Below are 144,179 nucleotides of genomic sequence, written 5' to 3'. Positions count from 1 at the left end.
TGTTCTGCTGCTATCCAGGATTTTCAGAGCCTTTGAGGGCTTCATAATAACTTGTTTTGATTTATAAACATGGATTTGCTTCTGATGGGAAGGAACATCTTATACATATTATCACTGCTATTTTCTTTCAAAATCAGATTCATTTATTGAATGAATATTAGAGGGATGCTTTAACGATTATTTTTAATCAGTGTTAGTCTGAATTTCAGGGAGCTAGTGAATGTTTACAATAAGCTTTACTTATGCCATAGTTGTTGTATAGAATGCTCTACCAATAGATTCCAGAAAATATGACAGTTTTCATACATTGTGCTAAACTGCAAATTGATTTGGATTTAATACAAATGTGAACTCAGCTTATATACTTTATTTAACAAGCAATCATTAAATCAAAATATAGGTTATTGTGTATTAACCCAGTCAGCATCTGGAATTTGCTTGTGAGAATCTGCTTCAGATTGACTGACTTTTTTGGCAGTTGTGGGCTTGCTGCCCATTACTTGATAAGTACAAGGGCGTTGTCTAGTAGATTATTTGACTGACTTGAACTGGAGATAACCCCTTGTGGTGTTCTGATGTTCTGCCTTTGGAATTTGTTTTTTAATCCGTGTTTCCTGGGAACTGATCTGCTCCATTGAATTATCTGTTGATTTCATTGGTTTCCTGATTGCCTGCCTTAATTCCAATTAAAGACAAGACACAAAAAAATCAACAACAGAACAGGCCTATAGTATACTCAGCAACTGAAGCCACAAGTAACAAAAAACAATACTCAGCAACAAGTAACAAAAAACAACAGGACAATAATGCTGACATGAGAGGTATACAGCCATGTTATCTTCTTTGTGTCCATATTTACATCAACAGTACAACACAATTTCAGCCACAAGATTAGAGATGCCTTCATCTACTGGTCCTCTATTTAATATTTGCCATCATCTGCCAGTGATTTCTGTATGGATTTATCTAAGAATAAAAAGGCCAAATTTTGCTTCCCAAAATTAATGTACCTATATTTTATACAATGACGTAAAACAAGCACAAAGTAATATCATAGCATTCCAACCTTCCAACCAACCAACCAACTGTATAGCTCAAAATAGTCATTTTGGGAAAAAAAACATATTTTAACAGCACAATCCAGCAAGCCTGGATAGCTCAACAGACTAAGCACTGTAATTTAACACCAGCTGTCTGCAATTAAAGTAAGATCGAATCTCGCCAGGCTCAAGGTTGATTCAGCCTTCCATCTTTTCTAAGGTAGGTAAATTGAGGACCCAGTTTGCGGGGGCAATAAGCTGACTTCGTATAAAAATATACAAAAGTATGAAGGCTATTGCTTAATGCACTGTAAGCTACCCTGAGTCTCCAGAGAAGGGCGGCATATAAATCAAATTAAAAAAAAAAAAGGCATTGCCAATTCTCAAAAGGTATTAAATTAGACTATCTCAAAAGCTCTCAACAACCATGCTTTAATAAACAAGGTACTTGTAACCTATATCTGCATAATCAAATTATCTTTTTCTACATTATCTCAATTTAGATCCTACACCATTTAGTCACTCTATGCCTCTGATGAAGTGAGCTGTAGCACGAGAAAGCTTACTTCTTTTAAACTTTTAAAATTCCTTTGAATAAAATATGTTAAAGTATGAAAAGGTGCTTTCTAAGATGACCAGAACCCTTTTGGCCATCTTGTAAAACTGAGAACAGGCTATTTTGCAGAAGATATCCCAGGTGCAGAAGTGTCAAAGGAGGGAGTTATGCCTGCAAGATATTCTGTGGACATAAGAACTGCTATTTATTTATTTGTGTTGTTGGAAGTGGAAGCATGGCTATATACCCCATGCTGCAGGGATAAGTCACACTGAAGAAAACTATTAACACATTAAGTCATTTCTCATTTACTTAAACAAATAGAATAAAAATAGAATGGTCTTATTGTGGCCTAATTGGAGTTCAAACATCTGTAGCTCTATCTGCTATGATCAAGAACCCAGCAACCTAATCCCTTTGCTAACTCTTTATGCATGTTAATAATAGAATCTCTCTCAGAAATATTGAAAACTTGTATGATATGATGAGGGATTTCATAATTCTCAAAATATCAGTCAGGCACAAATAACCAGGAAAGAGAAGTTGAGGTCAAGCACTAAGAGTTTATTCTTGCCACCATACAGAAGAATCTGAGCAACTAATGGTCCAAGTTAAATTGGTGCTAGATAAGGGTCAACAGAATTTATGGGCAGCTGGACTTGGTCTCTTGTGGCTGTGCAATGATTTCAAACTGATGATGCATTTAACCCTGCCCTCCAGCTCAACCTGCTCATCTAAAATACCACAGACTGTCTCCTAACTGGTACATATAGTCCAGATGGCCTACCTGACCTTCCAGAACACATTATTTACATAGGCTGTGGCTTGACACCCATAAAAGGTCTGCTATTGGTGATTGGCCTTTCCAATACTAGTAAATTTGTATGCAATATTTGAAAAAAGAGAAAAATGTGTCTTTTTCTGATACCACCAGTACTTTCTTTTGATTATTCTCTATTAACTATTACTGTATTTATCTCTTTTTATTGCCACTATGGAATGGGCTAATAGTTTCAATAACTTCTTTTAGTAAATACCAGTATATCTACTTGCTTCTTGATTATCAGTTTAATGATTCAGTACCCTGGTATCTCAATTAATAAATAATTTGAGTTTTGTTAGCTGGGTTAACACATTGCACTAAGCCAAAATGTGGCTTTTAATTTTGGATTAGCACAGCACAATAAGGGAATCAATCAATCAATCAATCCATGGGGAACTACCCAAGCCATGGATCTACAGTCCAGCAGCAAATGAAATTTATATTGATAAGAGACAAGTTATGGGGAAAAAAACAGACTGTAAAATTGGCTCTTTAAGCATCAAAATAAAAAGGAATAAAAGTAGCTTTGCCTCAAGATTCCAGTGAATGAATGAATGAATGAATGAATGAAAGAAATTATATTCATTTGACTTTTACCTGGTCTTTTTCAGGGGGTGGTTCTACTTACCTTTACTACCGGTTCGCAACAGGAGCGCGTGCTTTTGTGCGTCTGCACATGCACAGAAACTTCTGTGCAAGCGCAGATCACCCATGATGACGTCATGGCGGGTGGGCAGAGCCTCCTGCCGGTTTTACTACCGGTTCTATAGAACCGGGGTCAATCCACCACTGGTCTTTTTGCTATGGTAAGTCAATTTTCAAGATTGTTAAAAAAATTCTTCCTCCTAGTCCTACAAATTCTAGTTTGGTTGATAGGATCAAATGATATGAATTTCTATGAAATAAAAAGTCACATAGATACCTGAATTTTGTGATAATTGTATATCAATTAGATGGGGTATAATCCCTTTGTACATACGAATAAAGCATTGGAGAAAGATTTTATTAGATATGTACCTCAAGAATGTGAGAATTATTGCCTTGGACAACCTATTCCTGTCTTAGTCTGTACTATAGTGATATAGTCATAAAATACAACTAAAAAAAGCCAAATCTCCATTGAGAAAGTTTGGGGAGAGACTAATAGAAACAAAATAAATTCATTTATCTAAGTTTACCAATACCTATACTTATTATTAGTGAGTCTTGAATAAGTGGTTGCCATCCAGGAAGAGTTTTATACAGAGATTAGATATTAGAAATTTTAACTTCACCCACTTAAGAAGATATACTGAAATCAGGTACTTATGGCTCAGTGTTAAAGACACTGCTTGTCAGCTGGAAGCTTGCGCTTAGCGAACCAGTTGTTAAACCGTATCATCCCACTCCTGGTTGGACACCTTTATCTTTATACTGATATCAGTCAGTAAGAATATTTTAGATAAAAGTGTATGCCTATGAAAAGATGCAATTGCTATTATTAGGAAAGATTATTAATATTTATTTATTTATTTATTTATTCATTCATTCATTCATTCATTCATTCATTCATTCATTCATTCATTTATTTATTAAATTTCTATACCGCCCTACTCACCTCAGGGCGGTGAACAGCCAAGATAAAATACAGATAATATAAACATTAAAGTCCATTAAAATTATTAAATATTTTGGCTGAAAACAAATTTAAAACACCCAATTTATAAAACAAATTAAACAATTTAAAAATTTAAAAGGGAGAGTTAGGCCAGGCCAGCCTGCTGAAATAAAAATGTTTTGAGAGCACGATGAAACGTGCGCAGATCCGGGATCCTCCGTATCTCCGGGGGGAGCTCTTTCCAGATGGTAGGTGCCCCCACAGAGGTGGCTCTCCCCCGGGGCTGCCAGTCGACACTGTTTGGCTGACGGCACCCAGAGAAGCCCCTCTCTATGGAAGCATACTGGTTGCTGAGAAGCTATTGGTAGCAGAAGGTGGTCTCGTAAATACCCCGGTCCTTTGCCATGGAACACTCTAAAGGTGGTAACCAAAACCTTGAAGTGCACCCGGAAGACCACCGGGAGCCAGTGCAGCTCGCGCAGGAGGGGGTTCACATGGGAGCACCACGCCGCTCCCATAACCACCCGCGCAACCGCATTCTGGACCAGCTGGAGCCTCCGGATGCTCCTCAAGGGGAGCCCCATGTAGAGAGCATTGCAGTAGTCCAGGCGGGAAGTAACGAGAACATGAGTGACTGTATTTAACAAGTCCCGATCCAAAAAGGGACGCAACTGACGAATCAGGCGAACCTGATAAAAAGTCCCCCTGGCCACAGCCGTCAAGTGCTCTTCCAAAGACAGCCAGAGGTCCAGGAGGACACCCAAGTTGCGAGCCCTCTCCGTGGGGGCCAATGACTCGCCCCCAATAGTCAGTAATGGCACCAACTGACTATATCGGGATGTCGGAAACCACAGCCACTCGGTCTTGGATGGGTTGAGCCTGAGTCTGTTTCTCCCCATCCAGATCCACACAGCCTCCAGGCACCGGGACATCACTTCAAGGGCATCATTGGGGTGGTCCGGGGTGGAGATGTACAGCTGAGTGTTGTCAGCATACTGATGGTACTTCACCCCGAAACCACGGATGATCTCACCCAGCGGCTTCACATAAATGTTGAACAGAAGGGGCGAGAGGACCTACCCTTGTGGCATCCCACATACAAGGGGCCTCGGGGTCGACCTCTGCCCCCCTGTCAACACAGACTGCGACTGGTCAGAGAGAAAGGAGGAGAACCACTGTAGGAAGGTGCCCGCCACCCCTAACTCCTCTAGCGGATGCAGCATGAATACCATGATCGCTGAGAGGTCTAATAGGACTAGGACAGAGGAACAACCCTTGTCCCGAGCCCTCCAGAGATCATCAACCAACGCGACCAATGCCGTTTCCGTGCTGTACCCAGGCCTGAAGCCTGACTGGAACGGATCCAGATATGATGATTCACCCAGGTACTGAGGGAGCTGTCGCACTACCACACTCTCAACAACCTTCGCAACGAAGCGAAGGTTGGAGACTGGACTGTAATTTGCCAACACTGCCGGGTCCAGGGAAGGCTTCTTGAGGAGAGGCCTCACCACTGCCTCTTTCAAGGTGGCGGGGAAGACACCCTCACTCAGAGAAGCATTTATAATCCCCTGGAGCCAGCCTCATGTAACCTCCCGAGAGGCCAGCACCAGCCAGGAGGGACACGGGTCCAGTAAACATGTGGCTGTGCTCAGTCTGCCCAGTATCCTGTCCACGTCTTCAGGCATCACAGAATCAAACTCTTCCCAGATAATACTCACAAGACCTGCCTCTTTTTTCCTCCCTGAATCTACCCAGTCAGAGTCCAGGTGTTCCCGAATCTGAGCGATTTTGTCATACAGATACTGTACAAAATCCTTGGCTCTACCCTCCAAGGGGTCCTCCCGCGCTTCCTGGTGGAGCAGGGAGCGGGTCACCCTAAACAGGGCGGCCGGGCGATTATCTGATGACGCAATAAGAGCGGTGAAATAGTTATACTTCGCCGCTTTTATCACCACCAGGTAGGTCTTAATATGAGACCTTACCAGTGTTCGGTCAGATTCAGAATGGCTGGCCCTCCAACCGCTCTCCAGGTGTCTTTTCCGGCACTTCATCTCCCTCAGCTCCTTGGTGAACCAAGGAGCCAGACGAGATCAGCGCCGGGTCAGAGGCCGCAAAGGCACGACCCGATCCAAAGCTCCAGTGGCTGCCCTATCCCAGGCGGCCACCAGGTCCTCAGTCGAGCCATGTGCCAGAGCCTCAGGAAATGGCCCAAGCTCTGTCTGGAACCTATCTGGATCCATCAGGTGCCTGGGGCGGAACCATCTCAACGGTTCCGCCTCCTTGCGGCGGGGTGCAGCAGTTCGAAGGTCAAAGCGAAGGAGGGAGTGATCCGACCATGACAACAGCTCAATCACTATATCCCCTATCTCAAGATCACTCAGCCACTGACCAGAGACAAAAACCAGGTCCAGCGTGTTTCCCCCTGTGTGAGTAGGGCTATGAACTAACTGGGTCAGGTCCATGGCCGTCATGGAAGCTATGAACTCCCGGGCCACTTCAGACGCCTCACCGGCGGATGGCAGGTTAAAATCCCCCATGACCATAAGCCTAGGGGTGTCAACCACCACCGCGGCTATAACGTTGAGCAGCTCGGGCAGGGCTGCCGCTACGTGGCAGGGAGCCAGGTACGTAACCAGCATGCCCATCTGGACCCCATGACCCCACTTCACAAGGAGGGACTCACATCCAGCCATCTGAGGAACAGTGGCCTCCTTCGGTCTCAGACCTTCTCTAATGACAACCGCCACCCCCCCCTCCCCTCCCCTGTGCCCTCGGCTGATGAAATGCACGAAAACCGGGTGGGTTTTAATATATATTAATGCATATGATTATATAATATATTATAGAATATTACTGAATTTTAAAGTATTTTAGAATTAGAAGTGCAAAGAGGCAGAAGAAGACATTGTAGAAGTCATATATAGTATTTCCAGTTAGTTATGTGATGGAACAGATTTCTATGGTGTTATTTGATATTTCCGAATTATACTTTAAAAGATAAATCCCTGTAATAAAAATGTTGTATTTGAAATAAATCTATTGCTTTCCTTTCTTCAGTTCCTCCTCTGATCTTACTGCATGGAAAATGTCCCTGTTGCAATTTCCTGTTGCAATTTTCACTAATATGGAATTCTAAAGCCATATTGCTTATTTTTCCAGGTTTTTTAGTATGTCAATCTAGCCAAATCAAAATATAATTAATTATAATCAAATATATAAAATTGTACTTCTTTAAAAAAAGAAATAAAGTTCAGGCTAGAATAGTCCACATAATGAGTAAAACATATATGCTATTATATAATGTAATTTATCCGTACATGAGCGATATTAAACTTCTCCAATCAAATTGTAGTATTTGAGACAAGAAATGATAGAGTCTTTACGTATTCCAAGGAATTATAGGGAAGAAATAGCATGTTTCGATTAATAAGTTTGACCGTATTACTTTCTTCAGTGCAATGAACATATTGAAAGGCTCAGAGGACAACCAAATACTGAATACTGCAAAAGGAAGAACTAATAGAAATTGTGATGGGGAATAAATTAATGTATTTCGTTCTTGGTTCATGGCTACTTAACTGGATGTAACTATAATCATATACTTTGACTACAACATAACACTGTGTTTCATACCTCATTTATTTCTGTGTAATTAAAAATATATGCTTCTACCATTTATTTTTCTTATTTACCAAGTTCACATACACAAAGCATGTGTAGTGTAACTGATTAAGCTCCTAAATGTATAACCAGGATAACCAATCCACTCACACAAAGGATTCAGTTACTTTACTAAATCTATCCTACAGGATTTTTGTGGCCCTAGCCACTGGAAAAGCTTCCTCTCTACCCAATGGCAATTTTTCCTATTTACTATATAAAACAAGTTTGGGAACCATGCAGGATTGCTTTAGCATATAACAAAAACATTCTGGATTTTGTTTCTGCCAAATGATGGCTGAAAAGAAGTCTGAAAAGACTCCTGGGATATGCAATGTTTGTCCTAGGGACAAAGCAGTATATATTGTGCCTTTTTTCAATTTCTGACTTCTAGTAATTGCTGCATTTTTTAGCATGGTTAAGAACATTTTTGAGCAGATGAGATCATTATCTGCCAAAAAAAGGCTCATGTATTGACACTGTCAGCTAATTCTTTTAGGGTTTTATTTGAGCACAGAATTATTGCTAAGTAAGCTATCTGATTATAACATAGGCCCTCTGATAAATATGGCATCCCCATTTACAACACATACAATTGACAAGTTTCTTCATTTTTCTTTTTTTAGGGAGTGGGTATTCCCATGGATACGGGAAAGCTGCTGTTAGTTTATATAGCACTGGTCTATAAGAACCAATGAGGTGATTCAAAATATCTTGATTAGTCTCTGGTGTCGACTCGGTCGTATTCCAGGATTCTTTTAAATGGCATATTTTTATCGATCATCCATATGCTAATGATAGCGTAGGATGCATGAGATTACACTTTCTTTTAAATTTATTTAATGATGACACAATGTAAAATTATCCTCTAGTTCTGTTAGTGCAATGTTGGTGAGTAACCATGGATTTTTCAGGAGGTAGCACATATTTTATGCATTTTCTGGCCCAAATTATCAAATTCATTAAAAAAGTAATGGTTTATAAAAACAGGTTATAAATACATTAAAATGTGCATTAGTCTAATGGCATGATCCAAATTGTAACACAGGCAATGGTTATTAGGAATTAGATCACAATATTGGCACACTGAGATTTGTTTTATGGGTTCTGTTGAGTGGCATAAGTGTGTCTGATTGATTTAATAGTGGAAATAATGATTAGGAAAAGACAGAGATCCTGTCTTTACAGTAGTGGCCAAAATTGTGGAAACCTTTTGGGAAAATTCAGTTATTGTCATGTATTGAAGCTGAGAGGAGGAGATATAATTTTATGGTACTACTCCAAAAAAAACCAGTGGTGTTATTAGCCATCAAACCTAACAAATACACTTTTCTCAAAAGGTTTCCACAATTTTGGTCACTACAGGTGATCCTCTACTTGCAACAATTTGTTTAGTGATTGTTCAAAATTATAGCAATGAAAAAAGTGACTTATTATTTTTCACATAACCACTGTAGCATCCCCACGGTCACATTATCAAAATTCAGACCCTTGGCACCTGGCCTGGATTTTATGATGGTGGGCAGTGTCCCGTGGTCATGTGACTGCCTTTTGTGACCTTCTGACAAGCAAAGTCAACGGGGAAGCCGGATTCACTTAACAACAGTGTTACTAACAACTATAGCGATTCCCTTAATAACTGTGGCAAGAAAGGTTGTAAAAGGTTGTCAGGTTCGCCTGATACGCCAGTTGCGCCCCTTTCTGGACCGGGACTCCCTACGCACGGTCACTCAAGCACTCGTCACTTCTCGTCTGGACTATTGTAACGCTCTCTACATGGGGCTCCCCTTGGGGTGCACCCGGAGGCTCCAACTGGTGCAGAATGCGGCTGCGCGGGGGATTATGGGAGCGACGGGGCGCTCCCATGTGACTCCTCTCCTGCGCGAGCTGCATTGGCTTCCGGTGGACTTCCGGGTGCGCTTCAAGGTGTTGGTGATCACCTTTAAAGCGCTCCATGGCTTAGGGCCAGGGTACTTACGGGACCGCCTTCTGCCACCAATAGCCTCCCACCGGCCGGTTCGCTCCCACAGAGAGGGCCTCCTCAGGGTGCCGTCGGCCAGACAATGCCGGCTGACGACCCCCAGGAGGAGAGCCTTCTCTGTGGTGGCACCTACCCTATGGAACAATCTACCCCCAGAGATACGAGTGATCTCCGACCTCCGGATTTTTCGTCGGGCCCTAAAAACTTATTTTTTTCAGCTAGCCGGTCTGTCCTGATTTTAGGGTTAGTTTTAAAATTTTAATATTTATTTTAATTGACAAGTTTTAAATTATGGGCCAAATTTATAAATTATTTTAACTTTATTTTAACTGTGATGTTTGTATAGATGTTTTTTATCTGGCTGTTCACCGCCCTGAGTCCGAAAGGAGAAGGGCGGTATAGAAATTCGAATAAATGAAATGAAATGAAAATGGGCAAAATTCACTTAACAACTGTCCTGCTTAGCAACAGAAATTTTGGGCTTAATTGTGGTCATAAATCGAAGACTATCTGCACTGCCTCCTAAGGGCAAGAATAGCAATATGATGGTCCCCTAACATTTTCCATTCTGAAGAGTGGTAAATGGTGTATATGGGTTGTGAAGGAACCTGAGAAACAAATTAACAGGAGCCTTGACACATTCGAGGCAGACAACACTATTAAAGCTTAAAAATAACTTATGTGAGAGGAATCATTTCACCTCTTCACTGTCAGCATCCTTCCACTAAACTCGGCCAATATTTACATTTCTATTTTATAATGGATCGAATTGCCTACCCACCTTTATAGTTTTAAAATGTTCAAGTTGTCTCTGTTGCAATATTTTCAGGATCAGACTCAATAAAGATAATAGAAGTTATAGGTTTAAATATAATTCTCTTTAATCATAATAGGCATTCTATATTCGCTGAATATTCAAGATAGAAGCAAGGAAAATGGGGAGGATGGCTCCTTTTATATACAAGGGGCGGAGCCAGGAATGGGAGTGGTAAAATATGAATACATTAAAGCTCAAGTAATAAGTTAACCCCTGATGTTCCATATATACATTATTTACACATTAGAGAATAAGGCATTTACATCTGACAAATCCCCCTCTAAATGCCGGTTCGTTATACAACACCAGTTACATTCAGATTCAGGACAATATAATACATATAATTTAGAAGTTAAATATTTGTGTTGTTTAGAAGGTAAGGGTTTTGTTAATATGTCAGCTAATTGTTCAGAAGTATCACAATGTATTGCTTTGATGAATCCGTCTTGAGATAGTTGTCTCACGTGCTTAAATTTTATATCAATATGCCTGGACCTTTGTCCAATTGCATCGGATCTAGAAATTTCAATGGCCGCTTTATTATCTTCATGCATAATAAATGGTAAAGTAGGTTTCTTCCAAACATCTGTGATCAAATCATTGAACCATACAAGGTTATTTGCAGCTTTAGACAAGCAAACATATTCTGCTTCTGTGGTAGAGGTGGCTACCAGTTCTTGTTTACCAGTATACCAGTAAACTGGACAATCGTTCAATAGAAAAACATAACCAGAGGTACTCTTTCTGCATGATGTATCACCAGCCCAATCTGCATCAGCATAACAAGTAATTTTTGGTTCTTTGTCATTATTGGGTTCCAATATTAAACAAAAATCTAATGTACTTTTCAGATATCTTAAAATTCTTTTGACAGCTTCCCAATGATACAAGGTTGGTTTGCTAACATATCTTGACAATAAATTGAGAGGTAATGCAATATCTGGCCTAGTCCAATTAGATATATAAAGGAGTGAACCTATAACTGATCTGTAAAATGTGTTGTCTTTAAACTCAGGGGAAGATTCATCATTGTTTCTAAGAAAATCAGTTTGCATAGGTGTGTCACATGTTTTGGCATTATTTAAGTTACATTTGTTTAGGAGTTCAATGATTTTATCTTTTTGAGTAAGTTTGAATCCCCTTTTTGTTTTGTTAATTTGTACACCAAGGTATTTATTCACTCTACCTAGTGATTTCAATGAGAAGTGTTCGTTTAACTTATTTACAAAGATTTCCCTGCTCTCTTTATGCTTTCCAATATATAAAATATCATCCACATAAATTAATACAAATTCAATATGATCATTACTCTTTTTTACAAAGAAACAGTTATCAGCAGTGGTGGCGTTGAAATCCATGGTCTTTAGTACTTTTACCAAACAATCGTACCATCTTTTGCCAGATTGCTTCAATCCGTACAGACTCTTATTTAGTAACCAAATTTCGTTCTTATTAGTGTATTGACTGTGTGGTGCTCTTACATATATTTCCTTATCTAATTTTGCATGTAAGTATGCAGTCTGTATGTCATATTGAAACACGTCTAGATTGAGTGCAGATGCTACTACAAGAGCTGTTTTGACACTCTCTGTTCTCACTGTGGGTGAATATGTGTCAGTATAGTCTTCTGGATATTTTTGTGCATAACCTTGTGCAACTAGTCTGGCCTTGTATAAGGTATTACCTCCTTCTAAATTCTTAATTTTATAAATCCACCTGGTACCTATAATTGTTTTATCCTTAGGTGCGATCGCAGGTGTGAATACATTTAATCCTTGTAAACTTTTCATTTCTTTTTCCATAGCTAGTTCCCATTTTTCTCTTTCTTCACGGGGAAGTTTCAATACTTCCTCATATGTATTAGGTGTTATTTGTTCTCCATCCATATGCATAATATAATCTTTGTATTTATTTGGTATTTGGTTTCTATTATTTCTAATATTTCTTTCAGGTTTGCTATGGTTGTCATGCAAATATCTGGCTTCCTTTTTTGTTAATGTGTCTGTCTTTATTTTATGCTGACTATTTGTCCAAGTTTTGGTTTTGTTCTTACTTTTGTTAATATTTTGATTTTCTGTTGTTCCTTCCTCGCAAGATATATTATCTTTGCTTTTATTAGGAAAAATTTCATTAAGGTGCAACTTAGACCAATTGGCCTGCTCATGAAACACAGCTGTTCTGGATACTATAAATTTGTTATTATTATCGATGAATCTGTACCCTTTGGTTCCAGTTTCGTATCCCATGAATCTTAATCTCCTGGATACGTTTTCTCCCTTTCTCCTCAATTGTTTAGGTATGTGCACGTCTGCAGTAACTCCAAATATGTGCATGTGTGCTAATTTAGGTTTTCTATTGTACATCACCTCATATGGTGTCTTATTCACAATACTGGACCATGTTCTATTTTGAGTGTAATTTGAATAATGTAAGGCTTCTGACCAAAATTGTTTGCCTAAACCAGCATCCTCTAATGTGCATCTAATCATGGTTTGTAGTGTGGAGTTCTTTCTCTCTGCAATCCCATTTTGAAAGGCAGAAAATGGATTGGACGTGAAATGTAGCATCCCTCTATCCTTTAACCATTGGGAGAATTCTTTAGACATGAATTCACATCCCCTATCTGTCATAATTTGTTTTATTCTGATATTATGTTGTGTTTCTATGCGTTTGTAGAATTCCTTAAATTTCTGAAAGGTTTCATCCTTGTGCTTTAATGTGTAAACAAAACCATAGCGACTGTAATCATCCACTATTGTTAGGAAGTAACGTTTTCTATAGGTAATTGATGGAGTTAATGGACCAACTAAGTCCATATGTACCAAATCAAAAATATTGTTAGTTGATCTGTTAGATTTTTTTGGTCTAGGACTGGTTTTTAGTTTGGTGGATTTACATACTGAGCATTCTAAATAATTTTCACAATTTTTTATTTTTACACCTTCTGCGTGTTCAGTCATTTTTTGTACTACAGGAAAGCTAGCATGTCCTAACTTCCTATGTAAGATATGAGCACACTCATCATGAATTGGTTTACCTATTTTTGGTTTCTTCTCATTGTGTGTATTTTTGTTATCATGAGTTAATTTACATTCATCATTGTCACTGTTACTGACATTTTCATCATCTGCTTCAATACAATCTTCCATATTTGAATCAATGTTATGTAACCATCTTTCTTTGGTTATCAGATAGGGTAGACCCCCTTTTATCATCACAGTGCCTACATTTGTTTTGTTCTTTTCTATAGTTGCTTTCCCCTTTGAGAAAACTATATTGATGTCAGATTCTCTGCTTAGTTTTATAGCACTTAGTATGTTGTGAGGTATTTCTGGGATTAATAATACCCCCTCTATTTTCCCTAAACCAGGCAAGGTCACATTTCCTCTGCCTAATACTTGAACCTTTTCTTGATTAGCTACCTTTATCACAAACTTATCTTCTGTAAATGAAGATAATATACTTTTGTTATTAGTGGTGTGATTTGTTGCACCAGAATCAATAAGCCAATTATTGTTCTCATCTTGTTGTGTTTTGGTGCTGTCTTGTTTATTTAGCCCATTTAGTGACCCAGATTTTCTCTCTTTTGAATTTTCTCTACCCCCTCTACTTTCTCTGTAGTTTGGTGGACTTCTATATTTGTGTCTATCTGTGGAAGATTGTCTGTAATTGTATTTGCTCCTATATTCTGGCCTATGTCTCTCCCTTGGGACTTTGGGACAGTCTCTTCTACTGTGTTCCCTGGATCCACAATTGTGGCATCTAAAGGCTTCATTATATTTATCTTGAAAGACTACTTTCCTAAAAGATTTGTGTTCTGTTTGGTTACTGGAACGATTTTTTCTTGAATTGTCTTCTGCTATCAATTTGTTAGATAGATTTTCTATTGATAAATATCCCAAATTAATGGTATCTAAGTGTGACATAAAGCTATCCCATGATGGATCAAGTGAATTGATAATAACACTTTTCATAGTTTGATCTGAAATCACTTCCCCCCTCAATTGCAGCTCAGCTCTTATTTTGTTTAGATTTATCAAATGTTCACTTATAGAAACCCCTGGTTTCACTCTAGAAGAAAAGAAATCCTTAGACATTCTTGTGGTTGTGGCTACGCTATCGCTGTGAAATAGATTAAACATGCATTGAATTATTTCTGATACAGTTAGGTTTGGTTTGATGCTATGATACATTGCAGGAGACACGCTAGAAATTATTATGAAAAATGCTCTATGATGTAAACTGTCTATTTTTAAAGTCCAAGGTCTTCTTGGAGGACTAGTTATAAAGAATAGTAAATTTTCTTTCATAAAAATAACCTGAAGCTGTTGGTACCACTCTTGTAAATTAATGCCATCAACTCTAAGTTTTGGGAAGTCACTGGGTAAGTTCCCCACATTATTTTGTCCATTACTTACAACCTGAGGCAGTCCGTGGTCTCTCAAGTGCAGGAAATTACAGAACGGCATTGGGATGCTTGTAACGAGTCTGCGCGGTTCTCTGGCCAGTTCAAGTCTTTCGGGGCCGTCTACGTAGTTTTGCACATGCGCGTTGCTCATTTCTTCTTTGGCGCCGTTGTGGAAGGTTCTCTCCATTTCAGCTCTCTCGATCCGCTCCTCTTCAGATGAGTCGGTCTCTGGCTCGGTTTTTGGGGCTTTGGTGATGGCGGCGGTTCTTCTCTTTCTCTTGTGTGTGCTGGCACTCGATTCTGTCTGCGGTGTAGGACGGAATCGGCATGGCTCTCTGGGCTCGGGTGTCGTCGTTTTCGAAGTCAGGATGGGAGCGTGCAGGTCTTGAGTTGTCGGTTTGATTGCTTGCTTCTTCGTTGATGTCTTAGAAATTTTCAATCTTGGCCCAAAAGCAGCAAAAAGTGTTTTCATTGCTGACTCTACTTGAGACTTTGTTAAATCGTCTTCACTTTCTGATTTTGGTTCATCTGAAGAGTTTGAGACTTCTTTTTCACTTTCTTCGTCTGATAGCGTTTTTCGCGCCAGAAATTTTGAACTGAGCGTTTTGATTGGCTCTGCTTCACTCCCTTTTGAAGTTCGTTGAAACCAAGATGGCTGCCGTTCAAAATTTCGCGCGGGGTCACATCTTTTCTTTTTTACAACTATTTTCTCAGTAGTCATTTCACTCACAGTTTTTTGATCTTTGGGTTTTTCTTTAATGATGTTTTTCTCTCTCGCTGCTCCGCTGTTCCTCAGCATCTCCTGGAGGTCCGCGATGAGGCTTTCATCATTCTTTTGGCTTTTTAGTATTTTTAATATTTCTGACCTGAGTTCGTTATTTTCTATCTCGATTTCTTCCTGGTCGTTATTTTCACTCATCAGTTCTTCTTCTTCAGTGGTGTATTCTTCGGATTCTCTCGAAATCGCATTAGTGGATTCGTTGATCATCTCTTGATCAGTTTCTATTTCTTTGCTGTAGGCCCTGGTGTTGGGCCTATCTTTCTTGGACATTTTTAATTACTTATTGAGTCAATTAACCATCCTCTGCTACCAGCTTGTTGCAATATTTTCAGGATCAGACTCAATAAAGATAATAGAAGTTATAGGTTTAAATATAATTCTCTTTAATCATAATAGGCATTCTATATTCGCTGAATATTCAAGATAGAAGCAAGGAAAATGGGGAGGATGGCTCCTTTTATATACAAGGGGCGGAGCCAGGAATGGGAGTGGTAAAATATGAATACATTAAAGCTCAAGTAATAAGTTAACCCCTGATGTTCCATATATACATTATTTACACATTAGAGAATAAGGCATTTACATCTGACAGTCTCCTTACTCCCCTTTAACTCAGTGGAACTTAATTTCTGAACATGTTCATGTCACTTTTAATTCAGAAACGTAGGTCCCAGATACCTTTCAACATACTACAATCCACTACTATATCTTATTCCAATTTTACACTGAATCAATCTTGAAAGTAACGCAGGGACAGGATTTAGACCGCCGATTATTGTTACGAAAGCTGGAATTATAGGATGCCGTTTAAAAATACTCTGCCTGCCTAACAATTCCAGGGATGAAAGGACGCAGCATCTCTCGATACGCCGCGACAAGCGGGCGATAGGAAGGCAGCAAAGAGAAACCACGAAGGGATGAGAATACCGATCACCAGCGCACATGCTCAGAAAGGACCCGATCGCCCCATTGAGGGCGGGCGGACGGAATCCTCTTCCGCTGGGTGTGACTACCTAATAGGCTTCTGACTGAGTTGTGCCGATTCCGCGGCTGCTCTGGTGAGTTGGGAACTGGCTCTTCACCGACCAAGGTAGAGAAGGGGATCCAAGGCGGCGTCGGGCCTTCAGCGGGGCCTGGCAGCCATGTCGCTATTGTCTCTGCTAATTCCTGCCCTTTGGGTCTATTTTATCGGCTTCCGCGTAGTCCTGGAGCAGCTGTTTCGACGCCTCTGTCTGCGCTCCGTTTCCAAAGCAGGTTAGTAGATTGCACGCGGAGCTGGGGCGAGCGCTAATGATTCTTCTCAACGCCGTTGCTTTGCTTATCTGCATGAGTTGGGCTTTTATTGGGTGAAGAAAACTGCAGGGACGAGGATTCATAAACAAGAAACGGCAGTTGAAGCTTCCCATTTCTTAGTTTCTGTGCTGGAAGAGTTGGGAGAAAGGCACGCACGTAAAGATTGTTTAAAGTTACTCTCATCAGGATAAATCCTAGCAAAGTAGAAAATGCAAATATTGTAATATAAGAGATTTAAGTCGGAAGGTAACTTCCTTGCTAGTGCAGATAGGGTTGAACCCGTGGTTTCATTTTGATAGCAATATTTTGCAGTAAAACAATATTTACATTTTGTACTAAAACTTTGCAAGTAAAACGCCACTTATAATAGTCTAAATAAGGCGCACCTAAACTGCTCTTGATCTGTACAAGTGCAATTAATTGATGTAATTGTCTTTGTTTAGACCTACAGTATTCTATGGTTGAGATACCCATCCACAATATAGTTTAAGCTGGTTTACTTGTGAATACACCTGATCACCTTCTACTGAATGATCAAGCTTCTGTTGCTTCTAGATTGTCATAATCTATTCGGTGTAAGCTTTTTTTCTTTAACTTCTTTTGGACTCTAGAGTTTCAGGATCTTTAAAAAATCTGTAGGTAAATGATTCGTATCTTCCTTGCTTAGGGAAAGCATATACTGGACACACAGATAAGCCAGACTTTATCACAATTATGTTATGTGAATAGACACTACACTAGATCTAGACTGAATTTTTAGATTTCATTTAAATTAATATGTAGAGTCCAGAATCCACCTAGTTAGGTTGAGTGAAATGTGCTGATTTTGGTGTAGTATATCACTAATGGTCTAGGCCATGGGTGTCAAACTTGATTGTGATACGTCACATGACATCGTGATGTTTTTTGCCTTTGTGGAGCCAGGGTGGGTGTGGCTTATGCGGGCCACCACTTTTGACACCCCTGGACTCTAGGGCATACCTGGATATTATTTCACTTTCATTAAAAAGTATTTTGGTGATATATTTATGTTGCATTTAATCTAAATATGTAATGTCTAAAATTTTAATTTCAACATATAACTTAGAAATCTTTATAAGATCTATCCTTATTTTATCTTGAATGCATAATTATCCTAGTATATAGATAAGATAAACTGAGAACAAATTTTGATACGGTTGTTTTGTAATCCCTGGGACTATGGTATATGAAATTATTGAATGCTGTGATTTGTCTCTTCACTGGATTTGAAAACTAAAAGCAAAACATTGCATCTACTCAGGCTACAGAATTTGTTGAAGGCAAACACATTATGTGATTATACTGGCTTAATTACCCTTTACCAGGAAAATTTAAAAACCATTACTTCTCTGTCCTTTTCCATTTTTCAAAGTTGGGCACTAAGATGGGCAACATTATTCCTCTTGATTCCAAATTGTTGACAACAGTAAAAGATTTACTAAGAAAGGACCAGAACTTTTACAGTTGAGAAAAAAAACAATAGTAACACCTCTTTGTCTCCGAGGGGAAGAAGGAGGAAATCCCCTGATGTGGAAAACAGCAAATAAAATTGCCCCTTTTCAGTAGTTCTACCCACATTGTCTTACTCTCTCTTATTGCTTGGTAATAATAATTTCATCTAATCGGATCAAATGCTAATGTTCGGTTTTCACCCTTCTTCCTGAAGATGCAGTATTATTTCTGAAACTTCATAGATGAAAGGCTATAATTTGATAGAATTAAAATTATAAATATAAGTTTCAACTTATTTGTTCCCCACCTTACTCTAAATTCTGCCTTCAAATTTCAAATTTTGCCAGGTATTTTATTGTTTCATTTGTCTTACTTTTAGGACTCTGTTCCAAGAGAAAACACTACTAGGTATTCTGAATTACAGAACATATAACTATTTTGCAACATCCCATTATTTGTTCTGCTTAAAAGTTATGAGAAAATATAATATCACTCTATTACATTTAGGAAATGGCTCTTGCATTTATGAAAATGCTTAGCTTTGAACTTTGAAAATAAGTTGATTTCAAGACTTTGGTTTTATTAGGGAAAATGAGGTATTTTTAACCTAATTTAAAAGGAAGAAAGAATGTGCATTGAACTTTCATTTTCTTATTGAAAGAAGACAAGGATAGTCCTTATTAACCAGTAGGGAACTTGTTGTGGTTGTAGGGCACAAAGGATCTAATGGAGATCCTTTGTGTCCTTAATGTCATATGCTTTCCAATATCCATTTATTAAGAGTAGCATCTTGTACTCATTTATTATTACTCTAATATTACCTGTCAGGTAAATTTTGTCAACCAAAATGCTACTGACAGCTATTGTTTGGAAATGCTATATTAGTTCCATTTATCAAGTAGTTTATGAAGTGCCAGCTGTGATGCTGGTTATAAACTTCTAAAAAAGCAAACTAAAACATCTGTTTTCCTCTTTTGATTCATATATCAGGGCAGAGTAATTACAAGTGCCCGGGGGAATGTTGATAATAGTAATGGCCTCATTATTAGCTGTAAATGTGTCATTTATGAGAAGTCTTTAAAGATACCTTGACAGTGAGAGTGAATCTCTTGAGCTAGAAAAACTAAGTAGTACAGTTTTTTCTGTCTCTTGAGTTATATTTTGGGACAATGGTAAATGAGTGATAAAATAACATGCATACTTAAGAAATATGGGTATTTGTGCAAAATGATTTGCCATATTTAGTAACAAAGATTGAGTACAAACAATTTTTGCACGTATGCATATTTACATGTATACATATTTATTGCTTATACTTTTCTTTGTATACAACAATAACTCTTTAAATTCTATAAACCATTTGATTTTAACTGTATAGCAGTAGCACTTAGATTTATGTACCGCTTCATAGTGATTTACAGTCCTCTATAAGCGGTTTACAGAGTCAGCATGTTGCTCCCAACAATCTGGGTCCTCATTTTACCAACCTCGGAAGGATGGAAGGCTTAGTCAACCTTGAGTGGTTTAGAATCAAACTCCTGAGTGAGCAGTGAGTTAGCCTGCAGTACTGCATTCTAACTACTGTGCCACCTTTGTCTTTTTGTGGTGTATGCTTCTGTATGTTATTTATTGATAGAGATATAAACTTTTATGGAAAATGCACAGTTTCTAGTTATGTAAATGATAATGAGCTACCCAAAACTAACTGGGGAATGAGATCACCACATACACACTAAGCACTTTGCATTATAGGTAGTCCTTGACTTACAACAGTTGATTTCGTGACCATTAAAAGTTAAAAAAGCACTGAAAAAAGTGACATGACCATTTTTCACACTTATGACTGTTGCAGCATTCCCATGGTCACATGATTTACATTCAGATGCTTGACAACTGGTTCATGTTCATGACAATTGCATTGTCCCGGAGTTATGTGATCATCTTTCATGACCTTCTGATAAGCAAAGTCAATGGGGAAGCCATATTCAATGAACAACTGTTCATTTAACAAATGTGGCAAGAAAAGTCATAAACTGGGGGGAAACTCATTTAACAAATTTCTCACTTAGCAACATAAATTCTGGGTTCGATTGTGGTTGTAAATTGAGGGCTACCTGTGTACAATTTATTTCAGATGAATTTATTACAATTTAAAATAAAGGCTAAACATGACTTAGTAATTTCTTGGGATATGCCTTGCAATTCTCATGAAAATAATAAAAGTGGTTTCTAATTATCATCCTCAACTTGTTTTTCAACTATTAAATCTAGTTTATAGCTCTTCAGCTCTTAGATTTTGTAGTAGTCTCCCCATCTGACTGTAACCAGATTCAGTCCAATTTAGCTTTTTTGAGATCACTGGTTGACCCATCTCCCATGATGTTAATTTGGGATATAGTGCTTCAAAGACTCTTATGGGGAGAACTTATGACCATTCAGAGGAATTTTTAAAATTTCTGTTTAAATTTCTTGCTTGTAGAATTTTAACCGTCTTGCTTCTTCAAATGTGCATCAAATAAAGCAAACAGTTCAAAACTACTACTAGCCACAGAGAGCAGTTTACACATTTGGACATATTGAGGGACCTTTATATTGTGAAAGCATCACGATAAATACAGCACAACTCATCTTTCTAATAAACTCTCAGTAACACAAGGCATTGTTTTAAGTTAGATTCTAGATAAACATTCAACAAATGGCCTTCCAAATTCTGTTTGTTACAATGCTGCTCGCTTCTATGTCATTACTGTGAAATATAACAAAAACATAATAGAGCTATTCAAGTATATTCATAATAATAGCCAGAAAAATACGTCCATGCGTATGACAATTGGAAAGTCTCATAAAGGGAAAAATAAATTTCACAAATTCTCAGTTTATCAAAAGTTTGTTTGCTCACTATCTTAAGCAGTACTGTGTGTTTAGGATCACAAATATTCACTTACCATGGTGAGTATTTCTTATGATCAGTGTAATCAGACCCTAATACACTCTTATTCATGGTACAGGGGGAAAAGGCAGTTATTTTTGGAGTTATCATCTATAGAAGCTTTCTGACACTTGAACCTGTAGAGCAAACTATTCTTGAAGTCATGGATTCCTGGTAGCATAAATTGATCAGAGACAAGCATTTATTTAGTGTTGAAAGGGATTGGATAACATTTTGTTGTATCCTTGGATGCATCAGAGTGTTGTAATGATTTCTTCTTTGCATATTTAAATTAAACATGCAATGGAGGCTATTGCACTTACTGTATTTACAATACTGTGCATGTAAGCTGCCCAAAATTACTTTGAGGTAGATGGGTGGCAATAAATTTTATAAATAAAATAACAAAATGTTAGCAAGTTATATCTCATATTCTTGTGCAGAGGGCAATTAAGTTTGGTCCAATGTTTTGTCATGAAATCTGACTATTAAACATGTAGAAATAGTATTGCGTTTATTCAGTTTCCAAAAAGGAACATTCCAATATTGTTATTAATAAGGTAGGTTTTGTATATTTATTGAAGCATTAATTTTGTACCGTTGAACAAACCAGTCCTTTCTCATGTTATGTTTATCTGCTGCCTTTATCAGGTGCTCATTAATGAGTGAAGAATCAAAAGGGGTTGGGACAGTGGCTAAGAAGCAATGGAGAATAAAACTTTGGAAACTTCCCCATCAGACCTAAAGTTAGTGGCCCACCCAAGAGCAAAGAGTAAAGTATGGAAATACTTTGGCTTTGATACCAATGCAGAGGGATGTATATTACAATGGAAGAAGATCTACTGCCGCATTTGCATGGCACAGATTGCTTATTCAGGAAATACATCCAACCTCTCTTACCATCTTGAAAAGAATCACCCAGATGAATTTTGTGAATTTGTGAAAAGCAACACTGAGCAAATGAGAGAGGCTTTTGCAACTGCATTTTCAAAACTGAAGCCTGAATCATCTCAGCAGGTTGTTCAGGACAACTTAATTATGAAAACAAGTCACAATTATGAGAATAAAAAGCATCAAGAGCTGACCTCAGCAGTGATTAGTTTAATCTGTGAAGGATTACATCCGCCATCTATTGTCGATGAACCCACATTTAAGAGTCTCTTAAGAACAGCTGACCCCAGATATGAACTTCCTTGCAGAAAGTACTTCTGCACAAAAGGAATTCCTGAAAAATATGTTGCCGTTAGAGAGATTGTGTTAAAAGAATTGACAGACATTCCGTGGTGTGGCATATCAACTGATATATGGAGAAGTCATAGTCAGAATAGATCCTATGTAACATTGTCTGTTCATTTTCTTAGTACTGGTTCTTCTGGCAGCTTGGCTATTAATTCTCGTTGCCTAAAAACATTTGAAGTTCCAGAGGAAAACACTGCAGAGACAATTACAAGAGTCCTGTATGAGATATTTATTGAATGGGAAATTAATACCAAAGTTTTTGGGGCTACAACGGACAATGGGAAAGATGTAGTGAAAGCTTGCTCTCTTTTAGACATCTCAATTCAGATGCCATGCTTAGGTCAGACTTTCAATGCAGGTATACAGCAAGCTTTTCAGCTTCCTAAATTGAGCAGTGTCCTATCTAGATGTCGAAAACTAGTGGAATATTTTCAGCTATCTGCGGTAGCCATGTACATGTTGAGTGAGAAGCAGCAACAGCAGAACAGTTTGCATTGCATGCTTGTGAGTGATCGTGTTTCCTGGTGGGGCAGCACACTTGCCATGCTGCAACGTCTTAAAGAGCAACAGTTTGTCATTGCTGCAGTACTTGTGGAAGATAGCAATAATCACCACCTGATGCTGGAAGCTAATGAATGGAATACAATTGAAGGGCTGGTGGATTTGCTTCAGCCATTCAAGCAGGTAGCTGAGATGATATCTGCTTCCAAGTACCCAAGAATAAGCATGGTGAAACCTCTTCTTCACATGCTGTTAAATACAACATTAAGTATAAAAGAAAATGACTTAAAAGAAATAAGCATGGCAAAAGAGGTGATTGCCAAGGAACTATCAGCAACATACCAGCATAATCCTGAGATAGACATGTTTCTCAGTGTTGCAACTTTCTTAGATCCAAGATACAAGAAATTGCCCTTTCTTTCGACTTTTGAAAAACAACAGGTTGAGAACAGAGTGCTGGAGGAAGCAAAAAGTATCCTGGAAAAAATAAAAGACAATACTTCGAGGCCTGAGGAAAAATTGTTTGCAGTGTCAGAAGAGCCACCAGTGAAAAAAGCGGCAATTGCTTCCACGCTTCCTCCTACTAGTGCTATCAATAATATGCTTGCAGAAATATTTTGCCAGACGGGGAGTGTTGAAGATCAAGAGGAGTGGCACGCTCAGATTATTGAGGAACTGAGTAATTTCAAGTCACAGAAAGTCCTTGGGCTCAGTGAAGATCCACTCAAGTGGTGGTCTGATAGACTTGCTTTGTTTCCTGTTTTGCCAAAGGTGCTTCAGAAATACTGGTGCATTGTAGCTACAAGGATCTTTCCAGAACGTCTTTTTAGTTCTTCAGCCAATGTTGTTAGTGCTAAAAGAAATCGGCTAGCCCCAGCTCACGTAGATGAGCAGGTTTTTCTGTATGAAAACACTCATAGTGGATCTGAAGCTGAACCTGATGAAGAGGATGAAGGAGAGTGGGGATTGGAACAGGATCATATGATCAATCCAAGTAACACAGCAAATGGGAGCAGCAGTTTTTTAAATATGCGTGATAATGGCTTCATGTAGAAGCAATAGACTTTCAGACAAAAGCTAATGGTCTTAAATTACCAAACCAAAAAAAAAAAAAAAAATAACTATTTTAAAAATGTACAACTTCAACATACTGTAGGTAGGTTTTGTATGTAGAATATGTGAGTAAGTCTGGATCATGGTTGTGATTTGTGATTCAAGAAGACAAAATGACATAAAAGTTATAAGTATAGAGTCAGGAAAAGCTACAGGTATATTTTATCATTGATTTAGAAATAGGATGTATATATAGTAATTTATAAACGGTTAGTCACCTGCTATACAATCCCTTTAAACAATATTTTCAGCAAATATATGATTAAAGGTCAATATGCAAAATGTTTTTGATGTAGGATTTTTGATTTTTAAAAGTTTTGATATAAGTGTTCACACATTTAAATATTTAAAGCTTTTGAAATGTCAATTTATTAGAGATTAATTATGTAAAGGATCTAATGTTTGATAGACTCACGTGTTATTTCTGACAACCAGATTATTTCTATTTTGTTAAATAGAAGTGTTAGGATTTTTATTTTTATTTGGTTATAGTGAAATCTTGGTACATGTACTGGGTATGCTATGCTACAATGCAGCTGTAGGAACCTGCAGACTTTCAGATGTAGTTGAATTTTAATATTCTTTTCAGGAGCTTCATATTGTGTTTGTGGTAAGGATTAATGATAAAGCAATGTTGTCATCTGTGCTATAAACTAAATGTAACCTTTCCAAAATTAATATAACGGCAAAAAATATTAAGGTTGCTCTATCAGCAAATGAGTATGCTGGTAGCAAATTATATCACCATATTGTTACAAGTCATTAGTTTTGTATCTTGTACTATTGCCAAGCAATCATTTGCAAAGCTTAGTGCTTCTTTCATTTGTACCTTCAAGAAAACCTCTCTATATAAAGTGACATCATGCTTCTAGGCATCATTCCAGATGTATCACATTGATATATCTGCTTTGCTAATTTATTCCATAAATTCTAAACTTCTGTTGCATGGGAACATCTGTGCCAAATGATAATAGTTCTTATTATGTCATACCTGACATGAAATTTACCAGCTTCTACTACTAGCTTCTAGTTCAATATCATGGTGTCTCATGTCACTCAAACATGGTAGATTTTTGCTTATAAGTGTTAAAATTAATGTTCTAGACATTTGTAGAGTGCTTCAGATATCTCTTCTCAACAATGGGTGTATTGCTGGAGTGATAGTCATACTTGAGAATTATCAGGCTGTGGAAGGATAGACTTAGAAAGTCTTTTGAAATAACACTGTTTTGAAGTTGGAATTTCTCTGCTGATATTTTTTTTAGTTCTAATTTGATGCTTACCTCTTTTTTTTTTTGAGATACCATTTATTGTTAGATAATTTCAACAGAAACAGTTCTTGAATGCTTCTCATAGTTATGCTCTTTTCCAGAAATGATTAACTATGTAGAAAATCAGCAGAGAAGAGTTTTGAGACATGACACATAGATTTGTGTGTATCAGTTTATGTCACCAATATAACGAACTCTGCCCTGGAATGTACTCTTATAAATAAGAGTTGATAAGTAGATTAAGTAAGGCACTTGATTGTTTCTCAACCGATAATCAACCTATTAAAGCAGACATGGGTATAATTGTAAAATTTCCTATTCTAAATAGTTGTTAGATAAGTAGAAAGGTCTGACAGAGTCTTCTGAATGCTGTTTTAGCGTTGCTCTATTCAGATATAGCTGATAGATTCCACTTTGAGCTTTGGTTTCTATAAAATGATCACGGTATGATAAAGAGCTTTCATTTCTATCTCATTTAGCATCTTATGCCCAGTAATAGAAGGAAAGAAACAAATGTACAGATAAGTCTGTGCATGTTAGAATACCTCTAACATCTATTTATGTTATATTTCAACATGGGGCACAAAAAAAAGATTATAATTGGAAATGCAAATTTTATAGTGTAAAATAGAATTCAATCTTTGAGCTATATAGTCACAGTATTAATAGCTAGTAGCATTTTTAGATACCATGTGAAATGTACAACTTTCAATTGTTCAATAATCTGTTATTCTAAATTCTACATGTGGATATAGATTTTTCATACAATATTTTCCTCCGTAAATCTAGTCTTTAAAAGGTTATCACATTTCAAAAATTCCAACTGTAATTAGAAAAAATGAAAGAAAAATGGTCACAATACAAAATGTATTTTTTTTAATTTTATGAGCCTTTATATTTCTAGTTAATTATGATATAATTGTAATATTTAGTAAATTGTACTAAAGAGTACTATTCCTGTTCTTTCCATTTCTATTATGTAATTTTATAATCATACTTCATTTTTAATAAACATTTTGAAGTAAAAATCATGAAATGTTTTCTTAAGATTTTAACTGAATAGAATACCTCTTCACCAATGTCCAGTTCATAATAAATAGTCTTTAGAGCCTGATTTTTGAGACACTGTATATCATTTTATAGAAGTACTTAGTCTATGCCTCTGAATTTTTTCCTCAAAATAAATTTCTTATGTACAAACTTGACTATTTGTGTTACAATAAAGAAACAACAAATTGTCAGTGTTAGAAATTTTAACATGAAAAAAGCCAACAAAAAGTGGAATGAACCCAAAATATTTTCTTTAATAATGATAATGCATACTGAATTGTAATAGTTTGCTGAAGCATAGGAAACAGATTTTATTTTATTTTGCTGTGTTAAACTGAACAACTATAAGATTTTCTGTTCATTTGTTCATGTTCACATCTTAAAATGATTATACCTGCTTGACCAGGAAGGGAATCAGATCTCTGGTCAGAAGTCCTTGTACCTTCATAGTCAGTTACAAAGTAATTTAACATTGAATTTTTAAGGAAATGCTATACGATTTCAGCTTTTTTCTTTAACAAAAACACTTTATTTTCACAATTAATAGAAGCAATACAAAGAGAATATATTGAATATAAAATCAGAATATACAAATAATAACAAGAAATTTAAATAGTGCAGATTTGTTATTTAGACATTGATACTATTAATAAGATCTCCACTTCTGCTTTCATTTTTATCTTATTTTATCATTCTTCCTTCTCTTCTATCTCCCACATTAAGCCATAGTGTGTTTATATACTTGTAATACAAGATAAAATTTAATATATGTGATAGCTCTGAGCACATGAAAGCTTAAGCTGTAATAAAGTATTAATCTATGGACCTGAAAGACTCACTGTTGCTTTTGGGTTTTTCAGTTATTTAAAAGGAATTTTAAGAGGAACTCACATGGTCATGGACATTACCTACTTAAAATCACAACTTTTTTTTGTCTCAGAGTAAAATAAGGCTTGCCCAAATGTTAGTAGCATTCAGATATTTGGTGGACCTTCCTGCATTGTGTGTTTCAGAGTTAGTCTTGGTGTCAATGGTGATAAAATATACATTGGAAACTGTATGCTGATCTAGATCATTTCTGACAGATAAGTAATGAAGCTACAGAAAACATGTCACCCCATGATTATTGGCCATGTGTAAAAGTTACATCTTCTAATTACAAGAAATCTCTCTGGTATGTCTTTACAACGCTGGCATGTACTGTACTTGCATCTATGAGCCTAGCTGATCTTTAGATTGGCAGATATAATCTTTAGATTTGTGTCACAAATATGGAAAAATAAATGAATGGTAAGACTATGCATTTTGCCATCCCTCCCTTCCTCCTCTTCCTTCCTTCCTCCTCCCTCCCTCCCTTCCTCCCTCCCTCCCCTTTCTTTAGCATTCTTATATGATAGTACAATATAACTTCAACCTCAGAGTACTCTCTGCAATGCTGATGAGCAAAGGCTATTCAAACATGTCTTGTATTCAAATACATTTTATGCTAATTGTTACCGAGGCATATGTTGCTTAGACAACTTCTGTATTGATTATATACTTGCTGATAAGGACCAGAAAGAGTGGGTTAGTTGCAAAATTTCCCTTTTTTGCCTGCAACACATGCAATATATGCACTGGAATAGATAGATAATGACAGGAATATAGGTGTTGAACTTCACTAAGTCTGTTAATGCAGCAGTATTTATGTTTGCATGCTGCCTAATTTATTAGACTTTAGATGGCTCAACAGCCTCTGTTCTGCTCTAAAACCACAGTAAATTGATGTCTTTCATCTTTTAACAATAAGTGAAATGGGCTTAATTTTCAAAGGAAGGTGTATGGTAATAGATCCCTTGATTTATTATGTTCAAAAACACACAAAAAACATTTTCACACAAACAGGATTTGAAGTTTCACATATACAAACTTAATCTATTTAAAAAATTTCAGATGGCTTTTTTATTGCTACAATAATTTAAGCTTTTAAAAATGTTCTTATCAAGGCACTTTATAGGGAAACTGGTGTTTTTTTCATTTGTTTTCCTTGTATATCAAAAATGCTGGCAATATTGTACCCTGATCTTCAGATCCTTCCTGCTTTTGTCCAATGTAATACAGTATATTTGATCTGCTTTTTCAACATAGAAGAGGTTGCTCTCATTCAATATTAAAAATATATTTCCCTTCTGTTTGTTTTTTAAGTCTTGTTTCATCCTTCTCCTCAAAGATTATTGTAAAATGCAGCTGATTCTTCAGTCTTTCAGATCCCCCCCCCCCCCAGTGTTTAATATAGTTCATAATTTTAAGACAAATAGCTGGATGACAAAATCTGTCAGTTCGAATAATCTTTTTTTCTGAATGTAGGTTCTTTTAAAAGAAAAAAATGTATATTTACCTTGTTATCTGTACTATCGCTCTAAAAACTTTTTGAAGTAGGATAATTAATTTTTTTTTCATGTATTATCAGAAACACTATCAGAGCAATTCCAATGCTCAGTAGAGTACAAATAAGGGTTATTCATTCATTCGTTCATTCATTCATCGATCCATCCATCCATCCATCCATCCATCCATCCATCCATCCATCCATCCTTCCATCCTTCCATCCATCTATCTCATAGTTTGAGGTGACTCTGAGAAGTTTACGGTGTGAAGCTGCTTATCCTCATCCTGCTGAAAGTGACAGTATCTCTTCTATGTTATCTCTGCATCTTATGGATGGGAAACCAGAAGGGAATTTCAGGATTTTATGCTACATTGGAAAATAAAGAACAAAATGAAGAAGGAAATTGCAAATGATATCCAGACATGTAATCATCAACTGGGCTCAAGGGATTCTTTACTTTCTAAAATGAAATTAGTATCATTTATACTTCATTATTGATATGAGGCAGTCATGTGAGGACTGCTTATTTATTTGTGCTTTCTTTCTAGATAATCTCTTAAAACCTTGGGTTAAATATGCTTTCAACATTTCCAAAATTTTAATCACTTAATTGGTTAATTTGTTTTGCATTTTTCTGATATATGTTGAACATTGCCTGGAATCAATTGGGCAATTAAAATAGTTTATGAACTAAGCAAATACATAAAATATATATCTGGGCAGTTTAAAAATTTGGAGCATTACATTATTTTCTTATAAAGTCTGAACTTTACAGAGTTAAAAGTGACAGATTATAATAATGTCTGGAAATAAGTACTGGAACCATCCCAGAAAAGGTAGCAAAACAGAAAAAATTGCTCTCTAACTTAGCCATTCAGTTCTATATGACAACCACAAATTTCATAATGTACTCTGATTAAGTGCATGTATCAAGTACAGTATTATAACAGTGGGAGGTAGGAATATTTCTGGTTGTCACAACACTCATAGTCTACAACATAAGTTCTCTAGTTTATCCACTAAACTTTTCCACCCCCTGGTAATATTGAACATTTATGAATTTATAAAATTAATTTCAAATTATAACCTAACTCTCTTCATATAATGAAAAAGCACATCGAAAGAAGCAAATTTAGGTGATTTGTGATTATATTAATAGTTTGTTATTTTTCATTGTACTCTATCAAATTAAATAGAACTGCCAAATAATCACTCCGCAGATCAACCCTGAGCTATAAATATTTTCTTCTATTACTTGTATGTTAACTGTGTAACAGTATATTTACCTATTTATCAATATTTTATATCAATAAATTGCAAACTCCAAGCTAATCATGAAAGATATTTATTAAGTACTGTAATTTATAAATGTAAGCAGTTGATTTTCTTTGTAATTTAACTATATTTTGATGTGAAGGACTTATTTAAATAGACAGGCATTGTGCATTAAATGACCTCAATATATAACTCTGTCTTTCTTTTGCCTCCACGATGTATTCTTAATGGCTTAAAGCTGGCAAAGGAGTAAAAGTTTTCTCTTTAGTAAGTCATTGTAAAATGTATGAATGGGAGAAAGTCATTCTTTTTAAAATATTTGTTAAAGAACATTGATGTAAATTAGAGAACATTTTATGCAACTAGAGCTAGAAAGGTGAGTGTGATAAATATGGTATATGATAGAAATAAAGCATGTATGAAAAATCAATGGACTGTTTAGTGATTCAATATTAGGGAGCAAGATAAATATTTCTACTTGGTTGTTTAATGAATTTAAAAATGCATAGAGAATTCTTTGGTAATACCAAAAATATGTTGAGTGGAGATGTGAATGTTTGCATATTATTATATATGTTATATTATTGCCTTGACAAACAAATTGAAATAGAAAAGTGAGTAATAGATAGTTGGTTGCAAGGGATACTGTAAACATTTTTGTTTGAAGAAACAAACTGTTTCTAAGAGATTGATTCTGCCTTTGAAATCGAGTTTTCCATATGTAGGAGAAAGAACAGAGAATGAGTGGAGTGGAAGATGAAGGTGAACACCAAGAATATAGTGGCTGAATGGAGTTAATGAGTTAGTTAAAAGAGGAATTGAAACAAAGACTCAGCAAATATGTTGACTCATACAGATCATATGGCTCAGATTCTAATAGAACAGAGTAAGTATATCACTGTTTAGTTGTAGATAACAGGACTCCAAATTATCATCTAACCAATCTATTGGCTATCATAAGTCAGCTGTTCACCAAATACCCAAATGAGAAATTGGTCAGCTGACTCTTCCAATAGGAAAATTCTATGGTTAAGGAACAGGCCAAAATCTAATCTAGTCCTCCAACATTTCACTGAAACCCATTGTGAATCCATGTGGTAAATTCTTAACAGTCTGTGAGACAAACTTGCTGCCTTTGTTGCCTAGCATATTTTCAATTTTATTGAGAAGATGCATGGAAACACAGTAGTCTAATAATCTGTATCCAACATTCTTCTGAAAGGGAAAACTTCTGAACTTGGCTGCGTGTTCATTCAGCTTCTGAATTCTTTAGTAAGCTATCAAGAAAGGAGTACCTACCACACACCTATGTCTCAGTACGGACAATGCCACCATTCTTTCCACTTCCCCATTGAGTATGAAGTAATCCATTTGGGTTCTTGCATTTTTGCTATATGAGTTTGAAACTTACCATTAACTGAGAAACCTTAAGATATTCTTAAGAGGTTTCTCTTCCACTCTTGGAAACTGACAATACATAAATATTATTTAAATACTTAAGAATTTTATTACAAGCCTAACATCCTGATCTGGACAACTGAGATATTATCCCTGCAAGCCAGTGGTGAAATCCAAATTTTTTACTACCGGTTCTGTGGGCATGGCTTGATGGGTGTGGCAGGGGAAGATACTGCAAAATTCCCATTTCCTCCCCACTCCTGGAGGAAGGATATTGCAAAATCTCTATTCCCACCCCACTCTGGGGCCAGCCAGAGGTGGTATTTGCCGGTTCTCTGAACTCAAAATTTCCACTACCGGTTCTCCAGAACCTGTCAGAACCTGCTGGATTTCACCCCTGCTGCAAGCTCAATGCTAATCAATGTCCTTCACTTAACTTTCAATAACTGATATAACATCTTTTGCTTAAGTTACTGTTTCATAGCTAAAATAGTAAGTTATCTGCATATGATCTACAGCTATTGCACTATAGTCCCTCAAGAATAGAATAGAACAGAATAGAATTTATTGGCCAAGTGTGATTGGACACACAAGGAATTTGTCTTGGTGCATATGCTCTCAGTGTACATAAAAGCAAAGATACGTTCATCAAGAATCATAAGGTACAACACTTAATGATAGTCATAGGGTACAAGTAAGCAATCAGGAAACAATATCAATATAAATCTTAAGGATACCAGCAACAAGGATACAGTCATAAGTATAAGGAGATGGGTGGTGGGAACGATGAGAAGATTAATAGTAGTGCAGACTTAGTAAATAGTTTGACAGTGTTGAAGGAATTATTTGTTTAGCAGAGTGATGGCATTCAGGAAAAAACTGTTCTTGTGTCTAGTTGTTCTTGTGTGCAGTGCTCTATAGCATTGTTTTGAGGGTAGGAGTTGAAACAGTTTATGTCCGGGATGTGCGGGGTCTGTAAATATTTTCACAGCCCTCTTTTTGACTCGTGCAGTATACAAGTCCTCAATGAAGGAAGGTTGGTAGCAATTGTTTTTTCTGCAGTTCTAATTATCTTCTGAAGTCTGTGTCTGTCTTGTTGGGTTGCAGAACCAAACCAAAAGCTTCCTAATACAAACTTCTGGGTGCCCAATTCCATGTATTTAGACATTTCATTAATTTTTCACTTTATAAAGATTGCCAAAGTTCATATTCAAATTCGAGCTCCAAAGCTACTCAAGATACCAATACAACTCACAGAATAGCCCAAAGCACATATTCCAGTAGAGAGAATTTACTTGAAGATGGGCTCCAGCACGAATCTGAAAGCTCAGAAGACTAAACCTCTGGTCCCGGTGACCAACCCAGATTCGATCTTGAGACATTATCCTGGGACAGGTATATTTGCCTTTATTCATGAAAGTGACCGATATACCTAATATACCATTTCAATGTAGTTCACTGGTTTTATTTAATGTGGCATTGTATATTAAAATCACGAAATTAAATCGTACATTACATTATTATAATAATAATTATTTTCAGCTGCAACAGTCAGGTTTTGGGCCATTTATTAAAATGTGATTGAGAAACATTTAAAAAAATATCAATTTTGATAATATTGATTTTTTTTAAAAAAATATTTTTTTATCATTGTACTGCTATATAAAGTGCCTTGGGAAACAGTTGCAACTACAAGCATCATTGTAATTAACATGTGAAATGTTGGTCAGTGATACTTCTGTTTTGATGAGCAATTTTTTTGTTGCAAAACAGTTCCTAACTATTTTATTTTGTCTTTTTGGGCAGTTTTTCCTCTACAAAATGGTAATGTTGCCATGGTAACTGGAGGAATTAAAGGAATTGGTTACCATACTGTGAAGAATTTGGCAAGACTTGGAATGCACGTTATAATAGGTATTATTGTTGTGTTATTATCTGTTAATTGCATGTTTTTATCTTGTTTGTTAAATCCCTCTAGAAATATCTGAATAGCATTTTAAATCTAGTAATTTCCCTCAGAAGACGATTGCTTTGTAACATAGAGGCTTGAAGAAGAATATTTGACATAATTAGGAAAACATTTAAGTTATAGATATTGAACAGGTTTAAGAAGGTTGCAGTTGGAGAAGAAATATAAATACAAATACAAAAGAATTGTTACATACAGCTTGCTTTGCTAGTGCAAAGTTCTATTAAGTAAGCAAAGAAAAATAATTGCTTGGAAAATGTAAGTTTTTCTGGTATTGAGCTGATGACTAGTAGACTGCCTTTAGTTTTTAAAATCAAAACAACATATAGTTTGCATTTTGAAACATTTGTGAAAGTAATGATAAAATCATAAACACCTTTGTTGAAATAGAAAATATTGAAAGAAATGTTCCAAATGTATGTGTGTATGTATGATTAAAATATATTTTAAAAACCATATTCATACAAGGCAGGAAGTGAAATTACTATAAAACAAGAGTGATACCTTTATTAGGACTAATCAAATAAACCCCAAATAGTGAGTTGTCTTCTTCATCTGCAAGACAAGTTGAGATACCAACAGCACATCGATGAACAATTGGCTGTGCTACATCTTTTGTGAAGTCCCCTGTCTGAGCTTTGGGCCTCCATCGCTGCATTTTGGAGATGTATACGACTGCAGATCTTCTTGCGCTGCGAGATTCCCCCTTCTCGCAGATGTGGCCCTCCTCACTATCGAGGGCCCACCTCAAGGAAGGGTTTTGGGACCCAGAGAGGTGGCATGTGAAAACGAGGGGATTGAGGGGTTTTCTAACAAAATTTTTAGTTAAATTTTTAAGGGGTCCTAGGGAGGGGGAGGGTCAGATTGGAATTCGGGCTGTGGGTATGGGGGATAACCCACAAGGGGGAGGGTCGGGTCTGGCAGTGAAGCGTGGCGTGGGGGATGGGGGACCCGGGATCGAGGGGGGGTTAGAGCTTGTCCGGATAGTTTTTTGAACATCAGTACTGTAGGTGGGAGGGGTAGATATGGCGGGAGCAGGGGGCCATATCGTGTTAGGGGAGTGCGCACTCACTGTCTACGAGCGGTGGCGTGCTCCGGCCCCCAAGGCTCTACTTGCTCCTCAGGTTGCATAGTCCCTCAGGACCCAGGCCTTCGGCTGAAGCTGTGCAATGCCAGGTCCGTAGTAAATAAAGCCCCCCTCATCTGTGATCTTGTTCAGGAGGGGGGTGCAGACCTGGCAGGTATTACGGAGACCTGGTTGGGCCAGGAGGGGGGGTTCCCCTCGTTGAAATGTGCCCGCTAGGTTTCCAAGCATTCCATCAGCCGAGGTCACAGGGGAGGGGCGGGGGGGGTAGCGGTTATCATTAAAGAAGGTCTGAGACCGAGGGAGGCCACTGTTCCTCAGATGGCCGGCTGTGAATCCCTTTTTGTGAAATGGGGTCATGGGGTTCAGATGGGTTTGCTGATCACGTACCTGGCTCCCTGCCACGTGGCAACAGCCCTGCCCGAGCTACTCAACGTCATCGCCGCGGTGGCGGTTGATACCCCTAAGCTTATGGTCATGGGGGATTTCAACCTGCCGTCCGTGGGTGAGACGTCAGAGATGGCTCGGGAGTTCATGGCTTCCATGACAGCTATGGACCTGACCCAGTTAATTCATGGCCCTACCCACACAGGGGGAAACATGCTGGATCTGGTTTTTGTCTCTGGACAGCGGTTGAGGGATCTTGATATAGGGGATATAGTTACTGAACCCTTGTCATCGTCAGATCACTCTCTCCTTTGTCTCGACTTTCGAACCGCTGCACCCCGCCGCAGGGAGGCGGAGCCGGTAAGATGGTTCCACCCCAGGCGCCTGATGGAACCTGACAGATTCCAGACGGAGCTTGGGCCATTTCCTGAGGTTCTGGCACACACCTCGACTGGAGACCTGGTGGCCGCCTGGGATAGGGCGGCTGCTGGTGCTCTGGATCGGGTTGTGCCTTTGCGGCCTCTGACCCGGCGCCAATCTCAATTGGCTCCTTGGTTTACCGAGGAGCTGAGGGAGTTGAAGCACCGGAAAAGACGCCTAGAGAGTAGTTGGAGGGTCAGTCTTTCTGAATCTGACCGGACACTAGTAAGATCCCACATTAGGAATTACTTAGTGGCGATAAAAGCAGCGAAATGTAGTTATTTTGCTGCTCTTATTGCGTCATCAGATAATCGCCCGGCCACCCTGTTTAGGGTGACCTGCTCCCTGCTCCACCAGGAAGTGCGGGAGGACCCCTTGGAGGGTAGAGCCGAGGATTTTGTTCAGTATTTGTATGACAAAATCACTCAGATTCGGGAAGATTTGGACTCCGACTGGGTAGTCTCAGGGGGAGAGACAGGGGCAGGTTTTGAGAATGTTATCTGGGATGAGTTTGATCCTGTGACCCCTGAGGACGTGGACAGGATTCTGGGTAGACTGAACACGACCACTTGTTTATTGGACCCGTGTCCTTCCTGGTTAGTACTGGCTTCCCGGGAAGTGACACGAGGCTGGCTCCAGGGGATTATAAATGCTTCGCTGAGTGAGGGTGACTTTCCCACTGCCTTGAAAGAGGCGGTGGTGAGGCGTCTCCTCAAGAAGCCTTCCCTGGACCCGGCAATGTTGGTAAATTATCGTCCGGTCTCCAACCTTCGCTTTGCTGCGAAGGTTGTTGAGAGTGTGGTCGCGCAACAGCTCTCCCAGCACCTGGATGAAAAGACGTATCTGGATCCGTTCCAGTCGGGCTTCAGGCCCGGGTACAGCACGGCAACGGCATTGGTCGCGTTGGTTGATGATCTCTGGAGGGCTCGGGACAGGGGGTGCTCCTCTGTCCTGGTCCTGTTAGATCTCTCAGCGGCTTTTGATACCATCGACCATGATATCATGCTGCACCGGTTGGAAGAGTTGGGGGTGAGAGGCACTGTGTTGCGGTGGTTCTCCTCCTTTCTCTCTGACCGGTCGCAGTCTGTGTTGACAGGGGGACAGAGGTCGACCCCGAGGCCCCTCATATGTGGGGTGCCGCAAGGGTCGGTCCTCTCGCCTCTCCTGTTCAACATTTATGTGAAGCCGCTGGGCGAGATCATCCGTGGTTTTGGGGTGGAGTACCATCAGTACGCTGACGACACCCAGCTGTACATCTCCACCCCAGATCACCTCAACGATGCCCTTGAAGTGATGTCCCGGTGCCTGGAGGCCGTACGGATCTGGATGGGGAGGAACAGACTCAACCCATCCAAGACTGAGTGGCTGTGGTTTCCGACGTCCCGATATAGTCCGTTGACGCCATCACTGACTATTGGGGGCGAATCATTGGCCCCCACGGAGAGGGCTCGCAACTTGGGCGACCTCCTGGATTCACGGCTGTCTTTAGAAGAGCACTTGACGGCCGTGACCGGGAGGATTTTTCATCAGGTTCGCCTGATTCGCCAGTTGCGTCCCTTTCTGGATCGGGACTCGTTACGCATGGTCACTCATGCCCTTGTCACCTCCCGCCTGGACTATTGCAACACTCTCTACATGGGACTCCCCTTGAGGAGCACCAGGAGGCTCCAACTGGCGCAGAGTGCGGCCGCGCGGGTGGTAATGGGAGCGACATGGCGTTCCCATGTAACACCCCTCCTGCGCGAGCTGCACTGGCTCCCGGTGGTCTTCTGGGTGCGCTTCAAGGTTCCGGTTACCACCTTTAAAGTGCTCCATGGCTTAGGACCCGGGTACTTGCGGGACCGCCTACTACCACCAATAGCCTCCCACCGGCCGGTACGCTCCCATAGAGACTCCTCCGGGTGCCGTCAGCCAAACAATGCCGACTGGCGGCCCCCAGGGGAAGAGCCTTCTCTGCGGGGGCACCTACTATCTGGAACGAGCTCCCCCCAGAGATACGGAGGATCCCGGATCTGCGCACCTTCCGCCGCGCCTTAAAGACCTTACTATTTCACCAGGCCGGCCTGGCCTAATTTTCCCCCTCTTTTATAAAAGATTTTTAAAATTTTAAATATCTTTTAGTATTTTATATATTCAATTTTAAATTGGTTTTAAAAGTTTGGGGTTTTAAATTTGTTGGGACCAAAATTATTTAATTTGATTTTATTCTATTTTTTAAATTTTGTATTGTATGTGTTTTTATTGTTTGGCTGTGCACCACCCTGAGTCCTTCGGGAGTAGGGCAGTATAGAAATCTAATAAAATGAAATGAAAATGAAATGAAATATCCTGAAAATATATCATGCTTACTTACAAACGTTTGAAGTGAGCTGAATTGAGAAAGAGTGACTGGCGCAAGATCATCCAACTGGCTTTCATGGCTAAGGCAGGACTTGAACTTATGGTCTCCTGCTTTCTAACTTAGTGTCTTAACCATTTGACCAAACTACAAATATCATATCTTTTGACAACTAGCCTTCCCATTTTCTCCCCACCCCCAATTCTCTCTCATATGCTAGTAAGGTCTGGAGACTTCAAATGCGACTACCTATTTAATGTGTTAATTTGATTACCTGATTATTGTTTATATCTGTTGTGAATGTATCAAAGATATTCAAAAAATTCAAATTGACTAAAATATTTTCCTGCCATAATAGATTTATCGATAGTTATTCAAATTCTTTTGGATAGCAACAAATTTATCTTCACGTTTCCTTTTTTCAAATATAAAGTGACCTGTTTTCAAAATCTTTATAGGCTCATCCAGTTCTGTTTAAACTATTTTTTGACAATGTAACTTCTTTTAATCTAGAAAGATTTTGTTCATGATTTAATTGTGACATAAAATTCGCTAAACTTTAAAATGGTGTTTGTTGGAAAAAGAAAGATCTGGTGATTCTTGAAGTTTTGATTCAGTAATTGTTCTAGACCTGTGATGGCGAACCTATGGCACGCGTGCCACAGGTGGCATGCGGAGCCATATTAGTGGGCACGCCACTAATATGTCCCCAGCCTCCAGAGACTCCTAGAGAGGCTCCTACAGACTCTTAGAGAGGCTCCTAGAGACTCCTAGAGAGGTTCTGGAGGCTGGGGACAGCAAAAAATGTCACTTCCTGTCCCACCGGGAGTTGGGAAATGGGCCTTTTCAGCCTCCGTAGGGCCTCCAAGGGAGTGGGAAAGGCTGTTTTCGCCGTTCCCAGATACACAGAGAGGATCTGGAACCAGGTAAGAAAGAAAAACGGGCCTACCAGGCCATCATGTGCCAGGAGCAGAGGGGAGGGGGGAGGGGGTTGCGCACACATGTGCATGGACCCTCCCCCGCCCTCCCTCTCCTGGCATGCGATGGCAAAAAGGTTAGCCATCACTGTTCTAGACTCTTTATCATGGGAGGGCCTGGTGATGAATTCCTGTTTGATATTTATACGAATATGGAAATTAAGGACAAGATTAGAAATTATTACAGAATAATATCTTTGAATAGTTATCTAGTTAGAAACTAATTGTGATTTTTTAAAACAAAATTTATAAATACACTTACCTGTGTTTTGACAGTTTAGTCAAGAGTTAAAGTCTTAAGCATTAGAATTAAAGTAAGTATTAAGATGATTATTGAATTGTTGTTCCATCTTTCTCTGAATTTTTTTGTTCTTTAAGATGTTTATTTTGAAAGAAATAACTGGTCTGAGAAAACATTTTTTCCTGCTTTTTATTTTTATTATATAATAATAAATATTTTTATTATATAATGATAATGATAATGACCTGGTTGGGCCAGGAGGGGGGAGTTCCCCTCGTGGATATATGCCCGCCAGGCTTCCGTGCATTTCATCAGCCGAGGGCTCAGGGCAGGGGTGGGGGGGGTGGCGGTTATTATAAAGGAAGGTCTGGATCCAAGGGAGACCACTGTTCCACAGATAGCCGGATGTGAGTCCCTCTTTGTGAAGTGGGGTTGTGGAGTACAGATGGGCTTGTTGGTCACATACCTGGCTCCCTGCCACATGGCAACGGCCCTGCCCGAGCTGCTTAACGTTATAGCCGAAGTGGCGGTGGACACCCCCAGACTTGTTATCATGGGGGATTTCAACCTGCCATCTATCGGTGAAACGTCTGAGGTGGCTCGAGAGTTCATGGCTTCCATGACGGCCATGGACCTCACTCAATTAATTCATGACCCCACTCACACAGGGGGACACACTCTGGACTTAGTTTTTGTCTCTGGTCAGTGGTTGAGTGGCCTTGATATAGGGGATATAGCCATCGAACCCTTGTCATGGTCTGACCACTTGCTCCTTCGACTGGACTTTCTAACCGCTGCACCCCGCCGCAGGGAGGCGGGACCGACCAGGTGGTTCCGCCCCAGGCGCCTGATGGACCCTGATAGGTTCCAGATGGAGCTTGGGCCATTTCCTGAGACTCTGGCTCATGACTCGGCTGAAGACCTGGTGGCCGCCTGGGATAGTGCGGCTGCCGGGGCCTTGGACCGTGTCGTGCCTTTGCGGCCTCTGACCCGGCACCGAACTCACCTAGCTCCTTGGTTCTCCGAGGAGCTTAGGGAGATGAAGCGCCGGAAAAGACGCCTGGAGAGTAGTTGGAGAACCAGCCGCTCCGAATCCGACCGAACACTGGTGAGGTCTCATATTAAGACCTACCTAGTGGCGATAAAAGCGGCGAAATCTAGCTAGATTTCCGTGCCCCTCCTGGTTGGTACTGGCTTCCCGGGAGGTGACACGAGGCTGGCTCCAGAAGATTGTTAACGCTTCTTTGAGTGAGGGGGTCCTGCCGGCCGCTTTGAAAGAAGCGGTTGTGAGGCCCTTCCTCAAGAAGCCCTCTCTGGATCCGGCTGTTTTGGCCAACTATCGTCCAGTCTCCAACCTTCGCTTTGTTGCGAAGGTTGTTGAGAGTGTGGTAGCGCAACAGCTTCCCCGGTACCTGGATGAAGCTGTCTATCTAGACCTGCTCCAGTCCGGCTTCCGGCCTGGGCACAGCACGGAAACGGCATTGGTCGCGTTGGTGGATGATCTCTGGAGGGCTCGGGATAGGGGTTGCTCCTCTATCCTGGTCCTGTTAGACCTCTCAGTGGCTTTTGATACCATCGACCATGGTATCATGTTGCACCGGTTGGCGGGGTTGGGGGTGGGGGGCACCATTCTGCGGTGGTTCTCCTCCTACCTCTCTGACCGGTCGCAATCTGTGTTGACAGGGGGGCAGTGGTCGACCCCGAGGCACCTTGCTTGTGGGGTGCCACAAGGGTCGGTCCTCTCGCCCCTTCTGTTCAACATTTATGTAAAGCCGTTGGGTGAGATCATCCATGGCTTCGGGGTGGAGTTCCATCAGTACGCTGATGACACCCAGCTGTACATCTCCACCCCAGGCCACCCCAACGATGCCCTTGAAGTGATGTCCCAGTGCCTGGAGGCCGTGCGGGCCTGGATGGGGAGAAACAGACTCAACCCCTCCAAGACCGAGTGGCTGTGGCTTCCGGCGTCCCGATATAGCCAGCTGATGCCATCGCTGGCTATTGGGGGCGAATCACTCGCCCCCACAGAGAGGGCTCGTAACTTGGGCTTCCTCCTGGATGCACGGCTGTCTTTAGAAGATCATTTGACGGCCGTGGCCAGGGGGGCTTTTTATCAGGTCTGCCTGATACGCCAGTTACGCCCCTTTCTAGATCGGGACTTCCTACGCACAGTCACTCAGGCACTCGTCACTTCCCGCCTGGACTACTGCAACGCTCTCTACATGGGGCTCCCCCTGGGGTGCACCCGGAGACTCCAGCTGGTCCAGAACGCGGCTGCGCGGGGGATTATGGGGGCGACGAGGTGCTCCCATGTGACACCTCCCCTGCGCGAGCTGCACTGGCTCCCGGTGGTCTTCCGGGTGCGCTTCAAGGTGTTGGTGACCACCTTTAAAGCGCTCCATGGCTTAGGGCCGGGGTACTTATGAGACCGCCTTCTGCCACCAATAGCCTCCCACCGGCCAGTACGCTCGCACAGAGTGGGCCTCCTCAGGGTGCCGTCTGCCAGACAATGTCGGCTGGCGACTCCCAGGGGGAGAGCCTTCTCTGTGGCGGCGCCCACCCTCTGCAACAACCTCCCCCCAGAGATACGTACAATAACAGACCTCCGGATTTTTCGTCGGGCCCTGAAAACCCATTTATTTCAACTAGCTGGGCTGGCTTGAGTTAAATTTTAAATTGATTTTAAATTGGGTTGTTTTAATTTACGCCAAAATATTTAATTATTTTAAACTGCTTTTAAATTTTGTATGTTCTGTTTTTTACTTTGGCTGTTCACCGCCCTGAGTCCTATTTGGAGAAGGGCGGTATAGAAATAGGAACAAAAAAAAAAAAAAAAAAATGATAACAAGTTGTATCATCTGATAGACAATAAATTACATCACCTACTGTATCTTATAAAACTTTTGTATTTAGGCCTATATTACAGCATGGAAAATGTTGTTTTAATCCTCTTTCCCTAGTGACATATTGTAGATTAGCAAAATAATGACATTTTATCTGCTCAAAAAATCTCAAATGACCATAGTTAAATACAAAAAATACATTAGAAAAAAGTTATACAAATATTCCTTTTGTTGTATAAAGAGATGATATATTTATACTAGAAAGTTTCCATTGTAGAGTCTAACACTTTGTTATACAGTATGTTATTCATTCGTTTTATTGGCCAAGTGTATGAGCTCATGTTTATGTTTATGTTTTGTCAGTAGAAATTGCTCAAAAAAATAAAGGGATGGAATTCTAGTAACAAAGTGCTTATTTAGTCATCAGCTAGGGAGCAAACTGAAAAAAAGTTATTCCATCAAGGTTATTAGTGGTTTTGTGCAGCTAAAATTAAAATAAAATAGGCTGTGATTGCTAATCCTTTTTATAACTCTTGAAATAAAAAAGTTCATTTATTGTGTGATAAGTGACTTGAAGGTATAATATTTTGCATTATTTTATAGAAACATCTGTTTATGAAAAAGTTGCTACATTTATTTTTCTGTAATTGGATTGCAAAAGGATTATACATTGATAACAATACATTTTTTAAAGAATCATGATTTCCAAACCAATTTCAAGTGTGGTTTCAAGATGTTGTTGTTGTTAATTTTAATTTGTTAATTTTAATAACATTTCTCAATATTGAAGATGAGAATGTATAGACTGATTAAAAGAAATTGAGTGAATTCAAATCAAACTGCATTAGTAAATGACCACTCATTTTTCCACACTTTGGTAGAGAGTTTAGTAATTTAGTTTAAACTATACCAGTATGAAACAAAATGCACAAGAGTTTTTAATGATCAGTAATAATTATTAATGTACAATATGTAGTCTGAAATGACTATTAAGAGATTAAAGAAGACTTCAATAAATAAATCACTCTGTAGCAACTTATGGAAAAGGAGAAAGATCAGATAAAAATCTTGCATTGATGTTCCTTCCTTTCATGTACCCACTACACTATTTGGATATTAATTTTTTCCTTTGCTTAGACTGAAAAAATGAAAAGATTTGATTTCATATCCATGACTCTTTTTAAACAGAACTGAATGGGAATGTTAATTTGCTGGCTGACTTGCTTGATCTGCATATGTTGATTATGATTATAGTGGATGCTTGTTCTGTATAACAAACAAACAAACAAATTGAAAGTTTTAAAAAAGCACCATATGTCTGCTTTTTTCATTTGCAGTGTAAATGGAGATCTACTAGTAAATAGATGTAATTGAAAATGGATCTAATATGTAAGGATGAAAAAGATACTTCTTAAGTATATGTGTTAAAAGAGGGCTATTATTATGAGAGGCTAGCAGAATGGAAATAGGGATTCTTGCAAATTGCTTGGACAAGATCAGACTCATGGCTATATCCCATCCATGCGACATATGACAAATATTTTTTATGTAATATCAGAGGATTGGAATTTTGGGTAGTGTATATTTGTATAGAAAGAAAGCTATACTTACATCCTGTCCTGATTGGTATCCTGTATCCTAGATGATGCTGTATTCTAATTATGACACAAATAGATGTTAATAGCACCATATCTTTGTAATATAAATTATTGCATTGATTTCTGATCATTTAATTGGTCTTCTTTCCAAAGGAAGTACAAGAGAAATAAAATTAATTAACTAAATTAAAATGATAAATCATTAAGTATACTAGCTGAAAATAATGGAAATTATAATCCATATTTAGAAAGTATTAATTTTGGAAGAACTGACAGAATTCTTCATCTGAACTAGATTCTAATGCAGTGTTCCTTGATGCCATATATACATACTGGATTCAGAAGATCCAGCAGTTTCTGAATTATACCTTTAACATCTGGTGAACAATGGAAAAGATAAAAAAATTCCAAAAATTGTGTTGTTGTTGTTGTTTGCTTCATTGATTGAAGAGAGCTTTTTGATTATGTAAACCACAAGAAACTAGATAACCTTTAAAAACATGGTTGCACCAGTTGACCTTATCTACTTGTTGGAGAATTTATATGAGGACCACAAACAGCTAGAACCTATTATAGAGCAACAAATGGGTTAGGATGAGAGAGGAGTGCATTAAGGTAGTATAATGTCATCTTATATATTGAATCATAAGCAGAAATAGGTATTTGAATTTAAAATTGTTAGAAGAAACATCCAAAACTTATATACTGATGATATCATTTTGTTGGCTGGATGTGAGAAAGATTTAAGATCTACCCACAGAAACTTTAGAAATTCATGTATACCTTTTAGAAATAAACCCAAAAGATCATATTTGGACTGGTTTGAAACTTTAACTGCCAACCTGAAAACAGTTCTTATCAAAGAAGTCCAGTATCTTATCTGGACTTTAACTTTAGTCCAGAAATAGGATTATAAAAAAAAACAAAATGGTTTGATGGGATATTTAAAGGCTTAGTATAATGCCTTTTTAATATAAAGAAAGATGTGACATTGAGGGAGTTGTGGACAAATTAATTCAATCAGTTAGGATGAAAGATACATGCCTTTTTTGGCATATAACTAGAGGACTAGGAAAACCACTCCCTCCTTCAATTAATCAAATGCCAACTCATGCTTGGGAGGAATAATTTAGATGGTTGTGCTTGAGATTTGAATGAGAGTCAGATTAATCTGGACCTAACTCCTTATTGGCCTCCTGTTACAATACTATACAAGCTATATTGGCTTGATCCCTCAAGGTTAAAAGGCTCCCAGTGTTCTCCATGAAATAAAAGAATTCTAGTTGATGAGGAACCTATATTAGGGGTTTCCCTGAGCAAACCCCATTCCTTAGTAGCACTTAAGATGTTACCTAGTTTGGGTAATGAAACAACTGCAAGAAAACAACCAAGCTCAGAAACCATTAAAGACTCTTCATGAAGCTTATAAATATTTTGGGATGCATTTTGTGAAGGCAGCAGAAGGAGTTAAAGTACTGGCAAAATGGAATCCACCAGATTACAAAATCATAAATGACTGAACAACAGTTACAGTAAACTAATTCTCAGATATCTTCATCCATTTTAGTACATTATGCCATTTAGTAAATTTGCTTTTAGTCATTTAGCACAATTTAGTTTATAGTTTTTAGACCTCCCAAATCAAGAGACCCTGGGTATGTTACAACACATTAAAGATGTGCAAACAATAATAATGGAATATAATAAATCAAACCCCCCTATTACCTTTCATAGACACTAATTACATTTAATTAGGATTGAAAAGTCTTATTTAGTGCAAAAAATTAAACAACACTCAAAATCTATGCTTGCTTTCATATGGTATCCTTTAATGCTAGCAGGAGCTTTATGAACAATGTATCATAAACCTAATGACACTTCATCTCCTTTCAAGAGCTTTGAAAGCTTTTTTAAAATAAATCTTATATTGAATGCTTTTGTTTACTGTGTAAGACTTTCTATCAAGCGATGCTATATTTATCTCCCAGTTTTTCCTCTATGACAATTAGAGCTGGCAAGCAGGGAGCCTGGGAACCGAAAAGGCCAGCTGCCATCAATAGAAAGGATAGAAAATAAGCTATTACAACAAAAGGGCAGAATAAGTCTCTCTCTCTTCCTCTCCCCCATCCATCCATCCATCCATCCATCCCGCTAGCCTTTCAGGCTCCTAGGTTTTTTTTCCTGGTTGTCACATTTAATGGCAAGGGTCCAGGTTATTTGCTAGACTGCATCTCACTGGGGGTATCTGTCCCCTCCATCAAACAGGGCATTGTTTGCCTAAATACTGATATCTAATGGGATCTAGGATGCACACCCTTTCTAAAGCATGTGGAAAAGCCTCCCTCCAGGGATCTGGCAAGTCCCCACCCTTTTAGTCTTCTGGAAGGACATAAAGAACTGGTTCTTTCCCTAGATAGAGATTGGTTTAAGTAAGGTAAGAGCCTCTGGCTGGCTTTGTTGGAACAGTTTTTGTTTTATTGTTTCCACTTTTTTGTGGCTTTGCTGTTGTGAGCTGTCCAGAGTTGTCTTATAGACGGATAGCTCTATAAATATTTAAATAAATAAACACACTTATATTTTCTACCACCCTGCACAGTTCTTAGATTCCATAGAAGCCGATCTTTCTTCTTTCTCATTATATTTTATATTGCACTAAACCTTACTTACCTGCCTCTGATGTTGAGATGCCCTGGAAAATTTCTTTAAATTGCCTATATTTAATCCTGGCAAATATTTTGTTTCTTTGGTTAGCAAATTTATTACAAGGAAAAATGTACTGAAATATGTAAATCATTATATGGAAATTTAGGCAACAGCAGAATAGCAGTTCTCCACTTTTCAACTTAAAAGCAGGACAGACAATGAAGATGTTTTTGAAATTCAGCTATAGAATACTGTCTTGAATGTACTTTCTATTCTTCATTCTAACATTTATGTCTTTATGTTATCTATCACATTTATGGTTTTAATCACTTTGCAAATAATGGACAAACCGGCAGATTAAATTAAGATGAAAATTTATACTTTGGATATTATTTATTCTTTATATCTTTAAAAGATGCTATTGTTATAATTCATTTCCTTCTACATTCCCTTATAAGTGGTTCTGGTTAAGCTAGAGTTCTGTTTTGAAATGGCTTGTTTGCCTGAGTATGAATCTTTGCACTTTTGAAAAACATTGAACCTGAACTATACAATTTTTGCTCCCAGATTTCAATTTTCCAGGGAGATGTTCCACTTTTATTACTTTTTTTATTACTTTTATTTCTTTATCAGTTTTTTTTCTGCTGTTCCTGAAAATGTAAATACAGGTTGAGCAAGTACTTTAATTTACATTACCTAGGTTGTATATATTTATGCTAACATTTATTTAGGCACCTTAATTTTTATGCAAATAATACACCACAATACTTACTTATGCTTTGGCCCACCCTTGTTGTACAATGCCATGGGCAACCCAGCCCAATCTTCTTCTTTTCTTTTCCTCTTCCAGGCATAGCACCCACAATAACTGAGTAATATGGTACATTTATCTATTATTTCCCTAGAAAGTGGTTCATAGGTTGTATTGATGTACATAGCCTTAATTTAAAACTCTAGATATTCATTTTTTGTATCATCAAAACTGTTTTACATTTTTTCCACATCCTTTCTTGGAAAACTCACGTAAAGATTGAATTAATATTTCAACTCATTATATTTATGTCAAGCATATGGTTTCCTACTACAGGATCACAGTGATCTGATCAGATTCTATATTTATAAGTAAATAATAAAGCAATTAAAGACGACATAGGACTATTTTAATTAAGAAAATACTACATATAAATACATTATATTTACTGTAAAAAAACCCTGCACTGTTTCATTGTTCGTTGTTCTGTTTTCTTTACCTAAACATTTAATACAAAGTAATTTTTTATGTATTTTATATTACGTAATGTTTGTATTTATAATATGTTACCAGTCATTCATTATTCTCTATTTTGATTTTTCTAACAGCTGGAAATGATGAAAAGAAAGGCCAAAGATCTGTGATGAAAATCAAAGAAGAAATTCTGAATGCGAAAGGTAATTTATATGGCCTTTTCTACTACATTATAGAAGTTGCATATTTCTCAATTTATTTTTCTTTTAAGTTCATTCTACTTTTTATGTGTTTTTTTTATAATACACATTTCTCAAAAATTGCAACTGATTCTTTTCCTTTTGCTGCAACTGATTATGTTTCTAAAGGCTCCTTCCATTTTGGGTTTTCAAAAGAAAACATAACTAATAAAGCATTTGGCAGTAAAAAGGTGTCAGTGCTAGATTAAATGATACTGATAATCTAAAGCGAAGTAAAACTTTAGACTTTTGTAACATTAAACAATATATGATGGGTGAACATCACATATGAAATGGGATTTCATTTTCATTTTTTCTTATATAGTTTATTAACATGCTAGCAGTCCTACAAGGCTTAGCCTAGTCATTTCTGGCTAATTTGTAAATAGAAAATCCATACCTGTGGCTATATACCAAACTTACTATTAGACTTATTAAACTCTTTACAACATATTTTCATAGGGGAGAGTTTAATTAAAGAACTAACACCACAAAACGTTAATTGTGTGATGCTAGCTTTTTGACAGTATGACAAGTATGGTCTAAAATACAACAATTATAGCAGTCATCATTCCTCACTATTGACTTGCTGTACAGAATAGGAATTGTAGTTCAAAAAAAAAGGCAGAAGTAATTCTCTTCTAAGTGACATAAAATTGAGCTTGAGTAAACCCACTTGAAACAAAGTGTACCTTTGGAGAAGGTGACTCTTCTAAAACAATTCTGAAGGTTTTGTTTATACCCAGTTTTATTTGCATGAGTCTTATTTTTCACTCAATCTTATTTTTGTTGCTGTAGGGGCCCACTCTTGCTGGGTTCTGCACAGCCCCTTCCTGCTATATTTATTACTGCTACTATAGCAATTACAGCTGTTCACAATAGGATAATTGCAACAGAATATTCTTTCCTTCCTCTACCTCTGAATTTTATAGTTCAGTACCTCTTTAAATTGAGAAGAAGTGAATTTGCACGCTCCCTGAAGCCCAAGGCAGCGATAGTACAGATGTAAAAGAAATGTATATAGCAGCAAATAAGAAGAATAATTTGGTAATAGGTGAATTGCATGGCTCATTTGGGATGTTTGCACAGCTCACAGCTTTCCATTACAAAAAAACTACTAGTTGGTTCATACCTGCTTTCTGCCCATGGCTATAGAAGCAGGAAGAGCACAAGTGTAAAGAAACCAAATTTGTACAGAGTGTTTGTAAAAGGAAATAATGTTTTATTAGTTACCACAATTTCTATATATTTATTGATTTAAAACATTCATATAGCCATCCATCTTTCACCAGCTCTGGGCAGCTCCCAAACAAGAATTAAAAGACAAAATACATATAAAAACTTTTTAAGAACCATAAAACGTATTTAAAATATAAAATATTAAAACAATAACAATTTGGATTCATCCAACTATATAGATCCAGTTTACATTTCTCTTGTTGGGATTCTTTTGAATAATTCTTAAATGAGGATATTTCTGCATCCATGCAGAATAGTGCTGAATTATTCCGTAGGTGCACATTTTAGTGGATTGCAATACTGTCATTCTTGCATTGTGTGTTTTAAAAACAAGTTACTTTAATCATAATGCATTCAAAACTGAATGAGGAAATTCCTGAAGAACAAAACACTCCATGTTTTGTTTCTGCCTAACTATGTCTATCCTGAAAAAAAATAAAAAAAAATTGGAATGTCATGACTTGTTTTAGGTTGGAAACAACAAATCATTTCCTGTTTTGTGCATGCCCCCAATTGAAAACTGATCCACATGACCACCGATCTACAGTGAAGACATTGGGATTTCATTTTCATTGTAGCCGGATGTTAGTAAAGAGAGGGAAGGTAGTTAAGACCAAGCAGGCCACATAGCAACATGCAGACCAGCTACAAGTACTTTGATATTCCATACTCACATGGAACCTGATCAGGCTAGGAAGACCACAGCATCCAAGTACCATCAAAGAAAGACAGGTCCTGAAAAGGCAGATCAATGGAAAGAACAAGATCCATGCCATTAACAGCATGCCCTGTCAGTCATCAGACTTCCTGCCAGTATAATGAGCTGGCCAAAGGAGAACGTGTATGGAGGTTTCTATCCCAAGTCGAATATCCAGGGACTGTATCTTGCATCAGCTGGAAAGAAAGTAGGCAGTGTCTGGTAAGTGTCAAAGCCAAGTCATGGGTATCCAGAGCACTAACAAATGCACGAATAAGATAACAGCCGAAGATAAAAGGTAAAAATCAAGTAGACAAGGTTCCACGAGAATCTAAGACAAGACCTAGCATTCGATATACCATTGACAACTGAATTGGCTGACATTGGGAAATCTTCTCAGTGGCTGGAAAGAGCTGGACTAAAGGACAACATTGAGGTACTGATCATAGAAGCACAAGAACAGGCACTAATCACCAGATCTGTTGAAGCAGGGGTATATCACACTAGTCTAGACAGCACCTGAGATGCAAAGAAGCCCCAGAAACAGTCCAACATCGTGGTAGGATGTAATATGTGGGCAGGAACAGCACATACTGAACGACACAATCTAATAGCTGGCATTGAGTACAGGAACATCTGCATGGCTAGATTTTTCCAAGTCCAAATGGAAGATTCCACAGAAGGTGATAGAGAATGCCAGGGATAAGAACCAGATCCAGATGGACAGGCAGGTACAGCCAAATATTGTTGTAGCAGACAAGAACCAACAGTGATGGAAGATGTACAGTATCAAGTGACAGCAACATCAGGCAGAAGTAGTATGAAAGACTGGACAAGAACCAGGCCCTGAAAGAGGAACTGGAGAGAATGTGAAAAGTAAAGGCTAAAGTGGTTCCAGTAATGATAAGAGCATTTGGGCTGTATTTCCTAAGCTGGGAGAATGGCTTGGAGCTTTCTGTCTGGAAGAGTATGGTGCTAGGAACATCTAAGTTACTGTGCAGAACCCTCAAACTCCCAGGCTTCTGGTAGGGGACCCATAATTGAGGAAAACACATGCCATGCATTGTGATTAACAGGATGATGTTTTTTTTTTTAACAAAGTAACTGAATGGCCAATTGCTTATGCTGTTGTGTTGATCTACAAGTGAAACAGTTCTATATAGAAACAAAATGTTTGCTTTTGATCTGATTAATGCATACATCCCTGGAGGTCAGATTCTCCAACATGTATTAGCTCAAATTATCACAGATATCTGAGTAATTATGATAGTTCCTGCTGTGTCAAAATGCTTGACAGTATATTGAAATTTATCGTTGTGGCATTTGAAACCTTTCAGAGCTAACATAAATAACCATTTATATACATTGCTTCAATTTTATTCTTTAAGATTGTCATCCATTCAGGAATGCTAAATGTTTGTGATCAGTTTTGGCTATAGGGCGATTTGAAATTAGCTGTATTATATTGAGGGCTCATTAATTAATGTTATAGTACCTCCTTCTAAATAATGGGTGTCAAACTCGATCACATCACGTGACGTATCACAATGTATCATGATGTTTTTTGCCTTTGCGAAGCTGGGGTGGGCGTGGCCTGTGCATGTCGCATCCAGCCCGCGGGTCGCCAGTTTAACACATTTATTCTAAATCATCTTGTCATAAAAGTCTTCCTTGTGTTTATTTTTGTTTTCTTTGATTACTTTTCTCAGTGGAGTTCTGTCTTTAGCTTTTTATAGTTCAGCTGCAATCATCCTTATTAAAAAATATTCCAGCACAAGGTACAGTATAGGCTGAGATGTAAAGAATGTACAGTAATGCATGGGTATGGATTGGCTATTAATGAATTTAAGCAACAGTGGATTGATTTACATCCAGATGAATGGTCACCAGAAAAATTATGCAAACTTTTCTAATCTTTAATTAAAAATCAACAAAAGAAATGTCATGTAAATATGATCCTTGATAATCTGATTGTAATGAGATTAATCATCTTTAAACTGTTGTTCATTCTTATTGTCCATAAATTATTGCAATTTTAGTTATGGACTATGCAACTGAAATTCTATTCATTTACTCCAATATAAGTCAACAGAGCATGTTTTCAAGCCATCACATATATAAACTTAAGTAAGCTGCAATTACCTAACATTTACATGATTGTATTCCAATCAAGCTGTTACAGAAAGGCTGATTTTTTTTTTTTTGTAAATTAAGTTAGCTTACTTCATTATTGAACATCCTGAATATTTAAAAAATTCCAACCATACATATTTAAGAAAACATTGTGGATAGTTGGAGACAGCCTACTATATTAGGCAACTCACATTTATTCTAAGCTCTTATTCAACGACATGAGTAAAAAATTTACAAAGTATTTTTGTGGTGATGTAAACTTAGTCTATTTCGAAGTGTTGACTACAGTCTAAACGTACTTGTCCAACTTTAGGGATAGTGCTCATCTCTGTTTCCTAGCCAAGGGACTCAGCATTGTCCAAAGATGATTCTGTGGGCATGTGGCTGGCATGCCAATACGCCAAGGCACATGGAATGCTGTTACTTTTCTACCAAAATGGTACCTATTTATCTATTTGCATTTACATGTTTAAACTACTAGGTTGGCAGGAGCTGGGGTTGTGGAACTTGGGTCTTGAACTGCCAACATTTCGGTTGATAAATTCAGAATCTTAACCACTAGGCCACCAAGTTCCCCTGATAAATATTCCTTCAAACGGAGTATTTTGAAGATGTGTTTGCAAGATTTCTTATTCTAAATTAGACTGTCACTTGTAATACAGCCATGTTCCCTGGTGCATTTCACTCACTAATTACAAAAGGAGCTGTATTTTTGTTAGGAGAGATCATTCTGTCAGGCTTCCCAGGAATCCTGTTTTCTTTTGCACATACCTGCATGCTTTGGGGTTGGTTTTTTCACTCATCGGAAGAACTCCCTCTAGGTCTGTTTTTTCTTGGAAGAGCTCCAGGCAAATTGTTGGTTGCCACTGTCTGGGCAAGGAGTGCTGGCAAAATGTGTTTCAGCAGCCAAGTCTGGAACAGGCTGTTTCAGGACAAAAAGAAAAGATAATTCTGGCTTCAAATCAGAAACAGTGAGCAAATAATGTGTAGCAGAAACAATTCATTTTGTTTTCTCAGAGTTGAGACATCCTGCTCGTGGCAGTAAGGTGTTGAGCTATTTGGCATTTGGAGAATGGAGCAAGGAATAAAGTCCACAGCAAAAGGAAACAAATGAAAGCTGCAGTGGCATTGCGGATGTGTTGTTGGTTGATATGATTAACATGATGATGTTTGGTGGGCCTTTAAAAATCGAAAGCAAAAAGTGGTTCTTGCTTCGTTGGGTTGCAGTAAAGATCAGGCCAAAGCACAGTGATATATTTTTCAGACTAAATTCTACTTTACTATATTGCTTCATTCATACCTTTTAATCTGAAGAATGGGGGAAAGGGACAGGATATGCAAACATAATTGAATAAGGCAGATTTATGCTGATTTATTTATAGTGAAAATCTATTTCGTGAATGTGTGGTATCCTATAAAAATTAATTTACACCCATATACAATTTAAATTACAAAAGGAAAAGAACAATAATAGCTAATGTCTTGTGCTGTCAAGAAATCTATAGAAGATGCACTTTCTTGCGTGCTTCATCTTAGCTTGGCGTACCTGGAGAAAAATACTCATGCTGTTTGTTGATTTTAGCTCGGTGTTCAACATAATCATTCTTCAGCATTTGCTGAACAAATTGGGCCTATTAGATTTTAATACTCTTTTAGGTAATTTGATACTTGATTTCCTTATTGATAAGTTTCCAACTCCCATCTCCTTGAGTACGGGTTTCCCAAAGGGCCATGTTTTGAGTCCGTTACTGTTCACTTTGATGGCCCATGACTGCTGTACCAAGTCTACTACAAATATATTGTCAGGTATGTGGATGACATGGCAGTGGTGGGGCTTATCTGGGATGACAATGAAGATTCTTATAGGGAGGAGGTGAAGGCTTTAGTGGACTGGTGCAATAAAAATAACTTGGTTTTGAATGTTAACAAAACAAAGGAGATCATTGCTGATTTTAGAAAGAGCTGGCATAGTCATATTCCACTTTGTGTCAAGGCTACAGCTGTGGAGATAGTCAATAGTATTAACTATCTGGGAGTGCAGATAACTAACAATCTGAATTGGTCTCTCCACACTTCATCCTTAGTGAAGCATGCAAACCAGTGTCTGCATCAGATGAGGAGAGCACATCTTTCTCCTTCTGTCCTGGCCACTTTTTACAGAGGAATGATAAAGAGCGTTTTAACAAACTGTATCGCTGTTTGGTTTGGTGACATCAGTGCCCCAGATAGAAAGTCCATACAGAGAGTAAGGATAGCAGAGAAGTAAGGATAGCAGAGTAAGGATAGCAGAGAAGATTATAGGAAGCTTACTTCCTGTCATTCAGGACACTGCTTATAAGCGCTATAACATACACCCACTATCTGTTTCTGTTGCTCCCCTCTGGGAAGAGGTTTCGAAGTATTTCTAGCAGGATGACCAGATTCTGTAACAGCTTTTTTCCCTATGCCATCCATCTGGTAAACTTGCAAGATTCGTTTTTCTTGCCATGTACATGTACACATCCGAACTAGACTGTTGTTTCTCTGTGTCATATAATATATGTGGGTATATGCATAGTTTTGTACTTATTTCTTTATTTTGTCATATTTATGTTGTATATATATGGGAGGTGATGACCCTTTGAGAGCTGTATGCAATGCAGTTTCATTTTAATGTATGCCAATTAGTGTACATTCAAAGTAGCAATAAAGTTATTCTGTTCTAAAATAGGCTTATGGGAAAATAACCTTTTTACCATAGGAAAATACCTTTTTTTTTTTTATTTTTGGGAAAAATTGCCAAGTTTACCGCATTGTAGGTGGTGCTTAACTTATGACTGCTTGAAGTTACAAAGGGTTTCAAAAAGCTACTTACATCTCATCCTCGAACTTACATGGTGGTCACGTGAATGCATTTCAGACATTTAGCAACTGATTTAGCAACTGGGTGCATAAAATCTACACCTAGTTACTGGTTACCAGTTCTTAGTCACATACTCCCCCCGCACTTACGACGACAAGAAGCTCTCATTCAGGAGTATAGTAAGATCCTGTTAAATTCATCTCTACCCATACATGGATACATTCCTGATCTCTTAAGGTGCCGATTAAAGTCAAGAAATCCGCCAATCTTGACAGCGCGTAAGTTGATGGCCGATCATCAGAACACCACACAAAAGTGGATGGAGGCGTGGAATAGCTGTTCCCCCCAAGATGTCTCCGAGCATATCAATCCTAGTAGTATATCTCCAGGATTTAGCCTACCTTGACACATATGGGTGACATATAATAGAATTAGAACAACTCATGGGGTGTGTGCTGACTCCCTGTATAAATGAGAAAGACACCTTCAGCACAATGTGATTGCGGGGCCCCTCGACAGACTATCCAGCACATAGTGAGGGAATGCCCTAACAGAAGGTATCCAGGAGATTCTAGGGACTTCCTCTGCATAACAACGGCAGCTACTGACTGGATCTCCAAACTCGACATTAAACTTTGAAATGTTATTTCTGTTTTCGTTTTAGGTTTTCTTACTGCTTTTTTATTGTTTTTATTGTTTTTAACCTGTAAAAATGAAGTGTTTTAATACTGTGTGTGACCAACCATACACTAAATAAATAAATAAATAAATAAATAAATAAATAAATAAATAAGCAACTGATTTGCATTTATGCTTTTATGAACAGTTGCAGCATCCCAGGATCATAAATATGATTATGATTTGTCATGTTTTTTGGCAGAAAATGGGAAAAAAAATGACCATTGGATATTTTTAAACTGAACTGTTTTAATAATTTATTATGCTAATGCTTCATTAGACAGGCATTTGTTTTAGTCTTATAGTAGATTAGTTTGTTAAAAGATTTCTGTGCATTCTATACATAATGTATTTTTAAACTGAGAAGCCAGGTGTTTGTGGTTTAAAACTGCTTCTCATATTAGAGAAAAAATGTCACATGTTGAATTTGTAATACAGGAGTTGACAAACACTAATTTTGGGACCAACTGAGACACAAGGCTGTCTCTTCAGGTTTTCTAGAAACTGACAGCAAAATTTTCTGTCATCATGAGTTGGAAAATTATAAAAATCTCAAATCCTAAAATAGGCAGATCACAGTTAACATAAAGAAATTCACCAAATTCTCGCAAATAAAGCCCTTCCTTACATATTGGTCTCCCAAAAGTGTTACAGGCAATGCTCAGCCATCACCAAATTATGTAATAGCTTCACATAACTACACCCAACTGATTGTGGTTGATTTTGAAAAAGCTGAGCAGAGACTGAATTTATACTTGACATTCTCATGAAATCCTAGAGGCATAGACTAAGCTATGAAGTTGAAAAAAAAATCCTAGAAGAAGACAATTACAAAACCTTACAGTATGTGAAGTGAACCTTAACAAAAGTTGTGTTCTGAAATGCTCATAAACACATGGTGGGCATCTAAAGACATGACTAAAGCTTTTGTTGATTCACCATGATGGCTCCTGCTGCCAAGTTGACAAGTCTTCAGTTCTAAAAGGAGGCTGTATCTTTCATAACTGAAAATACTGTAACAAACCTTCCAGCTATTAAATTGGACTTTTCTTGTGTGAACTCACACTGATCACAGGACATTTAATCTTCAGATCTTCTTGTTTTCTGTTTAAGAACTGATTATTGAATTCATACTGATACTCAACTGAAACTACTTGTGTTGGAAAGAATCTACAGAATGCACTCTGTGAGAAAATAAATTGACTTGCACTTCCAAAATGTGAATTTGGATGGGGTTTAAATATTTGGTTTTCAAATTGCTAATTGAGATGATAATCCCTTTATTTTGTATTTATCTATAATTACTTCAGTTTGGGGAAAAGCTTATCTTCATATCATAGATGTTTGTTTGGAATCACAACATGCCATGTTGACTTAGGGCTGCACTTCCTCAGCTATTTGCACCATAAACTGTTTTGCTTACTTAGATTTATTGATAATGTAATTGATAATGTAATTTATTGATAATGTAATTGATAATGTAATTTATTGATAATGTATTGATAGTTCAGGCTCAGATACTAAAAGTCCTTGAAAGCTTTATTGTGTGACATCAGTTACTTTCACCTGCCATCACATTTGGTATAACAGACAGACAGACAGACAGACAGACACACACACACACACACACACACACACACACACATATATATATGCAAAAAATTAAAATCTCGGGTGTTTTCCCACGTCATGATAAATAAGTTAATTAAAATTGTTTAAAATTCTGGTTAAAATCCTAGCTAGGGAAAACACCCGAGATTTTAATTTTTTGCATATACACACCCGCGAAAACTTAAGAAGACATTATATATATATATATATATATATATATATATATATATATATATATATATATATATATATATGTTATATAGAAAAGAAAAGTGTTAGAAAAGAAAAAAGCCCAGAACCGAGTAGATGAGATTCTACTGAGCTGGAGCTACAAAAAAACCTTGGCTACGTAGGGAAAACCTGGCTAGAAGAAAAACACACATAAACCCTACGAAGAAGTAAGAAAATTGATACTATGCCTTTACAGGGAGGAGATGGGTGTGGCCTACTGATGACAGCTAACGAGCTAGAAATGGATCTATTTAGGTCTCCCACCTAGCAGTGAGAGCTTGCTAGGTGTTAGAAAAGAAAAAAAGCCCAGAACCGAGTAGATGAGATTCTACTGAGCTGGAGCTACAAAAAAACCTTGGCTACGTAGGGAAAACCTGGCTAGAAGAAAAACACACATAAACCCTACGAAGAAGTAAGAAAATTGATACTATGCCTTTACAGGGAGGAGATGGGTGTGGCCTACTGATGACAGCTAACGAGCTAGAAATGGATCTATTTAGGTCTCCCACCTAGCAGTGAGAGCTTGCTAGGTGTTAGAAAAGAAAAAAGCCCAGAACCGAGTAGATGAGATTCTACTGAGCTGGAGCTACAAAAAAAACCTTGGCTACGTAGGGAAAACCTGGCTAGAAGAAAAACACACACACACATATATATATATATATATATGTACATATGTACATATACATATGTATGTACATATGTATATATGTACATATGTATGTACATATGTATATATATATGTATACATACATACATACATACATACATATATACATATATATATATATATATATATATATATATATATATATATATATATATAATCAATTAATACTCTGCATATTATAGAGTGGACAGCTTTACAGTTATAAAGATTTCTACTGCCATCAAGTGGTCATATGGAGTTCTTCATGCAAAATTGGTACCCATTAGCACAGTGCAGCCAAATGATACGTTTTTTTCAGACTGTGGAATCTATTTTATTAGATTTATCCTTGTTGATAGACACACACCATTAAGAGATTTAAACCAGAATTTTTTCAAACCCAGTCAAAAACATGTCTTCTCCTCCTCCCCCCAAAAACCCACTCAGCATTGCAATGATGCCTTCTAAGAATCTTAAACAAGATAGATAAGCCTAGATCACACAGTGCTAATTTCAGACTTTATTTGAATCTTCCAATATGACCTAAATGTTTGTAACGACATAATGAATATTGTACTTGCATTGATAAGGAAGAATGATAAATCACACTCCAGGTACTTATTATCATATGTGGAGGACAATATTGCACGAAAATACATACATGGTTGGAAAAGATAATTAAGCAGCGTATAGTTTTAAAACCAGAAATATTTTTGTTAGGTATAATACCGGAAAGCTATGACAAAGGGACTATATATTTAATGCTACATGTATTGACAGCAGTGAGAATTGTATTTGCACAATATTGGAAAAAGGAGAACACCCCATCAGATGAAAATATAATTCGGAAAATATTGGATTGTGCAGAGGTGGATAGATCGACATTGAAAATAAAAGATAAAGGAGCTACAGAGTATTATTTAACCTGGTTAGAGATAAGACGTTGAAGTTAGATGAAGAAAGAGCATTGTTATGTTCAAACAGGCCTGGTGGCTCAGCAGATGATAGCATTGTGATTAACACCAGCTGTCTGCAATTACTGTAAGTTTGACTCTCACCAGGCTCAAGGTTGACTCAGCCTTCCATCCTTTCTAAGGTAGGTGAATTGAGGACCCAGTTTGTGGGGGCAATAAGCTGACTTTGTATAAATATACAAAAGTATGAAGGCTATTGCTTAACGCATTGTAAGCCGCCCTGAGTCTCCGGAGAAGGGCGGCATATAAATCAATTTTTTTTAAAAAAAGTAAAACATGAATATTGTTTATAACTATAAGTATTCTAATATTATCAATAGGATTATAAATAAGCTAATATAAATATGGTTAGAATTATTTTCCAGAGCGCTACGGCTCCACTCCATATGCAGGATTTTCTCCTCTTCTCTGACAGCAACTGAGAGAATGTAACAAATTTTTTTAAAACCGCCCCTGTGCTCTAGCCATGCCCCGCTCTAACACCCCAGTCTTTCTCTCAGTTGCTGACAGACTGAGGTGGGTTTTTTTTGGTGCCCTGTGCTCTCTAGCTTTAAATTTCTGCGTGTAGGAGTTTTCCTTTATTTTTGATTAGTAGCCTTTTGTCGGGGATTGCTATCTGTGCTGCGGCATTCAGCCGCTCACCAGCTAGGTCGTCGGCGACGTGCCTGCTGCGGTTGTGCCATGCTTCTGCGCTGCTGCGCTCCCAGGCCCGGATTCCGACCCCTCAGGGAGGATCCGGTGGATTCGTGCCGCCGGAGGGAATCGGGCGCTGGCTTTGTCTCTCTGTGCTCGCCTCGCCCTTCCTGGTTTCTCCGCAGCGCGCTCTGCAAAGGAAGGCGGCATTGGAGCCTTGCACGGGCTCGTGCAGGCCCATTTTAAAATAGGCAGGCATACAGCATCTGCCCCGTCAGGGCTGTGCAGGCGGCGCCGTCACTTAGCCGCTTGAAGCAGCGTTTTTAAGACCTTTTGCCTCAATTGCGGCTTGCCTGCTTGTGGTCAGGCTGTGTGGCTGGCTTGGCTCGCAGACCTGTTTCCGTCGCCCTGGGCCTCGAGGACTAGTGCGTGAGTACTGCGGGTGCCATTTTGTGTTATCTCCTTTGGCGCCCGCCATTTTGTACGGCCCGGGTGAGATTGTTCTTTCCGTTGGCCCTCAGCGAGGCATGGAGCCTCTCTTGTCCCTTTCTCCGCTTGTGGGTGGTCCCTTTTCTGGGCCCCTGAAGGATTGTGGGGGTTTCAGAGGTTGTGTGGGCCTTTTGCTCTGCCCCTCCCCCCGTATTGGCAAGTTGCTGCGCCTCAGGGACGGTGTTGCCTGGCATCTCGTGGTGGCTGTTTGAAGAAGCCTTGTTTCCATGCTCTCCTTAATAGGCTGGCCTTGTGTGAGGGTGCTCTACCCGCCTCATAAAAAAAAAGTAAATAATAATAATAATAATAATAATAATAATAATAATAATAATAATAATAATAATATAATGACCTCTGGCAGCTGTAAGGCCCACCATTCCAGGGCGTCAGCTTCAGCCGACAAAGATGCGCTCCGCAAACACAAGGCCCTGGAGCGTCAATTTGAAAAAGCAAAGATAGCAGCAACAGCACCTGCCAACCAGTCTGAGGCGGCCTGTTCACAGGCGCCTCATCTTTCGGAGCAAAGCGTGACTGTGCCATGTTCCTCCGCTCCGCTGGCATTATCCAGGGGTTTTTAGCAGTCTCTCCCAGATGTTTCAGCAGCTGGAATAGGCACCTTTCAGCGGTCCCATCACCAACAGCCTACCGCCACCTTTACTCCCATGGCGGCGGGTTTATGAGCCGTGCCACAGCAGACCATGGGCTCTCAATTTGATTTCCAGACCATCATTTCCACAGCGTTGGCCTCCATCATGGTGGTGGGTGCTCATTCCGTGGCTCAATACCAACCTCCGGAGGCCACTCGTGAGGCCCCCGCTACTTCGGCTCCACGCTGCTCGCGTTCACCTCTATGCCGCGAGCCTGTTTCTTCTGAGGAGTCTGGGGGTGAGGAGGACTATCCTGAGGACCTAGAGTTTTTGGAAGACGGGGGGGCTTTTACCTGATGCCCCTGCCTTCACGGGACTGTTTCGCCCAGCCTTATTTAAGTCCCTACTCCACAAGGCACGCCTAACGACTAATTTGGGCTCTATGGGGTGCTCAACCTCCAACATCTCAACCTGAGTCGGGTCCGCATGACGCCCTATTTAAGCAGGCCAAACATGAAAAGGACTCTATACCTTGTCCCAGCTATTCACAGACGTGTTGCAGGCTCCGTGGAGCCAGCCGGGATCCTCTACTGCGCCCACCAATTTGGACAAAAAGCTGTTTTGCGCGGCTCCTGAATTGGAGTCTTTGCTGGAGTTGCCTTTGGTGGACGCTCCCGTGGCTGGGCTCTCTTCCCAATCAATGCTTTCTGCCGAGCCTCTGGACAGCCTGAAATCGGAAGATAGGCGCACAGAATTGGCCTTTTGCAAAACTCATCAAGCCGTGTCATGGGCCGTTAAGACTGCAACCGCCACATCCTTTTTTAATCGGGCCTCCTTGATTTGGCTTTGGCAGTTGCAGGAGCGTTTGCCACCGGAGGAAACACATTTACAACATGACATGAACAAAATTATTGCTGCTACAGAGTACTCGGTGGATGCGTCTCTGAGTTCTGTGAAGTTCGCCTCGTGGGCCCTCATGGCGACCGTCACTTCTCGCCGTCTCTTCTGGTTGCGCCCCTGGAAGGTCGACTTCAAGACTAAATGGAAGTTGGCGGCGGTGCCGTATAAGGCCCCGACCTTGTTTGGAGCAGCTCTAGATCCTGTACTTATAGAAGACAAAGATAAGCGGAAGGTCCTTCCATTGACCTCCCGAAGACAGGACAGGCATTTCACTCCTTATTTGCAACACCAGTCCTTTCGCCCCTATTCCGGGTCAGGTGCTTCTTCGAACTTTTGCCAGTCGTTCCACTCGGCCGACCGATTCTCCGACAGGCAGAGTTTTCGAGACAATGGCTGCCCTCAAGCCTCTTCAAAGTGTCCCTTTCACGGCTCAGGCTCCAGGTCCTTCTGACGGGGCAAATGACTCGCTGGCTCCAGGCCCCGTCGGCTGTCGTCTCAGGAGCTTTTACCGTCAGTGGGAACTGTCGACTCAGGAACTTTGGGTACGGTGGACGGTGGCCGAAGGTCTGTCAATAGAGTTTGTGGACCATTTCGTCAGGTGCCCCATACCGGTTTCCTCCGAGCGTCGTCAGTTGATGTTAGCGGAGATTGATCATCTCCTGGAGATCAAGGCGATAGAGCCGGTCCCTCAAGACCAGTTGGGGAAGGGGTTTTACTCTGTCCTGTTCTTGGTGCTAAAGAGCTCCAGAGGTGTCAGAGGGATCCTCAATTTGAAGCAATTGAATTGGGCGGTGTGCTACCGTCGCTTCAAAATGCACTCGCTCTGTTCAATCCTCGCCTTGATACTCCAGGGGGACCTTTTGCAGTCAGTGGACTTGCGTGAGGCTTATCTTCATGTGCCCGTTCACCCTTTGCATCGTTAATTTCTGCACTTCGAGTTTGGGGGGCTGCACTTCCAATATTGTGCTATGCCCTTTGGGCTCTCCTTGGCACCCAGAACTTTCACCAAACTGGTCGCAGTGGTGGCGGCGTCCCTTGCACTGGTGCCGATGAGGACACTGTGCTATTTGGACGATGTCCTGGTTCTGTCTTCCTCTCAACACCGGGAAGTTCAGGGCATGGATCGTGTCTTACAGGTCTTCCGGGCCCACGGTTTCACCATAAACTTGGAAAAGAGCCATCTCATGCCATCCACGTCCATTCTGCACCTGGGAGCTCGGATAGACTCGGTGAAAGGGCAGGTGTTTCTGTCCCCGGAAAGGGTGTGGGACATTGCTGCCCTACTCAGTCAGGTCCTGAAGCAGAGAGCTGTTCCGTTGTTGACTCTTTCCCAACTGCTCGGGAAGTTATTTTCCTTCTACCAGATTGTACCGTGGGCTCGCCGACATTCTCGCCCCTTGCAGTGGCTTCTTTTTCCCTTCCAATGGGAGGGGTGCACCAGCTTGTCCAGGAAGGTCCCAGTGCCACCGCAGGTCCGTCTGTCCCTGTGCTGGTGGATGTCACCGTCTGTCTGTCGGGGCTGCCACTTTCTTGTTCTGGACTGGATAATGATTACCACTGATGCCAGCCTTCATGGCTGGGGGGCCCAACTTTCGTCTCAGATCGCTCAGGGCATCTGGACTCCGGACGAGCGCGCCCTGAGCATCAATCTGCTCGAACTGCGGGCAATCCGGTTGGCCCTTCTCCACTTCCAATCGTCGATTCAGGGGCGTCATGTTTTGGTCCTCACGGACAATACGTCGGCAAAAGCTCACGTGAATCGGGAATTGGGGACCAAATCACATACTCTGATGCTCGAGTCCGAGAGACTTTTCCGGTGGGCAGAGCGGCATCTTTTGTTGATCCGGGTGGACCATATCTCCGGGGAGGACAACACGTGGGCGGACTGGCTCAGCAGGGAGGTCATCGACCAGGCCGAGTGGCAACTTCATCCTTGCCTATTTCGGGAGCTTTGCCTCCGCTTCGGGGATCCTGTCGTCGATCTCTTTGCCACGTCCACCAACGCTCATCTTCCACATTTCATCTCCCGGTATCCGACTCCATTGGCGGAGGCCTTGGACGCCTTGAGGTGTCGCTGGCCGACCTGACTGTTGTATGCCTTGCCTCTGATCACGTTACTTCCACAAGTAATCAGGAAGATCATCACGGAGGAAGCGAGGGCTTTGCTGGTGGCGCCTCACTGGCCACACCGGCCTTGGTTTCCAGATCTCGTGGAACTCTCCGTATCCAGCCCGTGGGTGATTCCGCCTCATCGAATCGCTCTCTGCCAAGGGGCCATCTGCCATCCAGACCTGCAGTGGCTCCACTTGGCCGTCTGGTCCTTGAATGGGTCATACTGCGGAAGGGACAGTTGCCTGACTCGGTGATTGGGACCATTCAGGCGGCTCGTCGCCCCTCGATGACAAGGATTTATGAGGCCTCTTGGAGGGCCTTTTGTCACTGGTCAGCCACCAGTGGACCCGACTACGGCGTCGATCCAGGATGTTCTTGGGTTCCTGCAGTCTGGCTTGGACAGTGGGTTGGCCCCTGCCACTGTTCGGCATCAGGTGGCGGCCCTTTCCACGGTCCTCTCTTCTCCACCTTTTCAGTCTTTGGCTCACCACCCTTGGGTCCAGGGGTTTCTCCACGAACTTACGTCCAGCCATCGTTCATCGTTACCCAACGTGGGATTTGCCTTTGGTGTTACAGGCGCTCACCGTTGCTCTGTTTGAGCCTTTGGGTTCTATTTCTCTTAAGTTTTTGTCGTTTAAGGTGGCATTTTTGTTGGCGATCACGTCGGCCCGGAGAATTTCTGAGCTCGGGGCATTGTCAGTCAGTCAGGACCTGTGCATCTTTCATCCTAACACTGTGGTTCTCCGTCTAGACCTGGCATTCACGCCCAAAGTTAATTCGTTGTTTCACTGCTCGCAGGAGATTATTTTACCAGACTTCTGCTCTTCTCCGCGTCATGAACATGAGGTCCTCTGGCATGCCCTGGACGTTCGCAGGGCTCTGCGCCGCTATGTTCGACGGACAGAGTCATTCCGGAAGACCGAAGCCTTGCTGGTGTCGTTTCACCCGGCATCCATGGGGCAGAGGGTCTCGTCGTCTGCCATTGGCCGGTGGATCAAGGCCTGTATCGTAACAGCTTATGAGCGCCAGGCACGACCTGTTCCATCTCGAATATTGCCTCATTCGACGAGGAGTGCGGCCACTTCGGCAGCTTGGACGACGCAAGCCTCTGTGTTGGACATTTGCCGGGTTGCCACCTGGACTTCGTTGTCACCCTTTATTAGGCATTATAAAATTGACTCCTATGCGTCTGCCGATGCAGCATTCGGGAGGAAGGTGTTGCAAAGTGTTATTTCTGGGCCTTCAGGGGGGAGCAGTCAGCCACCCGGCCCTGTTGTTTGAGCTTGGGTATATCCCGCATATGGAGTGGAGCCGTAGCGCTCTGGAAAATGGACGTTGCCTTACCTGAATGTCCCTTTTCGGGGCGCTACGGCTCCACTCCATTCCCCCCCTTATTATTGTAGTTGGGCTGCCTGCTCTGGGGGAAGTTTGTTTTGGGGTTGTTTACTGTTGATTTTGGTTGTTTGAATAAAGTTTGTTTCTCTTCCTGTGCTGCGCCTTCATTCAAGACTGGGGTGTTAGAGCGGGGCGTGGCTAGAGCACAGGGGCGGTTTTAAAAAAAATTGTTACATTCTCTCAGTTGCTGTCAGAGAAGAGGAGAAAATCCCGCATATGGAGTGGAACCGTAGCGCCCCGAAAAGGGACGTTCAGGTAAGGCAACATCCATTCTGTTGTATTATTACTATTATTATCAGTATGTTACTTTTTCTTTTTTTCTTTTGTAAAATGCTATGCCTGGACAATATACTGTATTCAAAATACTTACATATAAATTAAAAAAACTTGGCAGGAAGGAAGTTTCTGGAAAACTTGCTGAGAAAATCATAGTTACTTGTCCAGGTAATTTCTGAGAATCAGGCAGGATTGAACAGACCAGCCCTTCCCCACCTTTTCATGTAGTTTTCAATGTTTTATATGTATTTGAGTCACACTGTTAACTTTCCAGGTTAATCAATGCGATGTGACCTTACAACAGTAAGTAGTAGGAAATAAAATAAATTAAATTAAATGTATGTATATGTAGAAAGTTATTCCCATATTCTGCATTTAAACAAAAGTCAGGTGCCATTTTTCAAGCTTCACAGAATGATTCATATCGGAGGCAGAATTGGTGTGGATTTCTGTATAGCTAGAATTAATTTTTAAGAGGAAGAAAATAATGGCAAAAAGTTTGTGTCTATTATTTGGCATTGTTATTGGTGAACTTATTCTCCTCCTAAATTGTGTAATTTATGCCTACCATCATCACCAATTTTGTGTATTTTTTTTTCAAGTGATCAGATGTTTTGATCATGATTACTTGGTCAAATGAAACTAATATAGAACAAGAAAATTGAAATGGTATGGATGCTCTCAAATCTCTTGAGGATTTCATGGATAGGGGGATGTAATTTGTTGGTAGCAGTGTGGAAATGGTTCACTGTTGCATTTTTCAATGATGTTTGCATTTTAATTTTCTTCTGTTCAATGGCTACCCAGCTCCAGCCTTGTTTAAATCTATTCAGTCTTTGAAAATAGAACTCTTTAGCTCCCAGAATGCTGACAGAGCCTGTAGCCTTCAATTGTCATAATAAATAAGGTGTAGACATAAATTGTAATAAACAATAAATTACTATAGTTTGTTCAGCTCAACATACTCTGTGCATATATCCATAAATATATTAAACATCCAAGGACACATTACATGTTTTATTCTCTGCTCCAATTTGAACCTAATCATTAATCATTTTAACTATTTATTTTCATGATATACCATTCCTGTTGCATTGAAAAACTCTGTGTTGATGTGAAGAATTATAGTAGTCCATAATTCCACTATATGTTCATAATATGCTTTCTTAAAATCAAACAAATGAGCAATAAACTCTCTCATGTTCATGTCCAGATTAAGAGCAAAAAATCAGGTCTGTACATTTTTTGCTTGACATAAAGCCAGTGGTGAAATCCAGCTGGATCTATCCAGCTCATGCGATCCGGTAGGGCTGGCAGCAGGAGGCTCCGCCACCCACCCAGATGTCATGTTGTCCTGTTTTTGAGCCTCTGCGCATGCGAGTGAGTTCGCATTTGCAATCTGGTAGCAAGGGTAAGTGCATTTTACCCCTCCATAAAGCAATGTGTTCTGTCCCCGTCTCACACATGCACACAAACAGATATCCAGGGGTTAAATAAAACTGGCAGACAACAAATTCTTTCGATAAGAGGATTGGCACCAACCCAGTAGCTGCTTGCCAATAACTTTACCCATAAAGGGAGGGGTTGTTCCTCTGACAGATAAAGCCAAACAAGATACACACAGTTCAAGAATTGTCAAGTCCAATCCGTATTAAATCCAAGGCAGATATCATTGTTGCAAAGATACAATGTGACTCGCTAGTAGTTAGTTTTGTCCGTCACAGAGTCTGAATGGCCACCTCACCCCCTTATATCCCCTGTGGAGTGTGGTCCAGTGACTCAGCTTAATCTCTGGCACGTCTCCTTTTCTGCTGCGTGCGCTTGTCTCTCCGACGCCGGTGTGGATCCAGCCAAGACTTATCTCCATCACTGTCCAACTGTGAGGAGATACCTGGCTCCTGGCCAATCTCTTCTCTCTCGGGAGACACCCGAGGCATTGCCAGAGAGGAGGGTCCTGGAGAGGGAGGCCTGGCCAACTCCTCTCCTTCATGTTCGGAACCTTCTTCCTCCGATAAGTCGGCCTCGGGGGTCTGAGTCACAACACAATGCATTACTATTCAAATTGTGTTTCTTGCCTCTCATTTTCTTTTAATCAGAATTCTACTAAAACTTTTATGGAAGGAAAGACTTGCAGAAGCCAGCATGCACGTTTCTTCCCCCCTTTTTTTTGTCCCCCTGGGATTTTAAAGCAGCTGGAAGAGCATTGAATTACCCCTGGTTTTTAAATACAAAAGAAAAACTCTGATAGCTATAGAGTGTGGATGTATTGGTATATTTTATGTTGGATGGAAGAGCACAGAGGAAGAATTTGCAGTTGAGGGAGGGGAACAGGGAATGGATGTTGGAGGAGCAGGCTTGGATTTCAGGAAACCAAGAGCAGACAAGCAGAAATGGGGAGCAGAGCCCAGCAGCAGAGGTGGGATTCAGCTGGTTCGGACTGGTTCTGGCAAACCGGATATTAATTTTAATCTGGTTTGCCGAACCAGTATTTACAAGGACTGCCTGACCCTGCCCACCCCACCCTGCCCCTCCCAGGAGTTTCCATGCAGCCTGTTTTGGATGCGAGGTAAGTGCAGGGACCATGCGGGGTCTCTGGGAGGGTGAAAAACAGGCCTACTGGAAGTCCAGAAATGGACCCATTTCTGGCCTTCGGAGGGCCTCCGGTACCCGGGGGAGGCCATTTTCTTCCTCCTGGAGGCTCAAAGAAAGACACTGGAGCCTCCGGAGGGCAAAAAACAGGCCTACCGGAAGTCCAGAAATGGGCCCGTTTCCAGTCTTTGGAAGGCTCTGGTGCCCGGGGGAGGCTGTTTTCGCCCTCCTGAAGGCTCAAGAAAAGCATCCAGAGCCTCAGGAGGGTGTAAACGCCCCTCCCCCGTGATTTAGGAGGCCAAGTAAGCCATGCCCCCATGGTCATGCCCACCCAGCAATCGGGCAGCGAACTGGTTGTTAAATTTTTCAATCCCACCTCTGCCCAGCAGCCTCACAATCTCCACAGAGACAGTGAGAATCTACAATCAGCCAGTAGCTAGTAAAGCACCTTCCTTCCTCCTCTGTTACGAGAACTGAGAAACTGCCAAGTCAATGCAGTAAGAGCCAACTAACTTGAAGGTTGTTGAGGGTAAAACTGCCCTCTGCAAAGTAGTGCAACGGACCAGACAGCGAATAGATACGATGCTTAGCAAAACACACAGATAGTCACAGACTCTGAACGTTTAAATAAAAATAAACAGTCTTTACTTGTAGTAAAAAGCAAACATGGCTTCTCAAAAACAATTTCTTCAAACAATCACGGTTCAACACAAACATAGTTTGCTTACAATTCCAGTTCTCTTCAAACACAGACCCAGTTCCTTCAAGCAGTTCAACCTTCAAGAGCAGGAGCAGGAGTGAGAGCAGAAGTGAACGAACTTCCTGCCTTCCTTTATATGTCTGCTTAGCACAGCCAATTAGTCATCTTTGTAGCAGTTAAAGTTACAGAACATAGTTTTCTATATATTATCTACCCAACCGTAGGATAAGCATCCAACATTCTCCCCTTTGGGTAGACTAATATATTTACAACCTTAAACCATACTGTTCACACGTATCTATATGTTTCCTACTTCCCTGTTCTTTGTGAAATGATCGGCTACATTGTCCTCTGATGCACAATATACAAGTTCTATCATCTTGTTCATTATACATTCTCTTACATTGAGATACCGAAGATCTGTATGTTTTGTTCTAGTCTTTACAGCTATATTTGTCACCATTTTTATCGCTGCCTGATTATCTTCGTATACTATTATAGGATCTTGTATATCTATTCCTAAATCTAGCATCAGCTGCTTAATACTGATCAAATCCATACATAACAAAGATAAACAACAAAACTCTGCTTCCATTGTAGACATACGTAAATGCTTCTGTCTTATTGAACGCCACCATATCAAAGATTTTCCCAGAAATACAGCGATTCCTGAGGTTGATTTTCTTGTATTCACATCTGTTGCGAAACTAGCATCTGCATAAACGGTCACATGCAATTCTTCTGATGGTTGTAGATACAATGCATGATGCATGGTATATTTCAGATATCTTAGAATATGTTTTGCTCCTTGCCAGTGTCTTTCTGTAGGTTCTGTGTTGAATCTAGCTAATTGGTTCACACTATAAGAAATATCGGGTCTAGACCAATTGCTTTTTTTTTTTTTTAATTTGATTTATATGCCACCCTTCTCCGAAGACTCAGGGCGGCTTACAATGTGCTCAGCAATAGCCTTCATCCTTTTGTATATTTATACAAAGTCAGCTTATTGCCCCCACAAACTGGGTCCTCATTTCACCTACCTTAGAAAGGATGGAAGGCTGAGTCAACCTTGAGCCTTGGCGAGATTCGAACCCTGCAATAATTGCAGGCAGCTGGTCTTAATAAGCTTAATAACAGGGTGCCTTAAACCCCTGTACTACCAAGGCTCTTATTGCTCCCTTTATCTTATTGATAAACTATCAATCAACGATTGGTATATCCCTTTATCAAACAATGGACTTTGCACATCAGTGTTGCAATAATCTTGAACCATAGGTGTCTTTGATGGTTTACACAATTCCATTCTGAACTGTTTTAATAGATTATTAATTTTATCAGTTTGGGATAATTTAAATCCTCCCCTAGTTTTTTCAATTCTTACACCTAGGTATTGTTGTATCTCCCCTAGATTTTTAATCCTGACATGAGCTTTTAATTCATCAACAATCCTGTTGGCCTCTTGCTCACTCTTTGTAATCAGAGCTATATCGTCTGTAAAAAGAAGTAATAATGATACTATACCATCCCTTTCCATTTTAAATAAACATGGATCTGCTAATCCTGCTTCAAATCCAATATTCTTCAATGTTTTTACAATGCACTGGTTCCATTCATAACCTGACTGCTTTAACTCATACAGACTTTTCTTTAATAACCAACAGTCAGCCTTCCCATTTTCCTCAAATCCTGAGGGTTTCTTTAAATAAATTTCATGCTGTAATGGTGCATGCAGATATGCGGTCTCTACATCTAAATGAGTAACTATATATTTATTTCTAGCTGCCCATACCAACACTGCTCTTAATGTAATGGCTTTTAAGCTTGGAGCGAATACTTCATCGTAATCATTAGGAGACTGATTAAATCCTTGAGCTACTAGCCTAGCTTTATATATTGGTATCCCATCTATCCCAGTCTTTAATTTATATATCCACTTACTACCTAGTATAGTTTTCCCTTTTGGAATTGTTACAGACTCATACACTTTCAAATTCTGCAAAGATTGTAGTTCTTTAGTTATTGCACCTTTCCACACTTTCTGGTCTTCAGGTGGAAACGTGATCAACTCATTAAATGTAATTGGGACTTTATTTACTTGATAGACTGTAGTTGCCTGATACCTATCAGGTGCTCTTGTTACTCTACTCGACCTTCTTGGGAGTTCAGGATTTACAGATTGCCTTTCCACCTTAACCTCTTCCTGTACTCTCTTTCTCTACCTCTTTGCTCTGGATCTCTGGCATTCCATTGGTAGCTTCACTCTGCGTTTCAATTATAACCTCATTTTCAGTACCTACTTTATTCCACCCTACATGCTCCATAAACCTGGCATTTGCACTGTTAACTACCGTTGCTGTTCCTTTTACCCAAAATCTGTAGGACCTGTGGTTTGAATTATAACCAACAAATATTAATTGTTGTGCCCTACTCTGGCCCTTACACCTTAACTGCGCTGGAGTATGTACCCATGCAGGTGATCCAAATGTGTGTATGTAGCTCAAATCTGGCTTCCTTCCATGCCATACGGTATATGGAATTTTGTTAGTGGTTGTATTTATGGTGTTGTTTAAGAGTGTATTTGCACACATAATGGCTTCTCCCCATAAAGTAGCTGGTAAACCTGCATCAGCTAACATTGATCTCATCATTGCTTGTAGAGTGTGTCCTCTCCTTTCAACATATGAGTTATTCTGTGGCCGATATGGAGCTGAACATTTGTGCTTTATACCAGCATTAGCTAACAATGATTTAAACCTTGTGTTGACAAACTCAGTACTATTGTCAGTTACAATGGTAACTATTTTTTGATTTGTTTTTCTCTCCACAAACTTAATCCATTGAACAAAATACCGGAAAGTATCTACCTTAGACTTCAATAGGTAGCAAAAACCATACCTGGAATAATGGTCAACTATACTGAGAACATAGCAAGCATCTCCTAAACTAGCCTTCATTGGCCCTATTAAATCAGCAAATACCACTTCCAGTGGTCTCTTTTTTTTAAACCGGTCAAACCTATTAGCAGGGATTGTTCTACTTTTCTGCTGATTACAAATATTGCAATTTAAATACTGGTTACATGGTTTCAGCTTCAACCCATTAACTAATTTTACAGTTTTCTGTAACATTTTATTTATTTATTTATTTATTATTTATTTATTAATCAAATTTCTATACCGCCCTACTCCCGAAGGACTCAGGGCGGTGAACAGCCAAGATAAAATACAGATAATCCAAATATTAAAAAAGTCCCTTAAAATTATTAAATATTTCGGCCGAAATACAGATTAAAACACCCAATTTGTAAAATCACAAATTAAAAAATTTAAAAAATTTAAAAGATGGGGAGTTAGGCCAGGCCAGCTTGCTGAAATAGAGAAGTTTTGAGAGCACGGTGAAACATGCGCAGGTCCGGGATCTTCCGTATCTCTGGGGGGAGCTCGTTCCAGATGGTAGGTGCCCCCACAGAGAAGGCTCTCCCCCTGGGGGCCGCCAGTCGACACTGTTTGGCCGACGGCACCCTGAGGAGCCCCTCTCTATGAGAGCGTACTGGTCGGTGAGAGGCTATTGGTAGCAGAAGGCGGTCTCGTAGATACCCCGGTCCGATACCATGGAGCGCTCTAAAGGTGGTAACCAAAACCTTGAAGCGCACCCGGAAGACTACCGGGAGCCAGTGCAGCTCGCGCAGGAGGGGCGCCGAATTTTAAAACTGATATGCCCCATACGCCTGTGAAGCAGGTGAACACATTCATCATGTGGTTTGACATTTGAGTACACAACATTTGTAACATGGTTACTAGATAATACATATAAACCATTTTTCAGTTTTCCAATAATCTTGGTTTCACCTTTTTCAATTAAACAATCATTGGTTCTAAACATTACTGTATATCCTAGCTTAACCAATACTCTAACCGACAGCAAATTAAAGTTTAGATTTGGAACATATAACTTATGCATTTTTTCTTTTACATATGGACATATTGCCATTCCCTAACCACATGCCTTTAGCTTCCACCCATTTGCTAAAGAAACCTTATTATGACTAGGCAACATTTTCACAAAATAGTTTTGTGTTCTGACAATGCATAGCAACGCTCCGCTATCAATAACCCATGAATCGTGGTTAACTGGTTTCTTATCAGATATAGCTACATTACATTGTTTTTTATCTTTAACCATGGTTTTTGGTTTCAGCCTTCTGCAAAACTTGGCTATATGACCCTTCTTGCCACAATTAAAACAATGTTTTACAGCATATACATGGTTATTTGCCTGTACATTTACATTAATCAACTCAGGTTCTTCCCTTAGTTGTTTTCTTTCTTCTCTCCTTCTGGCCTTTTCTAGTAGTCACGAGGTTACATTGGCCAAAGTTAGTTCCTGCTGTGTGAGAACTTCAAATGATGTTACTACGTCGTCGTAGCTTTCATCTAGCGATGATAACAGTATATAAACCTGTTGTTGCTCGGAAAAAACCACCTCCTTCTGATGTAGCTCTTGAAAAATGCTTTTTATGCAATTCAGGTGTGTTAACATGTCACCACCCTTAAGGAGTCGTGTGCGAAACAACTTTCGTGTAATGTTAATTTGCGCCCCTACAGTGTCACGAACATAAAGACGTTTCAAATTTCCCCAGCATTTTGCAGCAGACTGTTCACCCTCAATATGAACAAGCTGGGTATCATCTAGAGACAAACCAATAATACACAATGCACTCTCATTCTTCCTCTGGAACTCGGCTATCTTCCTGGCATCCTCGGCATCATCAGCATTCCAGGAGGTCACATCTGGTGGATTCTGCACTACATCCCATAGCCCTTCTTTGCGCAACAGGAGACTGCACTTGGTGGACCAAGATTTGTAGTTGGTGCCATCCAGCCGGGAAACCAGCAATAAGTTGGGAGCTTGACCTTGTGCCATCCTCACCAGGATATTAAATACGTATCAGAACGTCTGGAGCAATAATGTGTGTCGCAACTCTCTTATTGCTGTAACTGGTACACACACTCTGGCACTGGGCCCATAACCAGTGTTGAGGGTGAAACTGCCCTCTGCAAAGTAGTGCAACGGACAGACAGAGAATAGATACGATGCTTAGCAAAACACACAGATAGTCACAGACTCTGAACGTTTAAAGAAAAATAAACAGTCTTTACTTGTAGTAAAAAACAAACATGGCTTCTCAAAAACAATTTCTTCAAACAATCACGGTTCAACACAAACATAGTTTGCTTACAATTCCAGTTCTCTTCAAACACAGACCCAGTTCCTTCAAGCAGTTCAACCTTCAATAGCAGGAGCAGGAGCAGGAGCAGGAGTGAGAGCAGAAGTGAACGAACTTCCTGCCTTCCTTTATATGTCTGCTTAGCACAGCCAATTAGTCATCTTTGTAGCAGTTAAAGTTACAGAACATAGTTTTCTATAAATTATCTACCCAACCATAGGATAAGCATCCAACAAAGGTGGCTAAATGATGGGCAAAATTTTCGTTATAATCTCAAGCAATAAAGTGAATAGAAGCATTCATAGGACAATTTAGCAATTGGGTAAATGCATGGGCCTTAATATAAGTATATAGCATAGAGACACCTAGTGGTAGGTGTTAAGGCAGAAGTTAGAAAGTAAGATTGTTAAACTTTGAGGAAGACTAGTAAAAGTATTTTTTAAGCATTCATTCCAATTTCACTCTAATATATCACTATCACCCCCGTGATTCGCCAGTTGCAGCCCTTTCTGGACCGGGACGCCTTGCACACGGTCACTCACGCCCTTGTCACCTCCCGGCTGGACTGTTGTAATGCTCTCTACATGGGGCTCCCCTTGAAGAGCACTCGGAGGCTCCAGCTGGTCCAGAATGCGGCCGCGTGGGTTGTTATGGGCGCAACCCGTTGTGCCCACGTGACACTCCTCCTGCACGAGCTGCACTGGCTCCCAGTGGTCTTCTGGGTGCGATTCAAGGTGTTGATCACCACCTTTAAAGCGCTCCATGGCATAGACCGACTTCTGCCACAAACAGCCTCCCACCGGCCAGTTCGCTTCCACAGAGAGGGTCTCCTCAGGGTGCCATCTGCCAAGTTATGTCGGCTGGCGACACCCAGGGGGAGGGCCTTCTCTGTGGGAGCCCCTGCCCTGTAGAATGAACTGCCCTCGGAAATGCGCAAGATCTCCGACCTCCGTGTATTTCGCTGTGCCCTTAAGACCCTGCTGTTCCGCCAAGCCGGGCTATCAATTTAATGATTTTTAAATTGGGTTTTAAATTTTGGGGGTTTTAAATTTCAGCCGAATTATGTAATAATTTTAATTATTTTTAACTGATGTTTGCCTTTGTGTTTTTTAATAGGCTGTACACCGCCCTGTGTCCTTCGGGAGAAGGGCGGTATTGAAATAAAATTATTTATTTATTTATTTATTTATTTATTTATTTATTTATTTATTTATTTATGTAAATTTCTAAAATACTTTAGCCAGTCTTCCTTTCACTCTGCTTTCATCACAAATCATTCCTTCTATTTTTAATTTCATTCATTCTGATGGAAATGCCTGGTATTCAGGCACTCCCTCCAGGAGTTATGAATGCTCCAACACTGGAAGTTTTTAAGAAAGATTGGACAACCATTTTTTTTTTTTGCTTTAATTTATATGCCGCCCTTCTCCGGAGACTCAGGGCGGCTTACAATGTGTTAAGCAATAGCCTTCATACTTTTTGTATATTTATACAAAGTCAGCTTATTGCCCCCACAATCTGGGTCCTCATTTCACCTACCTTTGAAAGGATGGAAGGCTGAGTCAACCTTGAGCCTGGTGAGATTTGAACTTGCAGTAATTGCAAGCAGCAGATGTTAATACCAGTGCTTTAGTCCACTGTACTACAGGCTCTTGTTTGAAATGGTAAAGGGCAGTGATGGCTAACCTTTTTGGCACCGAGTACCGAAACTGGAGCATATGCACGTGCCAGAACACCGGAACCTGGAAGAGAGCAGCTGGCTGGTGCACATGCGCACGCCGGACATCTGTTCTTACTGGTTCCATCGCACACATGTGCGCCAGCCAGCTGTTCTGTTCTGGGTTCTGGTGTGTGCATGCGTGCGCGCTCACATTTGTGAACTGTTGTGGAGGTTAATAAAATCAATGAACCGTGAACCTTTGTCTCTATGAATTTCTACTTTAACAAATGAGCCTTTAAATCATTTAAAAGTAAATGTTTTTATTTACATAATAAAAACATAACAATATCTATACAATTAATAAACAGCACTTAGTTACTATGATTAGTTATCCTGTCAGCTATATATATATCTATATATCTATATCTATTCACTCTAAGCTATGTTATCTATGACTATTCTTCCTCAGAAGAAATATTATTATAAACCACCAGAACTGCTTCCAAACTGCTCACAGTTGTTTAACGGAATATCCTAGAAGAATTAAGAGCTAAGACCTAAGACCAAATAACTAAGACGAGTGAAGATCGAAGAGCAAAGAGTTTCTGACTAGAATCTTCTTTTATACTATGACAGTTAGGGTAGGACCCTGGAGATTCAAACATATTAGCTGCCCTCTGATTGGCTTATGTATTTGTCCATTCCAAAAGCCATTAATAGGCACAGCTATAGAGAAATAAATTTTCTCTAACATGAACTGGTAGGGAAGGTAAGTGAATCCCACCTCTGCATCCAGGTCATGATTGTCCCAAAGGTGCATTTTCAGGAGGCAACTGGACTTTCTTTTTTTTTTTTGAAGAAATTTCACTTTCCATCCAGGAAGCTTCTTCAGCTCTGATAGGATAGTGTTTTTGTGCTGTTATCTTAATACCTTTTATCATTTTTTAAAAATGCATATTTCTTAAAGTACCAGTAACAAATGATGTGATAGAAATATGTTTAAATAAGTTAAATAACATTGATTATTTTATTATCCAAGTTAAATGAATCAGGAAAAGGTTATGGCAAACTAATAAAAATAGTATTTTGCTATCTTCATTAAAGATTTTTCTATATAGTTTAGGCTTTGTTCCAAAGTGGAAAGAGGGAGCTGGAATTCTTTGCTTAGGAAAGGAAACAGCAGTTGTTTGCAAAATGAGAAAGAAAACACTTGTGATCTTGTACCATTTCCTTTATGAATCACAGAATGCTTAATTAATATATTATAGTTGACTAGAAGCTTGCAACCATTCTGGTTCATCTCTCTCTGCAAAAGGTTGCGTTGAAAGAGAAGCAACATCTTGGGAACTCTTGAAAGTTATTCTTGCAATATATGCTCACACTGCTTTCCATGGGGAGGAAGTTTCAGCTTTATTTTAGCCAAGTTGCTCTGGCTTTTAAACCATATAATACTGGGCAAGCATTTAAACCTTCTTTCAGAAAACAAATTTTGTCCTGACATCTTGTATTAAGAACTCTTTAAAGCCATTTGGATGGCTTTCCATTTAAATCACACTCCTCCTTTGGATTAAAAAGATTGTCAAAGAAGAAAATCAACTCAACTCATAATTCTAGGAGACGGACTTCTACAAAGGCTATTTAAAGTGAGAATATTGAGAATTTATTGCTTCAGATTTTTTCCCCTTGGGATCCTCATCTCATATTCCACTCCATTCCATTCTACTTTCAAAGATTTGCCCTTTTAAGGTAAACTCAAAGCCCAAACTTTCATATTCTCCAGTACTTTTAAAAATATAAAGATAGTTTATACGATGCAGCAGCAGAGAACAAAAATGATTGATACTAAATGTACTGATCTATACATTTGTGTAGTCACCTATTTAAGATTAAATATATCTTTAGATTGCAAGTATTCAAATTATACCAGGTCTCATAAAAACTTCAGTTTGCCTAGGACTGATAGAATAAAGAAGCCAACAAAAAGACTTGAGTTCCCCATTTTGTCCCCAGATGGTTGATTTTCCCCAAGTGTAATTTGTATCTGCTTTCATTTTTTGTATTTAATTCTATCCTCTGGGCAAGTGAATAAATCATCTTGAAATATAAAACAATTATTTTAAAGCTAAATCATACCTCCCTACTCAAGAATCATCTTTATTAAATACCTCCAATACGTCTTTATTTTGAAAGCTATTATTTGCTTTCAGATTACTTTTATATATAATTCTTTTTTGAGAAATTTTTGAGTCGGTGCATCTTCCTATCTAAATGGGAATATATGACTACAACCTAAATGAAGTATGAAAAAGAAAACATTGATTTATGATTGAAATAAGCTATTGCGGTACTGTTAGCCTTCTAGTGTTAAACTAATGGAGTCCAGTGCTGCAAGGCAGTAGCAGTTTATCTAATCCATTTTTTTTTAGGACTGTGCAAATCCTTTGAAAGAACATGCACAGACAGCCAGGAACAACTTCCAAAGCAGCTGTGGAGCCTGGAAATGGTTGCTAAATGGATTCTAAACAACGCTTTGTACACACTCCCACATTTTTCTTTTTCAGGGGATTTGCACAACCTGTTATTTCCCTTAGCAGCACTCAGTTGGAGCCATGCACGGTTCCATTTAGTAGAAGCTCAAGCAGTGTGGGAGTCAAGTATTTAAATGTTCTCTGATGCATCCAGTTATTTTGTTTTGATGCTTTGTTTTGATTTCTCTGTATATGCAGATAGGCTGCTGCATTATAGATTAATTCTTCTTTTCAGGCCTGTAATTGTTAGATATTGTTTACAGGGACCATGTTTGTCATAAAAAGGGAACATGTATTCAGTGTTTCCTTTGTAAAGTATTTTTATGTCCCACTCGAGCTCTCTTTGAAAGTATTGAAATATTTGATCAAGGCAGAGCCAATTTTCTTGCTGGAGTATAATAATTACAATATAAAAGAAAGAAAATAGTACTGGAAGTATTGTGATCCAGCACTATTTTTCTAATATATGAGATTGTGAATGTCATCTATACTTTTTAAACTAAAAGAAATAAGTTGCAATATTGGAAAGTTCTTCAATTAAATATATTCATAGTGCCATCTACTTATTGATTTGCAATAGCAATGGCAATAGTAGTTAGACTTCTATTCCGCTTCACAGTGCTTTACAGCTCTCTCTAAGCAGTTTACAGTCAGCATATTGCCCCCAACAATCTGGGTCCTCACATTTTTCCTCAGAAGGATGGAAAGCTGAGTCAACCTTGAGCCGGTCGGGATCGAATGCTGGCTGTCGGAAGAATTAGCCTGCAATACTGCATTCTAATTACTGTACCATGGCTCTTTTAGAACTATATCTTGCTATTATATTACTAAATATTATTAACATGTGAATAGATTTCCTCAGAAAATGTATAGAAGATTTGTGAAATGAGAATCAACAGATGGCTAATGAGTGGTTGAAGCTACTCTTGAATATAAGCAGTAGATACTGTAATGTGGTGACATTTGTTGCCAAATTTATTTTCATATCAACCCTAAACACCAATTCATTGTATTATACACACTATCCAATAGTAATTTCACTCAATAGAAATGCCTTTGACGAATATTAATTCTTCCAAAATACATGCTACAAGCTTGATTTTTTTCTTTAATATTGTCTCAATGTACAGATTCTAAAGTGATCTGAAATTTCCTGTAAAATTTTAATCTCATTATCTGTTTTCTGATGTCATTTTAATGGTGACTAATTTGCAATTTCTTGAAGGACTTCATGTGAATACTGTTTGGATAAAACCAAATTAATTAGGAGAGACTATGATTTCGTGTTTTGCATATAATTTTCATAAGTTGTTATGCATATGTTAGCTACATAGATCACATATTCTTTATGGAATATGTGATTTATTTACCCAAGAGTTTAGTTCTTTACTATATTTCATAGTGTGATATGGACTGTGGGAATGTCTACAGATTTTCGAATAGAAATAAACCATAACTGAACAAGTTCTGTATGCAGGCTATGTACTCTTCTGTAATTTTTTTTTTTTTTTGCTTCAGTAAGTCATCATAGTGGTAACTGTTGCAAATATTCTTATAATGTATTGCTTTAATGGAATTACTACAGGTAGTCACTGACTTACAACCAGTCGCTTAGTGACCATTTGAAGTTTCAACAGCCCTGAAAAAAGTGACATATGACTGGTTTTCACACTTATGATCATTGCAGCATCCCCATGATCAGACACTTGGCTTGGCAACTAGCATGTATTTATGACAGTTGCATTGTCCCAGAGTCATGTGATCACTATTTTTAACCTTCCCAGCTGACTTCTGACAAGCAATAGCCTTAGTGGCGCAGCAGACTAATGCTACTGTTAAAGGTAGTACTTAGCTTCCAGCTGCCTGCAATTACTGCGAGTTCAATTCTCACCAGGCTCAAGGTTGACTCAGCCTTCCATCATTTCTAAGATAAGTAAAATGAGGACCTGGTTTGTGGGAGCAATAAGCTGACTTTGTATAAAATATACAAAAGTATGAAGGCTATTGCTTAATGCCTTGTAAGATGCCCTGAGTCTCCGGAGAAGGGCGGCATATAAATTAAAAAAAAAAAAAAAGCAAAGTCAATGGGGGAAGCCAGATTCGCTTAACAACTGCAAGATTCGCTTAACAATTGTGGCAAAAAAGGTCATACAATGGGGTGCAACTCACTTAACAATTGTCTTGCTTGGCAACAGAAATTTTTGGCTCAATTGTGGTTGTAAATTGAGGACTACTTGTAGCAGAATTGTTTAGATGAAATCTTGTTTTATTAAAAGAAGAGAGACCTGTATTAGAAAGGGTGAATGGAAAATAAGGTTTCTCTCCCCTCCCCTCAATTTTTAAAGAAATATCAGGAAACTGAAGTCCCTTAGGCATGAGGGTGATCTGGGTACTATGGATCACTCACAACCTCTCAGTCCAACAATAAGATAGTAGTTGTGGAAAAAATAGAAGGCAGGAATATTAAATGATTTGACCAAGTACAAATAAATGTATGTATGTGTGCATAAAATAAAAAGCAGGATAAAAATATAAGATCGGTGTATATTATAATTCTATAGATGAAGTGGGCAAATAAACTGAATCTCAACTTTTATGTGTTTTTCTTCAAAGAAAGCTATATCTTACCTCCCAATCAGTAATATATTGGTAGTCTTCGATTTACAATCCCATCTCGAACTAAAACATCTGTTGCTAAATAATCCAATCATTATGTAAATCATGTCCAATTTCATAAACTTTTTGCTGTAGTTGTTTAATTAGTCACTGCAATTAAGAGACTCTTGTCATTAAGTGAATCTGGCTAACCCTAACTTTGATGCATGTATAAAATGTTTATGGATGTATTTTATAATCTACAAGACACTACTGGGATATAGCAGTCTCCATTCAAAGTTATCTTGCAAAAAGCATATTCTAGTAGTCAATTCTTTGCCAAATTGTTGTCACTGGCATGAAAAGAATGATCTGTGACCCTGTTCTTGATGTACATTTTGGCAACAATAGCCAGAAAAAATCCAACACATTTCTAAATTCATTCTCAAGAATGAATCATATCCCTATGTTTATCTATATGGGTTGGCGGCAACATTCATAGCATGATGGAATGGAAATATTTTTCTGAAGCTACATTTTGTTTGCTCACCCTTGGTACCTGGCAAAGATTAAATTGTACTGGGTAGAATGACAAATAATAATAATAATAATAATAATCAAAGATGCTATAAAAATATACAAAATAAAAAATTATACTGGTAAACATTTGTGCCTGTGAGGAAAATGACATTCTGAAATAACCAATTTATTTAGAAGACCAGAAGATAATTTGTCATCATGTGGTTGCTGGAATTTCCATTTTTAGATTTGAGAGTTTTCTATTCTTGGACAAATCTAGTATCATAAGGCAGAACAAAAAAACAACAAAAAAAACCCTTATGCTAGACCACAAGCACTTTTAGTTGTGGCTACAGATAGGTGTAAATACTTGTATTGCATTTAGTTTTAATTAGAATGGATCCTGAATGAGTGTATTTGCCATATTTTTTAGCTTCCTCTCTTTTTATAAATTTATGGAGCATTCTGAAGTCTCGTCTATCCTGGTCGAAGTTATGGAGATACTGAACATAGGGACTTAAAACTGATTCCCAAAGTTATGGCCATTTCAATGCCCCTACAGTGACATGATAAACATTTGAGCACTTGGCAGCCCACCCGTACTTACAATGTCAGGGGTGCTTCAACTCCCCCATCTACCTATATATCCTCCATCTATAGCCTCTCCCCCCCACCATAGCTGACCTTTGCTCCTGCTGTGACCAAGCATGCCTGGACTGGCTTTCTGCAGATAGCTGCTGATTGCATGAGGCTTTCTTCCCAAGGTTACACATGGGCAGCAGAGTCTTCAGAGTGCAGGGTAGCGAGGAGACTGGGACAAGTTTGGGTAGCTGGGATGACTTCCAGGAGTGGCTACAGCTTTGTGCTGTTGCTTAGAGGCTTCTATCAGATGTCTGTAAATGAAATCAAGAAAGCCATGGTATACCAAGAAGCCCTGAGCCACAGTGTGGCAAGCAGCCGAAGGGAGCGTGCAGAGCTGCCAAAAGGCAGAGATGGAAGAAAATAATTGAGGGGAAATGAAGGGAGGCAGTCTCTTACCATGGGGGACTGAGAAGCATGACTTCAGTCTGAAAGAAATCAGGCCTGGAATAGCTTGGGTTGGGTTGGGTCCTGGGCTAGCAACAGATGAAGTTCAGTTAATGACCATAATGGGAATTTCTGGAATTGCTATCACTAAGCGATATAAGTCATGTGACATCAAGCTTTATGACCAGTTAACTTGGTGATAGAAATTCCAGTCCCAGTTACTATCATAACTCAAGGACTATCTTGTATATATCAATGACTGGATGAGATTTAAGTTTTACAAATTAAGTTTTATTTGACATTTGTCAAATAAACAATTTTTAGGCCACCTAACTCACAATTAAAAAACAAAGGCATCATGAGTAGAAACATATAAATAAAAAAATACCCATATCTAACATGAGCTGAAGTTTTTTCACTTTCCAAATTTGAGAACAACCGGGACATTAATTGTTCCTGAACATCATCAGAGTGGGAGTCTCTGGGGAGATATCAGGACAGCATCATGACACAGAAGGTATAGGAGATGATCCAACGCAGAGCACACAAAATCCTCCTGCTGAATATTTTGCTTGTTTATTTGCAAAGAAAAGCAAATTTCTTGATTTCATTTACAGACACCTGAAATAATGTGCACAATAATCCATTAAACACGATTTCTTCCCCCTGTTCCTCCTTCTCCTTATCCCTTTGCCTCTCTTTGATAAAGTAGTAGGAATGTGGCATTGATTTATTGGTATTTGCAGCAATAAATATAAGTCAGGTGTTTGTGTCAAAGTCTTTAGCTTAATCTTGTGACTATTTAAGTATATGGCACCTCAACCATCCCTTAGCTTATTAGAGCTGAGCAAGAATGTTAATTACCCTGGCTGACATTCTCTCTCAGGCTGATTTGGTTTGCTCTTCAGCCATTATCTGGGAAAGAACATCTGCCTTGAGAAAGACATCTCTCTCATCAGCTATCATGCTTTTTCAATGGTCTTATCCATACTCAACCCATAAACACTTCTGGTGACTTGTCCCAGCCTTCCCTGGAAAAACAAACAAATAATCAGCACTAACACTGCCTATAATCCATGTTGGGTCACCAGCTATCTATGCTTTTTCTTCCTCAAACTTTCTTTTTAAAGTCTGGTGAAAGTCTTCCTTTTTTCTACCTAAACCACTGGCATCCTTTATCCTGAAAAAACTTCTGTTTTGTAGAAAAGTGTGTTGCCAGTTCTCTCCCAAACCCGTGTTATCATTGAAGAAGAACAGTTTGCCTGTCTGGGAATTTTAGTGACAGGATAATAGAGTGCAATGCACTGCTACATGCCACCACAATCTTTAGCAAAGAAAACTTAAGAATCTTGCTTAGAATTGTTTGTAACTGATAAAGCATTTCATAATACTGTAGGCATTTTACAAATTATAAATAGGGTACTTCTGAAAGTCCTAATTGTTCTTTACTTTGAAGAGTAGAATTTTCAGGTTTGGCTGAATGTAGGCTCTGCTTTACAATCTAATGTGCAATTTATGATGATATATCACTAGATTTTGAAGTCCACTTACTTTCAATTTCTCCCACAAAGGGTACCTAGAACAAAGAAGTAAGAGGTTTATTAATTATTTGCATTGCATGCTGTCTTACTTCAAAGGAGTTTTGACTGATTTGCACATTTTGATCATAGCTTTAAATGTGAAGTATATTAGGCTGAGGTAGATGGATTGTCTTTTGAAACTATGAAGTTGTAGTATTTATTTATTTTACATACATGAATTTATATATTGTTCTGCTCCCAAGATTCTCTGATTTTACAATAAAATTGAAAGTACAATAGATATAAATTAGATATTAATCCAAGAAAAACAGGACCCAAAAATGGCTTACAATCATAGCAAGAGTATTAAAAGTCAATTGCTGAGCAATGACTATAACAAAACCATTATCAGGGGATAAGTATTGGAGAAAAGTATTTCAGAGCAAGGGGACTACCTCAAAAGACTGGCTTATTGCTTATGTCCCTTTGGTTTCTTTTAAGAATAAGAATGATGAGCATGTTTGCTTGCACTAAAACAATAGACTTATTCTTAAGGAATCCAGTAGACAAATTGTACAAGATTTATAGGTCAAAATCAGCGGGCTTGCCTCATTCCTTTGCCAGTCTGTTTTGTCATATTCTATCCAAACTGATATCCCATCTTGTATATAGGTTTCAAATGAAGACAATGATATGCCATTATTAAGACAATTGAATTTTTTCCTATAATCAAAGAAATGCACAGCTTACAATGTAAAACTAATTATAAAATGTAAAATATGAAATTTAAAGAAAAAACAAAAACAAATCCTTGAAGTAATAGAAGGAGCACTTTGACTTATATACCGCTTCACAGTGCTTTACAGCCCTCTTTAAGCAGTTTACAGAGTTGGCATATTGTCCTAACAATATGGGTCCTCATTTTACAGACCTCAGAAGGATGGAAGTCTGAGTCAACCTTGAGCTGGTGAGAATTGAACTGCCGGCAGCCAGCAGTCAGCAGAAGTAGCCTGCAGTACTGCATTCTAACCACTGCGCCATCACGGCTACTTCATGCTGCAGAAATATTGGAAGACTACAAATAACATTTCAAATTTGAAAATTGTATAAGTGTATAATTTATAATTTTATAAAATATACACACATACATACATATATATATATGTGTGTAAATTTGTTTTGCTTGTCAGTGATCTGTAATTGTTTTCCTCTCTCCTTCAGTGGAATTTTTATACTGTGATTTGGCTTCCATGAAGTCCATATATCAATTTGTTAAAGAGTTTAAGGCAAAGAATTTCCCACTTCATGTCCTGATCAATAATGGTGAGTTTTTATTATTATCAGTATGTATGTATGTATGTATGTATCAATGTTCATCTATTCAAATCCATGATGTTCCTTGAACGAAAATCGTTTATAGCCCTAGCAGCATAATTATGTCACTAGTAGCAATATAACTGACTTTCCTGAACCTTTTTATGTTAATCTCTTATGTAATTAGGTACTTTCCTCACACTATTTTTTGACATTTCTTAGACTCCCTCCGTGTGTTCTAAATTTTAGGTAGAAAAAAATAAACACGTAGGAATAATTTTATCAGTTATGTTTAGCTTTTTTCAGATAATTAATGTCCTGCATGTTTTTCTTAAAATTCACAATTGTATAGTATTTTTTAAAAAATTATACTGCTTTTGCAAATCTTCATTTTTTTGTTTACTTGTTTAGTTTTTGAGGTATCTAAATACTGGTAACTATAATGTATGCTAATGTGAAATCTTAACTTTATTGCAAAATAGAACATGAAATTATCTTAGCATTATGGGAAGAGAGAGATTTTTTTTTAGTTGATGATTGCAAAAATCCACCTTTTCTTCCTTTAGTTAGAAAGTATCTGATAAAGTGAACTTCAGGTCATGAAAGCTTCTGCTTTTTACTGAAATGTGTTAGTCAAAAAGATGCTATCAGATTCCTCCTGAAATTACCTTGGGAGAAACTACTAGTCCAAACCATAAAAACATAATTATTGGAATACGGCCATCTGTGATTGATTAGTATTATAGTAACTATTGTATTTACTTTTCATGCAGTGTGATCAACAGATATTGCATATAGTTTGTTCAAACATATATTCTAAATTATGCATTATTGAATCTCCCAGACAAAAGTTCATGATTCATTGATTTAATTGTAGCAAATCAAGTTTGGCCATGTAAATAAACCTCAGAACAATAATATATTAAAATTCTCAAACGTTTTTGAAGCATAATGCAGGTGATTTAAAGTGAGAAATATATATCATATAGATTATATTTCAGGACTACATTGCCATATCTTTTTGTTTCTGATTTACTCAACATATGAATATTTAGTACTGTAGCATGAAAAATAATTCATTCTAACAAAATATGACTGGCCTCAATACAGTAGCCCTCAATTTAACAACTGTAATTTGAGCCCAAATTATGATTGTAAATCCTGCTGGTCATTAAATAGGTCACTTGCCTAAAACCATGGCCTTGCCTGGTTTTACACACTTTTTTGCGCAAGTTGTTAAATGACCATAACAGTTATTAAGCAAATCCATTGTACCTGATGGGTATTTTTTGCTGGAAACTGGATCTAAACACTGGTTTCTGGCTAAAATCAGGATCACATGAAAGTAGGTCATAAATCAGGAACACATGAAAGTAGGACCCTGCAAACAGTTGTAAATGAGGGCCTGTTTCCAGGCACCCAAAATATGATCACATGAGCTTAGGCGAGTGGCCACTGGAATTTCAAAACCAGGTTATAATTAGTTCTGGAGAGGTCTGTCATAATTTTGAATTGTCGTTAACTGAGTACCTCTATGCATTTTCAGGCTTGCATTTTGCTTCAAGAACCAACTTTATGCTGTTTTTAAAATAGTAATGTAAACAAAATAATATTGCACGATCTGCTTTTTAAAATGAAAAGCCCTTCACTTTTATTGATTTTCTTTCTTCCTGCTTTAATAAACAAATGGACATAGGCATTACTCCTATTACTCCTCATGTAATCTTGTTTTTTGCTGTCTAAAGCTGTTACTACTACCGTTAAGATTAACAAAAGGATAAAACAAAACTTTGACCTTCACTTATTAATGAGTTCATTAAGGTGGAGTTTCTAAGACTTTGAATTAATACTTTCTAGATTTTCTACCTGGGCCTTAGAGATTTTGTTTAAATGTTTATATGTTGTCCTTTGCTACATTTTGAACAACTTCCTTGCCTTCTCAAATTCCAGTTTTACAACTGCCCTCACTGGCAATTCCTACCCACTTTTTGGGGATTTTGGAAAGTGATAGTGTCTTTATGTACCATTTATATAGCAGATGAAGAAAAGGGAATGCTTGACTCCTTCCCTTTTGTCATCACCAATTATTCTCCTTAACAAGAGAAAGAACTAAAGAAAAGGAGACAAATTTTAATGAATGTGTGTCAGATTTAGACAACTGGCAAAACTTGATATTTAATTTGTGCAAGTGTTTTGCAAGAACTTGATTAGAGGTAGTGGGGATTATGTCATGAGGCTTGTCATTAATAGGGATAAATCAGTCAAACAACTATTAAATTAAGAAGTTGTTTCTGTGAATCCTTAAACATATCTGTATGTAAAGAGGGCTCTACTGTGCCTGCATAATTTAAGTTTCTAGATTTATATGCTTCCATATCTGTTCTTAATGCTGCTGGTAATTATTATTGTTCTGTTTATTAAATTATTGACACAAATATTTATTTATATCATATAATCAATAAGGATGGGCTGAGGATAAACTCCCAACATGAATCCCAAAGCTTGGAAGATTCAACCTCTGGTCCCAATGACTGACCCAGATTGAATTCTGCCATATAATCAGTCATAAAATACCCTTTGTCTCATTGATTGAAGTCTACAGATTAATTGCTTTATATTTGTTTTCTAATAATGTAAATAATTGGTCTATAATGAAATATAATTTGTTCTGATTAGAAGTAACTCTTCTGCTAGTAAAACTTGATTTCATTTTTTCTTACTTTGTTGCACCTACATACACTAATACTTAAGCTTTTAGTTTGTTCAAATGTATCTCTTGATTTTAATTCTGGTAGTAAGTTGTTTTTTAGATTGATGCTTTTTGGAAAAGCCTGGACCAATTTATCAATTATTTCTGAATTTTAGAAAACCATGAATAAGAATAAAATTAATTTTAACTTTAACTCTACTCATTCAATTCTCTACAGTTAATCTCACAAATAATACTATAATTTATAGTATTATTTGTATTATTTATGGGTATTTTTTATGACACATTACTTAAAAAAAATAAGCTTGGTTTCAACAGACTTTGGAAAGTAATGGCAGACTAAAGATAAATGATCACAACAAAAAAAAGGAGCAGATTAACAGATCGGCTCCCTGCAACTCCCTGGACACAGGGTTCTCCCATTTCCTCTCCTAATTATATTTTGAAGTTGCTTATTAATGATTTTCTGGATATTAAGTCAAGTTCCATCCTACCATAAAAATGTCCTTCTACCTTGGAGGAAAGAAACGAAGAATATATGAAAATTCTGAAATTAACTGTACAAAAACATCCATGGGAAAGTTTTGCTGATTGGAAAATATATGACAATAAAGGCGCTTGAAAGTTGACTAGAGGGAAACAGAGAGAATTAAAGATTACAATTAAAGGAAACGAGACCCATTAATACAATGGAGCTATTCTATTTGACAATAGAGCAAATTAAGGCTGTTTGGGAACTTTGTTTAGATACCAAAAAAATGGATTTAACGTAGAATATAGAAAAAAACAGATCTTACTGAATGAAACAGAGACTCAGGCTGATTTAAGTCTGGATTTGAAAATGATTTTTTTTTTTTTAAATGTCAGATTACAGGAGTAATATGGAAAAGGATGTAACAATGAATTTGCATTGGAGACCAGCTAATATCATAAAAATAAAGGGGACATACAAATAATAAATCAAAATAATGATCTGCAAAGCTTCCCTATGTTGGATTTACAAGTGGTGTGTAAAACTAGTGAAGTTGATCCTGAAAGGAGATAAAGACAAATTTATAAGGAATCAACTTGTGGGACATTACTTGAGAGGATTAAACATAAAGTTTTTAAACGTAAATAGAAGTCAATGTATTTGACCATGGCTAAAATATATGTTTGAATTCTAGTAGCTATTAGTGGGATACCTTTTTGACCCAGGACTGAATGACAAGACATTAAAAATCTGTTTATAAGTGAAGAGAGAAGGGTTTTTTTTTTGGGGGGGAGGGCTTTATTTCTTAGTGAAAGTGTTAGGTTAAAATATACATATTGCTATTCCTGGTAATTCTTAGTAGTCTTTTGCTGATTGAATCTGAATGATGAGTTTTTACAATTTCATTATTAATAAGGAATGAGATCTGGAAATAAGAGCCTTTTAAAAAAAAATGAAGTACTATTTAAGTTACTGAAATTGTTTATACTTGGGAGGAGGAGAAGTCATCTTTTATAGATCCCTTTTCTTTCTTTCCTTTCTTTTTTTCTACCTTTGTGCACTTCTCTTTTTCTTTACTTTTTATATTTTCCTTAGTTTGTATTCGTCTTGTCTTGTCTTTGTATTTATATAATCATTATTATATTATTAAAAATAAGCTTTGTTTCTCTGCTTTGCTCCTTTAGAAATTAGACTGTATTATTTGCAAAACTGAATACAGTTAAATGAATATAGAACTGATTTAAAGTAATGCACCCACAATATCCAAATTAAAAAGCTTATTCTTCCTGGTTTATATTGGCTTCAGTAATTATATTAGATAGAGAAGCACTTAAGTAGAGTGTTATTTTTAGTTTCGTATTAGCTTATGCATTGATTGTAATTTCTATCCCTTGTTTTTGAGATTTAAAGATATAGGGTGTGCCCAGATGTCACCAAGCATGCTAGTTTGGTTCTAAGTCTGTGAAGAGATAGAGAACAGTTTTACTGAGATAAAGAGTAATTCTTTTTTGGGGGGACAGGGTGGCTGTTGTCTGAGAATTATAGGAAAGTTCCATAGAATATCTATAGGATAATTATTTTATAAGGTAGACTACAAAATATTCTTAAACTAGGCATTTTTAGTACATATGATGTCTCTTTCCTTTGGAGAATTGATATATTTTTCTGTTCTGCCAGGCAATAATTTATTTTCTCTAAAAAGGCACAACCATATTTTTATATGAATTAAGTTAACATATTGCTGAATGTTTGGCACATTGGCAATAGAATATTTATTGCCATTGATATTTATGTATTACTATGGGTTTCTTTTTGCTCTGCTTTCTCTAAAGATACATCTTAAATCCATAATGCCTTATCTACTTTGGGCTTCAGTGGGGGAAGAATAACTAGTTCTGCTAGATCTTTCAGCAGTCCATGATCCCATCAACCATGTATCCTTCTAGATCATGTCTGAGGATTGGAAATTGGGTGTACCATTTTTAGATGATTATATTCTTTCCTAAGTAGATGGTTCCAGATAGTATGTATGAAGGGAAGGCTCAGCATCTCCTCATTTTATTAAATATCTCCATGAAGTCACTGGGGGGGGGGTTCTCCAACATTTTGGTCTTCAGTATCATAATACAGTGATGTTATACATCTCTGCATTTGAGCGTTCAAGAAATGTGAAATTCATGAATCAAGCTGAGACTCACCCTAGCAAAATGGAATGGCTGTAATTTCAGAAGCTAAGTGGTTCTGGATAATGCCATTTTTTAGTTTTAGATGGAGTTGTTTTGCCCCAAAAGAACTGGTATAGAATCTAATAGAACTCTTGGACTCTCAGCTTCTGCTGGAACAACAGGTGGAAACTTTCTGGAAGGGCCTTTGCCCAGTTGTAACCATTCCTGAAAAACAAAGCACTGACTACAATCATTCATGTCCTTGTCTCTTCAGGAACAGACTATCATAATGTGTTTTATAAGGGACTGCCCTTGAGAACCAGCCAGAGGCTGAAACCAATGCAGAATGCCCAGCCCATGTGTTAACACAGACAACCTGTATTGTCTGACGATATCAGTATTGTGGAATTGAATTATTTGAGGGTTTGTTTCTGGTGCAGTTCAAAGTACTGATGATTACGTATAAAGTCCTACATAGCTTGGAACTTGGTTATCTTCAAGACTGCCTTGTCAAATAGAATCTGCCTGTGCGAAGTACAATGAGAGAGGACTCAGAAATGGGCACTATAGGCAGCTGCTTCCACCCTTTGAATGCCTTCTCATCAAGAAGAACTGCACCCTCCTCCAAGTACTTACAAAGTTTTCAACAATGTGGGTTAAAAAATGTTCATTGAACACAGAAATAAAAGTGTGGGAAGTCCTAAATCTGTCTGCTTACTTTTATAGCTTCTGTGTTGTTATTATAATTAATTTAAAGATATTTAAATTAAATTAACTGTATTTCAATAAACAAAGTATTATAATTTATTGTATGTTCTCCATGGTGTGCTACAGCACTTAGGGTAATTATGATTGAATGCTACAGAACATATGTAACAAATAAATAAATCATTTAAAATACATAATTTAATCAATAGTCTATAGGCTGCCAGAATTAAATGTATAATTATATGAATTGCCTCAGAATCTTGATTTCTGCTTGCATATACTCTAATGGCAGAAGAATAATGTCTAAATAAAGTCTGTCTTGATGTACACTATACATATTATTCATAAACATTTTTGCTGCTGCCTTACTTTCTCTGTTAATGTCATATTAATCAAAGTCTTTTGAAATCAAACTCACTAAGCTAAATTAGCAAATTGCACATAAATGGCAGTTCTATCAAAACAAGGATTTTAAAAGTAAAACCCACATACTGTATGATGGCATTCCTGGTTCTAAATCAATCTGTTAACAGAATAACAGAATTTTTAAACATGGCACCTTCAAAATGTTTTGGACTAAAACTTCCTCTCCACATGACTATATGCTAGATGAGGAAAGGATCAACAACTATTGGAATTTTACTGGTTTGTACTTGCTTGAAGAACATGGTCTCTGAATACTGTCCAATTTTTTAGAAAATTTAAAATTCTAATTCAACCTCTAAAGATCCGTTTTGTAAATAGGAATAGTGTTACTGCAATGGTTTTCCTAACCTAGAGGTATCCAAGAAAAAATAATGACGGTGGGTTTGGTAACAAATATTTCACAATTATTGTTACTTTAAAAACAGCTTTTGTTGTAGAAGTTTATTCTTTTAGGATCTACGAGTAAGCAGAAGACAAAAGTGTGGCAAATGCTGTGTCTGTAAGCAGAAGACAAAAGTGTGGCAAATCTTAATGAGGCGAAGTAATTGAAAGAACATTTCCTTGGTGTTTAATCTGGGAAACATTTTTAAAGGCATGTGTTTGACCTTGGGGGGCCGGGGTGGGCATGGCCAGAGTGGGCATGGCCAACTCTACATCACTCGTATTGGGGTTGCCTGTGGTGGCCCGAGTGCTCTGCCAGCGAAAACAGGCTCCCGAGCTCTATTTTCAGCTGCAGTGGCCTGCTGCAACCCTCTGCCAGAGAAAACGGAGCTCTGGAGACTCCTTGCAAGCTCTGTTTTCGCTGGCAGAGGCACTGCGGGCTGGTCCTTTGCTGTTTCCAGGGTGGGCCTGCAGGCCAGATCTAAGCATCCTGCGGGCCGGATCCGGCCCACGGGCCTTGGGTTTGACAGCCATGTCTTAAGGTATCAGGTGTTAGACTGTATGCAATTTGACCTGGCATTTTTCCATTTACTTACACATTTTCTTTTTTCTTTTTACCTTGTGGCAATAACCAAGATTCTTGCAGCATTAATTTACAATAGTACTGGTAGCAACTTTGGTAATAGCTGGGATGATCTTGGTCCTCCATTTAGGCAAAGGGAATAGTAAATGTTTAATTGTAATGTAGGTTAGTGCTAGTCATACAAACAAACTGTAGACCTTTGTCTTACTCATTATTTGTATGAAACCATGGATGTCAACGTCAGCTAATATCCAATCATGTGATTCATGGTAATGTTCATCTCATCTGCTTTGTGTGCCAATTAGCATATCAGTTCTATTATAATCAGTCAATACCAGTATACTCATTTTTTTCTTCTAAAATCTAATTAGAATAATCTTACAAAAACAAATAAACAGGCCTTGGGAGAGGAAAGTTCTTTGGTCAGAGAAATTTTCATTTAAATTCAAAAGAAGGGTGATTTGAAAAGATGAAAGGTTTGAAACTCACTTTTTCTGTCTTCCCTCTAACTCCATTAATACTGTTTTAAAAATCAATTGGGCGTGTGTTGTCATATCCAAGACAACCAGATATAGTCACCAGCTCTAGAAGCAACAGATGCCCTTCAATAAGTAAAAATATGTTTGTAAGTATTTTGCAGCTGTAAGATGTAGAATGGTTCTCAGTGCTCTATGGGATCATTATATATCTGCTTTTTTTTCCTCAAAAAGGTTATCTCACCTAGGTTAAACCAGCAGGCAGGAAAAAAAATTAAAGGCAGTTGCAAGAAACAAAACAACACTCTAATTACATTTTACAGATCATATCAAATAGTGGTACTAAAAATCACTGGGTTTTTTTCATGTAGTAATATCACTGCATAAGAATTGATGAAGCGATATAGTGATATAGTGCACCTTTTCTCATTTGAAAAATTTAGATTAAAATATTATCCTATACTTGGACTTTACGTAGAAAACTGTGCAAATAGCAGCATTATATTGTAAATTCCTCCACATCCCATGCAAATAGTTAGAAGAGTTAATTAACAAGCTGCTGTAATTCGTATGTAATCACTTTCAATTTGAGCCTTTTATGTATATTCTGTTTGTAATAATTAAGATAATGAGAAAAACATCAGCTTCCTAATTTGACACTTGTAGAAGGGAAGGAAAACAAGGATATGATGGAAATAATGTGCCATGTAAGCTTATCTTTGGCAGAGGGTCAACTGCCTGGGTTTCCATGTTATTTACAAGATAAAGTCATAAGATAATTTTTGGAGGTTGTGTGTTGGAGCACAAGATAATGTCTTAAAAACACCTCTGGCAGTAGGTCAACTATCTGTATTGTGACCAGGCCACAGATAAAGAATGTCACCAAATCACCTCCAGATAATGTTTATACTCCCCCTCTTGTAAAAATATATAAAAAGATAGCTAAAGAACCCAAATACTTTGAACTGAGACCTTAAAGGCCTAGAAAATGCTACACACCTGGCTCTAGGCTGTTGATGAGCTAAAGGACATGATCAGATATCTTCAGCTATATAACTTTGCTACAATAAATAAACAACTTGATCTGAGCCTGTTATTTCTGAATCCTCAAACTTACTACCCTTACTTGTTTCATTATCTGCATTGCAGTTTTTTGGCTGATCAACCTCAAGTTTCATAGTTCTGGCATTTACTAGCAAAAAGCTTTCTTGTGCTATTACTGAAATTTAGTACTTGGCATCTCTTTTCCATCTGCTATGGAAAAATATGGCAGAAAAAAATCAAAACAAAAACACTCATAATATTTCTTTATTATGCACTTTTACCAAGGAACAATACAGTTCAGGGGGGGAAATCCCTGGTATAAAATTTTATTCTATAAAATTAATTTATCCAATCAGTAAAACTAATATTTACAATTAAATAATGATCATGCAGTTTTAAACTAATGCTCTGTAATACTGCAGAATGCATGTATATCCATAATTAATATAAAACAAATAGTAACTTGAAAATTAGACTAGCTCCATACAACTTGGAGAAATAATGGACATTATAATTTCACAGAAGTAAAGAGAAGGATGGATCTTATTCCAGAATCATGAGTTAGGTTCCAACTTGCAGTTGGTAAAATGGATTGCTAAATTTGTGGTAAAGTTGATGGGAAGGAGGACAAAGTTGGTGCAGGAAAATGCGGTAGATTGTAAGAATGATCACTTGATCTAACAATGTAATTTTAATAGCAGTTAACACTGATTGGGTAGATGCAGGGGCGACATTATAATATAATTTTAATTATATTTAAATGGTACTTTAAATTATTGTATTTTATCCCAATTTTATTTTAGATTGTATTTTATTCTAATTGTATTTTAATTGCGAGTTATTCCAATCTAACTTAATTTGTTTTACCAAACCTTTGTAATGATTTGTCTTTGTAATTCTGCACTTGATATGGCCCAAAGGGCTAATCAATAAATAAAAAATTGAAATTGAGTCAAGGTCCTGATCCCTTAATCTAGATCTGGAAACCAATGCCCTGGAAGAAGAAACAGAAAGATGATCAACCAGAAGAACATGATGGATGAACATGAGCGTAGAAAGAAAAAGAGTAGACCCATATCTGAACTTTGGCAAATGGAAGATTCCAAAGACAAGTTTGAACATAGCTTAGTTCAGATACTGTGAGAGGTTGTGGAAAACAGTGGAAAGAAGACTACATGTAGACAACCAATAAAAGGGAAATCCATTGGTACTTTATCTTAGAAATGACAATTCATATCAAGAAAGCTGAGAAGAAGCTTTTCAAGTTATTCAAAGAGACTTCACTTTCACTATTAATTAAATTGTAGTTTCCAAGATTCTGTATTTATTACCAAAGGGGCATTCAAGAAATGTGTAATCTTGCATCCTTGATCTGACCCACCTGTGTGGGGCTTGACAGATAGGAAGCCAGTAAAGAGTTCATGATATTATGAATCATAGGAATAACATGGATAATATAATATCCAAAACAGTCCAAATAGAATTGGAAAAAGGAATCAGGAATCCTAATGCAATAATCTATGCATAAGCTAATTTATGACCAATAAAGCTTCAAGTGTAAGATGGACATTTGCAGTCCTCACTGTAAGATTAGTTCATGGGTATAAAGGTCAATTGAACATCAGTCAAGACTGCGGGCAGCAGAAACTTGGTGCTTCTGCTTGTGAGGCTCGGTGATAAAGATCAGGCCAGAATACAACATTATACTTGTTTATTTTCATCTGTAATTCACAAGTGAATCTCCAAGGCGGAATATTGATAAACGATTCTGTCATAATTAATCACACACCATCATTACGGACTACATAATGACTACCAGATCTCAGGTCTAAAATCTGATAGACCTGGGTTTCAGCAGTGTAACATTGAAAAATCTGATTGTCAATCAGGGCAACCAAGGGAAGTATATAAAAAGTAAACAAAATATGTCTGAGAAATTGATATCTGAAGGATATCCACTAGTTCCAAAACTATAATCTGCCTTGCAAACTGAAAGCTTGGGAAAGAAAATACATGACTCAACTGAACGTATGGCCAATCATGGCCAGGAATCATACCTTAGATAGTTTTAGCCAGTAGTGGGTTTCAAATCCCGTTACTACCGGTTCGCTGGTGAGCGCTCGCTCGCACGTGCAGGCGATGCTTCTGCGCATGCACAGAGATGTCCAGGTAGGTGGGCGGAGCCTCCCGCTGCCACCGCTACCAGTTCACCCAATCCGGGGTGAACCGGTAGCAACCCACCACTGGTTTTAGCTGCTGATCAAGCGTATAGAATAAGGTTGCCTTTAAGAAGTTAAATGCTGTATTGCTTCAGTGCCTGCATCGTGCATATTAGAATGTATCTTGCATAACCCTCCTGTTCTGGGCATTGTCAGCCTGTGTGTTATGAAAAGCTCATCTGTGACATTTATATATTGCTCTCAGATTCCAGCTTCACTGGGTGTATCCTCTCATATTGTGATTGAAAACACATTACTCAATGGAATTAAACTACCGTACAGACTTGTTGTACAACTGCAATACATTAAAAGCAATTTCCAGATATTCCCAACAATTTGAGGATGTTTTGGGTTCCCCCCCCTCCCCCACAAACCATACTGAGAAGCCTGATTTAAACAACTGGGCTACTGTCAGCTCTCCCAGGTAAACCAGACAAGACACACAACTAGATAAACTAATGTAACTGTAAGGTTACATTAATAGGAACTTGCAGGTCTGAAAGTACAAATTCCCACATCACTTTTAATTGCCTGATTTATTAGGTTAAGTCCTCTCTTAGTCCCCCCCCCCTTCCAGCTCTTAAACTACTGGGGATTTCTGCCTCTCTTGTCTGATTGTTTCCTAGACAGCATGTCTTCTTCTCATTCTGGCTCCCAGTGGTCTTCCGGGTGTGATTCAAGGTGTTGGTCACCACCTTTAAAGCGCTCCATAGCATAGGACCCGGGTACCTTCGAGACCAATTTCTGCCACCAATAGCCTCCCACACTGGCCAGTTCGCTCCCACAGAGAGGGTCTCCTCAGGGTGCCATCGGCCAAGTTATGTCGGCTGACAACACCCAGGGGGAGGGCCTTCTCTGTGGGAGACCCTGCCCTGTGGAATGAACTGCCCCCAGAAATGTGTAAGATATCCGACCTCCGTGTATTTCGCTGTGCCCTCAAGACCCTGCTGTTCCGCCAAGCTGGGCTATCAATGTAATGATTTTAAATTGGGTGTTTTAAATTTTTGGGGTTTAAAATCTGAGCCAAAATTATTTAATAATTTTAATTATTTTTAATTGATGTCTGTCTTTGTGCTTTTAATAGGCTGTGTCCTTCAGGAGAACGGCGGTATAGAAATAAAATTATTTATTTATTTATTTATTTATTTATTTATTTATTTATTTATTTATTTATTTATTATTCCCCAAGGTCACCCACACATTCCATTACAGCCACTAAGTTTCTCTCTAAATATCCTGCGTTTTCAAAGAATAAAAATAATGAATATTTCTGCTACATCTTTAAATTAATTTCCATATTTGGCACTTGAATTTTTAATTGCTTAATTTATAAAAATGCTAGGTGTTAGCATTTGAGTTACTTCCAGAACAAAATAATCAGGTCACCTTAGAGGTCTAATCTTGAGAGTTCTCTCACCACAAACAAATATACACATATAAGAATAAAACTGCTGCAAATTCAGTCATGAATTTTTAGAGAAATATTTTTCTTAATTGCCTTCCTCCTGCATAAAACAAATCCACCATTTCTCTGTTGGTTTGTTAGCTTTAGCTTTTGTTTGTTTTTCTGTGGAGATAGTCTTGGTCAGTTATTTTCTATATGTAGAAATTTACTTTTTATACCCCTGATGAATCTGTACTGGGAAAAAAGCTGGGAAGTAAGGAAATCATTGAATAGACTGCACATAATACAACAAGATCCAGAGATACTCTGAACAAATGGGGCTATCCAGTTGCTTCTGCTCTTTGCGATTGTGGTGACATGCAGACAACAACAGTGCATGTATACCTGCTCTTTGTTGCCCCAATAGTGTACACTTGACTTAATGGATGACAGAACACAATGTTGCTAGTTTCTGGGCAAGATCTGTTTAATTTGTACATACTTTAACCTTCTATTTTAAATTTTATGTCACATAGTATGCCTTATTTTAATTGTGATACTGTGATAGTTGAAAAGGAGATGCTGCTGATTTATGGATGTCCTGTTTATGGACTTTCTGTGAGATACCGTATTTTTCGGAGTATAAGACGCACCGGAGTATAAAGGCACCTACCTTTTTTGGTGAGGAAAAGAAGAAAAAGAAATCTCCCTCTGCCTCTGAGCAATTTTGCCTCTTTGCAGCAAACAGCCAACAGCCTGCTTTACTTTCATTTTCGTTTTCAGCATAGCTTGATTAGCACAAGGAAAAAAAAATCTGCTCCAGCAATTTACCTCTTTGCAGCAAGCAGCAGAGCCCTGCACAAAACAGCTGAGAGCAAATCAGCTGAGAGTCAGGAGGCCGATCCAATCAACTTGTGCTAATTAGGCTGTGCTGAAGCTGAAAGGAGCTGTTTTTTCTTGCTGTTTGCTTGCAAGGAGGTAACTGCTGCGAGGCAGAGGCCAAAGGGTGGGGGCCAGTGGGTGGGCGGGGCTACATTCAGTGTATAAGATGCACCTAAATTTTCACCCCCTTTTGGGGGGGAAAAGGTGTATCTTATACTCCAAAAAATACGGTACATTGGATGCCATAGGGAAAGAATACAGGGATTGTCTTACATTTTACTTGGTTATGTGAAACAAAATCAGGCATGTACCCACCAAAGTTCACTTTATTGTTCAACTCTTCAGCTGCAGTGATGCTGGTACCCGAAAAGAAGACAGAAGATGGGTTTGAAGAGCATCTTGGTGTTAACTACTTGGGACATTTCTTGTTGACAAATCTCCTCTTGGATACACTGAAGCAATCAGGAACACATAGCCACAATGCTCGGATTGTCACCCTGTCATCAGCCACCCATTATGTAGGTGAATTACATCTTAATGATTTACAAAGCAGGTATGCAGTTTTTTGTCCTAATATTATTAATCCCTCCCACCCACTGAAGAGTATTTATTAGCAGAATAAAGAGGGCCAGTCGTTCTATAGCTACCTTCAGATTAAAATATACTAAAAAGAAATGGGAGTTTGCATAGAGAAGATTTGCAGGAGGAAGGCTGCAGAAAAGATCAAAGAAATAAAAATGTTATATAAGCAGGCTTCAGAAAAAAATAAAATATTCAAAAATATTTATAACGTTATATATAAAGTAAATAGTCCAGATTTATTTATTTTATGTTTGCATGCGGTGTGTGCCTATAGGACTTTTAAACAAATTTGGGATGGGAGAAGCTTTGAAATGTCATTTTGCACTTCTCCTCTTGTCGTCAGTTTCTCTTTATCAGTTATATTCTGCATTAGACCAGATTTCTTGAACATATTTGCCATTTGACAGTAATTCTGGAAGTATTAGTTTTAATTTGTTACACTTAAACCTCTCTATTCATCTGTCTGCCTAGAGCTCAACATTTTGCTACATGTTGATTATGGAGTTAATTTGTTCTCTCTCTCTCTTGCATGTGTCATCTTTCTACATCTTTGCTTGGTCTTGTTAATCTCATTGCTGTAAAAGAAGACACCATAACAACTACAGTTATAATTATTGATTATTGGTGATTTAATCAAACTCCCTGATATTTATTTATTTAATTAATTATTTATTTAATTAATTAATTAATATACCGCCCTACTCCCGAAGGACTCAGGGCGGTGGACAGCCAAAAGATAAAATATACATAGTACAAACGTTAAAAAACCATTTAAAAATACATTAAATACTTTGGCCCAAAACAAATTTAAAATCATCCCAATTTATAAGACAAATTTAAAATCAATTAAAAGGGAGGTTAGGCCAGACCAGCCTGCTGGAATAAGAATGTTTTGAGGGCACGGCGGAAAGTGCACAAATCCGGGATCCTCCGGGGGGAGCTTGTTCCAGATGGCAGGTGCCTCCACAGAGAAGGCTCTCCCCCTGGGATCCGCCAGTCGACATTGTTTGACCGATGGCACCCTGAGAAGACCCTCTCTATGGGAGTGTACTGGTCTGTGTACTGAGAGGCTACTGGTGGCAGAAGGCGGTCTCGTAGATATATTAGTCATTAAGGATAAATGATCTAAAGGTACTTTCTCATTATAAGCAAATTAGTGAAATAAGCCAATTGAATGCAAGCTTCACTATTTATGAATAAAAATTAATCTTTTTCTATAGTACATAAAATTATAGTAATTGTATTAAATGTAAAATTCAAGGTTTTTTTTTCCAGCTTTGATGTCCACAGACATTTTCCCATTTCCATACCTCTATGTTTCTTTTTTGAGTTTGAATTATTAGATTAATAATCCCCATTGGCATCCTTCTCATTTAGACTAGTTGCATTTGTATACATGAAAAATGTATTTTAATTTTTGTGTGTGTGGGGAAGAGAATTCTCTTTAAATTTGGTAATAATACCATATCTTATCTCTTGAAACATAAACTGACCAATTTTTGTAATTTATGTTTTTTAAAAAAACAAATGACAACCAAAGTTTAATCAATTACATCAATTTGCAGGAAACTAATGGTAAAATAGTATTTTCTGCATAAAAAGTGCTATTCCTTCATTATTAGTAGTGTTATTTGTGTATTAAATCTGCTTTGCATGGCTAGAAAATATCCTATGTATACTCTTAGTTCTTTATTCCTTAGCAGTACAAGAATCTTTCCATCGTTCTTCACATATATGTCAGAAGACTGATAATAAAAGTTAAGGGTTAAGTCTAGTGTCAGCGTGGAATGAGAATACTTTACAAATTGGTATAAGTATCTATAAATGTACATTTGGGATGTGTAAATTTGTTCATGATTTATAACATCCCATTGTGAAAACATATTGTGCATGAGTTACATATTATCTTTCCTCCTTGATTTACTGTACTGATTAGTATTTTCATAGTTCAACAGCTTAGGTCACATAATGTTACAGTTCAGTTCATGCTGGTAAAGCTATTGCAGAAAATTTATCACTTATTCTAGTTATTATTTGAAGTCGCATATGATGAATAATAGTTCTAAAACACTGGGGCAAAAACGTATTGTGGAAAGTAGCATTAAACCTTAATGGAATGAAACAACCAGCCAGGGTCATGATCTGTTGGCTGAAGTATAGACATTGTTTTTAGACTACACCCAGGGGTACCTTAATCTCCAGCGCTCTTTTGCTTTTTTTCTTTGAATCACAATAAAATCACACTTTGTTTAAAATGTTTCTATAGATCCAGAAGAGGTTTATTCTGTAGACCCAGGGGGAAATAAAGATGGCTTTCTAGGAAATATTAGTCTAAGCCCAGTTTTGATAATAGGAACTTCACAGTTCATTTGGAACTTCAATAGCTGTGTACAAGTATGCTTCACTGAGGATCCCACAGTTGGTGCCTTCCTAATGTACTGTATCTACTTCACTTCCTGTAATTTGCAGCAATGGCTCAGCATTCTGAAAGTTAAAAACAGCACATCCAGAAAATGCTAAGATTAGACATAGTGTTCTTTAATTGCAAAATACATTGATTTCATTTAGGGATGTTGTTCTAAATGGAAGAATTGGATCATTCTTCTCCTTTTCCTCTGTATCTATCACTTTAGTTTTCTTGACTTACAAAAAATTAATGGAACAAATACATTTAGAACACACAATTTTAGGTATTTTGTTCCTGAATGTGGGAGTAGTTTTTGAACTGTGTTGTAAATCTTCAACTCATGCAAATACTTATTTCCTTGCTTTCAGAAGCTGAAATAGTGTTCTCATTACATTTTGCAGAGCTTTGGTTTAGCTGACCAAATGATAGTAAATGATGAAAAGAAGACAATGATAGTTAAATTAATGTGTAATTTAGGTGTGCAGCTTTTTCTTTACTGCATATCTTTGAAACTGCATGTGCACATACAAAGGAATAATATACCTATATTCATTCATTCCAGAATAAAAACTCTTCTAATGGATAGCTCTCTTTGCCCTGTTACAAAAATCCATCATTTACTTCAAAAGAAGTATTGTAATTCATATCCTTTATATTTTTGAAATTATGTGTTTCCTTTCAAGGAGGAAAACAAGAAGCAGCACTGCCTCATAAGAATCTGACTCCAGATTCTTTAGGATGGGCAAGCAATTAGGTAGCTCCTTTTGTAAAAGCAAAGTCTGTTCAATTTCCCGCTCATGGTTTACACTATGATTATATAATAAAACATTGCATCTGCACTTACTAAGAGCAATCCTTAATTTCAGTAATTTATTCTATAAAGAGTTATTATTAGTCTCATCTGTTTCCATTTTTGCATTTTACTGTGATAGAGATTTTTTTTTTCCTGCTCCAGTTGTGTCTGATTCTTCAAGACTGGCTGGACAAGTCTCTGCAGATTTCTCGGCAAGATTTCAGAAATGGTTTACCATTGTCTCTTTCCTACCACTGAGAGAAAGTGACTATTCCAAGGTCACCCATTTAGCTTTGGGCCTAGGGCAGTACTAGAACCTTCTCCCAGTTTCTAGACTGATGTTTTAACCACTACACCAAACTGGCTGTCCATAGACTAAATTTCATTTTGCCAAATAGTACAATGATTCCTGCCCATATACATAAGGGATTTGAGGTCTAATTAATAATTATATCCTGAACCTACCTTGTGCCTTAGTATTTGTTATTGCACACTCACTATAAGAACATAATAAATTCTGAAGCATAGGAGATTTTGCATCAAAAAGATTTATGCCCTGAGTATGTCCCTGCAGAAATTCTTCAGCCTTCAAAAGCTTTCTTTATGTCTTTGAAATGTTAATAGTTTTGAATCTTTGAAAACTCAACACAATTCTAAAGCCAGACTCTGAAAATTAAGGACAGAATTGGGCAAAAAACCCCAAGTCAATTGAATTCAAATAGTTACAGTTAAATAAGATCACTGTGGGAAATGTATAGATTTCTAAAGAGATACTATTCCGCTGCCAGGTCCATTTCCTGCATCCTATCTAGGTTCTCATCCAGGTCTCAGTTACACATGCCAGACTGCTTCTTATCCACAATCAAATCATGGATGAGGACAGTCTTACTCTATTTGACCCTGGCATTCAATAGCACTAGTCAGAGCCCAAGTCTAGTGAAGTTCTAGTGATCTGGTTTAGAGATGAATACTAAGGCTGGAGGTATCAATCATCAGTCTTGCCATTCCTTCAAGTGGCCGGCCCCAGCTTTTTGCCGTATCTCTCTCTTTGTCAGTCATGACTTTGATGAAGCTATATGGAGTCATAGATTAACAATTTTTAGCTGGGGGAAGACCAATTTTTCATTTTTACAATTTGATAGATTTTAATCTATTCATTTCCCAAAACTCATCAAAGCAAATAGGCTTATCATAATCCTGTACCTTTAAAAATAACATGATTCAGGTAAGATTAAAGAATGAATCTGAAAATGACTGTACCCAGGATTTGAAGAAATTGACTTATGTAAACAGTCTTTTATACTGGCAAAAATGTGCAGTTGTAGTAGGAAAGAAAGAAAATAAACTGGAAGAACAACTAGCCAACTTTGTTCGTTTGCACTTGGCAGCAGAAGCAGAACAGAGAAGAATGATGCATAGAGCTTTAAGATTACAAAGCTGTAGAAGTTAATGATAGTGTGAAAAATAATATGCAGGGTTTAAAATAGCTTATGTAGAAGATGGGGATTTAAATAGGATTAGAGGCAAGATCAAAGACAAATAGGGAGGGAGAAAAGGCAAAAGATGAGAAAAAAATCTAGGTATATTATATGCTCTAGTGGTAGAGGAGAATGATTGAGCATGTCAATAAGGAGAAATGTCTGCATATCAAGAAAGATGATAAGAGCAAACATTTTTTAAAATGTATTTAAGAAAACTTAGTTATAGAACAAGCAAACATAATAATTTTATATGTGCTGTCATCACCATGAAACTAAAGAACATATACATAAAAATAACCCAAAAACATTTCAAAGTATTTCAAAGTATTATATTAAGTGACCAATTTATTTACTAAAAACAACCATACATACAGTAAAATCTGTCTTGTGATTTAAGGAAGCAATTCTTTAATAACTGTAGCAATGATAAATGAGTTCAAGCAAAATGATTTTTGTGACTTGTGGACTTCAACTCCCAGAATTTCTGAGCCAGTATGCCGGGAGTTGAAGTCCACAAGTCAAGGTTCCCCACCCTGTCTTAGAAAAACCAGCAGCACTCACAATCATATCATACATACTTACCTGATAATGCTGTTTTTCAAGAAGGTCTCTGTCAAATTAATTCAGTATAGCATGAAGGCTCAGTATGGTATGAAGTTAGGAGGGATTCATTCCAGAGAAGAGAACAAGTTTCTTTTTAAGCTATTTTACCTTTGCTGCAGGAGTGGGGAACTATGTCCCTTTTATGGCTCCCTCAGGAATTTTCCATTGATGGCTGTGGCATCGTCCAGACATGGGTTGCTTCAGTCAGATCTGCTGTTGGCTGAGTCATAGTTTTTTTGACCACGCCCCTTGCTCCTCCCTTTGAGGCTCAGTTTTGACTCAGTCAGCCTGAGAGAAACATCTCTTGCAGATCTGGCTCTCTTCCCTTACTTTATTTTCAGTTTTTTGACTTTTTAATTATATTTTTTTCTCTTTATTTTTTCAAGGGTACCGGTCCACTAGGCTATTTATTTAACTGAGCCTACCGGTCTACCCAACCTTTTTCAGAACGTCCTGGTCTACCAGGCCTCTTCTTCGCTCCTGACGGCTGCCATTTTGGGCTGCTCCCTTCGCACGGCCGTTTTTTTACTTTTTGGTGAGATTGGAGCCCTATACCACCAACGAAACGGCGCACAGGGCTCACAACACTATACCACCAATTTAAACAGCGATTCCTGGCAGCAGCTCCAGAATCGCTTATTTCGGCCGCTGCCGCCCTCAGCGTTTTGAAACACCAACGATCAGCTATAGGGTGACCCTTTGAAGCGCCGCAGCATTTTAAACAGTATAATTTTGCCGCTTTGCCACCAACGAGCCTGGAAGAGAGGTTTGTAAGCATTTTCCTCGATTCCTCATACCACCAACGAGGTTTTTTCTAGTGGAGAGTCGCAAGGTTACTCCTTGCTCTCTCCCTGTGGCATATTCCAGCCATCGGTTCTTGGAATCGTGGCTAGGGGCGCTAGATAGTGACCGACTCCAGGGCCACCTGGACAGTCACTTTTGAGCAGAATACGTGCTGTTTACGTGTGTGCTGGCTGACATCAGTCTTCTCCGACATAGCCGCCACCATTTATTCCTCCACGTGGCAAAGGTGAAACTATTTCTTCTCCAGAGAGAGCAAGGAGTAACCTTCTCCATCTTGGTCACAGGGAGTATAAATTCAAGATGGTGGATCGCTCTTCCCAAGGGGAGGGAGCCAGCAAGGCCATGGGAAAGAAAGCCACTTGCAAAAGCAAGCACATTTCTAAAGCAGAGGAGAAGGATTTGGAAAGAAGGCACAAATCTGTCGAGAAGCAGATATCCAAAGCTGTTGCAAATGTGCCTGAAAAAGAGGTTCCTAATCTTCCCACCACTCCTTCCCTCCCTATTCCTGCAGTTAACCAGGTTTGGTCATCAGAAGGGGAGGGAGGAGTTCTTCATGAAGAACGAGGCACAATTCAAAATCCATTTGCATGCCAATTGATTACTCCTACAACTCCTGAATCTGGGAGAATTTTTGCAACAACAGCTTCTGCAAGGGACTCTCCTTTACCAGAAAGATCCCCAGAGGATCCATTTAAAAGTTTACCAGAAGGATTACAAATCCTTATTGATCAAGCCATTACCTCTCGCATGGCCACTGCCTTACAGGGTCACTGTTCTGGCTCAGTAATTTCAGAATGCTCCGCCCCTATCAGAGATTCTCCTTCAGCCAGCCTTACTGGCTCTCATTCTCCTGCAGCTTCCAGAGCAAGTGAGGCTTTTGTTTTTGATGAAGAACCTCATTCTGATTTATCAGATGATGAAGGGGTAATTCCAGACACGCCTGCCTTTACAGGTTTATTTCCCCCAAATAGATTCAAGTCCTTATTGCATAAGGCACGAATCACTGCTGCATTGAAAGAGGATGATTACTTCAAGAAATCTCAGGAAGCTCAACAGGGACAACCCCAGGGCCTTTTTTTCTGAACCTCCTCCTGAACAGTGTTTTATTCCAACACCACAACAGTTCAAAGATGTTGTTAAAAAACAATGGTCCAGCCCTGTAACCCTATCATCTGCACATGGTACAGATAAAAAATATTATGCTGTAGAACCTAGGTTTGCCCAACTATTGCAGGTTTCCCCAGTGGACAGTTCTGTAGCAGCTCTTTCCTCTTCATCTTCATATGTGGCAGGGGATACATCTGAAGGTCTATGACCAGAGGATAAGAAATTTGATATTCTCTTTAAAAAGAATCATCAAGCTGCAGCATGGGCAATTCAAGCGGTCTCCTCAGCCTCCTTTTTCAATAGAACCACTATTTTGTGGCTACAGCCAACGGCCAGCAGATCTTAAGGCAAAATGGCGTTTGGTTGCAGTTCCATATTCAGCAGAGAAACTGTTCGGTGAGTCACTTGAGCCGCTTCTCATTGAAACACGTGACAAGCGAAAAATTATGTCTTCAATGACCAGATGTGCTGATGGAAGGCCCTCCCCATTCTTCAGGAGAATGTCCTTTCATACCTATTCCCAGGGAAGCCCCTCCCCTTGAGTTATCCTTCAGGGGTCGAACCAACCATCGTAACGTCAGTCCTTTCAGGACAGGACCAGACCCTTCCTGCAGTCTAAGCGGTCCTTCCGTGGATCTGCTCTCGTCAATCCCATGGTCGTAAATGACTTACCGCCCACTCTTCCAATTGGAGGCCACCTGGCCCTATTTGCGGACAGGTGGAAAAGCTCAACACCAGATCTTTGGGTCCTCTCGGTAGTAAAATTTGGCCTTCCTCTAGAATTTTTCTCCCAACCTCCGAACTGCTTCCTTCAGTGCTCTCCTTCACACAACACGACCAGACGACAGCTGATGGAACAAGCTGTTCAACACCTCCTTCAAATTCACACTATAAAGGAAGTTTCTCAAGGTCAGTGGAAACAGGGCTATTACTCCATTCTGTTCATGGTTCCGAAGCGTTCAGAGGGGTGGGGTGGAGAGCGATTCTAGATTTAAAATCCCTCAATTCATACATAGTCTACCGCAGATTCAAAATGTGCTCACTAATCTCTATCCTTCAAGGGATTCATCCCAACAATTTTCTAGTTTCTATAGATCTCATGGAGGCTTATCTTCACATTCCTATTCTGCTAGCACATCGGAAATACCTGCGCTTCAGCTATGCAGGCAAACATCTACAATACATGGCTCTGCCCTTTGGATTGGCTTTGGCCCCAAGATGTTTCACAAAGGTCCTGGCGGTTGTGACAGCCCACCTACGGCTGAAACTAGTCAGATTCCAGGCATACCTGGACGACATTCTAATTCAGGCTCATTCTTACGACCAAGCCTTAAAAGATCTGGACGTCACAATTCGGACCTTGAACGACCACGGTTTCCTGGTCAACTACAAGAAAAGCCAGTTGGTTCCAAACACCAGAATTGTCCATCTTGGCGCCATCATCGATTCCAGACAGGGAGCAACCTTCCTGTCCTTGGAACGGAGGTCCGACATACGGGAATTGGTGACCCAAATTCACAAGAATCCGTCAGTTCCCTTGGCCACTTTGTCCAAACACCTGGCAAGATGGTTTCATGTGTTCAGATCGTCCCCTGGGCGTGCCTTCACGCTCGACAGGTACAGTGGTTCTTGCTTCCCTTCCAATGAAGGCTTCAGGCTCACACCATGGCCATGGTCAGAGTTCCCCTCTCTGTCAGGTGATCGCTACATTGGTGGACATCACCTTCTCTAGACAAGGGATGTCTCTTCGCGGATCATGACAGACTCGTTCTCACTACAGACGCCAGCCTGTCCGGCTGGGGAGCCCATCTCGAATCACAGGTAGTGCAAGGCTGTTGGTCAGAAAACGATCTAACCAACCCTATCAATAGGCTAGAGTTGAAGGCCATTCGCCTAGCCCTCAGACATTTTCAAAGGACTGTACAAAACAGGCATGTCCTGATATTGACAGTCAACATTGCCGTAAAGGCACATGTCAATCGTCAAGGGGGGACTTGTTCGCGGAGATTCATGGAGGAATACCTTCAACTTTGCAAGTGGGCTGAGCAACATCTCCTATCCATTTGGGCAGACCACATAGCAGGGACGGAGAACACACAAGCTGATTTTCTCAGCAGGACTCAGGTGGACAATGCCGAGTGGCAGATCCATCCAGACATATTCCAACAGATATGCAACAGGTTTGGAACTCCGACCATAGACCTATTCACAATGAACCTGAACAATCAACTTCCTCAGTTATTCTCAAGGTTCCTGACACCAGGGGCGGAAGGGGTCAATGCTCTCTGACTCAAATGGCCACCAGGTCTTCACTATGCCTTTCCTCCACTACCCCTTATCCAGGTCCTGATTCGGAAAGTCATCACTGACAGGGCGGAGATTATCCTCGTGGCTCCACATTGGACACGTCGCCCATGGTTTGCGGACCTTGTCAGTCTCTCCATATCGCAACCTTGGAAGATTCCATCAGATCAGGTCATCCTGCACCCGGGAGTCCTAATTCATCTGGAACCTCAGTGGCTCCAACTGACTGCCTGGCATTTGAAAGGGTCCTTCTAAAATGGGACATGTATTTGGATAGGGTTATCCACACCGTGCCAGCTTGCAGACATAGGTCCACTGTCAGGCTCTACAATGCCACCTGGCTAACCTTTTATAGGTGGTGCAAATCCCGCCAGGTCGACCCTCTTTCAACCTCCGCTCCTCAGATACTTGAGTTCCTGCAGGATGTCTTAGACCACGGCCTGGTCCACAGTACCCTTAGGAGACACGTGGCTGCCATATCTACGGCATTGTCCGGTGCCTCTGGGGTGCCACTTACTCATCATCCAGTTATTAAAAAATTTCTAAGAGGAGCCAGTCTCTTACGGCCAGGGGTGAAATGTAAAATTTGTTACTACAGGTTCTTGGGGGGGGGTAATGTGACTAGGTCGGCGTGGCCAACTTTTTTTTTTAACTTTTCAAAGCATTTTTTCTAATGCTTTGAAAAGCCTCTGCCGATCAGACAACTCAGCTGAGATCGTCAGAGACTTTTCAAAGCATTTTTTTAATAATAATAATAATAATAATAATAATAATAATAATAATAATAATAATAATAATAATAATTTTATTTCTATACCGCCCTTCTCCCGAAGGACTCAGGGCGGTGTACAGCCAATTTAAAAACACAAGACACAACAATAATTAAAAATTAAAATAATTAAATAGATTTGGCCAATTTAAAACGCTAAAAATTAAAATACCCCAATTTAAAATTATATTGACAGCCCTGCCTGGTGGAACAACAGGGTCTTCAGTGCGCAGCCAAGAGGTTGCAGAAAAAAATGCTTTGAAAAGCATCTGACCATCCCAGCTGAGCTGCATGATCGTCAGGGTTTTTTTTTTACTTTTAAAAGCATTTTTTTGTCGGAAGACGTTGTAGAAAAAATGCTTTTAAAAGTAAAAAAAAAAAAAAGCCTCTGATGATTGTGCGGCTCAGCTGGGCATGGTGGGAGGGGCGCAGGGATTTTTACTACCGGTTCTCCGAACCACCCACCGCCATCGCTACCAGATCAGGTGATCCAGTCCGAACCACGAGCATTTCACCCCTGCTTACGGCCCTCTTCAATTCATAGATACCCCACTTGGGATTTGCCCAAAGTACTTAAGGCATTAACTGGAGTTCCCTTTGAGCCTCTCTGAACTGCCACCTCCGTTTACTCACTCTCAAAGTAGCCTTTCTAGTGGCCATAATGTCAGCTCGATGCATATCTGAGCTGGTAGCCTTTTCTGTTGGGGAAGATCTATGTGTTTTCAGGCCAGACACTGTTGTTTTACGCCTGGATCTTTCCTTTATACCTAAAGTAAATTCCCTTTTTCACAGGGCTCAGGAGGTTGTTCTTCCTAATTTTTGTCCAAGGCCTTCTCATGCCTTGGAGCGGAGGTGGCACACTTTAGATGTGTGGAGGGTTCTCAAAATCTACATTAAAAGAATGCCCCTTTCAGAAAATCTGTGGCCTTATTTGTTTCATTTTTACCAAATTCCTTAGGGTATAAGGTCTCCTCTGTGACAATTGGTTGCTGGATCAGAGCTTTCATCACCTCGGCATATCAAGCCCAGGCGCTTCCCGTTCCCAGGCACATCACTGCTCATTCCACATGGAGTGCAGCTATCTCAGCAGCTTGGGAAACTCAGGCCTCTCTTGAGGAGGTCTGCAGGGCGGCCACCTCGTCCACTCCCTCACCATTTATTCGCCATTATAAATTAGATGTTTTCGCTTTGGCTGAAGAGTCATTTGGCAGGAGGGTATTACAACAGGTGCATCAAACCAGGGTCTCTCCAGGCCCTTTGGCATCCCGCCCTTAGGACTGCCAAAACTTTGGTATGTCCCATGTCTGGACGATGCCACAGCCATCAATGGAAAATGGGCATTAATCTTACCTTGAATGCCAGTTTTCATTGAAGCTGTGGCATCGTCCAGCCCCTCCCTCTGTCTCAGGGCCTGTACCTGGGTTTTTCTAATGTCCAAGGAGTTTATTTTCCAGTTGCCGTATTGGACCGGTTCCTATCTCTAACTGTGTTGGTTGTGATGAGATCTTTCTTGTGGCCCTTCTTCGCTGAAACTAAGCCTGAAAGGGAGGAGCAAGGAGCATGGTCAAAAAACTATGACTCAGCCAACAGCAGATCCGACTGAAGCAACCCATGTCTGGACGATGCCACAGCTTCAATGAAAAGTGGCATTCAAGGTAAGACTAATGCCCATTCTGAGAGTTGAAGTCCACAAGTCATAAAAGGGAGTCATGCTTCCCCACCTCTGCTTTACTGGTTAAAAGCAAGTATCTAGACAACTTGATAAGTAGAAAAGGCCTGGCTGCTTGGGCATTGTTGCAGAAGTACTTTCATTATATTCAGACAGTAAATACACCCATGGATACTTCCTTTTGTATACTGTCTGGAATTTATTTATAAATAAACATGTTCACATATATGTATGTGAACACAATTAAAGAAAATAAGGCAAATATCTGAAAAACACTTGAATAAGTATGCTTAACTATAAGTGAAGATTTAAAAAAAGAAGAAGCACGTTCGTTGGCTTATTTATTGATTATGGTATTCTGCATATATTTATTGATTATAGTATTCTGCACCTAAAACTACAGTAAGTATCCATGTGTAGTCATGAGGAGACTAAGGACAAGTGTCCTAGCAGTGTATCTATGAAATCCATTGTCTTTCCTGAAGGTCTTTCTCCATTTTAGTTGAAAGAACAGTTAATTTTATGCAATTGCCATGAATCCTTCATGTTATACTCCAATAACTAAAAATAAGAAATCAACATTCCTCCTTTTGAATTACTAATTTTCAAAATTTTGTGTCACTTCAAAGCTATAGGTTTAAACAGTAAGGTATGAGTAGTGTGCAGAAAACGACAAATGAGTTTCACACCTATTGTCAGCAATCAATTTAGTCCTGGTATTATGCTATTCTATTCCAAAATGGCTCCAAGTACAGTGTGAGTAATCTAGTGTGCAAGTACATTTATAAAAAGTTTTCTTGCCAACAAAAATAGAATTGCATAAATTGCATAAGTGGCAAGAACTGTGACTATTGCCATAAGTTATTTTCCTGACAAATATCTCTAGGAAATTAAATATAGGTTTATTTCTACCCAATGAAGTGGAAACACTCAAAACTTTCTTCTACCATTGCTGCATACTTTGTGCAGTGATGAAATGGTAATAATATAGACAGTCACTCATGTTTGCTTTTCACCTTACCTGAACAACCCGTACTAAATTTTCAATTGTTCCAGTTTTATATTTAAGTAAATTATCAGTCTTCCATAGGCAGAACAGAGTGCTCTCAAAACTCATTATGGGCCTGGAGATAATTGTGACCTCCTTAGTCTCCAAATAGCAGCTCAGACGTTTAGAACCTTGATATAAAAATATATACCAATTTTTTATGAGCCAGAAAATCCTGACTCCTGGCAGCAGTAATTTAATTATAGCTCTCTAATTGTAAGCTCTACCAAATTACATATCTCTAAAGAGAAAACTCAAACAAAAGTCTTGATAGGTGAAAAGCCTCCAGAAAGTTAGAATTGACATGAAGTAGTCCTTGATGTATTATTCCAATGTGTGTCAATCAATATCCATTCGTTTCTTCTTAATAATGAGCACTACTAAGTAGAAGTAGGTAAATGAATGAAAGAACATAGCACAAAAGAAACAGTAATTGAGGCCTCATTTAGATTAGTGTTATATGTTACATTATTTTTCATATAGTATGCTGCATCTTGTATTCAATGGAATATGAAACAAATGCCTAAAGTACAAGATATTGAACCAAACAAAATAAGTTCCATTCTAAGATAATATATAGTGCATTGGTGCAAGATACCCACTGATACAAACTCAACTTCCTTAATGCTATCATTCTTCATTCTTTTTTCTATGTAAGATTGTAACCTCATTCTAAGGTGGATATAATTTTAATATAGTTTTAAAACTGTTTGTTTGCTTTGCTGTCCTAGATGGCAATCCACAGACTTAAACATTAAGGTCATTGGTCTCCACATATTCCAGTAAAACTCTATTCTCATTATATGTTGGCTGTACAGTTATAGTACATCATTCCTTCTACTTGCCTTTCATGGTCCACAAGATTATATTTATGGATCTATACAGACTTTAACATAATTCACCTATATGTTGTCCAACAAAGGATAATTTTCTAACTATAGTCCATGTTTATAACTGATTACTTTTATATTTACTTTAAAATGCATATATTCTGTGTATGTCAATGCTTTTGTGTTTCTTTTGCCTGACATATGTCCCAATAGGTAGAAAACAAATGATTCAGTGCCTTCTGCTGGTAAAGTAATTGTAAAACCACACAAAGATATACTAAAATAGTCACTCTCCTCCATTTGGGAGATGAGGTCATTGAACATCTGACCTATGATAACAGCTGTCTCTTATTCTGAGGGCTTCAATAGATCTATTGCCATAGACTGGCAGTAACTTCTAAGAAGTTAACTATTGAAATGCTCTCTTTGAATCAACAGTGTTTGTTCATCTAGCTTAGAGGTCTTCAAACTTGGCAGCTTTAGGACTTGTGGACTTCAACTCCCAAAATTCAGCATAGCTATGCTGGCTGGAGAATTCTGGGAGTTGAAGTCCACAAGTCTTAACGCTGCCAAGTTTGAAGACCTCTGATCTAGCTGGTGGTGGAATTCTGAGAGTTGAAGTCCATACATCTTAAAATTGCCAAGTTTGAAAAACATTGATCTAAACTATTTGTGTATGTACCATGTTAATTATATTCATTATTAATCTGAACACATACTTTGTCACAGCATCTTTATGTATCCTAAAGGGAGAAGGAAGTGTCATTTAGATGTGTTCTTATCAGTATGTATTTAACGGATATACTGTGTGTTGTTAAATGGATGCATTTTAGGGATTCTGAATTGATGTAAAAGAAGTGTAAGGGGTATCTGTAATATGTGGGGTTTTTTTTCAGTTTTCATGTGTTTTTGATATACCTAAACACAAGGAAGACCTTCAGTCACATCATTGTGGCTTCCATCTTGACTTTTTTTTAACCATTTAATGCAGACCATTTAAGGCACCTTTTGGGATTTTCTAGAAGTTTGATTCCAGAGACCCTATTATATTTGTTGGGGACAATATGCTGACTCTATAAACCACTTAGAGAGGGCTGTAAAGCACTGTAAAAGAGTAAAGACTAATAATGATACATCTCAGTTGATTAATTGCTATTAAATAGTATAAAAATAAATTAGCTAAGCATAAGATTAAAATAGTCATTCTTAATCTCGCAGCAACTTGCATTTTTGTAATAAGTATATTGAAATTGAAATTTAATTAGTGTGTTTAATTCATATCCTCTATCAGATATATAATGCCATTACATCTATTTCTTTCTGACAAATATTGTAATTGATGGGAAGTTAATGGGAGAAATATTTAAATTAAAGGAAACCGAAATAGCAAAAATAAAAACCTAATTCAATAAACAGAACAGGAGAATTAATTTATGTGGTTAATTTATATTCCTTAAATCAGGGGTGGGCAATTAATTTTCCCAAGGAGCCACATGAGAAAGTGGGACTGTTGTGGAGGCATGAACCAATAGGCTGAACTTAATTCTGCTGCCAGCGCGCATGTGTTGAGGGAGGAGGAGCATGGAGGGAGGGAGGGAGCGCAGAGCTTCACCTCACCTGAGCTATATTGTTGCTCTTCTGCCCTAGGTGGAAAAATCTCTTTCTCTCACCAGCCAATTAAAGGAGCTCATCCAGTTTCCTCTCCTGCCTCCTGAAGTGCATTTATTTACATTTTATTTTCTAACTTTCAATTGACCTTCACAGTCCAGGCAGGGACAGCCAAGATCCAGATGTGGGCTGGGTGTCATAAAATACCCAGGTTTGCCTTAAATAAAATAATAACATCAACAACAATAATGCCACATTTAAGCGTGCATATCTGTCTGTCTGTTGTGACTTGTAGGCTTCCCCATCTTCTGTTATTAATAGCAAAAGGATAAGGACCAGCATCTCCAGATGATTATATGAAATACCCATTTTCATATTATATAAGCATTGTAGTAAAGGTAACAGTTTATTAAATCTAAATACCAGACATATTTTTTTTATTTTTTTCTCTGATTGTGATCTCTTGAATGCCTTTCCAACCACAAAGTTGAATACATTTTCCAATTGTATTCAATATTAATGTTCAAGAAATTCTTAACGTTACAGCACTTAAGTGACATCATAATTAGAGGCATTCAGTGTGGACATATGTGTATCTGACCACAGTGTGTGGGGTACCATTTACAAAAACCATGTATTAAATCTGCATGGGAAAAGCCAAAGCTAATATATACTAATTGATGATCCCTAACTAACAATCATGTGCCTGCACAATAAAAACTGCATTGAATTAAGATTCTGGAGATCTTCAGAGTCCTATTGAAACTTTCAGTTTTTGACATTGGCTTGTTCAATAGTATTTTGAACAGGACCTATGCATTTCTAGGAAAGTGATTTGAAATGAATATGTAAAAAAAATATAGTCCTTATCATTTCTACATTACACAGCCATTGTCAATATTCTTTAAGATAAATTATGTTACTATGGAAATTTGTTTTTATCCTATGTTCATACCATGTACTTTGATTTCTATTTCTATAAAGTGTGTGCCTTCAAGTTAGCATTAATTCCTGGCAATTGCCTAGATAAGTTCCCGCTGTTTTCTTGACAAATACTTTCCAAAGTGGCTTGCCATAGCTTTCTTCCTAGGTTTGGGAGTGACTGGACCAACATCACTCAGCTTGCTTTGTTCCTAGAACCTATAGTCTAGATCATAGACATGGTTCCTAGTCTAGTATCTTTAATCATTATACCAAATTGGCTCTCGTTCAAAGCACGCACAACTATTTAATGTACAGTAGATAATTACCACAGATCTGGCTTGTGAACCCTATGGCAAGGGATTGCCTTTATTTGAAGCAAGAAAGGAATTTTGGAAACCAAAGAAAACAGAATCATATATGGTATTCTGAAATTTTGATTGTAACATTCGAAGGAAGAACAGTTTTTTGACATGTGTTATAATCTATATTATAGGAGGAAAAATTTGACAGTCTACAGTATAGCTACGGATCAGAAAGATTCTAGCTGTATCTTTAAATAGTAACACATTTTATTAAAAGACATACAAAAGCTAATGCCTTTTTAAAATGTTAGTTTGAGACAGTGCTATGAGACACTATTTGATTATAGGTTTTCATGTGATCATTCTCTGTGGCTTCTAGAGTCTCCATTGACAACTACTGTGAAAAATGGTGCATAATTTTTTACTATTTTCATGCAAAAAAAAAACAAACTGTCACATAATAGGCTTCAAAGACTTTTTCTTGAAACCAAGGAAAGTTCAATCTACTGTAACACTTCATCTCCACCCCAAAAGGCAGTGGTGAGGTCCCTAGCTGTCAAAAGTTGCCCATCTCTGGTTTATATTATCTCAAACATTTTCCATAAATCACTTAGTATAGGCTACATTGATTTCTGCAAGATAATAAGTAATTATAGAGTTCCTGCTGTGTATGGCTTTTTCATAATTTCCTTTTCATAATTAATAATTCCCTTTCATAGGTTATCATCAGTAAGTATCTGAAAACTGTGCCATGCTTCATTCTGAAATTATATTTATGCAATCCTTTTTTTCCCTCTATGCGCAGTTGCTTGTATTCACCTCACGGAGCTTATGCTCAAAGCAAACTTGCCCTTGTATTATTCAGCTATCAACTGCAACATCTCCTGACATTACAAGGGAGCCATGTGACGGTTAACGTTGTAGATCCTGGAGTAGTGAATACGGATCTCTATCAGCATGTCTGTTGGGCAGCAAAAATGGTCAAGTGGATGACAGGCTGGCTCCTCTTAAAGGTACTTGGAAATCCTTTAATGGTTCTACATCACTCTGATCTTTTTTGTACATTGTTAAGTATGTTTTCTCTGATCTCTAGAATTTAGTGTACTTTTTATACCCCTCCTCTATTTTTCTTGGGATTTTCCTGTGCTGTCAGTGTGAGAACATTTGTCCCTAGGAAGTTGAATCCAACACAATGAGGCTCTATTGGGGACCCACAGATCACAGCAAGTTCCCAATAAATTGCATTCATCCTCCAGCAGTTCAGAGCTATTCTGACACACTGCTGTAGTAGGTCAAACTAGGCAAGGCACAGTTTTAACATGGCTAGCCAGCTTTGTCTTCACTTTTGCAACTCTGAGATTCCTACAGCATCCTTCTCTTTAACAGTGGAAATTTTTATATAAGACTATTTAGACCCAATGCAAGATTTCAAATAAGTGTGACTAAAACTCAGCACAGATTGTCAGCATCATTATACCTGAGCAAGACTATTTCCTTGGCTCAGTGCTAGAAAGGCTATTCGGCACACTAGTCGCTATCAATTAACATTTGGGTGTCACCTTTGAATTTACCGGTATATTTTATCCTGGATTCAAAATAGGAAATACTTCAAGAGCCTTTGTAATTAGACCTTCATTGTCAGTAGTGTGAGTGGCAGACAAGTGGGATGACTGAGATGACCTAGAGAGTCTGTGTTAGCTATTGGTGAACTCAAGGAGATCCTATGTTCGAATCCATTCTCACCATGAAAAACTCACTGAATGATTTTGGGCTGTTCATTCATCCTCTGTTTAATCTACTACACAGGGTTGCTTGTGGTAGAAGGAGGCATATAAGTATATTCTTTGTAAAATCTAAAATAGAAGTCTAAAACCAGTAGCTTCATAAATAAAATATTGTTGTTTGCATTAGTACTTCATTTTCTTTAAATACTTCATGTGAAGATTTTGGTTGCAATAATACCTTATATTGTATTATTATTATGTAGATATAATGCAATACTAATAATACTTCATTAGCTTAATGAAATATTTCTCATCATGGTGAAAGATGAATAGCAAAGTTGACCAAAGAACTTTTCCCCCCTTTTTTCTTTAAATACGAAACATGGCTTTTCTGTCTTGCCCAATGAAAGGGTAGCTGCAATATGGCCCTTTTAAAGTTGTAATTATAAGTCAGTTGCACCTTCTGTAGTTGTCCATAGGGGATATTTTGACAAATAAAGGATATATCTTCTTGGAAATGCTGTAAATTTGAGAATAAATATTTTCCCTTTTGATAGAACTGTATTTAAATAACAGCACATAGACAGCTTAATAATATTGCCTAATCACTCTATTTCCTAAGTGTGTGTGTGCACGCATATTTTTAAAAAATTATTAGTAATACAATAGAAATGGATTTTGTGGAGAAAAAAAATCTTCTTTAAAAAACCAAATCCTGTTGCTTTCTGTATTTGCTTTTGGAAGCATTAAAAAAATAGTTTGCCTCACCTGCTGACATTCCTTTTCTTCTGAAATATAAAAGATGTGGTACATCCTATCAAGCTATTGCAATTGTGCTTCAAGTGTTCTTTGTGCCATTCTACTTTACCTATGTGCCAGAATAAGCAATTGATTTCATCAAAGGGGATGAAACGATTATTAAAAATTGTGGCTGCTGTTTATGCTATTTTCTATACTCCTTTTTTCTTTATATTTTCAGTGAAGTACTTGCTATATTGACAGAATAAAACATAGGGGTGCAAGTCAACTAAATTAAATCTGCCATACAGGTTCATTTTAAGCACTGTGTCCTCCATGTAATAACTAGGCACAAGATAAATGCTCATGTTGCCATGAAAATTGCTTCTGTAAGACAAAAAATAAATACAGTAGTAAATTTTATAACCTTTGATTTAACTCCCTGAGAACTGTCTAGAGCTTCCATCAGAAAAATACAGGACTAGAGACATAATTTATCATGTAGGCACATCAATTGAAAATAACCTGTGCTGAGAAATAAATGTTAGTATTGTGATGAGTATTGTGATGAGAAAATGGGAGCTGCAGGAAATCTGTCCCAAAAATCGAGGAACCTTTTTCTTAGAGAAAAACTTCAGGAAATATGGATTGGATATGCAATATGCTGCTGTCTTGGAATGGAAGTACTTTGATGACAGGTGACAAAGTTATGGGATTCCTCCAACTTTGTCTTAAGGTTCTTCATAAGTCTCCTGTTGAGTTAACCAGTTCTACTCACTCTGTGTTGGTTTTCTTCATGTCTGAAAATCTTCTCTTTTTCTTTCTTTTCCTCATCTGTCCGTGTTGTAATATATTTTTGAACAAATGTCAAATACAGATGGAACAAATAAATTGCAGATCATGAAATACTTTTATATGCATGGATAGATAAGTGATAGACATATCATCTGTATAAGGTTAAGAAGTACCAAAGAATAAAGATACAAAATGCAAATTTAAAACTGTAAAATAAAATGTAAGTTGAAAACATTGTGAAGGAAATTTTGGTGATACATTCCTGCCTTCATTTCCTTCTTTTCCTCCAGCCATTAACCACTACTTAAATATTTATGCTATCTTTAATATTTAATAATAAACATTGGTGTTTATTGCTTGTATCTGTTTAAGTCATTCCATTTGTTGTTTTTAATTTATCTCTTGATTCTTTTCCTAGAAGCCATGTCCCAGATGTAGAATCTGCCTTGCTATGTAATGTGTCAATTCCTGCTTAAATTAAATTATGAATATATATAGTGCCAGTTTTGCCATCGCTGAACATTCACCAGATTTACTCTCCCAGTTTTGTATCATTAATAATTTCACTTTTTAAAAAATGTTATGTTAGGTTTCCAGACATGAAATTTGGGACAATGAGCCACAAATATGAAATATCATAAAATTAACAATCATTAGAAGTTTGTGATATTATAAGATATTTCATATATATTTTTTGATCAACGACCATGCTTGGCTAACACAACTGAAGTCATTGAAAAACTGTAGTGAGTAAATAATATATTAAATTAGGATAAAACTGCATAACCCAAATTTTGGATATGGCATGATTCTATGCATAAGATTGTAGTCCAAGAATTTAATTCTAGTTGATAACTTAGTTGAGATTATCAACTAGATTTAATTCTGTGTCAATTTAATTTTTCAATACATGTTTCTAGACATCAAGGTATTCTCCCAGATTTGGTTTGCTGTTCTTCCAAAGAGGAAATCAGAAATCATTTCCAATAAAAGCCCTACAGAATCCTTGGAATCATTAACATATATAATACTAATTTAATATATTTTGAAGGGATACATGGGTTAGTAAAATTTAGTATGAATACCGTGGATTGCAATGGGATTTCAGAATTTGTTGTATTCTACATAGCATTATTTTCTGGTATTGTTGGTTTTTGCAACACTGCTATCATGTATTTTTTTAAAAAAAATCCAACCTGTTTGTTATATTTATAACATTTCTGGAAGACAGAATTATTTATTTTTGCTGGAGTTATTATCTAACAGTAAAACATCTTATACAATATACCTCTATACCTTTGAGTATAATCTCTGAAGTATATTGAATATTTTTCTTTTGAAATTCACACTGTTGCATCTCTATTACTATATTCAAACACTGTCTATTCAATCATACAGTTCTTCTACTATCTCTTCAGAACTTACCTTTCCCACAGAGTTTTTGCCTCACATTTACATCAAACCTAAATTCTCGTAACCATATTTCCAGAGTTAACACTTTTCTTTGAGATTGGCAAACAATACATTTTTCAACACATAGTATATGTTTCTTAAGTCAGCAGCCTCTCTTCTTATTTATTCTCTCTGAAAAGTATTGTATAGATTAGATCTGCATTATTATTGTTTTTGCCTTTAAGTCACTCTTGAAAAATCCATGCAGTGTTCTTTGCTATATTTTTGGAGGTATTTTCCCTTGCCTACTTCCTAGAACTGAGAGAGAGTGACTGACCCAAGTTCACCCAGCTGGCTTCATACCTAATGTGGGACTAGAATTCATAGTCTTCTGGTTTCCAGCCTGGTACCTTTAACTACTACACTATATTAATACTAAAAATTACTGACAAAATATGTATCAAAGCTATAATTGCACATTTGTATAAATTTATGCTGATATGTAAAGGTGACAAGTCTATTGGATCCTAGTGCACATTTCAACTGACAGGAAATAAATATATTGCTAGTCAGAAATATAAGTCTCTTAAATTGTTCTGCAATTGGATATGGCTCAGCAGTTTCCAGTCTGTTCTGAGTTTTCCTTTTCTTACTAGAAATATTGTATCTCTGGGTGAAGCAAGGAATTGGATAAACAAGATAGCATCACTCTTTTAAAGAGACACTTTATTGCAAATCCATGTTTTAATGTGGCCCTTGTCAGAGTACAAATATAAGTTATTCTCTTTATGTTGTGTTAATTTATTGCAATAATTTAATTAATTCTGAGGTTGAAATATAAATATTGAATAGGTTATCTCAAACTTAACCTGCTTTATTTAAAAAAGCAAGTGAATTTAATTCTATTTTCTGCCTCTGATTACCTTATAACTTTTATTTATTAGTTTGTTTTGCTCCTCTTTTCATTTGTTTCTCTTCAATCGCCCCCCCCCCGCCAAATACAGTTAAATTGTTTTTATCGCTCAGCCCAAGCTTTTACCATTTTGAATCTTAACTTCTTCTCTTTGATTGTCTAGTCCAAATAACTTCAAAATTCCACAATAGCTTGAACATTTAGCATAACAAGTCCTAACCTGTGGGTCCATGATTTTATAATCCCACAAGAATTTAACCATTATTGATTGATTGATTGATTGATTGATTGATTGAATTTACATCCCCTTCCTCACTCTTCAAAGCAACATTGGGTAGTTTACAACTAAAATATTTCATATACAGTATCTGTTTAGCAGATTCTATCGGTGAAGTTATGTTTGCTATAATGAGTGCAGATGCTGTTTGCAACCCTTAGCTTGTGCAGTGAATTAGAGTTAAGTTTGGAAAACATTGAAAATCATTGCTATTTTGACTCTGCTGAGTAACTTATAGTTACAAATATTTTCAGAGCCTTCCCTCAGATCTTATAGCATCTGATATAAGCTTCAGGAAGTCAGGAAGGGATCATGCCAGGCAGCAAATTCCATCATTTTGTGAGAAGGACCCCTGGCTTAGACAATCATCACTACTGTATGCCCCTCTCCCCCATCCAGTAACAAAATCATGTCTGATGCAGAATGTGAAATCCAGTGGAGCAAATTTCAAGCAGGGCAATATCTCTATCTTCCTCCAAGCAGGGATTGATAATATATGCCTGGTCTGCACACTCCCAGCAACCAAGTCTTTATTCTATACCCAGCATTTACTATGAAGTGTTGCTAATACATTTTTGCTTATTTGACAAGAGACAAGAATGGATTGTGAGGGAGGTATGGTAGAGTAAACCACTAACTTAATTTTATTTTTGTGAAATGGAGGCACTTGCTAAGCAAACCTCCAGGGCTTGCTCATCCAGTTCTCGAGGAATGCTCTATAAAGGGATAATAGGGAACTCTTTGGATTTCTTATTTCTGTTCCTCAAATCTACCTAATCAGAAGCACAATCTCCACTATTCATATACAATTTATTGGTTTGTGTACATATTGTCTGGCTTTGTCCTTGTTAAGTTCCAGAACAACAGCTCTAGCCCAGGTTTTGTTTGCTTGCTTGCTTGAGGAGGTTGGGGGCAGAAAGAAGGTAATCCTAACTTTTGCATGTCTGTTTTTGTGTACGAAGCAACCATGCTGCCTTTAATTTTTGAAGAGCTTCCAATGTTTTTTGTCTGCCCTTCAACGGCTTTAATATATCAAAGGAGTTCAGAGAACAGCTTATTTCAGAAGACCAAATTCATCTTGATGTTCTTTAGAAGGCAAGATTTATGAATTGTGGTAGTGCCTTAACTTCAAAAATGATGTGGGATAGCTGAGGAGCCAGGGCATGGAAAACAGGCCAGACATCTCTCCAGTGGGAAATGACTTGGCTTGTGGCTCCTTCATTAATGCTGCAAAGTAATGTTTGCAGCATTTCCTCTGTGTTGGAGCTAAGCCAGAAATGAATTAGCTGAATTGCTGAAAATCTGTGACTTTATGAGAACACAGGTGTAATTCCAGTTCTGAATTGACAGAAATGCCACATATGGTGGAACAGTGGTATCAATTGCTGGAGAATACAAATGAAAGGCTGCTGTTGTCCTTGGGGATTTTTTCTTGGCATCTCCTTGAACTAGATAGGATTTTGGTCTGATTCACCACAGTTCTTTGTTGTGCTCTTCAATATTCTGCTTTTGGCATGCATCATAGTTAGGAATCATTTACATATGATTTTCTTAACATGTTAATATATATATGAATATATTTATATTCCAAATTTTCAGTTCAGTGTACTTGCCATCACATATATATTACACTTGGTATTTGTACTGAAATGATTGTAGCCCTGTTTAGCAGTAGGATGTCTCCAAACAGGCAAAAGTAATAACCATGAATGATTACTTTAGAGATGGGCTTGAAATTTTGGTGTTGTTATGGTTTGTTGCAATTAACCAGATGTTTAGACTGGATTGGCATTGTTATTCACCTATTGAGACTTCCCAAGGACTTGAGATAGGCAGCTTGTCACAGGATGTAAGCTGTTCTAAGCTGCCTTTTGCAATTGACTGATAGTGATAATGCCGATGGTGTTTTATTATACCATAGATAATTTATTTTTAAAAGATAAGGATTTGAGTGAGAGATGAGGACAATTAAGGGAATTGCACCAGGTTTTAAGTATATTTTATAGACAAACATTAGGGGTCTTTATTTTGATGACATTAGAAGTCTGAAGAAGTTGAATGGAACCTGGGTAATTGCACTAGATTGAACTTTTATATGGGTGGAATGGTTGTTGTTGTTTTTTTTTGCTGAGAATTACACATCCAATATATAAAGAATAATTTGATACTGGATACTGGATATCAGCTAGTCTGAGTTCTTTTACATTTAATAATAGCTATTTTGTCATAGCAATTGTAATTTTGTAAAGTTGGTAGTCAGCACCATTAATAGGATTAAGCCCACATTTTTTAAAAAAATATTATTTTTCTAATATATTTATTTGTCTATTTATAGTCAAAATAAATTCCAATTCAAACTATAATTGTTTCACTTTGAAAATCATAATTTATTCAAATACTTTGAAATTAATTCATTCTTAATTGTTGTGCATGAACCTTTTACATAAAGTACAAAGTACATAACTCTTGAAATATGTTGGGTTTACCCTCTGTCTCTTCATTTATATATATTTTGTTCTCTCATGTTTAGAGGTAGGCAATGACAAAGACAGAAGAGGCGGGGTTCAACACTGTAAAAGGATCCCGCCACCGCAGCCTGTATTTTTTGCTCCATTAAGGTGCACAGACATTTCCACCCACTTTTAGGGAGCGGGGAAGTGTATCTTATGGAGCAAAAAATACAGTACTTGTTTCATTTGAGTAAGTGTAAAATCTTTAGCACAGAATATAGCAATAGCAATAGCAATAAGACTTGGTAGTACAGTGGTTTAAGGCACCCTGTTATTAAGCTGGTTATTAAGACCAGTTGCCTGCAATTACTGCAGGTTCGAATCTCGCCAAGGCTCAAGGTTGACTCAGCCTTCTATCCTTTCTAAGGTAGGTGAAATGAGGACCCAGATTGTGGGGGCAATAAGCTGACTTTGTATAAATATACAAAAGGATGAAGGCTATTGCTGAGCACATTGTAAGCTGCCCTGAGTTTCCGGAGAAGGGCGGCATATAAATCAATTTTTTTTTAAAAAAAGACTTATATACCGCTTCACAGTGCTTTACAGCCCTCTCTAAGTGATTTACAGAGTCAGCATATTGCCCTGATATTGCCCCCAATAAGGAAATGTTAGACCTCTAAACTGAAATGGAAATGGAACCTCCAAACTGGGGATTATTCCCTAAATAAGAAATGTTCTTTATAATCTGTGTTGATTCTTTGTATGGAATATATACACAAGCTATTAAAATCTTAAGGTTGGAAGAGGTCATGTAGACTAATAGTTCTCAACCTTTATTTACTCATGGCCCCATTCTGAGCTATATTTACCTCTGTGACCCTCCCTCCATAGTTAGCTGGGGAAAAGGTACTATAGATACATGATTTCCACTGTTTATTAATTTAATAGTGCTAAAATTATCACAGATGTGAGGAATATAACAAATTGACCATGCCTTTGGCAGTTAAGATTGGGTGCTCCACTCAGAACCCCCTAGAAATATGGCATGGCCTCCTGGGGAAGTAAGCGTATGACCCATATTGAGAATTGCTGATTTAGACTATTAAGTGTAACTCCTAATTTAGAGGAAGAAAAGTTTTATTTCAGTTGCAGACCAGTAAAATAGATACACATATAACTAAAATCAAATAAGCTAAAAGGTAAAGGTTTCCCCTGTCCAGTCGTGTCCGACTCTAGGGGTCGGTGCTCATCTCCATTTCTTAGCCAAGGGAGCCAGCATTGTTTGAAGACCCTTCCATGGTCATGTGGCCAGCATGACTATTTGCCAAGGCGCACAGAATGCTGTTACCTTCCCACTGTAGTTGTACGTCACGCATTTGCATGATTTCAAACTGCTTCAAACTGCTAGGTTGGCTGATGCTGGGGCAAGTACTGGGAGCTCACCCCATTGTAGGGCACCTAGGTTTTGAATCCTGCTGTTAGCTCACCAGCTGACAAGCTCAGCATCTTTAACCGCTGAGCCATTATGCCCCTCAAATAGCAAATTAAAAAAATGAAATGTTTATATTGCTGTCCAGTTAAAAAGCCCAGGAAAATGAGTGTGGTAATTAATCTACAAAGTTACTTTCCAGATTACACTGCCATGAGCCACCTTCTGCTTGAATATGTCTTGCAAAGCAAAATCTGTTTATTCCAATTTTTATAACAGCCTGATATTTCTGTTTTAATTAAGATCAAATAATCCATTAGAACAATGTAAAAATACCCTGACGTTGAAATAAATACATACAGCTTATTTAATTAACTACAAAATCAAAGTTAAAAAACAGCCTAATTATTAGCCTGCAGTGTTGTGTTTCAAAAGTGTTGCAGAAATATATCATTCACATCCCATTTTAATATTTGTTTCCTTGTTACTCTTTCTTCTCAAAGCTGTATAAACTGTTTTAAACAACAGACAATTTATTACCTGCTTAAAATTACAGGAACATAGGTTTAGCAAAATGAAAATAATTAAAGTAATTTATCACTCAGAGTGATGTGAGATGTTTTGTTTGAATAAAAATTAATGTTTCTTTCTTCTCCATCTGCGTTCCAAAACTAAGGCTTTTGCAAAATTTACTAATGATTGTAATCCTCTTAATGAACACAATTTAAGATATTAAGGGTTAAAAAAATTAATTCATTCATTAAGGATATTAGTTATTTTTAAAATTTATTTCCAACCCTGTGGTTTAGTCTACTAATTCTGTCTCAGCTTTCTTAAAATCTTTATTGTGCCTTGTAGTGCAGTATAAAAAGGATAGTAAAGGTTAAATTAAATTAAAACTCAGACCACATGTTTTCTAAATAGTTTTTATCCCAGAGCTATAATTGCACTCAACAATGAACTAAAGGGCCACCATCAGTGAACTGTTGGACAGCATTACTTGGTCTGTTCTGTGGATGTTTGGGTGATTTAGGGGCGGTGAATTTGTGGTGGGTGGGGGGGTGTTTGGGGATTGTTATGTGTGTTGGACCTGGTCTTTGGGTGTTAAGTGAATTTCGTTGTATGGGTATACAACGTACTGTGTATACACGTACAATGACAATAAAGTTCTTGTTGTTGTTATTGTTATAAAAGGTAGATGTTATATCTGGTTTCTGTTGGATGAAAAAAAATATATAATTGGTTTCTTTCATAACAGTGAAGTAGATATTGATGAGGATGAGGTTCAGCATCTGTCCATATACATGGAAATACTTTAGTTTGTTTTTAATATTCCTTTGACTTACCCATTACACAGATTCACAATATAGATTACCAGACTGCTAGGCCTTCTGCATTTTCATTTTATTTCATTTCTTCTGGCCATTTCCTGCAAGTAGCTGGCTCTTAAGTATTTTTCATAGCTGGCTCTTAAGTATTTTTCTCCACTTTAATGCAATTCTAATCACACTTTCATTAGAGACTGAGGATATGTTTGGTGTGTGTAGAAGAGGTTCTAGGTAGAATTGGGAAAGATTCTGTCAGAAATGCTGGAGAATTGCTGCTCATACTGCCAACACTTCTTAGATGCATGATTGCTCTTTCTGTCATGCTGTTTCTTATCTCCCAGTGTATCCTATCACCATATTGTAAATCAGAACACGCAGCCGTTTTTTCTATCAGTGGCAACATTGCAAATGATGCTGAAGCCAGTAGAGGATGACATCAGTAACAAATATTTATGAGTGACACTTAGTCTCTCTTTCTCTGACAGTCTCTTTTTCCATGATTTTCTTTCTATTCCTGTCATTCTTTCCAAGCAGTTGGCTTGGAAAGGGACAGATAGCTCTTAAGATTTGTACTGAACTCTTACTAAATTAAGCCAAAGGATTCAATATAAAATTAACTCAAGGGCACAAATTGATCTTGTCTTTGGATAAATTATTGTTACAGGTAGTCTTCACTTAACAATTGTTCATTTAATGACCATTCAAAATTATGGTAGTGTTGAACCAAGAGAGTTATGACCTGTGCCTGAAGTTACAACAGATTCTTTCCCTGATTTCTCTGTAACCGTACTGGCTCGCACCATACTGAAGCAATCCCCAGCCTGCCTTTATGGTGAATCCTATTGAATCTTATAGTATATTCTTCAACTGTTTGTCTCATCTTCTTATATTGTGCCTTTTGGGTCATTTATTGTCTTTACAGTAATCCTCAGAGTATGAGAAATAAACAAAATCAGCTTGAACACCTTGTAGTACAAAGGAGATGTGATTTAATAGGAGTTATGGACACCTGGAGGGATGACTCATTGCATCTAGCTATTGAACAATACAATTCTTTAAAAAAGAATAGAAGCCACAGAAATGCAGAGGAGATGTTGAAAATACCCACTTCTGCTCAGTTATCCAAATGAGTGATTATAGCGATTCTGTAAGGAGCATCTGGGTTAAAATAATTGAAGAGATGAATTAAGAAGAGGTCTATTGTTGTTTAATATCAGCCATTGACTCAAGAAGTAGATAATTATTCTAAAAGTAAATTTCAAATATTTTCAATGATTTCAAATAGTAGTGACAGGGAGATTCCATTTAACTTTATATCTGGTGGAAGCTAACCTGAATCACAAAAAAACTACTATTAATGAATTAAAAGACTAAAAAAGAAGTGCAGAGGGGCAATGCGTAAACATAAATACATATAGTATATGAAAGCAACATGAATCTGATCAACATAGATTAACTAACACTGGATCAAAATCATTTGCATCAAACTCTTCATCATTGCAATTGTGGTTGTAATAATGAGGAATTTCTTAGTTTTTGTGGTGATTCCATTAGACTGATTTTTCAGTAATAGCAGAATTTCAGAATAAACAGTTTCAAGCATCTGCTGATGGGAAGATTAAATGTCAGGTATGACTGAGTAGCTCAGGAGGATGTGTGCAAAAAAACCCTAACCAATGCCATGGTGTTCTTGAAAACAGATGTTCTTACATCTCCCATCCATTACTATGAAGATAATCTGTCAAAACTCATATTTCTCTTTTGAGGCACTCCTAGGCAGTGAGTTGGGAATGGCAGTGAAAGCAATGTAACAGCGATGTGATTATTTGGCTGACTTGTTCCATAGGTCCAAGTCAAATACTATTTGCTTGATGTCAGCCATGTTTTCCTCTATTCCCCTTTCAGCTTGCTGACTTTGCCTTGCTAAAAATATTTTCCTTCAGGAAGTGAATAAAAGCACAAGAGATCTGCTATCCTTAACTTGATTCTAATGTGCAATGAAGCCATACAGCTGATCTACACAACCAGGTTGCCCTAGTGTGAGTACAGACAACTGACTATTAATTCAGGGTGGTGATGAACAACTACATGCTCTACTCACTGCCAGCCCACCAGGAAAGCAACCTTAACCCATCTCTTTCTGCTATGACAAAAGCAATGTTTTCTGACTTTTGCTAACAAAAGCAATGCTGACTGTTTTACCTGTTGCACTTCATTTTGCAAAATTGTCCATACCCATTATATATTCCTCTCTTGTGTGTGTGTGTGTGTGTGTGTGTGTGTGTGTGTGTATGTATGTATGTATGTATGTATGTATGTATGTATGTATGTATGGTCAAGAATGCGCATTGTTATATTTTCTGGAATTTTGAGAGTCAATTGAGAGTAGAACTAAGCTATAACTCCTATGGCACCAATCAGCTGCTCTGGAACTAGTGGTGCAACACATTGGCATCAATGGAGACCGTAGAGCCAGTTTCTTAAACATTTACCAACACATCAATAAGTGGACACCATCCTGCTCCATCCATAAAAGAAAATACTTAATTTCTTAGGCCAGACTCGAAAAGGAAAGTAGCAGGGAAAGCCACCAGATTGTGCTAAGAGTGGGCTGGGCAGAACATCAGGAAATCCTCCTGGCCAGAGAAAAGAGGTTGGAAATCTCAAGTTCTGCGCCTTTCCTTAGCATGACTACCGTGTTTTCCCCAAAATAAGACCCTGTCTTATATTTTTTTGAACCCTGAAATAAGCGCTTGGCCTTATTGCCATGTACTCAAAAGCCCGATTGGGCTTATTATCAGGGGATGTCTTATTTTGGGGGAAACAGGGAAACAGGCAGTTTTAAATATGCTTTTCTCATTTTACCCTGATCTGTATATGCATTTTGAGTTTCAGGACGCATCATGAAATTTGGAAGTCAATGGTAAACCCTCGACTGCTCTTCAGTTTATGAGAAGTATATGTTTGCACTGCAATGCAAACCCAATTAATTTTATCCTCCTTCCCGGATGATTATGTTGCAGGCCCTTCCTTCAAAGGCCTTTATTTTAAGAGATAACTGAAATACATTTTTAATATGCAGTACTTTATAGCCTGCTGTGCTGCCTTATTAGTATGATTTTAAACTCTCCACTAGAGATGGAAAGGAGGAGGAAACAGTTCCGCATTATTTATTAGTTCTGCAGTAAATACAAGTCTTCTAGGTTTTAGCCAAAATGTTGGATGGTTGCATAGATTGTTGGGAAAGATATTATATAGTTAACACTGGATGCTTTTAGAGTTTTTGTAAAGTTATTGGTCTAAGTCTTTAGTTAAGCATTTAATTTGGTTTTAATTTGAGAATACAACTTCTCCCCTTACAAGCCTAGAGTAGCAATAAACGAGAGGCTGTCAGCATTTTTACTGATTTCTGGGCCAAGTTGCACATATATAAAATTTCATGGAACATTATTCCAAAGTTTTTTGTTGTTATTGAGAAAAACATTTTTTTTCAGGAGTGGAAAAATACCTAGAGTGAAAAAGTAGTAAGAAAACACGGAGATATTAATCTTTCTCCCTTCTGCTTCCCATTCAAGATTTACACATAATTCTAATGCTAGTAAGCATGTCACTAAAATATTTTAAGATATTATATATGGGCTGGAGTGAAAATAGTAAGTATAGGAAGAATTAACTGTCCCCAAGTGACATAGAAATCTAGAAAAACTAATCAATATGTTACATTGTAAGTTCATATTTTTAAAATTGTTTTTTAAAACTCAGGCACCTGCAATTGAATTTTTATTTTATTTGCTTTTCGCCTGTCCATCAGCATTGCTATGCCAGGTCCAGCTAGATACTTTTGGAAACTGTTCTTAGTTTCATTACTAATATAATGCTAATATAATAACCAGTTTAATAAAGACAGATATAAGATCTCCTGAATCTATTTGAATTTTGCAAAATACCAGAACAATGTGGGCAATACGTAAACAGTGAATACAAGTAGCTAAGATACAGACTTTATAAGCATTTACCTTACACACATATAGTCTATATATTATGCCAACTATTTTCAGCCATACAGTTTATAAATTTTTCTATATTGGAAGCACGGCTGAGCAAAAATCTAGCAAAGATTTTTAAAATTTTAGAAGTATTCATTATTAGTATTGTCATAAAAGTACTATTGTTATGTGTACCAACTTGGAAAATAAATACGAGGTAAATGTGTGCTTGTTCAAACCATTCAAGGTCACATGCTAAATGTTGCTGGCAAAACATGAACCTTTATATAGGAACTTTATATACCGGTATGTAAAATTTATCACTTTTTGCCTATCTTAAAGAATACATAAAGACCAAATCTCTATAAAGTGAGAAACTGTCAAGATTAATGCAAACATTTCTGCAAAAATTGTTTTCTGTCTAAATTTACATTGTCTATCACAATACTTAATTTAAAAGTGACTCAGCAATCTTTTCATAAATTGATATAATTAAAATTTTCTGCAAAGGAAGGTAAGTTGCAGAGAAGCATTTCAACTGTTTTTATTTTCTGTTATTTTATTAACAATTTCTTTTTTAAGGGTTATTATTTAATAAAAACCTTCAAGAAACCTTGAATAGTCATAGGCCAAGATGAACGTTGTTTCCTAGAAGACATAATTTATCAAATTTCACTGGGTATTTGGGGGTGAGCTTCTAGACTTGTGCAGAGAATAAGGGAATTTTAAAAGAAAACAAAGTAGGTGATAGAAGCTCAGAAAGATAGAAAGGAATAATAAATTCATGTACAGTGATAAAGTTGATATTTTTTCCAAATATGTAATTCACAAAAAGAAAAGGTGAAATTTCTTAGGGGAGAACTATGGGCTGTCTTTTTTTTTTTTTTTCATTTTCTGTTGACTTTATAGTCTTTAAATGTGACATTTGTAAGCACCAAACATTGGGTCTTCAGGGTTTAGTTTTGATCATGTGTACTGTATGGCAAAATGGCATACCATGGCAAGATAATAGGTGTTATAAATTATATTTGGAACATATAGTTGTGGCTCACCTGAAGCAACCAAATCATTTTCAAGATACAACATAATTTTATTAGCATAAATACATCTATTCTGGATTCCCAGCACTTTTTGAGCAGCCCCGGACGAAAGCAGAACCAGAGCTAATATACCTTTGGCCTACTACATTGCAAAAGTAAGGCAAGCAAAAAGGCAGACATAGTGCAAATTACACTATGATTTAGATAAGACCATCATTGTTGAAATCTTATTATTTACATCTTCCTACCAGATTGGAATGATAGCCATAATAATTCTGAAATATAGTCAGTGAATTGAAAGTATTTAATTTACTGGACCACAGGTTCCTGACTGCTGCTTCTCCCTGTCATTAATGCCAAATACCTTGATTTTAAATCTGGGGCTTGAAAGAGGCAGTCTTTATTCATTCATTCCTGTTATCCATGATAATACCATGTTTTCCCAAAAATAAGACCCTGTCTTATATTTTTTTGAACCCTGAAATAAGCGCTTGGCCTTATTGCCATGCGCTCAAAAGCCCGATTGGGCTTATGATCAGGGGATGTCTTATTTTGGGGGGGAAACAGGGTAATTATTCTTTCACCATTCATTCACTTCTATCTCCAAGAACTGGAAAAGACCCCTAGAATTTGGGCTTCCAGGTGAGGATCTGTGATTGACTAAATACATCTAAGAGATGGTAGAGCAGTAGTGAACTATTCCATGTGAGGAGAATACAGGATGGAAATAATGTAGTCTTCTTGTGAGTAGAGCAGTTGAGGCTCAAGGGAGAAAAAAACTCACAATGTGCAGTCTTTTAAAGTTTGATCAACCCTCACTTTCCAAATAACTCCAGGCTATAATCAATTTACAGTTGAAAAGAGGTCTTTGAAAACAGCAGAAAACTTTTTAGTGAGTGAACTTTCCTGCTGGAATACAAAAAAAAGTAAAGCAAAGAGGAAAACAATACATTTGAAAGACTTTAAATTGGTAGCAAAGAGCTTAATCAAGATTTTATTAAGAAAGTTGTAAATGGACAGAAGGGTGGTATAAATATGAAATATAAATATTTTAACAAAAGTGTTTTTGGCACTACTTGGAATTGAATAAACAGACTAAATTTTGATAGTTTGACCACAAATGGGAAAAGAAATTCTTGGAAGTTACAAAGTAAAGAGATAAGTACAACATGAGACAGATTATGTCATATGAAATGCAGAAAAACAGATTGGACTAAAGTCTTAAATTTCTAAATTCTTAAGGTTTTAGTTCAATCTGTTATTCTGCATTTCTGGAAAAGAAGAAAGAAAGAGAGAGTGGGATAGGAGAGAGAAGGAGAGAAAGAGAGAGAGAGAGGGCTGCTTCTTACCTTTATATTTGCAATTGACTTAGTTTTACTTTTGGAATATAAATTTTAAAAATGCTGACCACTAAAAAGCTGTAAAAAAAAATAAAAGTAGGAATGGTTTGTTAGAGCAACTAACAGACAAAGAATTACCCCAGACATATTAGAACAAATGTTTGAAGAAGTGGGAAAACAGGCATCTAAATCTGTCAATCCTGTGAAAAGTTAGGTGATTGCATTTGAGGGAAGAATGGAAGAAATTTCATGAGGATGAAATAAAAAGTTAGAAAAAACTGAATATATAGAACATCTTACTGGAGAAACAAATTAATGACAAAGTGGAAAATTTTAAAAATAAAACAGAATAAATGGAGAGAAGGAAAAGGACTTAGACAAGTTGGGGTTATTAGAATTGAGAGGAAAATAATTCTTCCTGATATTTAGAACAGTTCCGAAGGGTCCAGGAGACAATACTAGAGAAAATTTTGCTCAATCTTTTTTTTGGCGGGGTGGGGGTGGGGAATGGTGTCAAGATGATTTGAAGGCAGAAATTGACAATTTGTCAAACTAAGAAATGTACCAAGGGATATTCTTATACACTGTGTCAGAAAGAACAGGTAACAAATTTTGCCACAGCATTTAATTACTAGACTGAAATTAATAACACAGATATGATTGTACTTAAAAATATTCAGATTAGAATTCTGCACAAACAAAAAGAGCACTTCTTTTTGATTGACAAGCTTAAACAGAAAAATATACCATTTTAATAGGATGAATTGGAAGGAATGATTTTCTCTTTTAAACAACATATGTTCATACTGAATTCAATTCAAAAATGCAACCTAATTTCTATAACATTTTAAAGAGAATAAAAAGGGCCCTGGCAATCTAGACTCTACACAACTACAAGAAGTCAATGAAGAGGCCATCACACCAGGTTAAATTTTTGACATAAAATGGATTTTAAATGCCTAATGTGGAATATAAATGGAGCAAACACTCCTCAAAAAAGATGAAGATTTCATTATTTTAAAGAAATGAATCAAGATGTAGTCTAACTCCAAGAAAAGCATTTTTGGAAAATGTCTATGCAACATTTAATCTGCAAATATTTGTGTAAAGAATTTATTTCAGTGAGTTGCCTGATTGGCAGAGGTTTTAAAAAAACTCAGCTTGGATCGTCAGAGGCATTTAAAAGAAAAAAAAACCCCTTTTTTTCTTTTAAATGTCTGTGACGATCCAAGCTGAGTTGCCTGATCAGCAGAGGCTTTTTAAAAAACTCAGCTTGGATCGTCAGAGGCATTTAAAAGAAAAAAAGGGTTTTTTTCTTTTAAATGCCTGTGACGATCCCAGCTGAGTTGCCTGATCGGCAGAGGCTTTTTAAAAAAGCCTCTGCCGATCAGACGACTCAGCTGGGATCGTCAGAGCCTTTTGAAAGCTGAAGAGGTTGTAGAAAAAATGGTTTTAAAAGTTAAAAAAAAATTGGCCACACCCACCCAGTCACATTACCCCCCACCAAGCCACGCCCACAGAACCGGTAGTAACAAATTTCATATTGACAAAATATTGACAAGGATTCATGGGTTGAATCCAAGGGTTTTCCCTATTTTCTCACTTTGAAAACTTTTTGCCTTATATTTCTCTAAAAATTTATATAGCCTTGGCTTGTTCAGGAAGAAGCAATCCCACTGTCAACCAGCCTCTTTCAGAACATACAACTTGCAATTATTCAAGATATAATATTTTCATCTAAACAATTTGAAGACATAATAATCCCTCACAATGTATTACTCTCTAGTCATGAATTCTTGTTTTGGGTTCTCATGATTTCTCTACCAAGTTCTGTTTGCATTTTTTTGCTTGCTATGTGAGCTCACTCCTGAGAAGCATCATGTAACCTTAGGCAAACATCTTTATTAGGAATTACTATACAATGTACAATATTTAATGTTATCTGAAATTGTTCCTATCCATTGTGGAAAGGAAATTTATCGTAGTGCTCTCAATCTCTGTTTTTACCAACTCTAAGATAGATCAGATCAAAAAACCAACTCCACAGAAATACTATAATTATATTCTATTGACATGGGCAATACTGAATAGAACCTTGCGATTTTTTGTGTTTTCTTTTTCCTCTCTCTTATTTTCAGTCAGAGAGGAATCAACCTAAGCCTCTTGCTAATGCTGTGTCCTTTCCCAGGGTTTACTTCTTGTTTCCTTGTTTGCTTGCATAACAGCTTCTGCTTATTTTCTTCAAAGTCATCTCCAGGGGTCTCTACAGTTTTATTAAATAAACATGAAATGTTTATTTAATAAACATTTATTAGGATGTGGATTTGATTGGGTGAAAAAAACAGGATAAACTATAGTCAGCGAAAGAATATTGGTGGGGTAAAAGAATTGTCTGTTGTTCATAAGGCATCTATTGCTCTGTGAGAATAGGTAAGGGACATGGAGTTCTTTCAGGTCCATTGTTCAGATTGACCTATAAAATATGTCAAAATTGTGCACTTGCTGAGTTTAGAAAACATATCACTTCAGTTAACATCAGTAGCCAAATGCCTCTTAAAATCTCATATATGGAAATCAAGATAGAATGGAAAAAGCAGTTTTTTTGTGTAAAATTTTCCCAAAAGTCTTTGAGAAAGTATATCTGAATAGTTTTGGTGCTGAAATGTGTTGCTAAATTTATTATAGACTATGGTTTTATTTTTCTACTTCTGTCTTTTAATTCACAAGTTGTACAGTCTGATTTTTTTTTGTTTTCATTTTTAAAACGTCAATTTTGTTTTTGCTTACTGTTTCAGATGGTTATAAGTTTCAGTAAACTCTGTAGAATAAGTTTCCATTACATTCTCAGTGTCAGCAAATTAAAACTCCTGCTTTGGTCTAATTATGCATGACAACCTATTGGCATCAGTTAGGAGTGTAATAAGAGATACAAAAAGAAAAAAGTTTAAATGCATAATTAAAAAAAACAACTAGGAATATTTTAATAATACTTCCATTAAACTGTTAAATGTGAAGCAAATAATATCACACCAATAAAAAAAACATTGCTTCTGATTTGATTTTTCTTCTGACACATACTATTTGGTGATAATTCTTTGACTAAAATTAAATCCTCTGATTTTTACCTTGCTGTTCTGGATTAAATGGCACAATTTGCTGGCACTCTTGTTTTCATGATCTCTGGCTAAACAAAATGCATTATAAATATAACTTACACTTTCATCTGTTTATGGCTGATTACAGAACTTGTCATCTTGGTAAAAGAACTAATTACACTAGAGACTGCAGTATCATTGCTTGCTTTCAGAAATGCATTAATTCTGTTTCTGAAGAAGGGATGATTTGCAGTAGTGCATAATGCTGTTGCATAGAGATTGAAAAATCTTGGACCAAATCCATTATAGTAAAGAGGCCTGTCTTTTCAGTATATCTTCAGATATGCAATGACCTCCAATCATTTCCACTTGCATATTCAAGCAAAAAGCAGAGGCTGACATTTGCAAAGGGTTTAGATTTTCAAAACATCTGTAAAATCATACCAAAAAATATGTTATTCTACAATGACTGAAAATCAGTTTTTAAGGTCCTGTGTTATTGTAAATAAAGGAATTTATTTACAAATAAAGGAATTTATTAATGATATCAGAATTGTTCATCCTTGTTTTTGAACGGCCCCTGAAATCTTGTAATTTTTTCAGTCATGCCACTTTAATCATACATTTGAGATTCTTATTGTCTGTTATGGTTTCTTCTTTTCTTTTTTTAACTCATTTTTTTAGAAATAAGTGGGGTGGTCAGGATCATTCTTCTGATTTATTTTCTCTCTCAACTGCTAGCATAGAATATAGCATAGAAATAAGAATACTTATTTACATATGCAGAAAATATAAAAAAGTTCCTGTTTTATCTTAATTTTTCACATTCTTTATGGTTTCAATCTTTAATTGTGTTTAATTTCTCCAATCTACAGACACCAGAAGAAGGTGCATCTACATCAACCTATGCAGCAGTTTCACCAGAACTGGAAGGAGTTGGCGGATGCTACCTTTACAACGGAAAAAGGACAAAATCTGCTGATGTCTCTTATGATGATGAGTTGCAGAAAAGACTCTGGACAGAAAGCTGCAGACTTGTTGGGATTCCTGATGTAGTATCCTAGAAGTCATGGGGAGAAAATGATGGGTTTGCTATGGGAATTCAACCTGTCTCACTGCCCCAAGCTGTGCAGCATCACTCATACTTCAGGAATTCACTGTTCACATGAGCAAGTATGGACATTGTTTGAGCTACCAGTCTGCCAGCAGTGGTGGCAGTGATGATGGTGGGCAAAAAATTCCCAACTAGAATTGTATGTATGGTGGTTTTAAATTTAACCATCCATTTTGTAATCATGATGTTTCTGTCTGTGATTAAAAACAAATTCTTTAACCTTATGTAGAATTAAGAGTTTTCTTTCATAAAACAAAGAGGTTAAATTGACGTGGTCTCCATTCTTCAAAATCCAAGGATTTAATAATTTGATTTTCAGCAACTTAAAAAAACCTGGAGTGTTTTCTTTAATTCTTAATGTTGGCATTTTGCTCTTTCCAAAGAAATATAAAACTAATCTGATGTTAATTTTTTCACATACCTTAAAACCAGCATGCCTAAGATTACAAACAACTTTTTTCATACTTCAAATGCTAGGCTTACTGTGGTGTATTTCAAATGTCTATCAACTCTTGAACATAGGACATAATTATTACTTTTTTGTAGTTTGTGATAATTCAGTGATAGCTGCTCCATTTTCTGGGACAGTTTTTTGATATGTACCAAAAATAATCTGCTTTCCCTATGGAATATTTTGCACTTGCCATCTAAATATGAAAACACAATTTCAGAGTCTAAATCCATCTCTCTCTCTCTCTCTCTCTCTCTCTCTCTCTCTCTCTCTCTCTCTCTCTCTCTCTCTCTCCCTCCCTCCCTCCCTCCCTCTCTCCCTCTCTCCCTCTCTCCCTCTCCCTCTCCCTCTCCATACACACACACACACACACATACATACATACATACATACATACATAACTTTCTTCCACATCAAATAATTTCCTAAATCCTTGCTTCACCATCCCTTAAAATATCATTGCTTCTTCTCCATTGTAGGTGGAGACAGCAGCCAGGATGGGGTGTGCTCGTCTGTTCAGGTTGATAGACTGAGCCTGTCAAAGTTGCTAAGTCCCGCCCTTGTTACTGGCAGACCTAGCTTTTGGCTCAGTCTGTCAGCCTGGACAGGCGTGTGGGACTGTTCCTCTTGCTGTTTTTTGTTTCTTTCTTGGCATTTGTGTCTTCTGATAATTGATTAGTGTTTGGATTATTGGTTTGACTCGGACTGTGACTTGGACTGCTTTGGATTTCGTTTTATCTTTCCACAAACAGTAAGATCTTAGAACCCAGTGACTAGCTTGGTTTGTTCTCTTGGGGGGGGACACCCTTTCCCTCAGCAGGGATCTATATCCCTCTCTCCCTATCTGCTGTGGGACTTTATTGGGGGACTGTGGAGCTCCGCGCTCCCATTGGTGACACTGCTGGCTGTCCTGGGTCTAAATGGCTGATTTATTGTCTGTGGAGTTTTCGCGCTCCCCTTTACTGCCTCCCGGCAGCCATTTTGAACTTCAAACAACTGCCGTCTTTTTCGGGCATTTGCCTGTCATCTTGACTCCCTGTTCGACCCTTTTCCTTCGGAGTAGGCTAGTAGAGCCTCATACCCCTGGCTGGAGCCAGTGAACCTTGGAGATCTCTGTTTCAGCGGATCGCTGGCCGTTGCATTGCCCCGATCGCTGGGGAAAGTTTCAGCGCCAAAACGGTGTTCAGAGGATCGTCGGCTTGGCGCTTCTCCTGTCAGTGTTTGACGTGCTGCCTGCCTGTATATTGCCGTGTGGAGAAGCGCGGCGTTTGGCAGAGCTTCGCGCCCCTCCCCTCCTCTGTTTTGACAGCAACTGATTCTCTGGTGGGGGCTTTTGACCAGTGGAGTTTCGCGCTCCCCTTTTTAAAGGCACAGCCGGCTCGCTTGCGTGGAGGACTTTGCTGGTGGAGCTTTGTGCTCCCCTTTAGCGGCACGGCTGGCTCCCCTGTGTGGCAGGCTTTGCTAGTGGAGCTTCACGCTCCCTCTTTGATTACACAGCTGACCCGTTTGTGTGGGGTTTTTGGCTAGCGGAGTTTCAGCGCTCCTTTATCAACACAGCCGACTCTCCTGAGGAAAGTGGAGTTGAATTTGCGGGTGGAGCTTCGCGCCCCCCCCACCTCCTTCCTTTTGCTAAAGCCTTGTCTTTGCCACTGTGATACTGCGATCATCCTTGCCTGTTACAAGTCAGGGCACGTCCTACCATTTCAAGAGCAGAGCTTTTGCGCTCCCACTTACAGTAGTACTGTTGAGAGGCCCCCCAGACTTTGATCTGTGCCTCCTAACGGCAATCTCTCCCCTGCGACATTCTGTCATTTGGAGTTCTGTCCATTGTCACATCTGGGCGATTTCATCGATCATTGATCATGCCCAAGGCTTCGCATAAGTCGAAGCATGCCGCAAGGCGGGGTGGTCTGATAGTCCTCATCATAAGGGGATTTCTCCTGCTAGGAGGGATGTCATCTCTGGCTCCTTTGCTAGACCGGTGGGTTCGGATCCGTCCAAGCCCCACCATAAGTCATCTTCTTATACCCTGCCTTTTTGTGCAGAAGCCCGTCAGGATAAAGTTCTGCAAAAGATCTGTGCTAAAGCCAGCGGACACCAACTGACTGTCAAGGAAACATCTGCGGTTTCTCCTCGTATAGCCACCGCATCTGACTCTGGGGCATAGGCGGACCAACTTTCCCTTCAGGATTGCCCAGCGGTGATTCAGATGGCTGATCTCTGGGGCTCGCCTGCGGCTCCGGCTCCTGAGCCCCCAGTAGGGTCTTCTCCGGCTCCACATTCGTTGTTGAGTGCCTCCAAACCGGCATCTGCACACCCTCCTGTGGAGGCTGGGTTGGGTGCGGCACTGCAACACAATTTTTTGTCTCCAGATCAAATCCAACAGCTCATCGCAGCTGCGGTGAAACAGTTGTTGGCTTCTCAATTTCGGTCCGCCAGCAGGGCGGCCTCTGTTCGGTCGGGCGCTTCCACTTCTCGAATGGACGTCGAGCTTTCCATCGAAGCCCCGGATTCTCCAGTCTCTTCCACTGCAAGCCGGGCATCTTCCCTGGCCGATGAGGGATCTTGGGATTTAGAGCTCTCCGAAGACCAGGACCTCCCTCCAGACCAGCCCGCATTTACGGGCTTGTTTCCCCAGGCCTTGTTCAAATCCCTGCTACACAAGGCCTTTACTACGGCCCAGCTCAGCTCTCCTTCTCCACTGCCGGCTGCATCGAGTACAGCCAAGGGGGCTCTGAACCCCCTCTTCGCTGAACCTTCCTGGCCTGTAGACACCATTCCTACTCCTCCCTTGTTCTTTGATGTTATCCAGAAACAGTGGTCCTCACCAGGTTCGGCCCCGGCCCCTACGGCATCAGATTGCCGGAATTTCAGTGTGGCTCCGGATCTCGCTACCCTCCTTCAGGTCCCGGCCATGGATGCTCCTGTGGCCACTCTCTTACCACACACGGCGATTCCTGGCGATCCAGATGAGCAGAGCACGTGTTGCAACGGGCACACCAGGGCGCCACTTGCGCCATTCAAGCAGCTTCTACCGCGTCTTTCTTTAATCGCACTTCTCTCTTATGGCTCCATCATCTGCAGGAGACTTTGACTACAGAAGATGTCCGTATATGGCAGGAACTAAACAAGATTATCGCCGCCATGCAATTCTCAGCGGACGCTACCCTGAACACTGCTCATTTTGCGGTGAAGTCCCTTGCCTCTTCCGTTGCTGCACGTCGCTTGGTCTGGCTCCGCCACTGGCAGGCCGATGTCAGGCTTAAATGGCGTCTGGCTTCGGTTCCCTTCGCCGGTTCCAAACTGTTTGGGGATCCCCTTGAGCCCTTCCTCACTGAAACAAAAGACAAAAAGAAAGTCCTTCCGGTTGTCTTCCATAGGGGGGAATCGAGGTTCCATCCATACCTCCCCCATCCCCAATCTCGTTTGTATGAAGGGGCTAACTTTACCTCTCCTTCTGCCAGACCACATGGGAATTTTCAATCTAGGCAGCGGGGCACCCAGGACCGGGCGTCCAGAGGTAGGACATTTGTTTCCCAATGGCCCTTTCAAAGGGGAGGAGGTCATTTCTCCAGATGCTGTCGTTAACTGCATCCCAGGTCCTCCCATAGGGGGCAGATTGGCCCTCTTTGCCCCTGTTTGGGAAGGTACCACTACAGATAGATGGGTCCTGGCCACCTTATGAGCTGGATTGGCCATTGAATTTATCTCCCCCCCTCCGATGTTCTTTGTGCGCTTTCCGCTTTCTCATGACATCGAGAGATGGTCCCTTATGGACTCGGCGGTTCAGTATCTCCTTTCCATCAGAGTTATTCAACCGGTGCCTGATGTGGAATGAGGGACAGGATTTTATTCCCGTGTTTTTCTTGTACCAAAGTCATCGGGGGGGGGGTGGAGACCTATTTTGGACCTTAAACATCTGAACCGGTATGTTATATACCGCAAATTCAAGATGCAGTCCTTAAAATCTATCCTTGTCAGTGTTATGAGGGGCGATCTCCTTTCTTCCATAGGCCTCACTGAGGCCTATCTCCATATCCCCATCCTCCCCTCCCATCAGAGGTTCCTTCAGTTCTGCTATGGGGGGCACCATTACCAGTACCGGGCCTTGCCCTTTGGCCTCTCCTCTGCCCCTCGTACCTTTACCAAGGTACTGGCTGCCTTAGCAGCATCCCTTAGGGCTAAATCTATTCTTCTACAATGCTATTTAGACGATATTCTAATTTTGTCTTCTACTCAATAGCAGACTGCCTTTGACCTGCAGCTTACTCTCCAGACTCTGGCTGTCCATGGCTTCTCCATTAACTTGGAGAAGAGCCACCTAGTCCCTACCACTCGTTTGCTCCATCTGGGGGCTCTGATTGATTCAGTGGCAGGGAGGGTCTACCTTTCGCGTCAGTGACAGGATAGCTTGAGGTCCCTGGTTTCTAAGGTTGAACGGGCTAGGTCTGTGTCTCCCCTTGTACTGTCTCAGCTCCTGGGCAAAATAATATCCGCCATCTCGATAGTTCCCTGGGCCCAGCTGCACTCAAGGGAACTTCAATGGTTTCTTTTGCCATTGCAGAAGGCGGGCAGAGGCACTTCGACTATGAACGTTCCCATTCCAAGGGGGCTGCTCAGGTCCCTGGGGTGGTGGCGGTCTCCGGCTATATCCCGAGGTTGTCTCTTTTTCGACCCGCAGAGAGTTGTGGTGACAATGGACACCAGCCTTCAGGGCTGGGGGGGCTCATTGCCAAGATCAAGTTGCTCAGGGCACCTGGAGCAGCACCAACGCCCATCGCCCCATCAACTGGCTGGAATTGTGGGCGGTCTACCTGGCGCTTCAAGCCTTTCGACACCTCATCTCCAACTCTCACGTCCTGGTCCTCACGGACAATATCATGGCGAAGGCCCATGTCAATCGCCAGGGGGGCACAAGGTCCCTCTCCCTGATGTTGGAGGCGTTGAGGTTGGGAGTCTGATCGGAGACTCACCTCACCTCGTTGCGGGCGGAACACATTTCCGCATCGCCAATGTACAAGCGGATTGGCTAAGCCATCAGTGACTGGATCACGCAGAGTGGCGTCTTCTCCCGCACATCTTCCGCCAAGTGGCGGCCCGTTTCAGGACTCCGGTGATCGACCTCTTTGCCATGTCGGACAATGCTCAGCTGCCGCGCTTCATCTCACAGTACCTGTCACCTCATGCAGAAGCTATCAACGTTCTCCGCTCCCTGTGGCCTCCGGGACTCCTCTATGCATTTCCTCCGGTCTCCCTGCTCTCCCGAGTGATTCACAAGTTGTTGCTGGAGCAAGCAGAGCTCATCCTCCTTGCCCCGAATTTGCCACGCAGACCTTGGTTTGCAGACCTAGTGTTGTTGTCGGTAGCCCCGCCTTGGCAGTACCTCAACCGGAGGACACCCTGACTCAAGGTGCAATGAGGCACCCGGACCTACAGTGGCTCTATCTGACCGCTTGGCGGTTGAGCGGCATGCCCTAGGAGATGTCCACTTTCCGGCAGACATGATCCACACCATTCAGGTGTCACGGAGACCTTCTACGGACCGAATTTACTTGGCCACCTGGAGAGCCTTTTGTACATGGTGTGATCGGAACGGGATTCAACCCCTCCAAGCCTTGATCGTCAATATACTGGTGTTTCTTCAGGAGGGCCTTTCCAAGGGGCTTTCTCCTAACACATTGCGAAGGCAGGTGGCGGCGATCTCCTCAATACTTACCTTTGGATTGTTGTCTTCCTTGGCGCAACATCCTTTGATTCACCGTTGTCTTCCTTGGCGCAACATCCTTTGATTCACCGTTTTCTACCAATTTATGTCCTCCAGTTCTACATAGGAACCCAACTTGGGACCTCTCCATTGTTCTTAATTCTCTCACGGTTGCTCCATAGGAGCCTTTACGGACAACTAGCCTTTGGCTTTTAACGTGCAAAGTTGCCTTTTTGGTAGCTTTTACCTTGGCTCACCGCATCTCAGAGATGGCCGCCCTCTCTATCTGTAATGACCTCTGTGTGTTCCACGCAGACCGTGTGGTACTCCGTCTGCACCCTACATTTGTGCCTAAGATCAATACCACCTTCCACCGCATGCAGGAACTTGTCCTGCTCAACTTTTGTCCTCGTCCAGCTCACCGGCTTGAACGGCAGTGGCACTCTCTGGATATCCGATGGGCGCTATGTATTTACATTAAGCGAACTGCGGACTTCCGCTTTTTGTTTCCTTCCTGCTGGTTTCTTTAGGTAGTAAGGTGTCGTCGATGACCATCGGATGTTGGATTCGGCAGATGATAGCCAAGGCCTACGAACTACATTCCCTTCTGAGACCTCTTCGACTGACTGCGCATTCTACCCACAGCGCTGCGACATCGGCGGCCTGGGCCACGCAGGCCTCATTGCTCGAAATCTGCAGGGCGGCCACGTGGACTTCGCCCTCTCCGTTCATCCAGCATTATAAACTGGACAAATTTGCTTCGGCAGATGCCGCTTTTGGTCGTAGGGTGCTACAGCGGGTTCTTTCAGGGGAGGGTGTTTCAGACAACCTGGTCCCACCCAATTGTAGGAACGTGAATCTTTGGTATGTCCCATCCTGGCTGCTGTCTCCACCCACAATGGAGAAGGGGCGTTGGTCCTACCTGAGACGTACCTTCTCATTGGGTGGAGACAGCAGCCAGACCCTCCCTTCACCAGTCTGGTCTCTATCTCTTGCCTATTTCCTTTCTCTCTTGTTTGGTGTCCCACACGCCGAGCCTGTCTTCTTGTCTTCGCCAAAAG

At 38.7% G+C, this 144,179-nt stretch overlaps 2 protein-coding genes across 2 annotated transcripts; both read left to right on the top strand.

Moving 5' to 3' along the window:
• Window positions 1–16,863: 16,863 nt before the first annotated feature.
• Window positions 16,864–24,269, top strand: ZBED1 (zinc finger BED-type containing 1). Its single transcript, XM_070943201.1, has 2 exons — window positions 16,864–16,920; window positions 22,013–24,269. The coding sequence occupies exon 2, from the start codon at window positions 22,067–22,069 to the stop codon at window positions 24,152–24,154; it is 2,088 nt and encodes a 695-aa protein (XP_070799302.1). The 5' UTR covers window positions 16,864–16,920; window positions 22,013–22,066; the 3' UTR covers window positions 24,155–24,269.
• Window positions 24,270–32,877: 8,608 nt separating this feature from the next.
• Window positions 32,878–137,136, top strand: DHRSX (dehydrogenase/reductase X-linked). Its single transcript, XM_070943588.1, has 7 exons — window positions 32,878–32,971; window positions 33,383–33,490; window positions 47,436–47,504; window positions 84,569–84,670; window positions 98,457–98,664; window positions 116,148–116,355; window positions 136,725–137,136. Exons 1-7 carry the CDS (start codon window positions 32,878–32,880, stop codon window positions 136,911–136,913), a joined length of 978 nt encoding a protein of 325 aa, XP_070799689.1. The 3' UTR covers window positions 136,914–137,136.
• Window positions 137,137–144,179: the final 7,043 nt, after the last annotated feature.

Source organism: Pituophis catenifer, unplaced genomic scaffold, assembly GCF_029215685.1.
Source record: "Pituophis catenifer annectens isolate HBS135680 unplaced genomic scaffold, rPitCat1.0.hap2 SCAF_4, whole genome shotgun sequence".
NCBI classification, from domain to species: Eukaryota; Metazoa; Chordata; class Lepidosauria; order Squamata; family Colubridae; genus Pituophis; species Pituophis catenifer.
This window is presented reverse-complemented; position numbering and strand designations above follow the sequence as displayed.

Excerpts from the sequence above, each read along its gene's own strand:
- ZBED1 (XM_070943201.1), top strand. The coding sequence starts at position 22,067 with ATGGAGAATAAAACTTTGGAAACTTCCCCATCAGACCTAAAGTTAGTG.
- DHRSX (XM_070943588.1), top strand. The coding sequence starts at position 32,878 with ATGGGCTCCAGCACGAATCTGAAAGCTCAGAAGACTAAACCTCTGGTC. Across the intron at positions 47,505-84,568 it reads AGAAATTCTGAATGCGAAAG|TGGAATTTTTATACTGTGAT; the intron begins GTAATTTATATG and ends TCTCTCCTTCAG. Across the intron at positions 116,356-136,724 it reads CAGGCTGGCTCCTCTTAAAG|ACACCAGAAGAAGGTGCATC; the intron begins GTACTTGGAAAT and ends TCCAATCTACAG.